This window comes from Sciurus carolinensis, chromosome 13 (assembly GCF_902686445.1).
Source record: "Sciurus carolinensis chromosome 13, mSciCar1.2, whole genome shotgun sequence".
Taxonomy (NCBI): domain Eukaryota; kingdom Metazoa; phylum Chordata; class Mammalia; order Rodentia; family Sciuridae; genus Sciurus; species Sciurus carolinensis.
In genome coordinates, this window is record NC_062225.1 from 81,397,064 (window position 1) to 81,541,242 (window position 144,179).

The 144,179-nt window shown below is 41.5% G+C and overlaps 2 protein-coding genes and 1 non-coding gene across 3 annotated transcripts; 1 reads left to right on the top strand and 2 right to left on the bottom strand.

The window, feature by feature from the left end:
* Positions 1 to 4,474: 4,474 nt before the first annotated feature.
* Vsnl1 (visinin like 1) lies at positions 4,475 to 110,889 on the bottom strand. The gene is made up of 4 exons (XM_047523337.1): positions 110,581 to 110,889; positions 64,050 to 64,216; positions 12,196 to 12,411; positions 4,475 to 5,723 (listed from the first exon to the last, which is right to left on the bottom strand). Exons 2-4 carry the CDS (start codon positions 64,209 to 64,211, stop codon positions 5,526 to 5,528), a joined length of 576 nt encoding a protein of 191 aa, XP_047379293.1. The 5' UTR covers positions 64,212 to 64,216; positions 110,581 to 110,889; the 3' UTR covers positions 4,475 to 5,525.
* On the bottom strand, positions 20,090 to 20,196 carry LOC124963783 (U6 spliceosomal RNA). Its single transcript, XR_007104819.1, has one exon. It is a non-coding gene; the product is annotated as a U6 spliceosomal RNA (small nuclear RNA).
* Positions 110,890 to 131,667: 20,778 nt separating the features above from the next.
* Rad51ap2 (RAD51 associated protein 2) lies at positions 131,668 to 137,598 on the top strand. Its single transcript, XM_047522147.1, has 3 exons — positions 131,668 to 134,872; positions 135,224 to 135,295; positions 137,480 to 137,598. Exons 1-3 carry the CDS (start codon positions 131,668 to 131,670, stop codon positions 137,596 to 137,598), a joined length of 3,396 nt encoding a protein of 1,131 aa, XP_047378103.1.
* The last annotated feature ends 6,581 nt before the right edge of the window (positions 137,599 to 144,179 follow it).

Sequence of the window (144,179 nt, forward strand, 5' to 3'; positions counted from 1 at the left end):
GATGTGGTAGAACATCTGGGAAAAGGAAGTTAGGTCACTGGAGGCATGCCTTTGAAAGGGATATGGGGGACTCTGGCTGTTTCTCGCTTTTGCTTCTCGGCCACCATGAGGTAAATAAATAAACCTCTGGCATTTGCTCCCACCATAATATGCTGCCTCACCACAGGCCCCAAAAAAAAGGCCAGGTGATCATGGACTGGAACCAAAGTAAACATGCAGGGGAGCTTAGGCAACAGAGATTTTACTTAGAAGCTATAATTGACTATCCTTTTCTTGCTAGACTCCTGTACATCCTTTGCTGTCATCTGTTCGGAAGATATATGTTTAAACCTGTGCTTGTGACGTGGTTTCTGACTAGAAGAAATAAGTGTCTGACCTCTTTAAGAAGATAGTTTGGTGGGTGTGGTGGCACATGCCTGTCAGGTCCTAGAGTCTTGGGAGGCTGAGGCAGGAGGATCACAAGTTCAATGCTGGCCTCAGCAACTTAGCAAAGCCCTAAGCATTCAGCAAGACTCTGTTTCTAAATTATATATATATATATATATATATTTTTTTTTTTTAAAGTACTGGGGATGTAGCTCAGTGGTTAGGCACTCTTGGGTTCAATTCCCAGTATCAAAGAAAAAAAAAAGTAGTTTATCCAGAGATTGTGATCCTTAATGAATGAGTAATGGGAAAAATGAAGCCATAAAGCAATGTGTTGCCCTTTTAAAAACAGTTGAGTTATTCAACAAATAAACAGGAAATATAGAAACTTGGCACTGCTAAGTGCAGAGAGTTGAGTCTACAAAACAATCTTGGGGCATTATATTTTTGCAACAGCAGCAGGAGGTTAAACAATTAAATTAGCAGGGGAATGACTCTGGACACTGGCAAGGATGTTAAGCTAGACCCAGGAGAACATAGGCCCACTTGAATGACCTGCCTGTAGTTGGTCCTTTCTGAAGGAACCACTGTTGGGTGCAATAGGGAGGAAGATGGTGAGGATCCTGTTTGCTGGGTCCAAGTGGCTGCAGCTTGACTTAAACATGGACCTCAGTTCGGGGGTTCACCTTCAGCTTTGATCCATGGAGTGTTTCTTTTTTTTTTTCCCTCCCTTCTTCATCCCCTGTGAAATTTAATTTCCCAAAGTGATCACAACAACAGAACCCTCCCATGTTCTTACAGATCCTTACTTTGTGAAGTCTATTCTCGATCTGTGCAGATTTGTGACTCACTCATTCAGTGGAACGCAGTAGAACCGACATTGATTTCCCAAAGCTCAATCTGAAAAGACAATGAAAAGAAATGAAACTCCCGCCTTGATCTCATGGGCTCCGAAATGGATTCCTTTGTCACCATAGAAGTGCCCTGTGGAGAAACCATGCAGTGAAAAGCCAAAACTACAAGAAAAAAGAAGGATGCCTGGTTAGTCCTCACTGCTCCACGCCCCCTGTGTTCCACTGTCTCACTACAACTGTCTGGGATACCCTAAGCCAGAACTTCCCAACTGAGTTTTTCTGGAAGTAATGGCCCATAAAAACCATGAGAAATGATAGAATTGTTTTAAGCCACTAGAGTGATTTGTTGTATAGCAACAGTAACTTTTAAAAAGGATTTGGGTAGCTGGAGGTAGAAGTTCCAAAATAAACCTGAACTACATGATACTGGCTGAAGGATCTCGTGAGTATAAAGATGTTAATAGAAGCCCTGGAGTCTGAAGGATGCTTTCAGTGAGGGTGTGCTTGGAAGTGGACCCTGTTAGGTAGTGGTGGGAAGTTCAGCAACACTGAGGCTGAGGTAACAGGAAATAAGAAATACATCTAGCCAAGATATCTAGATAGAAGGTGACAAGTACCTGCTGTCCACTTTCTGCTGCCTCTAACAACAGGTGAGAGGAACAAGCAATGACATAAAGGAGGCAAGATTTCTCATTCCCATAGTCCTCCAGGCGGCAACTGATGTTCAAATTATAAAAAGGCTGCAGTGCCAAAATTAACTCAAGGGTAGTACTGTAAGACCCTTTGTGAGGACCTCAGAAGGATCTAAGGCAGCAGTGTTAGACCTTTTCAGACCAAAGGCTGTCTTCGAAGAGGGTGTCTTTCAGGCCCTCTTCTAAGGCTCTTAAGATGTTTGGTGTTCTGTAGAAGTTTCATAATAAGCCTCTTTCAATGCAGTGGATTTTTATAAGAAACTCAACAAGGCTTTTAAAATAACTGTATCAGCTTAAACTGAAAGAGTAAGACAGTACAAAAGTCTTCGTACACCCGAACTTTTATAAGTAGGCAATCAATAGACTGAGAAAACTACTCTATACTGCTTTTTTTTGTTACTAGGGAAAGATAGCTCAGGATAGCAATAAGCACAAAAGGCAGAGCCAAGAGCCATGAAGAACAATCCACAGAGAATAGGGCTGAGCCCTAAACAGGGAAATGGAGTTCAGAATCGCTGTGGACCAGAGACAGATGTGCTTTTCTTTCCCCCTTTTTGGGAAATACGTGTCTGGCCGTAACTTCAAGCCTATATATACCACCATTTCATACTGTGGGACGGGAGGGAGGGGAGCAGATAGTTATCCCTTTGGCTCATGGGTCTTTGTACAAGAAGAATGGGACTCAGTGGGGTGTACCCAAACCTTGACATGATAAGACCCTGGGCCTCTAACTTGATCCTGAAGTCATGGTATGTATGAGGCTTTATGGTTTCCTGGGAAAATATCTTGCGTGGGAAGGAATGTGAACTGCAGCCATGAGGTAGACTGTGGCAGCTTGTTTAACAAAGATGACAGGATCTCTCATACTCCCTGTTCTAGAATTCTTCCTTACCCTATCAAGAGATAGTCTTAATTCCCTTCTGGAATATGAATAGTGTAGCCTATTGTTTCCAGCTGATGTGAAGTAGTCCATAGGGCCATCCACCATACTTCACTTACCTGTTTCTTTAGCATGAACTTGCCTCCAGTACCCATACCACAGCTACCACAGAGTCCTGGGACATATTCCTGCGTGGCCCTTTGTGAGTGTTTCTTGGGGCAATATACCCAAGAATGGGGATGCTGGATCAGAGGGCATATGCACACTCATAAAGACTGCCAGCTTCTCTTCAGGGTCATTTGCCAGTCAGTCTGCACTGTCCCAGCAGTGAGCTCCAGAACAAAATTCTTACCTGCTGGTCCAGTTTCTACTTTTTACTTGTGAAAAGAACTAGTGAGTCTGCTGGAGGGTATGTTTTCCATAAGTGCTCCAGAAAGTGACCTTCCTTTCAGAAGTTCTTCTATTAAATGTCACCTCACCACCCCATGCAAAGAGCCACCACGTTGTCCCATTACTCACTCCTTCCTACCTTGCTGTGCTTTTCTTCATAATTCTTACAATTTGATATCTGCATATATGTAATTTTGATGGTTATCTCCTACACACACAGCAAAGAAGGCATTGGGGTGCACAGTGGACAACCAAAGCTTGTGATGAAATTACCCAGAGCCTACGTAACCAGATGCCGTCCAGAGGAACCTTCGCTGCTCATCTACCCCATCCTCTCTTGGTGTAGGAAAAGAGTCCTGGAGGCACTGAACCTCCCTGATCTCTATCTTCAATTTGGGCTCACCATGCACAGGGAGTAAGAACACTAGGACATTCTATTAACATGGAACTACCCTTTCCCTGGGTAGAATTTGGGTTCCGTCAACGTTTCAGGTATTGTGGTGTACTAAGGCTTCCTTGGTCACAGTTTCCTGTTGAATGGGTGAATGCAATCTGTGCCAGGTCTCTAGCATCATTTAATGATCCAAATACAAAGGAAAAACACTTAGAAACAAGGCCTGAATATAAAGTGCTGGTGCTAGGTGTGGTGATGCACACCTGTAATCCCAGCAACTCAGGAGCTGAGGCTGTTCAAGGCCAGCCTGGGCAATTTAGCAAAACCTTGTCTCAAAAAAGTATACAAAGGGCTGGAAATGTAGCTCAGTAGTAAAGCAACCCTGAGTTCAATCCCCTGTACTGGGAGAAAAAAAAAAAAAAAAAAAAGCTTGAATGAATAATATAGTGCTGCAGTGTCTGATACAAGAGTTGCTAGCTATAGATAGCAAACTAAGTTTAAATTAATCAAATAAAGTTAAAAATTCATTCCTTAGTGCACTTGCCATACTAGAAGTGCTCAATAGCCACATATAGTGCTGTACAGAATCAGATACCAGTGTTCCACCATCAGCAAAAGTACCACCTGGACAGTACTGTATGAAGAAACTGGACTTCAGGTAAGTTCTGAAAATGCAAACCTACTCTTAGAATTCTTGATGGAATCTCCTCTGCCTGCCTGCCTTTCTCAAGGTTAAAAGGGGCAAAGTGTTGTTCCACAATTGAAAATAAACACTAGTGTACTTTTGATTTGGAAAGCGGAAGTCTTTCCTAGTGGCCTATCTGGGAGGACACGTCTCAGTCCACCAGCTGAACTCTCCAAATGTTGTATAGAACATAGGAAGTTGTTAATACCAAAGTCACACTGAGATAAAGTTTATTGTCATATAATGAACAGTTTTTCAGAATGAACAAGTCTTCTGTTTTCTTTAAATGTTGCATGCCACATTAATTGTCCCTTTATGAGGAGCCTGGAAAAGTTGGCAGGTTGGGTTTTCCCCTTTCATTGGCATTAATTCCTTAAATTCCAAAGGTGCATGTCTAAGGGTGTATTTAGTAAGTTGTTACCTAACCATTATAATAATGAACATCGATTTCAAATTTAAAATTACAAAACAAGAATTGGGGGAAATCAAAGGTTATAAATTTATTTGGGACATCTATTGCCACCTCTTTGGATGCCTTTGAAAACAAGCAGAAATCAATACATTTCCATCTTTTTTTACTTTCAATAAATAATATCTTTGTGTATATGTATATATAGATAGATATACTTAGTGTGTCATTTAGCAGAATTTTAAAGTTTTACACTGCATTCATCCAAAACAGCTCTTTCCAGATTGATAGGATGCAAATGAGGTAAGAATTAAGGCAAACCCAAAAGGCATGCAAATGTAGTACGTTTATATTCACCGATAATACAAGCGCTTATGTGTGGACCAGACGCAGGAACCAAGGGCCCCTCTGTGTGTCTGTCCAGTTCTATTTTACAGGAGAATGGTGCCACAGCTCGTAATTAAGTTACATTACCATGGGGGTCTCAGTGCTACTAACATTATGTAATCAAGGGGACACGAGCATTAGCAAAACAGGTACAAGAAATCATACAGCTCTTCGTAGCACATTTCTGCCCAGGCTTTGGAGGAAGATGTTTTTTATGAAATGATATTACACATATCACATTGTGGCAGGTTGTTTTGTTTTATAATATATGCTTTTAAAATTCATTAGCAAATGACATTCTCATGCACACAAGTGTTTCAAACACAAGAAGCAAGTCCATTTATAGGTAGTCCAAGCAATATTTGTGTGTGTGTGTGTGTGTGTGTGTGTGTGTGTGTGTGTGTGTGAATAGCTGCAGACTGAATGGAACATTGAGACTTTTGTGCAGTCCATAGCATTGACATCAGCTCATTTCTGAATGTCGCACTGGAGAAGTAATACAATGGAAGGGTCGCTCTTTGCAGCTTCTTTGAATTCATCCAATGTGATCTGGTCATCCTTGTTCTTATCCATCTTGCTGAAAATCTTGTCTACCCGCTGCTCAGGCGTAAGGCCGTCCTCATTCATTTTCATCATGATCACGGTGCCCACCATTTTGTAGATAGCCTTGGGGGAAAGAACATTGTAGACGATGTTACCAGAAAACCCAGGAGAGCAGAGAGCTCTTCTCGTCTCCCCTTCACCTGACTGGATCCTACTCATCCTTCAAGGTTTAGCTTCTCCTTCCCCAGAGAAGTTTTGTGTTCTGTGCTTCAAGTTCCCATGGCAACCCATATCACTCTCCCCAACAGAATGCATCTCTCGCTTTATTGTAATAACTGCTTTGCCTTCCCCACCAGAGAGTACATTCTGTGAAGCTGGGGGATCATGTGTTTTGCTTTCTTCTGTAATTTCAGGACTTGATAACAATGCTTGGCACACAGTAGGTCTTCAATAAATAGTGATTAAATGAAAAAATCCATTTAACTTGCAGGAGGTGGGGATGTGGAGTTAGGAAGCAGTAAGAGGAAGGGTAAAGTGAGATGTTGGTGAAAAATGAAGCTGGAGAGAGAGAAACAAGATCAAAGTTCTAAGTATGATAAGGAATTTAAATTTATTTTGAAGGACTCAGATGGTTTTCAATGAGATGGTGATAGAAACAAATAAGTCTTGTGACCAAATACTTATAGGAGAATTCTGGATGATTCCTGAGATTCGGGTTGGAGGAAGTGGATAGAAACAGCGGTTCAGTGATGAGATCAAGAATCATGAATTAGGAACAGGTTCAGGAAAGAAAACGATGTGTTGGATTTTAAATATTCTGAGTCTGGAGTACAGATGATAGTCAACAAACACTTGCCTTGGTGATTTAAGAAAAAATAAAATGTGGGCCCAGCCAATATGGAACTTAACAATGTGTTATGACAACAAAGCCAGGTGTACCATTAAAATTGAGCTCTAAAAGAAGTTAGTTTAGTAAGATCTGTAGAGCAGGGACTGAACAGAAGGAGAAGATTCCGGTTCTCCAGATCAATTAATTGTCCATAATTTTCATTGAGTGTTTCCTAAGTAGAAGTAATTTTCTTTTTTAGAGAAGTGCTTTAAAAAGATTAATGCACATCCATACACATATGAGAATGTTCAAAGCAGCATTATTAATAATAGCCTCAAAGTGGAAACACAAATGCCCATCAATTGGTAAGTGGGTATACAAATATGATATGCCTAGTGCAATGGAGTACTATTTGGGCAATAAAAAGAAATGAAATACTGATAAATGCTACAACATGAATACACTTCAAGAAGAAGGAGAAGCAGCTGCCACCACTGCCACACACAGGGCCACAGTGTGTGATCCCATTTCTGTGAAATATCCAGAAAGTCAGATCCTTCAGAACAGGCCTGCAGCAGGAGTGTTCTTACAGGTTCAAGATAGGATCATGTTGATGGTTGCATACCTCTATAAGTTAATTAAAATACTATTAAATTATATGCTTAAAATGGGTGAATTTATGCTTATACACTACAAATTCAATAAGCCTGCTTTTAAAAATGCTAACAAGGGAGAGTAAACTACTAGCAAATGCCTTATTAGCAAGTTAAAATGTCCACTGAGATAAAATGTTTTGCACTTGTGCATTTTTGTAGCTAGATTGTGTTGATCTATGGAGGAAAAAGTCTAAGGAATTTGAAAAGAGGCAGACTGTTGAAGCTTCATTTTTGTGGACACTTGGTAGACAGGAGCTAGATTAGTCCAGTCGCCTGAGTGGGGCCAAGGGACAGGCAGAGACTGTGCTTTTTGCCTCTAGTTTTAAAAGAGGCAACCAGGTTGTCTGTATGTAAGCTGCTACCCTTACTCTGTCCGTTGAGAGGTAAGATCACCAGTTCTTCCACGAGCAGGGGTATGCAGAGAGTGACCAGGACAGACGCACTATGATCACGTCAGGCAACAAGACACACAGACACCAGCTCCCTGGGCCTCAGCTGACAACTCTGAAATATCGTCTCATTGACCTCAGCCACGGCGCAGCCCTGCATCTGAGTATGACGACCAAGAAAGGCCCTTCCCCGTGCAGCCCTGTGTGCTCAGTCTCCACAGAGACCCAGGGAGGGCGCCCCAGACTCAAAACCAAACACCAGAGTGCCACCAGTGACTCCTTGTGACCTCCCTTGGGGATACACCTCACGGGGCACCCTGCATGCGTCCAGATGTTTCGTATGCACTTTCTTCACACAGGATATGTTATCACTTGTGCTTCCTGAGAAGAAATAATTAAGTCTTAATTAGGTTTTCATTCACCAGAATGTGTAGACCCATCATTAACCCTCTGCCCAGCACTTCAGGTCAGACGTGATGTCCCTCAGTGAGACTGCACGCTCCTTCACTCTTCCTTCTCCCCAGCGCTTCCGCCTCCATTACCAGCACCTCCTCACTGGTGTCAGGGCCCTTTCTCTTTTCTGGGCACTGGCACTTGGGTCGGTAGTATCCCAAAGAGCAGGACTATGTCTTTTCATATCCGTCTCTCTGCCACCTTGCAGAGAAACTGGTCCTTAGAGAACAGTCAACAACAGGCCACAGGAGCCTAGAGGGGTGAGAATTCTGGGTGAAATAGGCCAAGACAGCATCTTGAATAAGGCCAGGTGATCTAGACCTGAAGGGATGAGGGGTTTGGGTAGGTACAGGGACAGGAAGCACATTCCAGGCAGAAGGAGTGTTCTGAGCCAAAGTTCCCAGGCATTCCACAAGGGCGAGGAGCCAGAGATGGTCAACCTGTTTGGAGCTGGGAAGAGTGCACACTGACAGGTCTCAGGGAGACCAGCTGCAGAGCTACAGCACTGGGCCTGGAGCCACATGGTCCCGCTCCGGAAAGTTTCTTGGTCCAATGACTGAGAAGCCACTGAAGGACAGAAATGCCACAATGCAAATGTTATTGTAAGTACATTGGTCAAGGTGGCTCAGCACAGGGGACCTGGAAACAGGAAGGTATGCAATGGCACAGGTGACAGGGCCCAAACCGGGCAGAATAATGGAGGTGGTGCTGGGAGGCAAGCATGAGGAAATGAGAAGGGGGAACGGGTGGCATCTGGGACACGGCTGGCTAGATGGAAAGGACTTAGAGCTGGGATTGTTGAGGAAAGTCTAGAAGGAAAACAAACCAGAAGCCTAAAGATAGTCTTGAGGAACCACTACCCTGTTCTGAGTATTTATCCTGAGGAAGGAAGCTGGCAGGGGCTCACTGTCTCAGTCATTCCCACAGACTGTTTTGTTCATAAGAACACCAAGGCGACACCAGGGTCTGACTCTTAGAGCTCCCTTCTGTGATCTGAATCTTTGTGTCCCAAGTCCCTGTGCTGAAATCCTCACCCCAAGGTGATGGCCTTTGAGGTGGGGTCTTCAGGAAGTGACTGGGTCATGAGGGTAGCGCCTTCATGAAGGGATCGGTGTCTTTAGGACGGAGGCCCCAGAGAGCCACCTACCCCTTCTAGCATTTGAGGACCACAAGAAGGTGCCTCTGCGGCCCAGGAGGTGGGCGGTCCTCAGTCACCAAAGCCGCCCGTGACATGATCACGTTCAGCCTCCAGAACAATGAGGAATGTATTTCTGGAGTTTATTAGCCACTCAGTCTGTGGTGTTTTATCACAGAAGCCTGAACTCCCCTGTCGGTCGTGTCCAACCATGAAGGACTGTCCCTACCGACTTGCCTTTCACAGTAAACTAGAAAACTGGACAAAAATAAAAGAAGCAGTTTTTTCCAGACTTTACAACTGGCAGGATAGGACTGGTATTCCTGAGAAGAAGGTAACGAAGGAGAGGAGCCCTGAGGCTCAGCTTCCCACCCAGAGTCGTTTCTGGACTGCAGAGCAGGAAGAAGACCCAGGCAGCATAGCGTGGCAGTCCTACCTCTTACCTCTCACTGACTCGAGGAGGCAGCAGCTGAGCGGGGAAGGCAGAATTAACCTGAATTTCTGGGGCAGAAGACCACAGAGGAGACTGCTCTGTAGAGAGAGGACTCCAGAAATCTGCCTAGGGGTCTCCTTCATCTGTGTCTGCAAACCAGGCTGCACAAAGAGGGTGAAACTCCACAGAAATGGAGAATAACTCTGCATTTACACAAGACTGTGGAATGTTCAACTCTCACCAGTTGGAGCAAAGAGTTTTTTTTTTTTTTTTACATAGTGTCTTGTGGATGTATGTGATGGTGAGATTCTATGTGGTCTATTCATTATGTACACAGGAAAGTTAGGTCAGATTCACTCTGCTGTCTTCCCTTATCTTGTTCCTTCTCCTTCCCCCTCAGTCCCCTCCATTTAGTTCACTGATCTTTCTTGTTTTGATGGAATGCCCCCAACTTTTCCCTTTCTCTACCCCTCCACCCAATTTTGGACTAGCTTCCACAAAATCAGAGAAAACATTGGACCTTTGGCTTTCTTATTTCACTTAGCATGATAGTCTCCAGTTCCATCCATATTTTCATTCTTATTTATGGGTAACGTTCTATTGTGTATATATACCACATTTTCTTTATCCATTCACCCAGAGTAGAGGGAGCTTGCTGGGGCATTCTGTAGTAGGGCTATTGCCCATCTTTCTCCTCCTAAGCAAAGCCTCCTGGAAGAGTTTCCTACACTCTCTGTCAACACTTCCTCCACTCCCATTTTCTTGGGCTGTTCCAATTGGGATTTATCCTCCAATTCCACTGAAACTATTCTTAGCTAGTTCACCAGTGGCCAAGTTTCCAAATCTAATTGTAAATTGTTAGTACTAATCTTATTCCTATCAGTAGCATTTGGCATGATGACACACCATCCAATATTTCTCACTCTGTCTATTTTGCTTGGACCTTATTGGACATCTCTTTCTCAATCTCCTTTCTGTTTGTTCCTGCTGTTACTCACTTCTAAGTGTGAGGATGCCCTGGGGCTAAGTCCCCCGGAAACCTCTTCATAACCTATCATGGTTCACTTAAATCCTTGAATAAATCCCACTGCACACTGGCCTGCTTTCCACCAGTCAGGGTAGAGAGACCTCAGTGAACACATGAGAAAATCAACAGAGGCCCTAGAAGGGCCACAGAGGGTAAAAGGGAAACACCTTCAAAGAACTACTCTTGACCTGACGTAACACAGCTTGGAAACAGCCTTGAGTTCACACTAATTCACATGCAGCCCACCTGCCTGGCAAAACAAATCTCTCCATTATAGATGATGTAGCTAAGTGCATTCTACTGTCATGTATAACTAATTACAACAAATAAAAAATTGAAAAAAATCTCAACACTGAAATAAAGAAAACATATAGATATCCTCATGTAACATTCAGAATGTCCAGGGACCAATAAAAGTTATTAGACATGCCAAGAAGCAAAAACATGTAATCCATAACCCAGCAGGAAATCATTCCATCGAGAATGCTTAGGTTTAAGAGGAGAAAGGCAGAACAAGGAGCAGCCCAAGACTGAGGAAGAAACGCAGTTGTGGGCATCCAGGAGCAGCCTGGTACTGAGGGTTTGGGATACTCGGGCTTTGGCTGCTTTTCTTAACATCATTACCAGTTTTCATCTGGGGACCCGCCCCTCCTGAATTTCTGCCCTTGGGGTTGGGTGCCCTTCACCCCAGCTCCAGGATGGACTCTTGCCTACAGCAAGCAGTGCATTTCTCTCCCCAGGTTGTAGTGGCCGGAGCAGGGGTGGGCCAGCACACTTATACATTCAGAGAAAAGCCACTAGGCAGGCATCAGCTGCAGAGTGCCTTCTAGGTTGCAGGATCAGGTCACGGTCCTGGGATAATACAGCAGTGAGCTGAGAGTCCTTCTCCCCAGAGTGTATGTTCTATGACGGACTCTGTTACACAGGGCCATTTGGAGTGGGCGATAAATGCTGTGACAGGAAACCTTCTTGGTGAGAGGTCAGATGGGGTCGGGTGGCGCTGGGCACATTTGGGTGGAAGTGCTGGAAAGAAGGCCTTGCTGGGAGGAGAGATGTGGGCAGAGATGAGCATAGTGAAGTGGGGGGGGGGGGACAGAGGGCATCCTAGGTGAGGGAGAAGAGGAGAAGGCCTAAGTGAGATGGAGGTTGGAGGAGAATCAAGAAGGCTACCAAGCCTGAAAAGCAGGGAAGATCCAGCCAGAGCAGAGGGCAAGAGGAGTCCTGGGTAATTGCAAACACAGCTTAAAAAGACCCCTGGAGGCTGGGGAATGGTGAGAAACCAGAAGGAGGTACTCCGGAACCCCTGGCTGAATATGAAGCCCAACCCGGAAGCTGGTATAAGGAAGGGTACCCTGTCCAGCAGAGCAGGGCCACCAAGGCCAGGGAAACTGCCTGATCACACTTTTGCGTTCAGTAGTCTTTTGTGTTTGTGGAGGACCTTGTGGTCAGTGAGCGGGTGGTTAAAAGGCCACCTGCTCATTAACAGGAATAGCCCGATACTGGGTTCTGTGACTTCTCTCTGAGCTGTGCTGCTGTGGGGAACAGAAGCAGGGCAAGTGGAGGCCTGATGTGCAACCAGTGTGGCTCCAGGCAGGGAAGAACAGAAGCCACCTGAGCACAGGCCCTAGGAAGCCGTTCGGGCTGCCCTGGGCATGGTCCCCTCTGGAGCCCACCTCGATTATCTCCAGCATTTCCACCCGGGTGATCTTGCCGTCGCCATCCAGGTCATACATGTTGAAGGCCCAGTTGAGCTTCTGCTCAAAGCTGCCCCTGGAGGTGATGGACAGGGCGCAGATGAACTCCCGGAAGTCGATGGTGCCGTCCCCGTTCTTGTCGAAGGTTCGGAAGGCATGCTGGGCAAACTTGGAGGCATCTCCGTATGGGAAGAACTGCAAAGCAGAACACACATGTCAGGGGTCCGCAGGGAAGGAAGTGAAGCTGCCCTGGCCTTGGCCCGGAGAGTCCAGGGCAGTGGAGGCCCAGGGCGGGGCCTGCTCCCGTTCCCGTGCTTCTGTGCGGGTGGGAGGCAGAAGGCACGTGCCCTCTCACACAGGCACTGCCCCTTTCTTTTGAGAGATGCTGGTGACCCGTGGCTTTGGGGTTGATGAGGCCCTGGAATCAGTCAACAAGCACTCAGGGTGCTGCTAGCTCCTCCTATGTGTCTCCTCTGGTCATTTTCCCCCTGGGGCTACTGAGGCAGGCAGCCGGCCTGGCAAGGTGGTGCCTGGGAAACACCCTGTGGTTCGAATCTGGATTCACTGCCCCATGGGGCGGGAGGGAGGTTGCTGGACATGGCTTCTCCCCCACCAGCTCCAGAGCCCAACACACACTCCTCTCCTCCCTCAGTGAGTTCTGGCTTCTGACTTCTTTTTACAGGGACTTTTCTTTTGCAGAACAGACATTTAAAACCCATTAAAAATAGAACATGACTGGGCTTATTTTCGAGAGACATAAAGAGGTTTCTTCACAGAACCAGCAGTCATGGAGGGTGCGTGGGCGACAGAAAATGGACAGGCAGAGAAAAAGGAGGCAGAGACCCAGAGGAGATAAGACCCGAGAGCGTCGTTCTGGGCTGGCTTGGGTCTCTCTGGACAGGAACCTAGGCCCATCACAAACAGCAGGTGGTTCTGACCTCTAACAGGCTGACGTACCTCAAAGTCAAACACAAAAACAAACCATGTGCTATTCAAAGTAGAAAGGCAGAGTCTGTGGTTCTGGTTCTGGGAGAATAAAACCAGCAGCTACAGGGGCTACAGCACATCACTCAGGTGGCGCACTCCTGTTCTTATTTCTCTCTAAGCCATGCTGCTGGCTAAGGGGACCAGCTGGCCAGCTTCCCTGTGTCCCCATGGCTGTCTCCCTTTGGGGACATGGGGACATCTTTCTCCCTGAGCATCTCTGCATTGTGCTGAGTGCTACTGCCCCCTTCTCCTACACCCCAAAGCACAATGGAAGGGGAAAAAAATTCCCCCAGAAATAAATATGCCTTTCCACAAAAGGATTCAGCACGCGAGGTCCTGAGAGGAGACCCACGTTCCAGGGGCAGGAGAGGCTGCTGTAGACTTGGGTTTTGGCAGCACTCAGAGCCACCTGTTTCGGTTGCTATTACAGTGCAGCAATTTATCCCAACATTTAGTGGTTTCAAGCAATAGCAATCATTTTATTAACTCAGAAACTAATAATTTGAGGACTATTTTGGTTTAGGTAAGTGTTCCCCAAAAGCTAATGCATAAGACAATGCAAGAAGGTTTAGAGGTGAGATGATTGGGTTATGAGAGCTTTAACACAATCAGTGAATTAATCCCCTGAAAGGGATTAACTAAGTGATAACTGTAGGCAGGTGGGGAGTGGCTGGAAGAGGTGGGTCCTGGGGATGTGCCTTTGGGGTGCATATTTTGTCCTTGTTGATCGACTTCTTGGTGTGATGTCTTGAGCCGCTTTCCTCCACCACACCCTCCACCACATCCTCCCACCATGATGTTCTTATTTCCTCACCATCGGGCCCTGAGGAATGGAGTCAGCCATCTATGGACTGAGACATCTAAAACCATGAGCTCCCTTAAAATTGTTCTAGTCAGGTTTTTTGGTCACAGGGGCAAAAAAGCTAGTTAAGATAAGGACCACTTCTTTTTCCTTCAAAAGTATCTTTCTGTGACTGTGAAAGACAATGTCACCCTTTGTTTCCTCATTCTGGACACGTCTTCCACTCCTGCTCTCCTTCATTCTTCATTATTCATCAGACTTCACGGAGACCTTTCTCTCGCCAGGCCCTTGTCATAGGTGCTGGGGATGCAGAGGCCAATACCTCAAAGTCCCCGCGCTCTGGGACCACACAGTTAATGGGAAACCCAGCTTGTGCCACGGTCATGTTATCTGGTAAAGAGCTGGGACATGGGTGTGGGCAGGGGCTCCAGGAGGGGGACCCTGGAGGGAAGAGTTTTCCTTCCTCTTTGACCAGCTCAGCACAATTCCCACCCATTTCCCAACGGTACTTAGGGTCTGGACCTGAGGACAGGATGGCACATTCTGAGCAATTTTGAACCTCAAAAATTCGAATTAAACAAGTTTGCTCTTCACACACCTTGTGCGTGAGTGGCCTTCCTCCCTTCCTGGGAGGGGGCTGTTTGCTGATGTGATCATCTGCCTTATCGTTAGGGGCTGGGGTATAGCTGCTTCCTGAGATCTGACCTTGAGTAGGGTGAGCCATAGGCAGATTCCCAGTCCCCCTAGTGCAGCTTCCACTAGCCTGTGGGCAGTGACGTGAGCGCGGGGGGCTTTTCCCCTCATTCCTGTAGGTCTCTGGCATGTAATGCCTTCACTTTCTTCTCACAGCATACTTTTAAGTTAAGGGATCTTTGACAGTTTTATCTAAAAATAGCTGAGTACCTGAGGTCTGTATATTAAAAATTAATTTAAACCTGGAAATCCTTCAGAGAAAAATCGGACACAGATTTTGAGCTCTAAAAGTCACCTGCATCTTGCAGAAGGTGTGTTCACTGACTTGGGCAGAACTGAGTGTGCTCAAGGGCCCTCGAATGTCTGAAGGGGTTGTTTCCCTTGAAAACTCACCCTATCATGTTCTGAATGCTTTGAGTTTTTCTAATAGGAAAATGCTCCCTTTTTCGATGTAATGATCCAACTCTGAATGTATCATCATGGGAAAATAAAGCCACAGTGCTTTCAATCTCTCTAGAAAGAAATCGGGGTCTTGAACTCACTCATTTCTTTCAGAGGACAACAGGGCCTGAGAAGTACACGTTTTTCACATGCTGTTGCTTGAAATTTGTTTTGTTTTGTAAATTCAATGTATTTTGCTTCAACTCCTGGATTTAAATGTTGATATGGAAGTAATTTTTGGTGGCAGCACTAACTACAAACTAATGACTAATAATAGATAAAACCTGTTGAGCCTGAAAAAGTGCATCTATTGATTCATACAATATACATAAGGGTTATTTATCTCCTCTAGTTCTTATAACAAAATGTGACACTGTAAATTCCATTTTGCAGGTGAGAAACAAGCCTTTGAAAGACAAAGGTTCCAGGCTGTCTGTGGCAGAGACAGGACTGAAATGCAGACCTCTCTGAGCACTTCTGCTACACCTTGAGATCTGTCTTGATCGAGTAGTTGAGGAATCAACTTAAGTCCACATTTGATGAAGACTTAGATAAGTCTCGTCCCTCCATTGCCTCTAAAGCTTGGAATCCTCTGCTGTGTTTATCTTCACCTGCTGGCAGCAGCCTGTACTGCAGGGAATTTACCAAAATGCTACCAAGGGATATTTTTAATGACTCACTCAGTCTTTAACTCAACAAATATTTGTCAAGCAGCTACTATGTGTCAATAGCTATGTTAGCAGATGAAAATAAAAAGAGAAAGGATAGTGGAGGAAAAACATATTAATCAAACTACCTCATAAATCAGTATAAAATTTCCCTATGAAAAATTGTAAAGCATACAGACCCACAAAAAAAAAGTATTGGAGCTGATACTGTGAGGTTGACACTTAAAAAAACTTAGTATGTAGCCCCTTCCCCCAACAAGCAGGCTGCTGATAATTCATTGCTCTTCATCATAGTTTCGAGTTTAAGGGTCAGAAATGTTCAGGATCACATGGGTCTTCCCTGCTCCACGCCCCTCCCCTGAAGGGACTGATGGTCCGGTGGGTAGGAGAAGGGCCTCAGGAGATGCTTGCTGTCTTTGTCGCTTCCTAGGCAGAGAACAGGCTTCTCTGCATGATCAACCAGCTCCATTGCAAAAACTTCCTATAAAAGTTGGCCATCCCTGTGTTCCTTTCTCTCTAGAGTCTATCCAGCAGTGAATGTTAACAGCTGCATTTCCTCTAAGAGGTGTTGAGTGATACGGAGACATGGTTGTGGTGAATGTGAGTTGTGTCATTAGCTCTCCAGACCAGAGTGGCCACAGAAAGGTTGTGTGATGGCTGAACAAGAAGTGACTGCAAAGCCCTGGGCACCAGCCCCGGCTGCGGTCCTCCTCTGCCCGCCCCCCAGCCCCCTCTGCACCTTCTTATTGCCCTTATATCTCTAGCAGTTGGACTAGATCGGTTTCTTCCCAGAGTCTCTCCCTCTCCCGAGATCACGGTGTGCTCCCTGCTCGGTGTGATGGAGGATGGGGCTCTCCCAGTAGCCCGCAGCCTGACCTGGGCGGGGGGAGGTCTGCCCAAGCCAGGCCTTGAGCCAGGCCTGCCCAGCCCCCTGTGATGGCGGTGTGCAGCCAGGAGCGGCAAGCCAACTGCCGAGGGCAGTCTTTCTCCAGGGCTCTGGCCTGGGCCCAGCTCTGGCCGAGGCCGGGCAGCCTCAGACCTCGGAATGGATCTTTGCCCATCCGTTGACCCGAAGTAAAGCTCATGATGAGACCCAACGTGGGAGGATCCTGGGCTGCTCTGCTGTTAGTCTCGGAGAGGCAGGAGGTCAGTCCCTCCTAGACCCCAGGTGCTTTTAAAACACCGCCACTCAGTCCCTTCTATGTTCTTTGTTCTCAAATGTCTGAATGCCTGTGAACACACAGTCACTTCCCCAAGCCAGGGTCTTCTTTATCGCACCCCTGGGGTACGGTTGCTCTAGCTCTGAGGTCACTTCCTTCACCCTGCTGGGGTCAACAGGGCTTCCAGCCCCGAATGCATGACCTGGGCCTGGACCCACTCTTCAGGTCCTGCTACTGACACAGCAGCGATCATCCCATGAGTGACTCAGAAATCCAGGCCCGAAGCAGGTCCTTTCCATAGGCTGTCTCAGCTGAATTCTGCAGCAAGTTCAGGACTCGGAGGAGGGCCATTAACTAGGTAACTGGTCATACCACTAAGGGGCTGGGGCGGGACCAAGCCCAGCATTGATTTGGTCAAAACCCCAGCTCTCTGGCCTCGCTGCCCACCAACTGAAGTCTCTTCATCCTTCTCCATTAGCCCTGAAGACAGGGTCCTGGACTCTGGGGTCCTGACCTCCCTTGGTCACACTCGGGGGCCCTGGAGGGGTCTGTAGCTCACACCATACATCTGCTCTTTGCTTTCAGCCCATGTGTCTTGCCTGCCTCCAGTAAATGGCTTCCAACTCCCCACCCTGAGGGCTGAGGCTCTCAGTGTGGGTGTCCAGTCTCTTGAGCAGACTTCCTGCACCCTGGGAAGCAGGTGGTTGGTGATGGGGTCTCAATGATCGGGAGCTGGGCTGCTGGGTGACATGGCGTCCTCGAGGGTTAACTTGGTATTTGGTTTTGCTCCCAGCTCTTCATGCCCATGAGGTCTAAGCCAGGACAGGCCCTGTTGCCTTGATGGCCTTCCCGGGCCCACTGACATTACACGTGCCTCACCTCTCAGCTCGGCTCTCAGGCCCTCCCGTCCATCCTCCACACAACGCTGGTCTCCAAGACCCTCTGGTCTTGACCCCACCTCTGTGTCCAGCTGCTGGTCCTCTCTGCTGCTGGCTCCAAGGCTTCCTTCACTCTGGGGCCCTGACTGTGCTCTCTGGTCCTAGGCATGCTGTGGGACCTTTGTCATGCTTCTGCAGGTGTCTGAAAGGCTCCTTTTCTGCGGTTGACCCAGTTAACCCCATTCCTTCTTTGGCCCTTAATTGGGCCTTTCTTTCTTCAGGAAAACCCTCTCTGAGCACAGATCAAACCCACTTACTGCATGCACGTCACTGGGTTCCCTTCTTAGTGACACTTATCAGAGTTGTGAAGAAGGGCTCACAAGCCTTTCTCCCATTTGGCTGGAAGTTAGATGGGGGCAGGGAGTGGTTTGCATTTGCCACCAGAGTAATCCCTGGTGTCTGGTACACAGCCAGGCACACAGTAGGTATTCAGTAAATGTCTATCAGATGAACAAGTGACTCAGCAGCAGGTGTTTTTTCAGTCCTGTGGAGCCAGCGGCAAATGGCCAGTCACAGGGTTGCAATGAGTTGTGAAGTTTCCTTACGCCAGCTGTGCTAAAGAAGGCTCGCCATTTGGCCTTCAGACTATTCTCGTTACTACTTTAGCTGATGATTCACAAGGGGTGAATCATCCTAGAGCGGCACATGCGCTTGGTCACGTGCATGGGAAGAGGAGAGAGACAGTTCCCCTTAATTAGAAATGGTGAGTCCAAAAACAATTTCCTGCCAAAGTGTTCATTCAACAGATACTCGCAAAAGCCCCGATGGTGCCAGGCTGTATGCTGAGCTCTGTGTGGGCGGGAGGAGGGTGAGGAGAAGCTTTCAGCATAAGAAGCGGGGCCTGGTCCCTGCCCTCCAGCGAGGCAGTGCCTCAGAGTGGATGCAGCCCAGATGCGAGCTCCTACCCCTCGTGGGCTCCCTAGGAGGAGGTCAAGAACAAACCCTGCTCCTACTCCTGTGGGCCACCCAGGTCCTGAGTGGCTTCTCAGAGCTGCCCCTCCACTGGTCCTCTGGGTAACAGGATGCATTTTCTATTGCACTGCGGTCTTTATTGCAAGACAAGTACTATTAGCTCATGGTTATTGCACCGTTGCATATATCATTGGAGAAGAAATTTGTCTTAGACTAAATTTCTAGAGACGGGACTTTTACCTCTCGGGTAAACCATTTTTCCTTATGTCCTTGACCAGGTCTCTCTGCATGCATATGCCCTATACCGTAGGTACTTTATAAGTGCTTCTTGTACCAGGATGGATAATGGAAGCAACTTGCTGTGGAGAAAAGACGCTGGACTAAGACGCAGGGTGTCTGGATGTGACTAAGGTCAAGTCATTGTTAGGTCAGAATTTGGGCTACTGTAGAAGAAAGAGCGGAGCAACTGAGATGAAGGGCAGCGCGCCAAACGGTGATCCATCAAATGGACAAGAAAACTCCACTGACCCTTAACTCCACCTGTTGACCCTTAATTCCACTGACTCTTAACTTCACTTGTTGAACCTTAACTCCACTGACCTTTAACTCCACCTGCTGACCCTTAACTCCCTTAACTCCACCTGTCACTCAGCAGGACCCCGCCCATTCCAGCCTATAAAGACCCTGGGCAGCAGCCGCCACTACCCTGACCCAGGAGGCTGGGAATTTCGCCTGAGGGCCAAATTCTAATAAAGCTTGCTTCCTCCGCTTTCTGGCCGCTAACCGCGCCCCTGAGCTTACAGCCATCTTCTCTCTGAGGACTTCATTTGCCTCGATGTAAAAGGAGGGACAAGTCAGATAAGTTTCAACCTTCCTTCTACCTCTGTTTCACTTAGCTTTTTCTGATCCTGGAAATAAACTATAAATAAATAAATATTGGAAGCTGGGTGTGGTGGTGCATGCCTATAATCCCAGTGGCTCCAGAGGCTGAGGCAGGAGAATCGTGAGTTCAAAGCCAGCCTCAGCAAAAATGAGGCGCTAAGCATCCCAGTGAGACCCTGTCTCTAAAGAAAATACAGAACAGGGCTGGGGATGTGGCTCCGTGACTGAGTGCCGAGTGTGTCTAAGTTCAGTGCCCGCAACCAAAAAAAATTGGAGAACAAAGAAAATAATTAATAGATGCTACTTTTGTGTTTTTGGATTTGTTATTAACCAAAGTGCCTACACCGACTGTCCCTTGTGTCTCATGCCCTTATTGTAGGATCAGATTTTGAAGGTGAATATCTCGTTATGTATCCCTACGTCATCCTTGCGCAGGGGCCATGCTAATCTTCTCTGTATCATTCCAATTTTAGTATATGTGCTGCCGAAGCGAGCACATGTATCCCTATGTCTAAGTCTGTTTTTAATCTAATCATATCTCTGAAGCCAGAATTAAGGACAGGTAGTTAGTGTAGAAATAGGGGATCGGGTCAATTCGAGGAAATGAAGCCATGAAGCCATCTGCCTCTGGAAGTGGAGACTGCCCCTGGAAGAATGGAAAGTCAAGGATCTCCGGAGCCCATTGATTACCAAATTTACCTGCCTTTATCAAGGACTGCAAGCAAGGAGTTGCTAATTAATGCCCCCTGGGCCCTTGCCTACCTGAATCACCTTGGCCCTCCCCCTGTCCATGGCTTCTCACTTAATGCAAAACCAGGCCTAGTCATGTAGGCAGGAAGGAGAGATAAGGGGGAGAGAACTGGAGAACTCCTATAAAAGATGGAGGGTGCGCTCACTTCTTGGGACTTTAGAACATCAGCCATGGCCCCCTTCTTCCTGCCGGAGGAAGTCTGTATTATTACCTTTAAATAAAACCTGCTTAATATGCTTGCCTTGACATGCTTCTCTAGTGTTCAATCTTCAACATTAGAAGGAGCAGAAATGGTCACCGGTAGACGGCGGTGTCATCTCCATACCCACACTAAATTCAAGTCTATTCTCTATCTCTATTTCTATTTCTACCTCCATCCCTGTCCCACCGACAGTGTCACAGACCCTGAAGGGATCATCGGTAATACAGACTTGAAAGTCAAATGAACTCTCTTCTGTCCTGCATATTATGTCAATGGCATCTTGATTTGGGGAAGGAGATTCCTCCGGTACTCCTCTTGATGAATAATCTTGAGCCACAAACTTGTGGTTGGTTCCCATTTGTCACCAAAATAGGAGGTCAATAGCACATCATGTTCTGGAAATTGTCAAGTGTTTCCCTTTAGTGCCAGTCTGCTAGATTAGAAAGAAGACTGTTTTCATTAAGTTTAAAGTGAGCTGGGTTTTGAAACAAGGCAAGAGTTCAGGATCTTTGGAGATGCTGGTGGGGGTGCAGCTGCTTGGGGAAAGGTGTTCTCATTAATTGCTCAAAATAGGTGGAACAACAAATTCACAGCTGCTTCTGAAACTGTTTTATTTGCCTCCCCCACCAAGAATGAAGTGGTCTATTCAAGGTCAATTCTCATTTCATCCTACGCCCAGCTAATTTCACAGCATCACGGTGAACATAATGAGACTGCTCAGCCTGGCTGCATCTTAGAATCCTGTTAAAATTACCCTGGACTGGGCACCATGGCACAAGCCTGTAATCCCAGTGGCTCAGGAGGCTGAGGCAGGAGGATCGCCAGTTCAAAGCCAGCCTCAGCAAAAGTGAGGTGCTAAGCAACTCAGTGAGACCTTGTCTCTAAATAAAATATGAAATAGGGCTGGAAATGTGACTCAGAGGTCAAGTGCCCCTGAGTTCACTTAACCCCATCACCAAAAAAAAAAATCGCCCTAGGCCAGTGGGTCTGGGATCTTGGAGAAACAGAGCTGTTAAAACAAATTGGTGACAGCAATCATAGGGAGGTTCCTGCTGCAGAAGTTGAACATGTTTGTGAGAAAAGAATATCCTCAGGGCAACTGACCAAGAAGGTTTGCCCTCTATTCCCTGGAAGGGAGAGTCTTCCTGTCAACTCCAACCTGTCCCCTAGATTTATCACTTCCTCCATTACCGCCCTGACTTTGACTTCTATCCAAATTATACAAACTCCACAGAGTCCCATCTCTGCCATTGGAGGCATAAGACAAGATCTGGTTATAGACCAAGAAGCAAAGAAGACACACCATGAAGAAGGTGAGGGTGGTATGCCCGGGGCCTGGGATTGAGTATCGTTTCCACAGTTTACTAGACAGAGGAGCCTGGGCAAGGGGTTTTTAACCTTTCCAAAGCCTTAGTTTCTTCATAGGAACACTGGAGTCGGGAAAGGGAGGGTTGCTGCAGAGCTTTCTGGGTTTAAATGCAGAGTGCATTGAAAACAAATCGGAATGACTGGGAATAGGTACCAGTTCTTCCAGAGAAGAGCTGGGTAATAAGGGGCAGTGGCTCCCTTTTCTAGATGGACCTGCTAAGAATGCTGTGAGGATCACCGTGTGCGATGAGTCCTGTACCGTGATTGGTTCAGAATAGGTGTTCAGCAATAAAAGATGCTATTATTATCATTATTATAGTCCGAGCAAGGCTGTACTCTGTGTATGTGCCCCAAACTGAGGAATATTAAAGCACGCATACAGAGGAGATGATGTCCTTTCATTTTTTTATGAAAAAAAAATATATCGAGTGACCAGTCAGTAATTAACATCCCACGTGTACCCATTATGTGCCAGGTACTGGCTCAGTGCTGAGAGGGATGCAGAAAAGCATAAATGTGGCCCAGAATCTCCCTGTGGTGAGGGAAGCAGACTTAGAGTCTCAGGCAGAGTTAATGAGCAGCACAGGCCATCCAAGGAGAGCACAGCCAGCCAATGATGGGTGTGGGGTTTCCTGGTGGGACGCATAGACTGCATCCTGGTGCATCTAAACTTTCCTGTTAGTACCTTCAAAGCCATTTAGAGCCAGGTCAACCAGAGTCCAGATCTGCTCAAAACCAGTACTCAGTTGAGGCAAAGGATTTTGCAACATGAGAAATTCTGAGGGATTATAGGGCTTCCTCCTCTGCAGAGCAGCTGGGGCAATGGCCCTTCACCCCATGAATCCCAGAGGTTCTCCCAACTCCTGTGATTCTAAGTTGGCAGTTTTCAACATTACGTTTGACAAAAGGTAATTATTTAATTAAACGTTATTGTACTTTCCAAGTGTCAGGCACTGATTAGACACATTACCAAGTTAATCTTGTAATCCTCTGTCAACCTCGTAGGGTCAGTGACACGGGCTATTCCCATTACATGGATAAGAAAACAGAGGCACCAGGATATTATATCACTTGCCCCAGAATTTGAACTCAAGCAGTTTGGCGCTGGGTCTAGACATTCCATGTCCCTCTAACTAATACAGGAACTCAGACGTCAGAAAGGGCAAGATCTTCATTGTCCTGTAGTGAACCACCTGCAGGCACTCTAGCAAGGAAGAGGCAGCCAAGTCGCAGAGCTGGAGCTCAGCAGCTCTTCCAAAGCTCGGGGAGGCAGGTTGCTAAGAGATTGGTTCGGGTTTGGGGCTCTGACCAGAGCCCAGGGTTGTGGGCTTAGTGTGATCCAGGCAGCGGGTGGGGAGGGAGTTGTGTGGGACCACATCTGGGAAGGAGCTGCATCGATCTCAGGACTCAGCAAAGGTCGTTCTGCCTGTGGTTCGAGTATCCATCACAAGCCTGTCCCTGGGCCAGATACCGACCGAGACCAACCACAGTGGGAACAAGGTAAACGGGACACTGATCTCACCGGCGTGAGCAGGGCTGGGCTGCTCAAACCTCAGTGCGCAGGCACATCTCCTGGGTGCCTTCTGGAAATGCAAATTCTCACTCAGCGGGCTTGGGCGGGGCTCTCAGGGCGCTTCTGCTCATCTGAGGCACTTCTCACCGTGGGGTGGGAGCTGCTTCTCTCAGACTACACTCCGCGCCGCAAGGGCGCAGCCTCCAGGCTTTCGGGGTTTGCAGCCAGGTTGGCTGAGAGATCTGGGAGGCAGCCTGGAGGGGGCGGCGCTGGATGGGTCTAGAGGTAGGAGGAAGAAGGCAGCCCGCTGGGCTGCGTGTGGCGCTGGGGGCCTGCGTGCAGAGCAGGAGGTGCTGGAACCAAAGCCCAGCCCAGGAGTGGCCCCGGGGTTTGGCCTGGTGGGAAGCAGGGGCAGGAGGGTGGAGAGGAGGGTTGGACTGGGGCTGAGGAGCCTCCTCCCTGGTTTCCTCCTTATTTGCGCATCAAAGGCCGTGGCAGCCCTGGCTCCTCAGGGGAAGCTCTCGGCTTGCAGTTCCATATTTATCTCTGAGTCTGCAGGGAAAGCACGGGGCAGATCCCCCAGCCTCCCAGGTCTTCCTCCGCGGGCTCAGGGAGAGAGATGCCTCCCCTGGAGAGCCTCCAGGCCTTCCCTGGGGGGAGGGCAGGGCAAGAGGAGCTGGGAACAGGTCATCCGCCCCAGGTGGCAGGGGTGGGCAGGGGCCAGGTGGAGGTGGGCTGCAACACGAAGCCCCAGAATGGCTCCTCCTCTCGGGCGTGGTTTCTTGGCCTGTAAATCAGGAGTTGGAGCGACATGGCTTAAGGGTCCTCATTCCAGGTATTTCCTACGATGGAGAAAGGCAAATGTTTTAGGATCGCTAAAACCCCCTCGAAGCAAGGTTTATTAGGAATACCTTCGGAAGCTGCCTTACCCAAAAGAAAGATATTTTGAGCTAGATATTCAAACCACGTGTGCAATTCGAATTTCCTAATAGCCATGTTAAGAAGGTAAACAAATACAAATGCAATTAATTTTAATAATGTACTTGTTTTAACCCACTATATTCGAAACACTTCAGAACTGCATCATTTCCATATGGAATCCATATTAAAGTTATTAACGGGGTGTTTTGCCTATTTTTGCACCTGAGTCTTTGAAATACCTGTCTCTATCATGCGTGGATCATCTCAATTCCTCTCAGCCACATTCCAAGTGCTCAGTAGCTTCACGTGGCTCCTGGCTTGGGTCCTGAACCCTCAGCTCTCAGTGCTAAGGATGCAAAGGATGTGTTTTGATTATGGGATGTTGTACCATCAAAACCTTCAAGAATACATACAGGTCAAAGCACGGGCCTCTCTTGATCCGGGAAGCAGGGGTTTGGTTAAGCAGGAAGGCTGCAGCCCTCAGGCACAAGCAGAGATTTTTCTTCCTGTCCTGGTGTCCCGGCCAAGCAGAGGCCAGGGAGGCTGGGCCTTCCGCTCCTGTGTGGAGCTTGCTGGGATCCATGTTGCCCTCCTAATCCAGGTGCCTGGTACTTTCATCCCCCTGTTTCTCCCAAACTCTGGCTAATATTTCCTGATCCCGGGCACTGTCACCAGGGGGTGCTACATGGCAATCATGCCGGCTTTACATAATATTCCTGACACTTCGCCCTAGGGAGAAGCTTTCTTTGGCAGACCCTGATCACTCAGACAAATCAATATCTTCCCCCTCTCTGTGCAGCAATAGGAGAGGCAGATTATCTCGGGGAATGAGTGACGGCTACAGAGCCACGGTGACCATGTTGGTCCCTGGCTCCACTTCCCAAGTGTGACCTTGAGCAGAGTCTTCTGCTTCTGAGCCTCAGTTTCCATGGGTGTGAAAAGACCAGTCTCAGGGCAGCTGGAAGAGTTGATGCAGAAACTCGTGTGAAGCATTTTGTGCGAGGTCAAGCACGTAGAAGATGCTCAAAAATAGAAAGTAAATAAAAATAAAAAGCAGTTCTTTTCCCTTCCTCCTCCCCTCTGCATTGTGGGTATCTGTGGTGTAGTCTAGTCTCTGAGAACTAAGTATCTTTATCCCAGAGCAGTGTAATTGGCCACCCGCTGATTGACACCCATGCACTACACCTCATTTTAAGTCCTTTTCTCTGTTTTAACTTGATTCTCACAACAGACCTTTGCGATAGGGCTCATAGAGGAGGAAATTACAACTCAGAGAGGTGAAGTCACTTTCTCAAGATCACAGGGTAAACAACAAAGCTAAGATGTGAACTTAGGAAATGCAACTGGAGAACCTGCCCAGTGTTATGGGTCTCCTAGGGGTGAGGGCTTTTGACCTTAAACTCTGAAAGCAAGAACTGAAACCAGGTTGAGACATTGTAGGGTGGCCATAAGGATGACCTGAACCCAGCGCTTTCCAAGGTGAATCCCATTTCACATTTTTTTGCGTTTTGCCTGCCACCTGTTATCAGCCCTCCCTGCAGCTTCCCTGCCACCCACAGATTTCTGTAGGGATTCTATTTTCTGGAGCATCACTCCTAGCAGGCTTCTGCAGTTCCTGGCACAGCACCAGAATCCTGACTCTACGGCCTCCGGTCTCCCAGTGTTTTGGAGGGTGTGGGCTTCACACCCCTGCCCTTCAGCCCCAGACGTCCTGTGTGACCCTTTCCTTCCTGTGGGGGCCCTGTGGCTGCAGCAGTCAGAGAGGTATTTAATTCCCTGCTCTGCCCACCGGCTTGTTGCTAAGCAGCTAGCAAAGCTGAGATGTGTGGAAGGAAACCCTCACCGTGGCAGCAACAAAGCCCCCTGTGCCCAGAGGTGGGTAAGGGAGCACGTGCACGTGCGTGTACATGTGTGTGTGCGTGTGAAGCTGGAGGCTGAGTATCCCCCACTCAGACCCAACTGCCAGCCAGGATCTGACCACAGGGCAGAGCCAAGCAGCAGCCGTGACTTCCTTAGCAGCAGGCCCGCGGGCAGGAGAGGGGGGCCTTGCTGACTGGAGGGTACCCGGTGATCTGCAAGCCGCCCTGGAGCAGGAGGCTGGGGTGAGCTGTCTGACTCTGGCGGCGAGGTGATCGTGTTCTGTGGCGATGGTATCTGTGTTCCGGGAAGAACGAAAACATACAAATACACCGAAACACCTGTCTCCCTCCTCTCCCCGCTCCTCCTCAAGGGTCTCTGATCCTGGAGAAGAAACGAGGGTGTCAGAGGAGGTGAAGGAGCACAGTGAGTCTTTGCCTTGGCCTCATTTTTGCTTCTGACACCCCGCAGGGCATCTCCTCCAGCCCAGGCAAAGATGTACATGGTCATCGGATTTGTTACTGCTTTGCTGGACAATGTGTTGGGAAGAATCCCTAGGCCAGGGTGGGGAGAGACAGTAGCCACTGCTGCCCTTTCTCCTGGTCATCTGAGATGCAAAGTCTGCTTCTGGTCTCGCCAGGGCCTGTGACCTAATTTGTGAGCCCTTGAGCGATATGAAACCATGGTGTCCTTTTGTTCAGAATTTACAGAGAATATCGCAATGGCAGTAACAGAGCATTAATCCAAGGGGGCACTCAGCTGAGTGGCCCTGAATCCCTGCCCCCCATACTCCATTTCATGCCCAGGCCCAGGAAGCCAGCACTGATTTTTGCCTGCGTCTGCCCCAGAATAAGCTAGAACATATGCGAATTGAACCCTTGAACTTCTCTCCTGCCTGTGCTCGGTGCTCCTCCACCTTCCCCTCCCACACTGCCATTCTGCGGGTCCAGGCTCTCTGGACTTGGGCCCGGAAACCTCTCCAGCTCCTTCTCTGTAGCCCACCTGGGCCCTCCAAGCCTGTGCAGACCCATAGGACGTCCTTCCCAAAGTGCTCTTCCATGCTTTACCCACACTTCCTTCTCTGCCAGGATTTCCCCTCACTCCCGACCAGTTGGTTCCCGCTAGTTCTCTGTCACTTTGCTCTTTCCTTTCAAGCCCAGACCCCAGCTCTCCTACCCCAAGCTGCATTAATGGTTTCCTTCCTGAGCGATGGCAGCAATCTGACCTACTGTCCTCAGGGTGCATTTGCACACCTGCCCTGAGTCCTGCCATGGCCGCCTCCAGAGGAAGGGAAGGTCTGACTTACTGCCTGGAACACAGTGGGTTCTCGAAACCTCCTCACTAATGTGAAGGCGAAGGTGACCTTCCTCCAGAGCTGGCAATATATAGTTGTTTTTCCTTACTTTTAATACTAAATTAACCAAGAGATATTTTAATGCTGGTTTCTTCATTCCGTAAGTCTTTCATAATTCTTCTCCAAAGGGTAATCTATTTCACATATAATTGAAGGAGATTCATTGTTTGTTTTTTTAAAAAGCACTTCCGTTTTCAGAAAATAGCATTTTTCCCTGATGCCAAAGATACAACACATTTATGAAGAGACAATCTTAAACACATTTATGAAGACAGCAATTGAGGAATAATTATCTAAAATCCTACCACTCAGACAGAACCATTATGAACAATGAGCATTGTTGGAGGAGTTCATTCATTGATTCAGCAACTATTTATTGAACACTGACAAGTTTCACACATCAGGGATACAGCCGTGAATCATGCTGACAAAAAGCCTTCCCTTTATTCTAGTTACGTTTAAGTATGTGCCCGTGTGGAGCTCCATAAGTTCACAAGCACACTCATTACACACACACACAAACACACACATGATGTCTAACTAGTTTTTTTTTTTTAACTAAGTGATATGTCATGAAAGTATAGTCATGCTACTGGTATAGTAAGTATAGTATGTGCCCGTGTGGAGCTCCATAAGTTCACAAGCACACTCATTACACACACACACAAACACACACATGATGTCTAACTAGTTTTTTTTTTTTTAACTAAGTGATATGTCATGAAAGTATAGTCATGCTACTGGCTTTAAATATATACTCCTCTTTTTGGTTAATATTCCATTGTATGCATGCTCCATGATTTATTAAACAAAACTTTTTTTTTTCTTCATGCTGGGGATCAAACCAGGCCTCATGCATACTAGGCAAGCACTACCACTGCATGACACCTGCAGCCTTATGTAACCAAAATTTAACCCTCAATTATTTAAAACATCTTCATTGTTTTTAATACCTTAGTAAAAGTTTTCTATTTATTAGGTTGATCTGTTTTTTTCCTAAACATGGATTATTGGACAAATTTTATTTTCGACCCATATTACTCAAGGACTGTCCAGTAGCTACTCAAGGTGCTAATTAGTGCTGTACCCTTGACAGCACTAGGTCTGAACTCTCTTCTCTGACAGAAGAAAAATTATGCCACGTTATTACCCAAGCATTTTTGTATTTCTCTGACTTCTAGGGAGATTGAGTATATTTTGTATTTTCTTTGGGAAAGTCATAAGCAAATTTGTTTATTTTTAGTGTTCTTTTTTTTTTCTACACAAAAGTTAGGTTTTTATGTTGAATGCATCAGTATTTTTTAAAATGACTTCTGGTTTTGGTGTCATGTTTTGAAAGGCCTTCCCCACACCGGGATTAAGAATATTCTCCTATACTTTCTTCTGAAACTTGCCTCTCTCCTTTAATTTTGAATAGTCACATATATTTTGTGAGTATATTGGCTAGAAAATTGTTATAAGAATTAATGAGGAGTTCATTTTTTCCTTACTGACTTGAAATGTCACTTTATCCCATTCACAGGGGTCTATGTTTGATCTAGGTTTTTTCTTCTTTGACAGGCAGTCTATACTTTTGTCAACAGTATAGTATCTTAGTTATAGCCAGCTCATAATACATTTCAATATTTAGAGAGCATCGACTTTCCTCTTTTTCTTCTTTTGATTATTATTGAAAATGTTTTCTTACAGAGGAACATCAAAGTAATTAGGTCAACTGGCAAAGCAACCAAACCAAGCAAATCTCAATGAGCTTTTGATGGAGACTGTTTTGAGCCCCAACATTCGCTTAGGAAAAGCTGTGTCTTTGCAGTCCTAAGTCTTCGTATCCAAGAATAGGGTGTGTCCGCTGATTTCTGTCTGGAGTGTAGATGCCGTCTTCCTTTTTCATAGAGCAGTAAATCTTGATGCTCTGGAGTGGAGGCATCGAACCCTCAGGTGGTCCAAGACTTCAGGGGTAGAACCTCAATGGCATTTAGTTGTAACCCACTGCCAGCTGCTCAATTTTGGTGGAATCAGCAGGGACATGCACAAAGAGAGGATTTAGGACAGTCCTGCTTAGGAATAAATATCTCTTTCTCAGGTCTAGAACTCAGTAAGCGGGGGCAAAAGGGCCTTTCTTAAGTAAAGTGGAAGGCCCTTGTTATAGGGCACCCACCCTAGGGAAGCGTCTGGAAAGCAGCTCCTTGTCTTTCCACCAACCCTGCAATGTGGTTCGTGTTGTCTGTGTAACTGGGATGGGGCTGAGGATTTGGTGACCTGCCCAACATCTTGTAACTGATGATCTGGGATTGGATGCCAAATCTGTCCAGCTTCAAGCCCTTCAACAGAGCCAACCTGAGCATTAAGGGATCTAATAAGAGTTGTTAAAATTCAATCTGGGTTAAAAAAAAAAAAAAATTCAGTCTGAGATGGGCAGAGAAGGAGGCCAGGGCTGCCTCCCTGAAGGGAGAAGGCAGCTCTAGAGCCCAGGACTGGGCACCTGGGAGAGGGATCAGTAGGGGCAGAGGCCCAAGGAAGAGGCGGAGACAAGAGATTTGGGCCAAAGTTGTTCTTCCAAAATGTTGTCTGGCTCTGAGCCCCCTGTTGCAGGTGGACATTCTTTTTATCCAGCTGGATCAAGTTGCTGTGACATAGAGAGAAAGAAGAGCCAAGGCCAGGGACTGTGGGGAGGCACAGACCAAAGCAGGTGGGGCAAGGCAGAAACCAAGGATGCAGAGAGCAGGTGTGTTCTCAGCACCTGAGAGCCAACTCCCGAGACCTGGCCCCACAGAGGTCCTGACGGGACCTGAAGGGCTGGCGGGAGCTCAAGCCTAGGTCAGAATGCAGCCTGCTGGAACCCAGTGCCTTCCTAGGCAACCCCTGTAAACTCAAGGACCTCAGATGTACAGAGTCAGGTCTCCCTTACACCTCAGAGGGGCCCATGGTGCTGTGGGTCTTTGAATTCTCCAACACCGTTCTAAAAGGAGGTTTGTATTCCAACAAACTGAAATCCACATCTGATAACTTGGATAACCACAGTCCTCATGAATTTCTTTTCTCCCTGGAATAAATCGATGCATGCACAACTCCTACCTTTGAAGGCTATCCTGACCCGGATGGAGACATTTCTAGCACACAAATTTCACATTGCTCTTGAACATCTTTCCTGTCCCTCCTTACCTAGAGGAGACTGTGTGGACTTAGCCTGGCATTGAAGGACCTTCAATATCCAGTACTGATGTCTCATCACACCCTCCTCCCTGTGCTGTTTGCAGACATACTGAATTACTTGTTTTTTATTCAAATGCTCCTTGCTCCCAGGCTTCCCATGCCAGCTTAACTTAACAATGGTTGGATATCCAATATGTGCTAGATAAACAGGGGGGGAGAGAGAGAGCCTCTGCCCTCAATAACTCACACTCTATTATGTCTTTGCTCACTCAGGCTAGAATCTCTGTCCCAAACCTGTGCTTTCCTATCCTTTCCTTTATACTTCTCCTGCGGTGCTTATTCTGTGGCCTTATTTTTGGCTATGTGTCTGGGTCTGTCTCGCTGGACTGGGGTAAACCACCAAGGGGAACTGACCATTTTTCTCTGTCTTTGTATCCTTCAAAGCTCAGAGCTGGGCACAAGGTATGTGCTTCAGTCAAAGAGTGAATAAAGGAACAGCCCTAGTCACAGTCACTGATTTGTCTGCATACAGATATGCCTGCACTGGTCCAGTTTCCTCCAGCTCCACAGAGGCAGCTGTCCAGCAGTGATGTGGTGGAAACCCAAATGCTGGGCATCTCCTGGGTCTGGGTTCGCATTCTGGCCCTGAAGCTGTTAGAATGCTGCACTGGCATGAGGTGGGACTTCTGGAAAAGTCTAAGAAGAGCAGGCCTGGACAACATCGTCCTTTATTGCTTTTATTGCGGGTAAAACCCTCTCAGGGCTTCCCCTGTTCAGAGTCTCTGTGTCAGGCATGCTGGACCCAGCAGGCCCTGGCAATGGTCAGAGCAAGTTAGAAGCCAGGCTGGCATCTCAATGCTGGATTTTTCATTGTGTGAATGAATGTGGGACTCTTCCCTGTGCCTCTTCTGAGACTCCTGGTGAGGTTTCTAGCCAGTGACAGATTTTCCCTGTCTTGAAATTGTGACCCATATAAGAAACTGAGACTAAAAGGTGCTCAACATCCCTTATTGCACAGAGCTGATGGCAATTGGGGTTTGTCATAGGTTCATGGAGTCTAGCTCAAGAAATAGTCCTGCTTGTAACCATCTTCTCAGGTCAACTTAGCCTGTTCTCTGCTCCCATACAGGAAAGAGGGTGGGTTGGAGGGAACATGGAACAGGGGAGTACTTCCCCTGGCAATTCCTATGCAAAGGAAGGACCGTTTTTTTTTTTTTTTTTTTTTTTTTTTGGTGGGGGTACCAGGGATTGAACCTGAGCCACCTCAACCACTGAGTCACATCCCCAGCCCTATTTTGTATTTTATTTAGAGATGTCACTAAGTTTCTGCTTAGCACACCTCACTTTTGCTGAGGCTGGCTTTGAACTTGAGATCCTCCTGCCTCAGCCTCCCCAGGCCGTTGGGATTACAGGTGTGCACCACTGCACCTGGTGACTGGCGTTTGGCTCCCAGATTGGATGTTGCCTAGGCATTTACTTAGTAGCCCCTGTGCTTCTGAATGGGGAAAGAGAATTGTAGACATGGAGCAGTAGAGAACACCGAGGCTGAGGCTCCTCAATCCAGTCACCCTTTCTGGTTCCCCAGTTCCTAAATGGATTGGACAATGGATTCTCTTGTATCCACTGGACCGAGAGTTGACCTGGGCAGTAACTGAGGTGGAGTCCATGAGTCCTTACATGAATGAGGCCAGAACTGCCGAGGGCAATTGTTACAGTTTGGACCTGAAATATCTCCCAAAGTTTCACGTGTTGGAGGCTTGGCTTCCAGCTCACAGCACTATTGGGAGGGTGGTAGAAACTCTAGGTGGTGGGGCAGAGATGGAGGTGTGCCTTTGAAGGGCTTATTTTGGCCCAGTCTCTTCCTCATCTTTCCCTGCTTCCTGATTCCCATGAGGTGAGCAGCTTTGCCTTGTCATGTCCTTCCACCAATGGAGCCTGCTGACCATGACCCGAGACCTCTGAAACCATGAGCCAAAATACATCTTTCCTCCTTCAGGTTGTTTTCCTCAGGCATTTTGTCATAGCTGTGGAAAGCTGACTGACACAGCAGCCAAGGCTTAGAGCCACTGCCTCACTGTAAGCCCACTCTTATAGATAGAGCCCCTTGGAGATATGGCCAGCTCACAGAAGCCCAGAGACGGACCAGGAGCGGAAAGACCAGTCATGGATAGGACATTAACCTTCTTGAATTTCCATTCTTTCTTTCTCCTCCCTACCTCAGTACACACAAGAAGCAGAGGAGCTAGTCTGTAGTAGAGGAAGGAGGCGCTGCTTCCGAGAGAGGATGAGAGACACATCCCACCCCCACTCCCTGCCTCCTCTCTGCAGTCATAGACGAGGCAGCCTGTGATGGGGGGGAGGAGAACTCTGAACTGGGTTGGAGGTGGAAATTTTTTAAAGAGTAGGACTGAGTCTTAAATGCCTAACCAATAACTGAGAGTGACTGCAAACTTAGGGAACCTTGCCAAAGTGCTGTCAAAGCAACCATTATAGAGGACAGAGTAGTTCACCGTAGCTTGTTACTATGTGAAATTAGAAGGGAAAAAAAATCATTTCACATTTATTTGGCAGAGAGTAGAGACTCTTCAGGAAACCTGGTTACCAGTACGGAGTCCCATGACAGTCACTCCTATTTGGTAACAGACGGTACTTTCAGTGGTCCATCTTAGTAGGCATTTCACATAGTTGATCTCATTTAATAATTACACATGGGAATATTGTTCATTGTATTTGTTTCCCATTGCTACTATAACCTCAAAGTTCTTGGCTTAAATTAGTACAAATTCATTATCTTAGAGTTCTGGAGGTCAGAAATCTGACAGCTCTCCTGGGATCCCATCATGATGGAAGGGTTGCATTTCTTTCTGGAGAAGCTAGCGAAGACTCCATGCCTTTGCCTCCTCATGCTTCTAGAGACCCCCCTGCCCACCACCCCTGGACTGGTGATGCCCCCCTCCATTTCCAAGTCAGCAATGGTGGGCGGAGTCTCAACCTTCTCTTCTGCCTCCTTCTTCCTATTTTAAGGGCCCTTGTGATTTCTTTGCCCCACCAGATAATCCAGAACTATCTCCCTATTTTAAGGTTAGCTGATGAGCAACCCTTGTTCTATCTGCTACCTTCAATCCTCTTTGTCATGTGAGGTAACATGTTTACAAATTTTAGGGATTGGGATATCTTGGGGAGAACATTATTCTGCCCACCCCATTTGTTATTTTCCACATAGTACACAGGAGACAAAAGGCACAGAGAGGTGAAGTGACTTGTCCAGAGCACCCAGGAGATGATTATGGGCAGACCTGGAGATGATTGTCTGCCCATAAGCAGGGTTTGTTCCCTAAAAGCCCTGGGTGTGGCATGGGCCAGCCCAAATCAACCCTGGCTTTGAATCCAGAAACAGTGAGGAAGGCTTGTGCTCTTACTTTTCCCGAGTTGCCTTGAAGATACGGGTGTTCCTGATTAGCTCTTTAGTCCTCATAATAATTTACAGCAGATTCCAGGGCTAATTTTTCCCCTTCTCTTAGCAGGTTCTTGGCCTTTAATTCAGCCCATGACATTTTTGGATTTACACGATCTTTAATTTGTACGCAGTCACATAATGAATCTAGCAGATATTTCCCAATACTTTTACTCTTGGAAATCACTTCCATCCAGAGACTCAAGTAATAGCCACTTTTATTATTTAATCATCATCTATTATAATTTCATTTCAGCAACCAGCTCTTTAATTTTATCTGGAATTTATGTGGTTCCTTGTGCAAGGGGAGAATCAATTTTCACTCTCTCTCTCCACCAACGTTCAAGTAGATGGCCCAGTAGCCATTAGGCTACCACCGTACTCGATCACTGATTAATTACATTGTTATATGTAGTCTGACTTGTTCCTGACCAGTTACTCGTGCTACTTTTCTGCTATGGTAGTAGTTCATGCTGTTTTGCTAACTAGAGTCATAAAGCATATTTTCAAATTCTGAGAATAAGAATCCCACTTATTTAAAAGTCATCTGGTCTTGGGTTCATTCTTCTGAGTGGACCTTAGAATAATTTTAAAATGACATTTAATTTACCTCTAAACCTAAACAGAGAATACTCAACACCTTTACAGAATTTGATTTGGATACCTAGGAAAATTACATTTCTCTCCTTTGACTCAAGTCTCTTCATGTCCCTCAGTAAGGTTTTCTTTGGATAAGTCCCTCTTTTTCCTAAAGATCATCTCTATGTATTTTATTTTGTTGCTATTATAAGCTGTTATCTTTTTTCTAATATATTTTCTGATTAATTGTTGGTGGTACATAGGAAAGGCAGAGAGCTTTACATTTGAAATATTTATCTAGTTATTTAAGACAAAACATTATTAGTCTAATATTTTGTTGATTCTCATGGATGTTTGAGGGATATGTTTTCTCTCAATGATTAGAGACATAGTTTTTCACTTCAGATCCTAGTATTGAATTCTTATTTTACTTTGTGAGGAAAATTTCTATGACCAAAACATAAAGCATGTCCCTTTCTCAGTCTTGATTTTTATACATCTATGATTGAAGATATGATAGCAAATTCTCCTGGAATGAAAGATTTACCTTCTGCTATTAAGATATTTTTCTCTTTAAGATGATGCTTTTGTTCTTACATGTATCTATTCAAATAACTTTTTATTAATATTGTTGATGCAATTATAAGTAGAGCTTTTCTAGTGTGAAACTGTCTTCGGGTCACTAGATTGTGGAGAATGATCATCTTAATAAGCATGACGTGGATTGCTAGGATTCATCCAAGATTTTTAAATCTGTTTGAGCTGAGCTAGAAAAGCAGACTGCTTTTGGCTCTCTGGTTCCATGGATGACTTGATGGATGAGGAGTGGAGAAGCAAGTGAAGGGACTCAGAATTGCAAAGGAGGAGGAGGAGGACAGAAGGAGAACGCCACTGTTCAGATGTGCATCTCTCATCTTGGCCCTCGATTGCCAGATATGCAGCAGAATGCCTTCCCAGAACTGTTGATTTTAATAAGATTGCCCAATAAGTGAGACTTTGGGCTAAATGAGAGATGCTAGATATTGTATTAAGGTAGCTATCCTTCATCAGGTTTATTTTATTTGGTACTGGGGATTAAACTCAGGTTCACTGGACCACTGAACCACATTCCCAATCCTATTTTTTATTTTATCTAGAGATAGGGTCTCACTGAGTTGCTTAGCACCTCGCTTTTGCTGAGGCTGACTTTGAACTCGTGATCCTCCTGCCTCAGCCTCGCAAGCCCCTGGGATTACAGGAATGCGCCACCTCGCCTAACAGGTTTATTCTTATATTAAAAAAAAATGACCAGACTTCTCATGACTCACCATTATGTAACATAAGTCTATTGTAATTTCTTATTAACTTATTCTACTTATTAGCATTTGATTAAACAAATATTCTCTAAAGGTTTTATTGTACTTGGATGTGAGAGGATTAAAATTTCACTCCTTCAAAACAATGTAGCCTTCAAATTAGCCTTCCCCAGTGAGTTTAAAGTGAGAGGTTTCACTCCACTCTTTTGAATTTATCAGGAGTTACTTTGTACATTTTTTTTACACAAGTAAATGAAGATTGTTTGATCTTTGCTATTTTTTTTCCTTTTTTACTATGTACTCTCTTTGATTTCTGAGGTTTAAAATCTATTTATAAGTCACTGGATAAAAGACAATAGTAGGTGTGAAATTCTTTTTCTCAAAAGATAGTATCATAAATAGCTTCTTGCACACACTTGCCTGGGAGTGGGGGGTAAATGCCTGCATCTGTGGCCCCTCGATTTTAATTAGAGCTTAGAACTATGGGTGAGGGATCCTAGGCTGGAGCTAATCAGAGTTCTCCCTCCAGAAAACCTCCAACACTGGGCAATGTTCAAAGCTGATTTTCCCAGAGGATGAGGGGCAGGTCTCTACCTCCTGGATCTCTCCTGGATCCTCCCACAGTCTCCCACTGACTTCCTGCCTCTGGACTGCTCCTCTCCTGCCAATCCATCGTCCATACTGCTGCCAGGTGAACTGCTTACAAGGGAAAATTCTGAGCCATCTTACTTAAAATCCTGCATTTTTTGGACCACTTTTTGGACAGTACCTGCTCAGCCCTCCAGGGTTGGTTCCATTTATATGGTGGACACTTCACACTCTAGCAAAATGGACTTCTGTGCTCCCCTGTGTACCTCCCACTGGATCACCAGTGAGAGTGGGAACTGAATATCCTGAGATGGTCTGTGACCTGGTTACTCCACTTCCCTGTCTAGAAACTGCCTTTCCTAAGAAAGCAAATATGGTGGAGCATGCTGAGGCTCAAAGCCTATACTTTTCCACCAAAGTGCCCTTAAGATTAGAAAATACCTGGGACCCCAGCAGACTAGGTGTGCTGAATCTGAAGTTTCAATGTTGATTAACATTCGTGTGGAATTTGTGTTATATTCTTTAAAACATCCCTTTTAAACAAATTGAAACAATTTTATACTGCGTTAACAGTTAGTTAACTTGCTCAACTCCGCGCCCCACCAATCTTCAGCTAAAATTAGGATTCTGAGATGGCCCATGTTATCCTCTGCTGATGTTATCCTGTAACGGTCTTTTGCTGAGGCTGGTCTCCATTAGACACCATTATAGACCAAGAAAGAAGAGGGAAGAACATTGATTCTGGACTCACAAAAGACTGAATCTGACACCAGATCTATTACAGTCCCCCTAAAATGTGACTTTGCTTTCTGAGTTTTCCATTACCTGAGGTCAAACACAGTCCTAACTTAGAGTAGGAAAATTCCAGAAGTAAGTTCTTTATAAGTTTTAAATGACTAGTTTGTGGTATATTGTTATAATTATCCTATTTTATCATCAGTTATTGTTGTTAGTCTCTTGACATATCTAATTTATAAATTAAACTTTATCAGAGATGTATGCATGGGGAAAAACAGGACGCACAGTGTTGGGTGCTATCTGTAGTTTAGGGTGTACTGGGGATCTTGGAATGAATCTGCTGAGAATAAGGGAGCACTGCTGTACTTATTAGCTGTTCTACTCTCAGTCAGTGGTTTGACCCCTTTGGGCATGATAGTCTCCCCTATGAGGCTGGGTGATGTCACCCCCAAGGTCTTATGAGGACTCCATGAAGCAGCTTGGGTGGCCCCGCATAGTGCATAGTTGGGTGTTCAGGCCAGTTTTCTTTCCTGCACCCTGACTGTCAGTCTCTCATGTCATCCATCATGAGGAATTGAGGACTGTGCTAGCAGGTCTAAATTGCTGGGAGAACTTGGGGTGACTAGATGGAAAACAATCACAATATCTGGAGCCAATTCCTGCCTCAACCTCCCTTGCCTAAACTTGCTGGAACATTTCACTTAACCTCTTCTGTCCAATTTCCTCAAGTGTAGGTGAAGATGATTATACCAACTCTGTAGAACTTTAGCAAGGATTAAATCAAGTAATACAAGTAAGAATATCAAAGAGTGCTTGTCACAGTTTAGGTATTCAACATCTGGGAAGTATCACGGTTACTCTTACAATAATGCACTATTCACAGAACTTGGATAGAGTAGGCAGAATAAGGCTACACCTGCAAAGGTGAATTTTAATATTAATATTTAATATTTTAATCCCTGAAACCTACGAATACATTACTTTCCATGCCAAAAGGGACACTGCAAACGTGATTAAGTGAAGGACCTGGAAATGGGGAAATTATTTCTGGATTGTCCAGACGGACAGTGTAATCACCAGGACTCTTAACAGAGTCAGGGCACTTAAGCAGAAGTCGACAGGGGTTTGAAGATGCTGTGCTGCCGGATTTGAAGACGGAGGCAGGGCCATGAGCCTCGGAATGAGAACAGTCTCTAGAAGGTGGAAAAGACAAGGGAGTGGTTCCCCCAGAATAGCCAGGAGACATGCAGCCTTGAGGACACCAGTGAACCCACCTCAGGCTTCTGACCTCCAAAATACAAGATGATAAACTTGTGTTGCTGTAAACCAGTCAGTGCACAGTTATTTGTTAGAGCAGCAGTAGGAAATGGATACAGAGGGTGACTGCATCCTTGAATATAGACAGCAGAACACCTCTGAGCAACAGTACTATGACAATAGCTGGTCCCCTGACCCTTCCTTCACCCATCTCCATGTATTTCTTCCCCAGGGTAGTACTACTTTCTGAAGATGAGAGGGTGCTGGAAACCACAATGATTATTCCCTGCACAAATGTAGAGAAAAAGGTCTAGTAAGTGTGTGTGTGTGTGTGTGTGTGTGTGTGTGAGTGTGTGTGTGTGTGTGTGTGTGTGTGGTGTATAGACATAGGCATCTCAGAATTGAAAAATTCCACATGATGGGGGCAATAATTCAGCCCTGCTCAACTCCAGAATGCCCAGCCCGGCAGGATGAGGATAAACGGTGGTTACCATGGCAACGGCATCCCTTGCTCCTGCTTACCGCCTTCCCGGTGCAGCTCACCACTGTGCATGTGATGCCGTCACCGTCCGGGGCTCAGCAGCAGCAGGCCAAGGCCAGACTCTGCACCCCAAGGCCAGACCACGGCTGCTACTTTATGAGCTTTTAAATTAATTTCAGGGATGCGAGAAACCAGGAAGTAGATTTGAAAATAGGGGAGGGGGGCTTGAGGTACCGTGGACAAAGCCCTGGACTCAGGATCTCTTCTTAAAAGTTCCTCCCTCCCCTTTTGCACATTGAACAGGCCAGAATGACCGAAGAGGCTGTCTGGGAGTTGTGAGATTAAGCTCGTGAGGAGATCATCACCTTCAGCTAAGGAAGAAGTTGGGCGAAAGCATGGTCAGGTTGATGGCTCTTCCTCAGTGATCCTAAAGTGGGTCCTTCCCACGGTAGGGTCAAGTCCTAAGGGGCAGCTGGTGTCAAAGGAGACTGTTCTCTGTGTTGTTTACAGTTCCTATCTTTCTCAGAAGCGTGTCCATTCTGAAGTGAATTAGGAGACTGTGAGGAGCCCACGGTCAGGCCTGTCCACTGGTGACAAGCCTGTTGAACTGCTCTGCTTCCTTTACAGCTCCTCAGGGACCATACCAGAGCTCTTAAGCTCTGCCCCTGGGAAGGACTTTGGGGCCCAGGTACCATGAAGCAGAAGGAAATCCTCAGGCCCACCCTGTGAATTTATTCTAAGAATGCTAAACTAGCTCCCCTCCAGTAGGGAAGCTGAGACACACACACAAGTAACGGTCACCCAGGTCTACACTGAACTCGTGTAGGCCACGCTTGTCAAGTTCACGTTCCTCTATCAGCTCCTATCACCAACCACTGCACTGCCAGTCTCCAGGAAGAAGTGCCAGGGAGAAATGCGTTGCTGTAGGGACAGACCAGGGAGCTAGCAGTGCTGACAGAGCAAGGGTACACCAGGCCATCTCATAAAGCTTCATGAAAAATAGAGTCGCCAACTGGAGTTCATCAATTAAATATGGGAGCCTGGTGGGAGCCAGAGAGCTGGCTGTGGGGCCACCTGGAGTCAAGAAGCAGCATGGAGCTTGCTGGGATTCACTTGTGTGTGATGTTCACAGTATGCGTGACTTGTTCCCCTCACTACAGCACCCAGGGGGACGTGTCACAGGCCAAGAGAACAGCTTGAGTTCAGAGCTGGTGGTGTGATGTTGAAGAACGTTTGGGGACCACAAGTAGCTTTGTTTGCTGTGCATGGATTTCTGCAGTGAGGAAAGTTCTCAGGCCCTTTGGCAGATAGTTCAATTCTCCTGCCTACCCTCTCAGTTACTGAAACAACTGTGCCTTCGTTCAAGGTCTCCGTGTTCCCGGTCCCAGGAAATAGATGATGATGGTACTAAAACTCATCAAAACAATCTTGTTCCCTGTTTTTATTTTTATTTTTTATTTTTGTGCCTTTGTGATAGAGTTTGGGTCAAAGAGATGGAAGAGTAAGTCTGCTAGAGGTAGAAGACAATTCTTGGAAATCTTTTGACTTCATTACCAAAGGGGACAAATGCACCTGGCACCTCTTCCCTTTCTCTGGCAGACTTAAATGATGATGTGAAGCCTAGAACCAGAGCAGTCATGTTGTATTCATGAAGGAAAGGCCCAAAGACTCTCAGAAATGTTCAGCAGTCATGACCCACCTCCTCCAGACTTCTTTATATGCAAGAAAAACAGACTTTTATTTAAGCCATTGTTTGGTGAATTTTTTTTTTTTTTTTTGCATGGTACTGGGGATTGAACTCAGGGCCTTGTGCTTGTGAGGCAAGCCCTCTACCAGCTGAGCTATCTCCCAAGCCCCTGTCTGGTGAATATTTAATTACTCATGGCCAAGTCATGAAGACAGGCCCAGGAGATGGAAATGGAATTGATACTTTTTCCAGTAGACAAAGTGAGCCACAAGAGGGTTTTTGGCATTGCTTGGCATTAGTTTAAAATGAAAAGTGATACTACATGGATATTGTGAATATTTAAAGATAAAAGGAAGTATATAAAGTCAGGCAGGAAGGGCCCCTCTTGCCAACCCGTTGTGGAATTAAACATTATGAAGAGAGAGGAGGCAATGAGAGATGAGTGTATGGTTTTCAAAAATAGGATTGCGCTCTCTCGCTCTCTCTACCTCTCTCTCTCTAGTGCTTTGTAATTTTTTTTTTTTCACCTAAGGATATGTCGTGCATTCAGGAGGCTTACGAAGGGAGGCAGGATATCGTGTGAGTTGTACTAAGGAAGATGGAGCTGCCATTTATTCAGTAATCTCCAACCAGGGCATGATCGGAGTTAGAGAAAGCCTCCCCTCGTAATGGAAAGAAATATGGGAAATGGAGGTATGGGGAGCTTCCCAGGTGCAGGGCTATGCTAGGCGTTTTCATTTCATTTCAACACTTCTGTGAGATTGTTCTCATTTTACAAATGAGGAAACACAGCCTCACTCAAAATAGGAAGCCCATTCTCTCCCACCCGAAGCCTCTGAGCTGTTTCACCAACAAATGGGCTTGCCTTTGGGTCCTAACTGCGGCGTTCGCCTGCTGTGACTGGCAGTATTTGACTTCCCCTGGGCATAATGCAAAGGGAGTGCCCAGAAAGTCTCTTCCTGGTGGGCCTGCTAAGAGGAAAAACACCCGGACCTGCTCCTAAGGGATGAAGGCCCCCTTTGGGGTTGGCTGAAGCAGAGTGAGGCAGAGGCTAATTGGCCTGGTTTGGAGGGGAAGGGGGAAAGGAGAAGAAAGTCAACAGAAATGCCACGTGGAGACCCTCAGGCTGGCTCCCCTGCAGACTGTCAAGCAAAGGAGTGTTTGGGAAAATGATAACCGGCAACACCCATGCTGAAGTGAATTAGGCTGTGGGTGGCCCTCCCTGGGACAAGGGCTGGAAGATCTGTCAGCGGGATTCATCATGAATATGCAATTTCCCGAATGTCATTAAGCCAGTGTTTCCCCAAACGGGGACATCGGGGACATCGGCCAAGTGGATGCTGTGATTCCAATGCCAGGACTGTGTTGCCACAAAAGCAACGGTGACGAGAGACCACTGAGCCCCCAACTTGCAGTTTACGCACCAGAGGGCTTTGACCATGGAGAACCTCCTGCTACAGGGGTCTCTTTCTGTTGGCTTCTACCCGCCAGAGCCCAGCTGGGCAGGGCTGCCAAGGAGCCTTTTCTCACCAGCCACCTCCCCACGCTGGTGCCAGCTCTCACCCCACTTCTCCAGCCTTCGCTTTCCACTGGATCCAAGCATATCTTGCAGGTAGAGTTCACTTTATCTTTCTTCCCTGTGCTCGGGAGTGTTTGGGGACAAGATCTTATCTGACTGATGTCTGATTCTTGATGGTCTTACCTATAGCAATGCAAATGGCAGGAGCTACTTATATTTTTGTTGGGTGAATAAATGAAGAGCTGGTGAAGGAGAGAGGCATCCTCTGCTCACAGGCAAGAGGACACAACGTGAGGGGCTGAGTGGAGGAGCTCCAGGCCTGTGGGTCCGTCTAGCTCTGCAGGATTGGGGAGTTCTCCTTCACATGCTGTCACCTCTGCTTGGTGAGGAGACCTGGGCATGTGGATGAGTGAAGAGTGTCCCGCAAGAAGAACCACTGGATAGATTATTCCAAGAAGAGTCCTAAGAGATTATTTAGTCCTGACATCTTTTGTGATGGGGAGACTGGCCCAAGGAAGAGAAGAGCCTGGCCTGAGGTCTAATGGGGGCCAGTGTGGGGCTGAGACCCTGATGTCATTCCACTGCCATGATGACCTCAGGGATGTCCAGCCATGTACAACTCATCAACTGTCTTCTAAGAATTTTACTGGACCTTTCAACTTGTTTCTTTGTTTTCTCCTACTCCTAAGTAAGTAAGTAACTCCTACTTGCTGCTAGTCTTCCTGGTTCTTGGTGGACTGTGATGAGTCATGGGGAAGGATACTGCAGAGTGAAGCATGGGCTCCAGGAAGAGAGAGGAGAGAGGGAAAGTCGACAGGGAGTGAGGACAAAGAAGGAGTGGGCTGAACTAGGGAGTAGTTAGCAGGGAGAGGGGTGAGGAAGGATGGGGAGAGGAAACTTGCATCCCTGAACCAGGAGCACCTTGAGGCAGTTTGGTGTCTTATTCATCTCTGTGTCCCCAGGCCTGAGGACGGTCCTGGGCATGGCCTGGAGAAGGGGTTTGGGAACTCTGTTGAGTGAATGAATGAGCCGTAAGCTGTAGAATGGCCAAACCCACCTCCTGGGAAATCAAACCCTTGTTGCCACGTGGGGCCGACTTCCCACTTCCACATAGGAAAGCTGAGAAGTAACTAGGGAAGCTTTTCAGAGTCATCCTGAAGCTTTTTCAAAGTACAGGTGTTGCTCCCACTTTCTTCATATGGAATCAGAGGGGGGAAGATTGGGCTCCCTCAGGCAAGGGCAGATCAGGGGTCTTCTTTTAGACTTCCTGTTTCCCAGGCCTCTTCTGCAGGTGACGCGACATGGCTGCAGGGTCTTCTCTTTGGCCTGAGTGAGGGTTTGATGGGGCTGAATGTCTTCATGGATTTTCCCAACACAGGAACCATCACCCAGTAACAGCCCCACTTTCACCGCTGCCCATCCTCAGAGAAAGGACTGGTCAGGTGCTCACGGAAGGGGAGGGGCCTTGACATGGTGAAGTGCTTGAAAGAGGAGTTCCTTGCTCAGCAAATTGGCTCATGAGTCCCCTGGACAGGCTGTAGGGGTCACACAGATTTAAGCAGCCTCTTGGACCACCTGCCTCCTTACTCAGGGTTGAGATCACTTCAGCCTCCAAAAAGGACGTTATTGCAAACAGACGCTTTTCTTCTGGAAGGAGGCCAAAACCAAGAAAGGCGACCCTCTCCCCACCTCTAACACTCTGTATGTCCACATGTGCACATATGCACATGCTAAGGGAAGATCATGGCTTGTTAAATTCCAATCCCTGATGATCGACAAGGTCTGCCTTGCACTGCCCACTTGGGTGAGGTGCATTTTAGAATATAAAGAAGATCGTCCTCCTAGACTCCAAACTCTCACCATCCCCTTTGGCTCTCCCGACAAATCGTAAGTCCCTTAGAAGGATGTTCACATGAAATCTAGTCAGACGTTGGTATGTTAGTATAAATGAATTATGAAGAAGGTTTAGCAGAACAGGTTTGGGTGAGAGCTGGAGCAGAGTGGAGTGGGCAGGCCTGGGATAGGGGGTTAGGGAGCAGAGAACAGTCCAAGGGGGGCTGCTGAAGGCAGAGACAGCTCCTTTCACACGGGGCCATCACGGGCCTCTTCAGAAAGCTTTGGAATCGAGAGGGTTTGGAATGATCTTTCAAACCTGTTCCTAGCCCAGAAGAAATCTACCATTTGGCCAAGTTCCCTCATTTCCTAGATGAAGGCTGCCTCCAAAGCAGCCATAGGTGAGCACAGGCCCCTGTTGTATTAGTCAGTTTTTTTGCCACTGTGACCAAAAAACCTAACAAGAACAATTTTAGAGGAGGAGAAGTTTATTTGGGGGCTCACAGTTTCAGAGGTCTCAGTCCATAAATGGCTGGATCCATTCCTCCAGGATCTAGGTGAGACAGAAAATCATGGCAGAAGGGTGTCAGGGAGGAAAGCAGTTGGGAACATAACACCAGGAAGGAGAGAGAGAGAGAGAGAGAGAGAGAGAGAGAGAGAGAGAGAGAGAGAGATCTTCTCTCATCACAGACAAATGTACAACTCAAAGGCCTACCCCTACCCCTCCAGCCACACTCTACCTGCTTACAGTTACCGCCCAGTTAATCCCTGTCAGGGGCTTAATCACTGGTTAAGACTCTCATAACCCGATCCTTTCACCTCTAGACTTTCTTGCATTGTCTCACACATGAACTTTTGGGACACACCTATATCTGAACCACAACACCTGTGTTTAGTGATATGGTGAGATCACCTTTCATTTTCTCTCATCTATGCCTGATCTCTAAGCTGCATGTGAGACATTGCTATCCGTATCATTTAAGTGAAGAAACTGAGGTCCAAAGAGTCTATGTCACTTGCTCAGGGCACACAATAAGAGTCAGAGCTGGAAAATCCAAAAGTTGGAACCTATGCACAGCTCAGCCATTCACTAGCTGTGCAATTTTAGACACGATACATTCTGTGTTTCAGCTGCCTCTCTGTAAAATGGAGATAGCAGTGGTACCTAGTGGTACCTAGACAGAAGGCTGTCTTATGAGTTAAATAATTAACACAAAGAACATGCATAGAAGAGTGTCTGGCACATACTAAGTGTTTCATAAGTACTGGCTATGATGATTATTCTAGTTATTATTCACTTCTGCTTCCAGGGGATCCTATATATCTTCTCTGTTCTCTCACAGCATCTACTTGATAGGAACTCAGTAAATATGAGCTCCTTTCCCTTTCTCTTTGCTTGTTTTTCTGAAAACTACCATCAGGACCAGAAAAGTGCCATAACAACTTGCTTTAGCCAGCTAAACTTTTCGTCTGCCTTGGAAATAGGAGCCAACTCTGGCACCACTGGGTCAAAGTGAGCAAAGTGCAGGGCCTCTAAGTGTAGCCTTCGCCTGGCTGGAGTTCAGAGGATGTTTCCTTGGAAACACCTGGTGGAGATACAGGGCCAAGCCCCTGCCATCCACATGCCTCCGCCCCATATCACCGACACTTGGCCATCCAATCTCATGTTCTCTGTCCTTGACAAGGCTCTCTGATAAAGGGCTGACTAATGGACAGGCAGGGGAACGTCCTGCCAACATGCTTGTTTCCATTAGATTACAGAGGTATTTTTAGAGTGCCTGAGAAATATCTAGGATCTTGCCTTGCAAGATGATTTTGTGGAGTAGGACTCGAAAGAAAGAAATCTTAGCAAGGAAAAAAAAAGATTGCAAATGTTCCCTGCTGCCTGGAGTCCCTTCTTTCTACCACCACCTGCTTCACTTGAGATGGGGTTCGAGCATGATTTCTTCCGACACGCTTCTAGAACCTCTTCTGACACTACCTGTTTTTCAACAGCATCTTGGGGGCAATATTTAGCTCACGGTGTCATCATTTTCAGTTTTGGTGTTTTTATTTTTTATTTACTTTTTTGGTGCCAGGGGATGAACCCAGAGCCTCACCCAAGGTGAGGTATCACACCCCAGCCCTGCCATTGCCAGTTTACTTGCTGATCTCTTCCACTGATTGAGCTCCTCGAGAGCAGGGACCACGGCTGTTGGCTCCTTTCAGTATCTCTAGCTCTTAATCTGGGGATTTTGTAGAGTAGATGCTCAATAGTATTTCATGAATTAATGGACAGATAAATGGATGGGTGAAATACAAAATCCAAGCAGTCATTTTGTATCAGTAAATCTTACTGTGAGTGCAAGTACAAGTCCTAGCTCCTCTGTCTCAGCATCTCTCGCCCATTGCTAGTCGTCTGTCCCTTATCCCATGCCACATTTGCTCATGGTCCACTCTTTATGTGGTAGTCAGGTCATATTGGGAAGCATGTCCCTGCTTCCAACAGACACAGGAAGGATAAAGGAGCCCTAATCAGCACCCGCTGCAGGGCTCCAAGTCAGGATCAAGCAGAGGGGACTGGGGGTCTTCCCCATCAAGTTATAGATAACACTTTCTCATGTTTTCAAGATAAATACCACTGCTTGCAGCATATGAGGTGACAAATTGGTGGGACCCTTATAGTCACAGCACAACACTTTATTTGGATGAAGTCCCCATCAGTCCTCAGTACCTCAGACATAGTAAAAGCCCAGGGTCAGTTGTCAGGTCCATCCCAGGCAGCAGAACAGGGTAAAGCAGAGGCATACAAAGGACGAATCCATTTCTGCTTGGCAGGGCCTCCAATCCCGTCCCCAGGGGACATCAAGCAACCATACATGTTCACTCCCCTTCCCCTCTTGTCTTCTCCATTCCTAAGCTAGAATGTGACACTGTGGTGAGCTAATGGGTCAAATAAATCAGAGCAATGCCCTGGGAGAAAAGGAGACCGGGGCTCTGGTGACTCACAGAGCGGAGATGCCAGACCAACTTGGACTTTGCAAGCAAGCAAGCAAATCTTCAGTTATGTTGATGCCACATGTTTTCTGCCACACTCACATGAACTTTGATCCTCACTGAGGCATCCACATAAATGAAAAAAAATATATATATATGTGCATATGCATGTGTGTGTATATATGCACATTTATAAAATCACATACAGTCAGGGTTCCCAGTTCTATGTTTCTTCTCTATGAATTAATTTTTTGTCCTTCATGGGAGTCATTCATCCATTTGAATAATAAGCACATATTAACATATGTTCCTAACACAAAAATAACAGAAAATCTAAAACATCTTTGAAATCTTAAAAATAAATGGTGAGGGGCTGGGGAGATAGCTCAGTTGGTAGAGTGCTTGCCTCGTAAGCACAAGGCCCTGGGTTCAATCCCCAGCACTGCAAAAAAAATAAAATAAATAATTAAATAAATAAATAAATAAATGGTGAGACTAATTCTGAAGAAAATGATCATCCTTATTTGATATATATTGTTATAATCTCTATTAACTAGAATTCTCCACAACCCAGCCATTAGTCTGACCATTAATGTGTTAAGATGACTGACCTAGGTGTCTGATGCTACCTACCTCCAAATGTCACCACTATGTCCTCATCCTGAAAGCAGAATGGACAATAGCCCCATCTCCTCTTACCCTCAGGATATTCCTTGACTCTTCCAAGTTGGACTTGTCTTATATAATGTCTCCTAAAGCAAGCTAGAGCCTCATCCAATGAGTTACCCTGGCAACCCAGCTGTATCATCTTGAAAGATGTCTCCGGGCACCAGCTTCTGAGGCTGCGAGAGATTTGACTAGGACTGAGTTGCAAAGCCACAACATATTAGCTGTAACACGATGTCATCATCGATAGTGCCTTTGGTAGACATGTCACATTTTTAAAGAGAACATGGATAAAAATAAGTCCTACCTTGACTGTGCAGTGAGATTTACTTAGAAAGCAGACAAAGCTATCTATTTTCAGACACCATTTCTATCTTTTATGGTCTGCCTTGCATTTTTTTTTCCTACAAGAAAATACTTACAGTTTTTGCATTTTTCTCTGAAAATCTCATTACAAACTCAAACATAAGCAGACTAATTTTCAAGTAATCAGCTTTTTCATATTGGGCATCTCAAGTTTTACATTTTATTCTTTCATTTTCTCTTTGGGAAAATAGTGTTTAAGGAAGTTCATTGACTACTCTTTTGCTGGTAATTACTCCATGCATTCACAAGAAAATTAGCTAGCCACTTGACTCTGAGAATGAGAACCGTGTTGTTCTGCTGTGTTATGTTGCTTTCTACTTATTTTAGCTTTCTCTATTGAAAGGGTTATTGTGAATGGCTGCAGTTTGTTACTCTGGAGAACACACTTCAAAATGTTTTATTCCTTTCATTTATTCTTTGAATTAAGTTTTAGTTAAGCTATAAGATAGAACTCTTTTACTCATTTATTAATCTATTCTATCAACCACTTCACTTCTATTACTGGGAGCTGGAGATATAGAGAGGGATAAGCACAGCCCCTTCCTGTGGGCAGTTGGATAAGGAGATGGCCCTGGGGTCAAGTGACCTGTGCTACAGGGATACACAGGTCCAGCAAGGATCTAGTGACTAGAGCACCTGGGCTCTAGGATCTTGGTGTTGAAGGAACCAAGAGGTCGTGTAATTTGACCCCCTTAGTCAAGGTAGGAAGAAACAAAGGCCACACCTCCCTTTCCTACCTCACCGCCTCTGCCAGTCATCCTGATGTTCTCTCTACCCCACCAGCACTCCCATCTGGACCTTTGTGCCATATGTTATTCATTTCCATATCTCCATAGCAAAGTACTAGTGGACATCAAAAAATGTTTCCAGTGATCTCACAAATATTCTTTACAGGAGATAGACCAGGGATTTCTAACCCCTCTTAGTAAACAGGCCCTCTGTCCCCAAGAGGTTTGTAACTGGATCAGATTTCATGATTTGAGAGCCGGCAGGAGTCCCCCGGCCAGGATGCGAGGCTCCTGGCTTTCAGCCCCATTCTCAATTGTCCTAAGTTGGGTGCTTTCTGAGAGGAACAGAAGACCTACCTCAGGGTGGCCTTGACTACAGAGGGTTAATTATCCCACAAAACTGTGCTCCAGGGACTGTTTCAGGACTCTTCTGCAGTTCAGGGACCTCATCAAGGGCTCCAGTCTTTCTGTCTTCCCACTCCTCTGTGTTCAGCTCGGGAGTCACAGCCTCGCCATTGAACGTCAGCTGCAGCAACTCCAGGTGACACATGCAGACACCAGACAACCCAGCGTGCTGATCTTTCTATGAGGGAGACCACCCTTTTCCAGATCCCTCCCTGGTGCCAACCTGTCTTTTCTCTGATCCCTTTGCACTAGGTTCGGGTAACATGCCCATATCCTAGATGTGAGATAGTCCAGGAAAGCCTGACCTCTGCAGTGAGAGGAAGATGGTGGCCAGAGAGGAAGGGGTGGCCATTCCTAGTAACCAACAGTGCACGCCATCTTGTTTAACCAAGCCACCTCTCTGTGGTTCCTCAGTGCTGGCAGGAAGATGTATGATCCCATAGTTTGTGGCCATTACTTCTGCTTGAGAAGGAAGCTGCTATTCTCAGGTGGGCTTTTCCAACCTCTAAGGCAGTCAACCCACCCTGGTTTCCTACTGATCCAACTTCAGCACTGCCAACCAGGCGGTCTCACACTGGAAGCATAGGCTGGTCAGACCCTCTGCCTCGTCAGCTCTTGTGACTACTTGGAAAAGTAGGCACAGCAGACCATTTACATATGTCTGATGAGACCCCTCAGTCTTGGAGAATGAAGGACTTGACTATAGCCAAGCAGTGGGAGGGTGGCAGAGCTGGACTTGCCCCTCAGCACTCCATCCTAGAAGTCACCTGGAACTGCACTGGATGTGTTTCTAGACTATGATAAAGTAAACCACAGAAACCACTCACTAATGGAATCGGGATGATGGAGATTGCCATCAAGAATGTGTCTGCCTAGTGTAGTGGTGCCCCCTCCTCCACCAAAGAATCTTAATTAAGCTTCTCCAGAGACCATCACCAAAATTGTCCTTATTAATAGAATATCAGCAAAAATTTCTGCAAAGAACTCAATGTGGTTAGAACTTCCTATTCGCTGTGAGGATTGTGTTGCTCTGTCTTGTAAAAGCTCAGTTTGACTGCAGACTTGATGTTACTTCTGTTTTTGTGCTAAAACTTTTAAAACCTCTGACTAATCTAAAAAATGGGACAAAAAGCACTTTATGTGAACTTACACACAAAAAACAATACTGTTATGTAGACTCCTACAAAAATGTAAACCTCCAAGCCTGCCCTCATTCCCACTAGGTATAAAGTTTGAAGAATTTCCAGACTTGTGGTCCAGAGAATTTTAGGCAATAGCCCTTCTGGACCCTGCAGCAATGAACCTGCTTCCTGAAAATCTCTCCAGTGTTCAGCCTCTTTTGTCTACGTCACTAGTAAAGAGAGTTGGCAATGGAGCCCAAGCGCCTGGGTTGGAATCCTTGGGAAAGATCCTCAACTGCTTTGTGCCTTAGTTTCCTCACTTGTAAAATGGAGCAAATAATAACACTTGGCTCATACACCCTCGTGAGGATTTAATAAACTAACATATGCAGTGTGCCTGGAATTGTCTGGCACATGATGAACAGTTGGTGTCAGCTAGTATCATCTATCCATCATTCCTCTGTCCGTCTAACCATCCTCTGATATATTCTAGACATAAATCAAAGTGCCTGGTTTTCTATGGCATTTTATGTTGTAAAGTCAACCAGCCCCTCCATCAACACGCCCGGGGTGTGCCAGTCCCTCTGGAGCAGATAGTAAATTGATGAGTGCCACAGGGAAAAGAGACTCCTCTCCTGCCTCCCCACCCCAATACCTAGAATAGGATGCTTTGTCTCCCATGGGTCAGCCTTTGGAGGGACTCTGTCATGCCCCCACCCTGCCTGGGTGGCATGTAGCGGAGTCAAGGTCTCCCTGAGCCTTTCTCTCCAATCATGTGACACCTTCCGGGCTGTCACTGGCTGCTGCAGATGGGTGTTGGGCAGGGAGATTTGCTTTCCCCTGGCTCACTTCCCCAATCACTGAGCGAATTCCTCGGCACCTGCACCAGGGGCAACCTTGTCTCTCCTCCCACTTTCCACGCAGGAGCAGTGGGGGCTGGTAGGACCTGGCTGGGGTGCTGAGGAAGGCTGGTGTAGGTGCCCTGAAAATCCAGAGAGCCTCCCCACCACCAAGGGAGGGACATTCCCTGGAGCAGGTGGTCACTTGAGGCTGCATAGAGAGGGACAGGCCCAGAAGAATCTGAGCAGCACAAGCATACCACGAGGTCACCTGCCTCGCCCCCTACTCTCAACATGACCTTGGTCATAATGAGAGCAATGCTACCATCAATTGAACTGCAGGCACTTGGAAGATGGACATGAAGAACCATTTAACAGTGGGATCTGAAAATCAAGGAAGTGAAGGACCTGCCCAAGAACTCACAGCTCCTCAAGGCAGACCTGGATTCGTGTGGTCCAGAGCAGCCGTCTTTCCAGCTGTTACCTAGTAGATTCAGAGCTGCTGTCTTTGTCTCTGATAAAGAGATGCAAGGCCAAGATGATAATGTGTGTAAATTTACCTCACAGCTTTGTACCATTTAGTAATAAAAAATACATACTGGGCAAAAAATAAACAAATGAGCAAACACAAGACGACATCCATCTTGCCCGTGTCCCTAAAGACCTCGTGAACTCCACTGATGAAACACCGGTTTGTCTGCGCTTGCAATGGAAACACGTTGGGTGTATCTTTATTTTAGAGAGAAGGGCTTTCTTCAACAGAAAAACTGGTGTTGGTGTGAGGGTCTGACTGCATGGGTGCAGCCCAGCTGGCCTTTGCAGGAATACCCATGTCGATAAATCCAGGTCTTTCTCAGCAAGCCACCACCAATTCCTCTTAGGAAAGTGACAGAAACAAAGGCCCAGGAAAAGCCACTCTCTAAGCAAGTGGTGGGCTTGGGGCAGACAACTCTGGCAGGGAATTGAACCCAGATGACTGAATGAGCTTGGGGGTTGGAGTCAGCCTCTGCTACAGGGAGGCTGGACAGACAGACCACACGAAGGAAAATCCCAGCACGCTCTTAGAGGGGGCCTCCCCTTTCCACCGTGTGAGCCTTGCTTATCGCCTCTTCCTCCTGCTCACTTCCTGCTCTGTACAGGGGGTGTTTCTATCCTCTCTGCGTGTCTACATCCTTTCTGTCCCTTGGCTCCAGCCCCTCTGTAGAGGAATCTCTGCTCTCTCCTTTCCCTCCTCTGGGTTCCCAAAGCCTCGACTCCCCCATAACCTCACTTAGCTCTTAGGCGGCTGCATCTGTCAGTGTGAAATCCTCCTCGTGGATGTCTGTGGATGTCCTACCTGCCGAAACCCCCAGTGTGGAGTCCAGTGCTGCACACACAAGGTGCAGCTGTAGACACTTGATGAGTAACTCAACTCAATAAGTCAGGTTTGTCTGTGAGTCACTTGCGGGGGTTGTGGGGTACAGCGTGAGCTCCTGTATCTTTGCTCACTGAGTCACTGGGCGCCTTGAAGAGGGAAAATGAAAAGTAACTTCTCACTCCCAGTATTGTCCATTCTGTTGTTAAGACTATAACTCCAGCCACCAGTTTCCATGGTCTTCCAACACATCCTGGGAAAGTTCACCTGGTAGACATCTAGAAAGCAACCTGGATGCAAAACCTTGGGAGGTTAGGACTTTTCTGGTGTTCAGTACTCTCTGTGACCTGGACCCACTTTTACCCCAATGCCTCTTTGTTTATCAAGATTTTAGTCAACAGAACTGCTTGCTGTTCCTTACACTCTGCTCCTGTCTTTCTGCCTTTCATGATCTCAATGTTTGTGTCCCCTCAAAATTCCTATGATGAAATCCTAGGAGGTAGGGTCTTCGGGGGAGTGATTAGGTCATGAGTAGAAGCCAATGGGATTTGTTCTCTTCTAAAAAAAAAAGGCCTCAGAGCTGGGCACAGTGGCACATGCCTGTAAGTCCAGCAGCTTGGGAGGCTGAGGTAGGAGGATTGGGAGTTCAAAGCCAGCCTCAGCAAAAGCGAGGAGCTAAGCAACACAGTGAGACTCTGTTCTCTAAACAAAATACAAAATAGGACTGGGGATGTGACTCAGTGGTCAAATACCTCTGAGTTTAATCCCCAGTACCAAAAAAACAACAACAAAAAACTCAACAGAGGTGCTATAGATAAATCAGAAAATAGGCCCTTATCAGACATTGACTTGTCCAGCCTTGAGAACCGTGAGAAATTACTTCTGCTGTTTATAACCTATCTAGTTTATGGTATTTTGGTATAGCAGCTCACATGGAATAAGATGCTGTCCTTGTGACCTTACTGAGGTTGTACCTTCCTGATAAGAATGTCCTTCTTGAAGCTACAAATCCTATTTAAATTTCAAGGTAACTTGAAAGCTTTGGTGGAGATATTTATACAGAAATTTCCTGTACTGCCTTTGGGTGAATATCACTTTCTACCTCTCTTTGTTATTTACACAGCTTGTTGCATTTCTTCCGGGTCTGGGAGCCTAGGGGAGTGTGGGAGTCTGATGCAGACTCCACACCCTCAGAGCTGCTGGCTATGGACTTGTTATGGACAGCACTGTAGCTGTTTATTGAGAGTGAATGACCACTGATAGGTTCTCTGCTTTACTATCCTCAAAGGGATTTCTCTGAGACAGAGATAATGAGGTTCTTGGACATTTTAGTTAGACAGGTTTTGACCTAATCTACGACTGACATCTCCCATCTCTCCCCAGTGACAACAGGCCTGGGTTTCCTGAGTGGAGAAGCTGACTTCGAGGTCAGGGATGATCCCATTCACAGCAAAGTCGGCCATCACAAAACAGGCCCAGACTCCATGGAGAAACACTCAGTGGTCCAAGAACCAGTACAAACAGCGACAAGGGCGCAAACAGTGAACCAGACAGAGCTTTCTTTTGGCAGATACTTGATGGGCCACTGGAGACAAGGAGAGCTGGGATAGTCAGTCAGCTCCATTCCCAGACCCCAACGTGGTTAATGATAGCAGATCCAAGTCTGTATCACCACTTCAAGGATCAGAAAAATCTGGTAATGCAAAACAGCTTTACACTGGGAAACCCATGCATGGCTTTGCCTATTCAAGTCTGACCCTGTAATGGAAATGGGCTATTTCTTCCTCTTTGGCTCTATTTCAAACTAGAAATAGACTGTCCTAGGGCCATGAGCTGCAGAGATAACTAATACAGAGCAGGCCCCTCTGGCTTTAAATTCTTATTATCAGGGCAGAGTTGAAACACCTCCTCTTGGTTGTTAGTTGAAGCAATTAAGAAGTGGGTCTACCATGGGCTCCCCTTGCCCACTAAAGGGCTTCAACATCGTCATTGGTAAGGAGGAGGACAGGGCAGCCTGAGCGACTTCTAAAGGGCTCTTTGCAACCTTATCCTGAGGACCAGGAAGTTAAGGTATCAGCTAATAGCATTCCTTCAGGATGTCATAGTGGCAATGACCATTGATATCCCTCTAACTGACACCTGCCTTATCACAGGAGAGCAAATCCCTAGGGTGTGGAAGCCATCTGAAGTAATCGCACTCCACTGAGACAAGGCAAGTTCATCACTTGGGCCTCTGTGAGGTGCATGGTCTCTCTAATGCAAACCATACTAGTAGCTAGCTTTGCCCTGAGACGACCTCTCCAAAACAGTGCCCTTGGAGCCTCGCAAGGGACCCTGTTTTCCCAGAACTCACTTGTATTGTTGTATCTTTCTTGAGATTTCAGACCCAGCTCTTGTTTGCCACATTAATTCAAGTTGAAGTGCAGTTTCAATCATGTTGGTAAACATTCTGAATGGAAATGAGTTCCCAGGTTCTCACTAAAAATTGCAGCAGCCTCACCAGCCCAATCTGGATGACATTATGTGTCTTATGTAATGTCTATTTCCCTCAGGGATTAAAATGCTCTGTCTATAGCTCTGCCTGACAGATTTTTAATGTGCTCGACTCCTAATTACCTCGTATTAACAAGCAGAATCTGAATCCCTGAAAACTGATCATCCAAAAAATCTCTTTTGAGCCAAGAGTTTTATTTTCAAAATTGATTTGGATCAGATGTTGAGAAGAGATAATACTGATCTTTGTTAGTTTCTTTTGATAGAATATCTGATGGGGCAGTAAGTGCTCCAGGGACACTGTTCAGTGTCTAGAAAGCCTCCCACATTCAGGTACCTAACATGGAGCTGCTAATCAACCTCTCATCACAATTACAGCCTACGAAATAAGCAAGGCTCTGAGTGTTCTCCCCATTTGACGGATGAGAAAACTGAGGGTCAGAGTGTTTTGTTGATTTGTTTAACAAAACTGTAAGCATAAAGGACTTTTCTAAATTCACGTGGCTAGCCTATGGTAGAGCTAGGTACCCATCCTGCCTTCTGATTAAACCTCATTGCATCTACCTACATGCAGGGAAAATAACTAGAGCATCGTGAGGCTCTGGGGAGAAGGGAAGGACTCTACCTAGTGAGAAGTTTAGAAAAGCTTGCAGAATTGTGTGGAAAAATCTGAAGATGCTTTCTGAAAGTTGGAGTGGGTGCAGCTAAAGTCATGGGGACATGGAGGACAGAGGAGGAGATTCTTCTGACTTTGAGATCTGGGACGATCAAGGAAGACTCCCCAGGGAGAAGCTGTGCTCTGGTCCTGTAGGATGGCCAGGGTGGAGTAACAAGAGGGCACCTAATACCGGATGCTCCACAGTGAAGTGAACCAGAGAAGGGCTGAGATGGTGCTCTTGCACGTGGCCCAGAGGACACAGAAGCACAGAAATGTGGCAGAAAGGCTCGGCGGCCAGCGGTTTGTCACTGCTTGCCACCTTGTTGCCAAGTCTCCTGGCTTTCCAACTCCGATGATTCCAGGATTAGGGGTGCACCTCCAGGGGCTCCATCACCATCCATGGTGAGGCTCCAGAGAGGTCAGAATGAAGTACATGGAAGTGAAAGAAAGGAAGGAAAGGAAACAGGGAGGGAGCAGAGAAGAGAGACGAGGAGGGCGGAGGCAGGAGAGAGGCCGTGGCAGAGCAGGGGCAGGATCGCTTCCTCTGCTGCAGCTTGCTTTCTGGACTGTCTCTGCAGGACTACCAAAAGGGCTGTATTTGGTCATTTCTTGATTTTTTTCTTGTATTTTGTTTCAACCTAATGTACATCACACAGTGGTCCTCCTGCCACTGTCCTGCACACTCGGGGCTCTGAACCACAATAAGTATATTTCATTCAAGTTTTGGGTCTCTGGTCAATGAGATGTTTAATTTTCCAAGCAGACTGATATGTCCAAATCCACCCTTCCTCTGAGGATCAGCTCATCACTGAGGTCCCCAGCTCTTCCCTGTCCCTCCTGTCCTGATCACAGGGCCCAGTATTACAGCTGTTTGCATCTGTTTTAATCTCCGTCTCGACTAAGGCTTCTTGGTGGCTCAGACTCCCCCCGGGTGGGGATCTGATGTTCCCCTCCACAGAGGCAGTGCTACGCAGCCTCTGGCACACGCAGCGCTCAGGGGAATGAAGGGAAAGAAAGGATTGCACTTCATCCCCCTGGAGTCTCTCCGTTTTCACTGACATGGGGCTCTGAAGAAAATAAAGCTTAATTAATACGTCCTGAATGAGCCAGAAGAAAAGCTACCTACCAGCTGCAAACACATTCATGATTGAAATCATTATTCTTACTCTTGTGCCAGTGAAGTCTATCTGAATACCTAGTTTTTCTCTTTTTGTCTTAGTGTCAATCAAGACTCAATACCAGCTGTCATGGAACCTAGCATGTTCAGTTTGTCAATGGCTACAAGCATCTTTTTTGGTTCTTGACCTTTCTTGGGACTACAGACCCCTACATGAAGACAATGAGAGAGATACACATAACATTTTACATAGTTTCAGTGTGTGCAGAATTCCCAAAGCCTGTATCAGGACATTCCCAGGTTAATGTCTAGACAAGTTCTCAAAATATAATTCAGGGATTTTCCTCATAGAACCATCTGGAAGGACAGAAGCTCTGAGGAAAGGACTCAGTAATCTGTCAACGAGCAGTCAGCCCAAGTAACTTTGATGGACGCTGAAGTTTGAAAGCAACTGGTAGTTATCAACTTTTTTCATTTGCACAAATGCTAAAGCTTAGAACAAGACTAACAGAGGCTCTTATCCAAAGTCATGCAGCCAACAGAGCAGACCTTAACTAGCACTTCAGATTTTATATTCTACAAGATACAGGTTATACGCCTATAACCTATATGCATAATATGTATGCATACAACTTTCAGGAAGAACAGCCTATTCCTGATAGTAGATTTTTAAACATAAAAAAATTTTGAAAGTATAATTTTAAAACCCTATAGAGAGTTATAGAATATTTTCATTATACTTTAATAATTAGAAAGTGTTTATTGCCAGGTGTGGTGGTATACACCTATACTCCCAGAAACTCAGGAGGTTGAGGCAGAAGGAGGAATGTTTGAGGCTAGCTTTGACAATTTAGCAAGGCATTGTCTCAAAATAAAAAAAAAATAAAAAGGGCTCGGGTATGTAGCTTAGTGGTAGAGCACCCCAGGTCTAATCCCCAGTACTGCAAATAAATGAATAAATATTTTTAAATGTTTCTTTTTCTATTAAAATACTTTAGTATCAAATATCCAAATTTTCCTGATTTTGTGATATCATTTATTTTTGTTTCAGTACGTGTTGCTGGGTAGTTGTGTCAAAAGAACTTTTGTGAGTAGACTTGTTTTTCAATGTTTTTGAACTAGAAAATTCTTTATTTCTTATAGGACTCCAAGTATATATTTTGCTGTAAAATAAAAATGTCTTTGTCAAGTGAAAATAAACTCCCCCAGGTTCTGAGTGCACTGAGGACAGTGTAGTGACAAGTGACAGTACAGTGTCCTACAGATGCACAAAGGTAATGAGAATGAATGAACCAATGAATGAACTTGCTCATAGACAAGCTGGAAGAGAAATTCGCTAAAGCCAAATTACAAAGCTCTTAAGGAAATGATCACTTGGAGGGACATGGGATGACTTGGCAGGAACTCTCGTTACATGCGAACAAATTTCACCAAGATTGGTGATGCTGAACCAATGGTGACCATCTTGGACTCTAGGTCTCTCACACCTGTCTCAGGGGCACTTGCCAGCTGCCTCACTGATACCCAACAATCTTTTGAGAAGAAAACTTTGTGTAATGAAGAAAGCAGAGATGCAGGAGAGTTGGGCTAGAGCCCAGCAGAGCAGCCTTTGGCTGTTTATGACCCTGAGAACCAATCTCTTTCATTTGCAACATGATAAGCAGCAGGAATTGAGCAAGGCAGGCTCCTTTCTGGAGAAGCAGAGTGAGGGTCAGGGCACTGAGGACTGGAAGGAGATGCATCATAAGGTCCTTCAATGCTACACTGCATCCTGTCTGGCAGCTGGGACTGGGGAGTAGCTTTGTGCTTGGGAGGACACAGAACTCAGTCCTGAAGAAACTACTTGGAGAATGAGGATGGCACAGTCCTATGCTGCAGCCTGCTGTGCCACTGTCCCCCCTGGAATACACAGCGGACACCACTGTCCCCCCTGGAATACACAGCGGACACCACTGTCCCCCCTGGAATACACAGCGGACACCACTGTCCCCCCTGGAATACACAGCGGACACCACTGTCCCCCCTGGAATACACAGTGGACACCACTGTCCACCCTGGAATACACAGCGGACACCACTGTCCACCCTGGAATACACAGCGGACACCACTGTCCACCCTGGAATACATAGTGGACACCACTCTCCTCCCCTGAAATGCATAGTGGACACCACTGTTTGATTAGGGTACATTTTCCCATTAAACCTCGCTGAGTCTCACATCCCTCTCTGTATAACATTCTATATTGCCATTGAACTTGGCATGTGAAATAAAACCCATTTCCTGGGCCCTCCAAAAGTAATCATCAAACACAATGGCAAACACAACTCAGGATGGGTCGTACATCACTTTGACATTCCTGCTTTCCTTGGGTTTCTACTAAGTGAGGTGACATGACAGGCCTTCTTATTTCTACCAGGTAGATAAGAAAACAGATTCAGAGAGGCAGAGATTTTGTAAACGTAGCACAGCTGGAATTGACTCTCACATCTGTTGGATTCCAAATCCCATGATTTTTTTTTTTTTTAACTAACCTTGTGATTACCTTTCAACTCAACCTGGGACAGCCCAAATGACTCCTGACGAGAATAATTTTGGAAGTCGAACTGTAAACATATATCAACGTTCATTTAGGGGTCTTTACAGGACTCCACTAGGTTTGTTCCTTGGTTTCTTTGACTTTTATATTATGGTAGATATGCAAATTAGAAATGGCAGCAGTCCTCCAAGGAAGAGGACCCTGGGATAGGGACACTTTCTCTCTCACATGGCTGCTTGCTTTCCTCTGGAATTGGCTTTTCTTTTCAAACTGTGGCCACTTCTCTGAAAATGCAGTTAAAATTGCAAACTCTCCATCTTAATTCATGATCTTGATTTGGCAACTGAAATGATTGTTGGAAACAGGAAATTCTCATGGGGAGAAAAATCAGGTACTTTGTTCTTGTTGATGAAATGCAAGTTCTCCCAGCCTATCAGCATCGATGCTGTGGTGGGAATAACAGAGCGTCTGCTATAACTTCTGTGACCAGAGACACAGACATCCCCATGTGCGGGGGTGCCAGACATTCCTGACAGAAGGTGTCCTCTTATCAGTTACAGAAGGCTCTGAGTTTGCACATGTCAACAGAAAAGGAAGGGGAATGTACTCATTTTCTAGAGCTGCCATAGCACAGTACCACAGACGGGGTGGCTTAAGCAACAGTAACTTATTGTCTTGGGTCCTGGAGTCTGGAAGTCTCCACAGGACGGGTCTCTCTGACTGGCTTGTGGACAGCTGCCTTCTCCCTGTTTCCCCTGGTAAGGACACCAGGTGAACTGCATTAGGACCCTCCCTAATGACTGCTCTTAACTCAATCACCTTTTAATTACTCTGTCTCCACATGCAGTCGCATTCTGCGTGCTGAGGCTTAGGGCTCCAACATCATAATTGGGGGGAGGGGCACACGGTTCATCTAAAACAGGTATGGAGCTTGAAAAAGTGACAAGCTATCACCTAGGGACTATCTTGTCTTCTAAGGCTAAGGGCGAAGTGCTCCTCCTATCACTGCATGAATTAACTTCTTGTGTTAATACTGCGTTTTGAAATCAACCTCTCTTTTTTCTATTCTTGCCTCAGCACCAAACATGTGTGCCACTCCTCTTTGAAGTGTGGTTAGCTGTGTCTTCCCCATTAGCTGGGGGAACCTGGAGGGGTGGCAGGACGCCCTTCCGTCACTGCGTGTCTACATCACAGGACTTCCTGAGGAGGTACGCTGATGTCTGATCTGTGACCGGCTCGGTTACAGCCCCTGGGGTTTGTGTCGATTGACATGAAGTGACTGTGGTCTTCGCAACTAAAAGATGAAAGATGCTTGGAACTGGGGAGGATCCTCCCCTGCCTGTTTTGCAAAGCTCCCTCCAGCAGCAGTTTGGTGGGTGGGCTGCTAAGGGGCTGCCTTGGGAATCTGGCAGAGGGGTTGGGCCGTGAGCCTCAGTGGAAGTAGGTTCTCCCATCTGGAGTGTCCGTTCCGCCTTCACTCTTGGTGTTGCTGGACTAAGGGCCTTCTTTTTCTACCCCACCTTTCCAATGTTTTTAAAGCAGACCTAGTGCAGAAAGAAGTTCCTTAACCTTTGAGATGCAGAGGTCTCTGAAGCTGGGCTTGGTTCCTGGCCTGGCAGATGGGTGTCTCCCACTATATCTGCCCTGACCTGAAGCTCATCAGGATTGGTTCTGGAGCAACTGAGGTGACTCTGCTGGAACCTGAGTCAGCCAGGTCAACAACAGGAACTGCACCAGGCTGACTGCAATGACAGAAAGACACAGGCCTGGGTGGGCTTGGCTCCCCCCATGGAGCACAGGATGGCTCATCCCCACCCCACCCACAGAGAAGAAATTACTGCAGACTGCCCGTTCCCCAGGATAATGATTGTGTCTTGCTGAATACTTGCATTTTTCAGAAGCATTAAAGCAAGTTTTTCTCATCAGTCCCTCTCCTGGGCCTATTACATAACCCACATCTTTCTCCCTGCCTCTCCCTTCTAGCTTATCAGAACTTCCTTTCTTTCTTTTTCTGTGTACGTGGCATATTTCTTCTGTGATTGTTCCCCAATTTCTGTCCTTGGACAACTCTGGAAGGTGAAAAAGATTTGCTTGGTTTCTGCTTATTTAACACAAAAGCACAGGTCAAGTTTGGATCTCACCGTTAGGAGGCTGAAATAAGAGGCTGCCAAGAGTTTCAACTGAGTTCAGAGAGTCATACATTCCTTTACTGAACAACCACCACCGCAATAAAAACCAATGCACTCGGGTGAGGTGGGGACATGGCAGATGGTTTTGGTACATGTGCAGGGTGGTATATGAGCAATGAGCTGTGCTTAATGTTCACATGGCTTCCAGCTTGAGGTGGGGGCTTTGTCAGGGTTGAATTCTTCAGTGTATGAAGGAAAGATCTCATTTCCTGCATTTCAACAATTTCTTCAAAGACTAAACTCCTCTGATTTTAAACAAATAGTGAGGAACAGATATCCAGTGCTCTTCTAACCTCAGGGTGATACTTCCATGAGTATTAGTGATATAAAAGTGACCTCGACATATCTCATTTGTCTGTGTGTTCCTTGGGGCTGAGAGTAAAGATAGTCCTGAAGCACAGGATAACTCCAGGTGAGAAGATGGTAGAAGATGTGACTTGGAAAAGTATGGAGAGTGGAATAACAATCTAGGAAATGCATTGATCCCACTTCTCTGCAAGAGTAATAATGGATGCATTTATCAGCAATTCTATATAAATATGTCTATAAGAATATAATTACTCAGATCTTCTTAGGAACGTCATGGTGATCTTATAATATGTACACACACCATACCTTTCTACACACACATTTAAGGAAATAATTTTGTATATACCTGTGGGATCCCAGATGTACAGCACTGGATTAGTCATAAGCCTGGGTTCCTGATACTCATCAGTGGCACATGCAGTAGCTCATCATTTATTTAGTTGGTTAGTGAACTTTCAATGCAATAAGCACTTGCAAATCCACCAACGAAATAAGCAACTATGACTATGACATAATCTATATCTAACCACACAGTCATTCCTCATTCCCTGTCTTGCTTCTTCCCAACAAACATTGACTGGATCCTGTATTTTTTATTCCTTTGCTTTCCCTTTTAAAACATTTTATTGCATTTATTTGTAATCCTACAACATATATTCTAATTTTACTTTTGTTTAATTTAGAAGCATTGAAACTTGCTTTGCACTTAGTGTTTTTGCTAGAGTTCAAACACTTTGACTGCTATATAATATTTTATTATAAGAATACAGTAGTTTATTTTCCACTTTTCTTTTGATGGGCAAATTTAGGTTGCTTCCGAGTTTTGTTGTAGCTCTGAGCATTCTTATACATGCCCCTTCTTGTAACATGGGCAGGAGTGGAATTGCTAGATCACAGCCTACAGGAAGTGGTGAGCCTCAGAGATAATGACAATGTGTAACATTTGTTACACTGCTTCCCATACACACATATGCATCTGAGTAGTTCGTATTGCCCAAATTCACATTTGCTGTAATTACATGATAAAAACAATATTTTTTTTGTATTTTAGTCAGAATAAGCTTAAAATGTATTTCTTCCACATGTATATCATTATATAAGTGTACACAAAATGGAAAGTGTTTGGTCATGCCAAAACCAGAACCAACACAATTCATAAACATAGACAAACCACAACAATATCACTTAAGGAGAAATTATACTTTTATGGGACAGTTCTATTTAATGTCCAGAAAAAGAGTAGCTTCTAAATAGTGTAAGATGTTAAGACTGCACCACATAGGCATTGATGTCAAGGTACACCACACCTTCTTCTTTGAAATGGGTTGTTGTGGAAATCTGGGTTTTTACCTGCATGTAAGAGGATCTTTTTTGGTGAAAAATCCCTGCTGGCTCCTTCCTTTCTTTTTATTTTTTTAATTTTTGGTATTGGGGATTGAATCCAGGGGTGCTTAACCACTGAGCCACACTCCCAGCACTTTCTATGCTTTATTTTGAGAGAGGGTCTCACTAAATTGCTTATGGCCTTGCTAAATTGCTTAAAGCTGGCTTTGAACTTGGCAATTCTCCTGCCTCAGCCTTCTAGGCCGCTGGGATTACAGGCATGTGCCACCAAAGCTGGTCCTTCCAGGTACTTTCCCTTCAACACAGAAACACACATACACAAACTTCAACAAGTCAAACAGTGTTGTCATTAGCAGCTTGCTAATAATTATTAGCAAACCCAGTTTTCCCCAGATGTTGTCATCTTCCAAACAGTATTCAGTGTTTTAACAATTACTCCTCTTGTTTAGAAACTGCTTGATTCATCTTTGTAAACGTGTGTGCATGCATATGCATGTGTGTATATGTACACACACACACACACACACACACACGCACACATACAACCACACTTGCATTTTTTAAAAAAATGCCCATTTTTCTTTTTGGTTAGAAAACTGGCAGAATTGAAACAAATTGGCTACGTCCAGTTAAAGTTCCATGTGAAGCACCATCTCGTGAAGACAGCATTTTCTGGTTGACGGAAATGAAAGGCAGGCCTACCTTCACGTAGAGCTGCTGGAACTCCTCCAGGTTCAGCCTCCCGCTCGGACAGTCCTTGAGAAACCCTTTGTACCACTGCTTCAGCTCGTGCTCATTGAACTCCGTGCTCTTCACCAGGTCCTCCATGACTTCGGGAGCCAGTTTGCTATTCTGTTTCCCCATTCTGCCTGGGGAAAAGCAAATCGAGGCAATTAGTGCTGTCCGCTGCGCATTTCCCACCTGACGAGTTCTGAGCAGCCCCTTAGCTGGGGTTCACTCTGGGGTGTCTGATCACAGTCCCCTGAGTCTGCCTCCCTTTATTCTGTGTTTTAGAAACAGGAGCAAAGAAGACTCTTTGGACTGTTCGAGGATCACGAGGCTCACCCTTCTGGTTGTATCAACTGTCATGCGGCCTGGGCCCAAAAGGGGAAACCAGGCAGCCATTCCTCTTTGTGCTGTTCATATCACATGTATGGAAGCATTTTGTTCTCCTTCTATGAGTTATGATTCATTAGCACTTGCTGCCCAAGTGTCTACATCTAAATCACAGGGATTTTCAATGGGATTAGTGACAAGAACAATAAGAAGACTTTATAACCAATAGATCAAAACTGGCTTGGAGCCAATCCCTAAAAATATCGGAAGGCCGAATGTTCTCTCTGATATTAGATGCTGACTCCAAAGAGGTCTGGAGGTGGAGGAGGAATGGAGGTTCACTGGATTGAACAGGGGAATGGGGGGAGGGAGGAGAGGATGGGAATAGGGAAGAGAGTAGAATGACTTTCCTATGTTCATATGTGAATACATGACTAGTGTAACTCCACATCAAGTATAACCACAAGAATTCAAATTTATACTCCATGCATGTATGATATGCCAAAATACATTCCACTGTCAATGTAAAACTAAAAAGAACAAATTAAAAATCTTAAAAAATGACTTGGAACTGGGTTTGGTGGTGCATACCTGTTATCCCAGCTATGGAGGAGACGAAGGCAGGAAGATCACAAATTAGAAGTCAGAGAAGCAACTTAGTGAGACTGTGTCTCAAAATAAAATAAAAAGGGCCAGGGGGCTGGGGATATAGCTCAACTGGTAGAGTGTTTGCCTTGCAAGCACAAGACCCTGGGTTCAATCCCCAGCACTGCCAAAAAAAAAAAAAAAAAAAAAAAAAAAAAAAATGGAGGCGTGGCAGGAATGTAGCTCAGTGGTAGAGCACTGGCCTAGCATGTGTAAGGCCCTGGCTTCAATTCCTAGTGCCACCACCACCAAAAGGGGGAAAAAAAGGGATCTTGGAAAACTTGATAAGTAATCATAGGGCATTTCAGTTGACCTAGTTCTCAAGTTGTAGCTTCTTTTCAGATAAAAATAACTCACAGTAATTTCTCTTTCATTCATCTTTACAAGGTTCCTATAATTTGTCTTCAGAATTGACAAAGTTTTGGTGGCCTTTTCTAGGGGTTAGTTGGTGAATTTTAATTGACATAATTCCAAGTTGGTATTGACAGGAAGTAAAAATATTAGTACATAAGGTAATGTTACCTATAACTAATGATGTACCAGGTGCGTGGCCAACATCACAGTAGCATGCAGCAGGACAGGATAGGTCTGGAGTTGTTCCTAATTTTTACTCCTGACATGGCCATTTACTTTATGTGTTATTTAGGGCAGTATTAATTAACCATGCTATCTTTAAATTCTTCATTAATTAAGCAGATATAATAAAGTTCCCCCAGCTTTACTGTGATGATTAATTAGGAAATGAGTAGGTAAAAGACCCAAAAGAATATTAGGAAATTAAAATAGTTGTACTAGTGCTGGAAAATTAAGGATATATAATAATATATAATAAATATAATATATATATATATATATATATATATTGTCCTTTAAGGTTTCTGTTTTATAATAAATAAAATAAGTAAAGCATAACAAGTTAACCACAGTGTTTCAAAAGGTCAAGAGAATCTTGAAAATCTGGGGGGCCACCAGAAAAAGAAAAATATCAGGAGATCTTTAAAATCTAGTTATGGGTGTGAATGAGTTAGGTTTTGAAGAATTTGTGCAAGGGGATCTCATTCTGCAACATGCCTGAAATGGGTTTCTCCCTGGCTCCTGGCAGGTCCACACTTGTAACAGTCAGAAAGGATCATCTCATCACATACTTTGCTGTTATTATTTTTTAAAGCTTCTTCTAAAGGAGATTCCACACCCACTGTTCAGTACCCTGCCCTAACACTGAACAACTCTCTCACCATAATAGAACCAGACCATGCTTGCTACTTCAGGGAAAGCTTCCACCTAAGACCCATCCTAGCAGCATGCGGCACGGGCTGTCAGCGGCTGACATCTGAACTGTCAGTTATCTTCCAAGCTCCTGTGTTCGAGAGAAGGACCTGGGGATCAGCAACTATGCCCTGCACCATGGAGTTTCTCTTCTCATTTTTTGCTCTTAATTTGGAGTTCCAATTCTCTTATTAGCAACTGTCTCTTAATTATAAGTTGTGGGATGCCACAGCTGGATATGGAAATCAAGTGGGCACTCAGGTGTCAGGTTTAATTAATTTGGGTAAGAAAATTGTAATTCATGGTTATCCAGACAATCAAAAAATGTGTTTTTGCCAAACCTTTCAGTACTTCACTTTGTTCTTTCAATAGAGAAGTATAAACCATCATTATTAAAGTAGAACCTCACCTAACAGTGCAGGCCACTCAATATGGAATGTTGCCTGGGGAGAAGGCACTAAATGGAGCACTTCACACACTTTAACTGACAACTGAGCAACAAGGACTGGGACAGCTCCCTGAAGCTCAGCACCCTGGGTGACTTACAGATCGCATAGCTCAGCAGAGAGGAGCTGGAAATTTGAACCTGCATCCATAAGACTCCAGTGCATAATGTTAGACAGATAAGAGGACAAAAGTTATTTTCAGAGGAAGGAACAGGGGGAGCAAAAGCAGGAAGGTCAGAGGGACCTGAAACAGTTCCAGGAAGGGATGAAAGAGGGCTCTTTCATTTTGCCAGACAGGTTGCCTTATTTGGAAAAGACAGATTTACTAAAACCACAAGCTCAGAAGTGACTTTGTATTAATGATGGGAAACTGGATTAAAGGTTATTATAAAAACCACCTCCCCTAAGAGCCTTTAGAAACTCAACAATGTGTTAATTCAAGAAAACTCGAAGATCGTTTGTGACGCCTAACCCATTCCCTCTGACTGGCAGGGGATAGTCTCTTCTACAGGCAGGAGCATGGCCAGGACTATGAATCACAGCTTTGGAGACTCATGCGTAACTCCATGCTAGCTGGTTATGTGTTATGGTCAGTACCACTGCTCAGGTGTGCCTGGTAATGCATGGATCAGGCAGAAAGTCAAGTTCTGGCCTGGCTTGGCATGATATTGCCTTTGCCCTCATCAAGCCTCATCAGGTCTTGGACTAATGCTTGGCCTCCTCTCTGAGCTTCCCAACTTCAACTTACCTTCTGCACAGTTGCCTGAGTGAATCTCTGAAGTACAAGCCTGGCCATCTGATTCGTGCCCTAAAACCTTCCCTACTTCTCTTTGTCCAGGTTGCAGCCCCATCGCCTTTAGCATGGTGTAAGTCCTGCCTACTTGTATCCTTTTATTTTCTGCCAATCTGTCTTTGAACTTCATGTGCTAATGGTAATGAACTGTTTCATTTTCTAGAAATGTTCCTTACTTCCATGGCTCTACAAATGCTCTCTCTTTTCCTAGAGTGACATCCCCCTTTGTCTGCTCAGCAGACTTCTTCCCCTGCTTTAAGTGACCTCAACTCACATACCACTTCTGGGAAGCTTTCCTGGCAGACTTAGACACTTTGTCCTTGGTGTCTTCTTTCCCTTGTGAAAGTTTCTACGATCATCGTTTATTTCTCCGAGGGATTGTTAGATTCTTCGGGAAAGGGGACTTAATTCTCTGCATCCCTAATTCTATTTGCATTTGTACCGGGTCTTCAACAAGTATTTTTTGAGGAAGTGAATAAACTAGGGGAAAGGAGGCACTTGGCATGTTTTCTTCCCTCCAGGAAGATCAACCTCATAATCTAGATATGAGGAGACTCAATAGAGGGGAGAAGCGTTGACTTAACTGTATGGAAAACAGCCTGCCTTCCCAGAGAGGGCTCACTGTTCTCATCCCTTAATTTTGGACACCTTGAAGTTGGGGCCCATGTCTTTTATCTCAGGGTCCTCAGTAATTGGCATAAAGATTGCACTTGGTACTGTTTGATGGTGAATGAAAGTGTGGATGGATGGATGCTCCTAACTGTGCAGCTTTTGTTCTGGGCTGCTTTGACATGGGTCAAGTAGTAGCTCTCATTATGGGACCAAGTTGACAGGAAGGGTAAAAAAAAGACAGCAAATATTTTAATATTCCCAATAAAGAGTTTCCATGACATAATGTGGGCATCAGGGTGGGAGGGAGGGTGCCAGCTCTCTCTAAATTACTCTGTCATCTTGGACAAAATCCTTTTCTCTCCTCTTTTCAGTTTCTGCATTTAGAAAATGAGTAATTTGGATAAGACAATTTTATGGTTCTTCCGACTCCACCATTCACTGATTTTTCTGAACAAGTTTTGTGACTATCAGATATGAGTGACAGACTTCAGATGGGCTTGTCTCAGCACATGTTGGCTGTATGGATTTTTACATGAGAGCCTGTCAGAACTTGAGCATTTTGTTGCCCAAGAAGGGTGGGGATGGCAACCAGAGTGTATTTCTTTTAAACCGTGTTCTAGGCAACAATGTAAAATGCAGTCCAGCCCAAAGCCTAAGGAATTTATCACTGCTTCAGTTTCAATAGAGAGAAGTTCAGTGCTAGGCACAAAAAGGAACTGGCAGAAGGGCTTTGGAGAGTTAGAGAACTCCTTGAAGACAGAGCCCTGGGAAGGAAAGTCCAGCCCCACTTACTTACAAATGATCCCAGAAAAAATGGTATTTTTGATTACAACCGTGGTGTACAAAAGGTTTTTGTGCACCAAAACTAACTCTTAAAACAATGCTCTAAGAAAGTGATGATCATTACTCCTCTTTAAGTGATGAGCACATTGCAGTTCAGAGAAATTTAAAATCCCCTGGCTCAACTATCAAGGAAAGACTTTGCACAGATGAAGCAGGTTCTCTCATGCCCTTGACTTTCCAATGCAGGCCATCATCTCTTGCCTGGATGCTGTGACCACCTCCAGCTGCTCTGCCTGCCTTGAGATCTGTTCACCTCCCACCCATGCTAGCCTATCTCAATAGCAGGTTCCAGAACAGAAGAGGCAGAGCATGCAAAAAAGTATTCTTGCTTGGGGGTGGGGCAGGTCAGAAGAATTTCCTAGAAGAGGGAAAGTTTCCAGCAGGAGGCTGAGAAGCATCCGCATCCATTCTCTACACATATTCTTTGGTGTTAAAGAGGATTTCATTAAAGCATGTACGTGTGTGTGCGCGCGCGCGCACCGCTCTGAGCTCCTCCCTTCCCCTCTCTATTTAATTCCAGCTTCCTAGGACATACCAGGGCCTACTGACTACAGTGAGGCACACAGAACTGCACAGCCAGCTCCTCCCAGGTAATCTGGCAATCAGTCTGGCTGCCTCTTAGTGAGATTCATCTAAAGACTGGCTGAGATGGAGCAGCCCAGCCACATGTGCAGAGACACAGCAGCATAAGCACACCAATGGATAAGAGGCTTGGAAATAGGCCCAGAGCAGCAGAAGAAAGGACATTAGAGACTTGGACTGCAGGTCCCTGGCATGCGTGCCTTGCCAGCTAGCACGGAAGGAGATGGAGTGGGAGTCAGGCTGGTTCCAGCGCACGATTACTCAGGTCAACCATGAATGAATCAGGTCTTCTTTCTAGCCCCAGGCTCCTCACCTACACACCGAAATAACTGGAAGAGTCTGGCCTTGCTCATGCTTCAATTCCAGCCTGGTGTGACCCTTTCATCCCGGGGCACTTGTCTAAACCTTAGTCTTCATGCCAGGCTCAGTCTCATCCTGCCTTCTTCATGATCCTTCTCTACTGGTTCTTGCTGCTCTATTCTTCTACTAGGACTTGATATTGTGGCTGTGGTATCAGTAACGACCAGTGGCACGTTTAACTTAATGGAAGAAGGCAGAAAACCCCACGGAAACTCAGCCAGGCAGATATGGCTAAGCATCTTCTGTGAGGCCCTGTGCTAGCATGGTGGTATTAAAGGAAGGCAGAGTCCCAGCCTTGAAGGGCTCAGATCTGAATGCAGGGAGGCTTACAAGTCCTGGAATGAGAAGCCTGAGGAGATGAGTGCTCACAGCAGAGAAGATGTCACACAGGGGACCACAGAGACACATTCCCACCAATCAGGCAACTTCACTTAGGACCCGTCTCCAGTTCAGGACTCCTAAGCAGTGTTTCCTAATCCTGCCTAGATGCTAGAATCACCCCTGGCTGTTTTGTTAACAGTTTTGTGGGACCCTCCCTCAGGGGGAAATCTGTGTATTTCCTTGCAACTCAGGAGAATGTGATTGTCAACTTGGGGCATACTGCTCCAAAGCATGAAGAAAAGCCAAAGCAGAAGGTCTAAGCAGAAAACACCCAGAGCAGTACAGACATAACTCGAGTTCTCTCTGCTCTCTCCCTGGCATCCCTGAGATGGTCTCAAGAGCCCTGTGCTGGGGTCAAGCATTAAGAATTCAAACATCACACACTGAAGAAGGTCGAAGCCTGAAAGATTTGCCTCTGGACTCTTTTGGGTCAAGTCCCTTAGGTTCAGGTTGGAGGTGTGAGGCTCAGGACAGTGATGGGTTCTCCCAGATCACAAGGGCAGCTGATGCAGAACTGAGAAGCCAATCTTCGGCCCAGTTGGGAGTCCCCATCCCTCCCACCTCTGCAGTGTGCTGTCCCCATGCCAAACACTCAAAGCATGTTTATCTCTGCACAAGGGTATTGAAACAACCTCCATTACCATGTCCTTTGGTATAAACAAATAAGACTATAAACAAATGAGACTAGGTTTCTAGTTTCTGGAGACTGTTAAAACAAGCCTGAAATCCATGCCTCAGAGTTTCCCAGTTCCTCATGTGGGGGTTTCTTTCTAATAAAGCTGAATATCTGACACCCAGGCTCTTTCTACTCCTCTCTTCTTCATCCTGCCAAAGTCAAGCATTCACAAGGCCCCAGCGGCATTTCCCAGGGGGAAGGGAGAGCGTTGATCACAGGCTGGCGTCTCATGCCGTGTCTGGAAACCAGCGCAGCTCCAGGAAAGAGAAGTCTTTTCTCTTGGTGTTCTCAATGACATTGCCTTGAACCTGAACCTCGTGGGATTACAACTGAGGTTCTGGCCCGCAAGCATGAAACAGGTGGAGAGGCACAGACTTCATCCCGGGGGACTCAAGATAAAAGGTAAAAGTACATATTTGATCTATAATAAGTGAGGAAATGAGAAAAAAAAAAAAAAAAAAAAACTTTGATGGCCGTGGCAGTGGTACTGTTAGGGCAGGTGGCCACGGGTCTATTCAATAAAGCGTGATAAATACATGGAGGTAAAAGTGGAAGTGGGTCCTGGAGAGCTGTCATCTGATCCAACCCTTTTGCCTTTCTGGAGGTGGCCAGGGGAGGCCTCTACACTTATGCCAGGGAAGATGGCAGTAGGGGGTGGGTAACAGAGCCCAAAGTGCCCTCAGCATGAGGCTTGAGGGCTACTGCTGTGCCCAGGCCTTTGATCCTTGCACCCTGAGGTGGGTGAAGGTCCTAGGCCCTGTGGAATGGTCACAGTGCATGTGACCAGGGTGTGAAGAGTAGTCTCCCTCCTTGGGCTTTCCCTAGCTGCTCCAGCCATGTTTCCATCTGAGAGCTTGAAGTGGTCCTAGAGTCTTGGCTCAATGAATGGCACATCCCTGACTCCAGGTGGGGGCTACCAGCGGACATCAGTCTGGGGGGTCTCACTAGTTGCTCCCCAGCAAAAATCCATCTGGTAATGTGGAGACCAGGTGCTCTGAAACTTTGAGAAGCAAAGTGTCAAAACTGACAGCTCAGCCCTTGAGAGTCAGACTAACCTCCATCTTCTCCGGCTTTCCAAGAAACGATAGACTTTTCCCAAGCATCTGAGGAGTGGAACTCAGGCCAAAGTCTTATGTGGAAGCCTGGTGTCAGCCTATGACTTTCAGAAATGTTCTACTCACTTTTTATTTACTCCATTTTTTTTTTTTTGGTTCCCTTTTCTTTCTAATACACTTGATGTTCCTTTTAGTTTCACTTGGACTGAGTTTAGTTGGGAGGAAAAGTGTGTGTTGGGGTCAGACCTGGGATCAAATAATATTTCTGCTAAATACAAAGTGTATGACTTTCCATAAATTACTTAGCTTAGTGGAGCCTCAGTTTCCTTATTTGTTAGATGAAAAGGATTTTTTTTGCTCTTGGGGATGTTCTGAGGATATGTAAAATATCATGTTGTGTTTTTCCCAATAATGCCTTTTTAAACATTAAGCAGGAATTCAGTTCCAGAAACTTTCACTGTCCTCATCATGGGAACCAGCACATGGGCTTCTCCAAAAGACAGATGGATACTTCAAGGTTTATACTGTGACATTGAGTCACTCTAACCTTGATACCTGGTCTTAGGCTGGTATGTGTGAACGGAAATACCCAAAATGTGAAACAGGAAAATTCTACTGTGGTCCTGTTGACTATCTTTTATGCAAAAGTGCTTCCTCTCTGGCCCAACAGAGGAAATTCACCGAGGATCCTGTAGCCCAGACTGAGCGAGCATCCACTGTTGAGTGGATGGTTTCCATGCAGTTCTTCGCTCACCCACTGAGCAGAAGTGTGAGCTGATTAATAGCTGGTGACCTTTCATCTGGGACTGTTTCAAGTAGCCACCCACTTTTCTGCATCTTGTTCTCATCTCCCTGTGTGTCCCGACCACTCTATGTATTTCCGAGCACTGGTTTCTATGAAAGAAAATGGGCCACCTTTGGCAGAGTCGGAACCTCACAGTCCTGGGAGGGAGCAGAGGAAATGCCTTCATTAATAATCACAACCTTCTGTCCAACAGATTGTGTTCTAGGTTGTGCTGCCAAGTCCCAGTGGGAAGGGCCTGTGGCCCTTATCTCAGAGCAGCAGGGAGCTGCCAAGAGAAGAGCAGACTAGGAGTGTCCCACGTCACCTGCACATCCCTGTCACGGGGGCTGGGCCTGAAGCATCAGGGGTGCACCGCTCTCGTTGCTCTCAGAGTGAGGGCTGGGATATTGGAGGGGTGAATGACACGTCCCTGTGTCTGCAGTAGTGGCCGAGTCACAACCCACTCATCTTCTGACTCTCAGGCCACTGTTGTCCCTCTCTGAGGGACGTTTGCAATCTCTATAGAAATTCTAAAAAGGTACTTAACTTGTGTGGGTGAGTCTAAAACACAGACAACTTTGATGTTCACCTATGAGGCTTGTTGGGGGCTATGCCGAGCGGACGGTGCCGGGATGGCGCTTGACAGCCAGCCAGAGGTTGCTTTGATTACATCGGGGGTGAGGAGGTTGATTAACATAAGCACACCCAGGTGATTTGTCATTGGCCGTATCCAATTAAGTCCACGCACACAACGTGTGCACGGGTGCTCCTGCTCGTGCCTGCTCGTTTTGACCTTTACCATGATAGGGCAGCTAGCTGTCGCCTAATCTTTGCATAATTGGCGTCAGCCCTACCCTTTGCCTCCTGGAGGGGATATAAGCCAGCTCTCCTCGAGTGCTGGAGGTTTTTTTTTTCGAGGTTGGAGGTTGGAGGTTGGAGGTTGGAGGTTGGAGGTTGGAGGTTGGAGGTTGGAGGTTCCAGTTCCTGGATTTCCTGATTCATCAATAAACCGTTCAGAATTCAAGAGCCTCACTACTCTTTTGTCCCCCGCGCCAAATTGACTCCGCTGGACGGCGTCAGAGGATGGCTTTGTATAAATAAGATATTCTACTTGAAGGAAATGTGATGCTAAAATCAATCAATTCATCATTTGTTGAACAAACTTTTACTCAGCATTACCATATGGTTTCCAAATCTGTCTCCAGGGCAGGTCTTTCCTGAACACTGGATAATATATCCAGCTGCCTGCTAGGCATTTCCACCATTGTATTCTACAAACACATCAAATGCAACATATCCCAATGTTCCTTTTCTCCTAAAATCTCTTTTCTTCCTTTCTTCTCTTTGGGTAATGGCCCTGCCATCTTCCCAGGGTCCCATTCATCCTGTTATCTTGGACTTCCCTATTTCCTTCATGTTCTGTAGCTAATCAATTGTTGAGTTAAGTAGTTGGTAGATTCTACCTCCTAACTCAACTCACCTTGGCCCAGGCCATTATCACCTCTCACCCTGACCATTGCAGCAGCCTCCTACCTTGCTTCCCCATCCTCGGCCTTGCCCAGCTGAAATCCATCTTCCCCACTGCAGCTTGAATGATCTTCCTAAACCACAAACCCCACTCATGTCACCGCCCTGCTTGAACTGGCTCATCCTGAGCTCCAGACCGTGCAGGACTTCCCAGGCCTGCTCACCTGGGCCCATTCCTCCCCTGCAGCTCTCATCCTTCTCCCTTCCCAGCACATCTTTAGTCTCCACTCTCCCTGTGTGTCCACCCTGTGCCCCAACTTCTTATATCATGGTCAACTCTCTGACTGCGTTTCTTCTGGGGGGTTCCTTTTGCTTTAAGGACAGTTCCCATTAACAGCACCTTGTTCTCCTGAACTCCATATTTCAAAACACAAGTGAGGCTTCTCATCATTGACTTCATTGTCTGACTTCCTATTTTACACACCCATGGCCTGTTTCATGGCTGCTGTCCCTGCATCCTGCCACAACAGTGCCCATCACCGAGCACCACAGAGGGGGTTCTGCAAGGACAGAGTGATTGTGTCACTCACATAACACTTAGTTCAGAGCCCACCACTTAACGGGTGTCCAGCAGTACCGTCGAATCAATGAGCTACTCCGTGATCCTTGCCATCAGCTGCTAGAATTTATCAGCTGAGTGATAACAGAGAAGCTATGAAACCCAGATCGAAGATGACTGTACTAAGTGCCATTAGTGGGAGACAAGCAAGGTGGAGGGAGAGGGAGGAAGTGGGCAGAGAGAGTTGGTTCATGAGCTTCTTACTAGGAAATTAGCAAAAAAAAAACCTGTAGAAGCTGAAAGACTGAGTAAAGAATATTTTTACCAAGTGGCCCCTCAAAATTATCTCAAGAAAATAATCACAGAGACAACAATCTCCAGAGACATATTTATAACAGAGGTTACTCCAGCATTGTTCAAAATGCTTTTTTAAAGACCTTATTTAAATGTCTCTCATAGGAAACTGACTAAGTAAATTTTGGTAGTGCTACATGGTGAAAATGAAGTGATTAGAAGTGACACAGTAGATCTGCAGGGACTCACATGGACTGGTACTGACTCAGTGTCATTTATTTAAATTAAAACAGAAATATGCAAGCAAACTCCATATTTTCAAGGATAAACACTTATCTGAAGACATATATTAAATATCTTAGACTGGAGGGAGTGTAGTAAATATAGAAGATAAAGGAAAAATGAAAAATATATAAGAAAATACAAGAAGGACTCTATCTAGGCAAGGATGACAGCGTGCCAAGAACTCAGTGGTGCATACTGGATGTCCCCAAATGAAAGATGAAAGTAGAGGAGTGGAGATATTGCAATCAACTGCTTAACGGGAAAAGCAGGTCACAAAACAGTGCATAGTATCACCTTGCTCTGGCCTTACACACACACACACTTGCTCATGAAGTCTGACCAGTTCATAATTTACATCAAATTCTTAACAACGTAACTGCAGGCAGCATACTTCATTTCCCTCTCTCCTTCGTATCTTTGCAAACTTTCTATAGTGAGCACGTATGACGTTTATAATCAGAAAAAAAATGCACATATACAATTTCTATGTAAACAAACAAACTGTCTCTCATTCACAAAGGCATCCGTCTCAGGAGTCCTGAAATGAGAACCACCGCATTGCTTCCATCAGAACTGCGCCCTTTTCCACCGGTTCACAGCGATAGTTCAGAACCCCCAAGGACCTTTCATTCCCAGTCACCCTATTCACTCTGGGTGAAGGGATGAATATGGAGAAGATGCTCAGGAGAACCTCAGGCTGACATCTCAGCACCTGCAGAAGCTAATGGGGAACACGGTGTCAGAATCAGGATCGCTGGGTCAGAATCTGCCATGTCAGCAACTTCTCCAGGGCTCTGTTTTGTCACCTGTAAGACTGATGATAACAATGCCAATGTCAGCGTGTTATCACAAAGCTCGAGAAGATGTAAGAGAGGAGAGAGCTTTGTAAATGCTAGAGCTCTGCTTGATGCTTATTATAGTGATCGAAATTCAAGGTCACCTGTTAGAAAACTCAAAGATTGAAAAAGTCGACATCTCCACAGATTATCACTTGTGAGTTCCTAAGGCTGGGTCTAATGTCCAGTGAAGTGGAGAATAGGTTTTACCTGAAGAGCAAAGGAAAGACTCAAGAAGACAGTAACATCTCTGAGCCAACCTAACCTGCCCTCTTTCCAGGAAATAAGGAAATGATGATTTCCCCGAAAGTAAAACCCACCCTCTGGGTCCTCAACCTGGAACCGTTGGCAGCAAACCTGGCTGACATCCTCAGCAAGTTTTCCAGGGTCCTCTGAGAGACCTGTGTGGGTTTTTTGCACTTTATCCCTTCATGGGCCCACAGCTTTCCCCAAAGCACTGGGTTTCAGTTCCTACTCTGTCAGTGATTTCCTGTGACCTTTGCAAACTCTGTGTCCTCATTGAACTTCAGTTTCCTCATGGATGCAATTTCCATGAAAGTTTCTGCCTCACCTAATTAGCCAGGTCATTTTAAGAAATAAACTAAGAAGGTAGTCAATTGTACAATTATTTCTAGCTCTTAATTTGGTACATTTTCCATGACATGTTAGGAAAGATTAAAAAAAAAAAAAAAATCCCAGATCCAGATATACAGACAAAAGTGAGCTTCCTTAGGGAGGGATGAAGAGAAGGAGTAGATTTCAAATCTCTAACATGAGGAGTAAAGATACCTGTTGTGAACAGTCAACAGAAAGTTCACACACACACACACACACACACACACACACACACACAATGAAAAAGGAAAAGAAGAGGAAGGAACCGTACAGAAGGAGAAGTGTCCCTCCTTGGAGTTGCAGGAGATGGATGGAAAGGGCATGGTTACCAGAGGGTGTGGGGGTGGTGACCCTCTCCAGCGAGGTTCCTGTCTTTGATGTGTGTCCAGCTCTGAATTAGGTTGGCCCTGTCCTTGCTGGGCCTTTGTGAAGTATCCAGCAAGGTTGGAACAAAGTACTTTATTGTGGCACATGAAAACTATCTTGACTGAAAGGGACATGCCAAGGCTGGGGGCGCTAAAATTAGACCTTCCGGTTGTGTTTGCCTTGGCAGCCCTGTGCAGCTGCTAATGTGGCCTCCCCCACCCGCCTCCCTCCCAGCCGCCTGTGCCTTCTGAGAGTGCAGGTAACAGGTGCGGCAGGAGAGGAAGTGCTGCTTCTTGGCACCCTGCGGGGATGACAAATGCTCCAGGCCTGTGTCACTGCCACGTGGAGCCATATGCTGAGTTATGCTTCGTTTGCAGAGATATGTTTCTATGCCACTAATTTACAGATTAAGGTAAAACCCTATTGCCTCTTCCCATTCATCTAGTGCCCTTCTATGTTGAACAAAAAGGAAACAGCAAGACAACCATCGACTGTGTTTGAGTCTCATATTTACCTTTATCTAAGAATTTACAGCTTTGCCTCTGTTACCGCTACAGAATTCGAGGACTCAATTATCAGCATTGCCTACCATGCCGTGGAGAAGTGTCCTCCGCAGGAAGGCGCCTTGGGGTCTAGCCTAGGATGAGAGATACCCACTCTGCGCTTCTACTAGCTCGTGTCTTTCAGAGAGTTACTAAACCTCTCTTACCTTGTTCATTCAATATTAAATTGTGTATATTAATAACTACTCCAAAATACTAAATGAAATAATAAATCTCCATGACTGATATTTTGGCAGCAGTAACAGCTTATTACCAATTACTGGCATTGTTTATGGATGGTCTGACTTCCTCTTTACAACAGGTTCATGAAGTCAATAGCATTAGGTCTCCTTTTACAGTTGAGGTAAACAATGAACAGAAAGCTTAAGAAATGTGTCCAAGGTCACACTGCAAGAAAATGGTGGAGCTGAAATCTGAACCCTGGTCTGTCCTGGGTTCCAATGGCCATTGCAAGTTACTCTGCCTCCTGAGAGGAGGCAAAAACCAAGAATGTATTTTTGAGGACAAAAACTGTCATTTCAGTGCAGGACTTCCTTTTGTTCCCCTCCTTGCCTGCATGCTGCCTGTTCCTGGGCACTTCCTTCCCCAAGTGAGGCAACCTCAGGGTGGCAACACAGGTTACCCTGCGGCTATATCTGTTGTGTCACGCTAACCTGCTACTTCTAGTCCCCAGAGTGAGAGGAAGGGGCTTGATGCTCAGTACAAGAGCAGCAAGTGAAAGAACGAGGAATGTTTAGCCTGCAGAAGTGAAGACTTGAGAGAGGAAATTTGAGCTCTCCTCAAATAAATGCAGGATTTACTGGCACAAAAATAGACATATAGATCAGCATAACAGAATGGAGAGTCTCAAAATAGACCCAGCTATACATAATCACCTAATACATGATCAAGGAAGCGTCTCAGAACAAGGGAGAAAGGAAATGTAGTTGTTTCCTGACATTGTCACCCCTTGATAGCAGTTTGATGAAAAAAGTAAGTTATCTGCACCTATTTAAAAACAAAATTTACATTTGGAATAAAGGCAAATGTCGAAACAAGTTACAATATCAAATTTTAACATGAAAATTTAATTTTAATATGAAAATTAAAGAAAACTATCAGACCGAAAATATGAGAGACAAAATGTTAATAACTAATGACATGTATATATTTTTATGTAAATCAAATACCAATTTTAAGCAAGCCATTGGAATAAGGAGATATGAATGATCAAAGAGAATAAATAGATAATTGACACCTGGCTAAATACAGAGTAAACAAACAGAAGAAGTACATTTACCTAGTCATTAAAGTCAAACATAGAAGCCAAGGTAGAAACTACAAAAGATAAAACTGAGACATAAGTACATAAATACTCAAAATTTAGGGAGTCTAGAAAAGCAGGAAAGTGCAGATAGCAACAATGAAAAACTATGCAGCATGATGTCTTTTAAGGAGTGAAGGTGATTAAAAATAAAGGGGAAGAGGATTTGATAGCAAAGGATTTGAATAGAATATGAATAAAAGATAAAATACCAATGACCACAGGGATGAACTAGGAGTAAAATTGTATGTTGGTACAACCCAGTAGAAAATATTAGAAATTCGGAAGCAACAAATATTAACATTTTTGATTGTAGGAGAAGGTATATTAAGGAAAAATTCTTAAGAAGGAAAAGCTGTATGTGGGGATATATTTATTGCAGCTTCATCTAACAATAGTAACAACTCTAGAACTATAACTGTTTCCTATTAGGGAAATGGGCTGCAAATTTTGGAAGGGTAATTCAATAGAGTAAAAAAAAAATGAATATAAGTTTGAAACATGGCAAATTACTATTGATATGCTAATAAGAAAAAGAATAGATACAGGATTGAAGCACTCTATAAATTACATCTGTTTACTGCAAAAAAATAGAGTCAATTGTTTTCCTCTCTTCCTTCTTGTGAATGAGTAAAAAATGTAGAAACCATGCTAAGTATCAGTATATGGAAACAAAAAAGGACTTGCTTATTTCCTGTGCAACCAATGATCCAAAGAAAGATACAATGCGTAAAAAGTTTAATTACAAGTTACAAAATGGAATGATGATCACATTCCTAATACACACAAGGTTCTGTGTAGTAAGTGAGTAACGTTGAGAAATCTCCTCTAAGTTACTATGTTGACTTATATAAAGTTGGGACTGGGATTGTAGCTCAGTGGTAGAGCGCTTGTCTAGCATGCATGAAGCACTGGGTTCTATTCTCAGCACCACATATGAATAAATAAATAGTCCATCGACAGAAAGTAAATTTTAAAAGGAGCTTGAAAGAATATTCATAGATTGAATTACTCTTTTTTTATTATAATGTTGAGAAGTCTGAGGTGCAGAAAGAATAAATAAATTCAGAAAGGTAGACCTGCACATATAGGACCCAGGTTGTTTAATGTCCAGTTTCAGGTTGTTTCCATTGTTTTCCAAATGGTCTCCAATGATCTGACCTTCCAATTAACCAGAGTAGGCAGTCCCTGATATTTAAGATAATTGAGGGTGCCCCTGCTGCCTTGCTTTCTCTGACTTAAGGAATCTGAATTTCTCTTCTTCCTAACTTGGAAATGCCAACCTACATTTTCTCCTGTGAGGATCACCCTCCATTCCTTCTGCTAAGCAAAAAGACCTGTTCAAAATGTACACAATGGGATTCTACCCAGCCATAAAGAAGAATGCATTTATGACGTTTGCTGGTAAATGGGTGACACTGGAGAGCATCATGCTAAGTGAAATAAGCCAGACCAGAAAAATCAAGGGTCAAATGATTTTCTCTCATTTGTGGAAGCTAGACCAAAATAAGTGGGGAAGTGTGAGGGGAATACCATGAAAATAGAAGAGAGATAGAAGGAGAAGAGCGAGAAGGAGGAGGGACCAGAAAAGGGAGGAATTGTGGAATGAAACTGACACACTATCCTCTGTACATATATGAAAATACCACAGTGAATTTCACCTTTATGTATAACTATAACATACTAATTTTTAAAAAAAGTAAACATAAATAAGAGAAAGACCCATGGAACAGAGGCAAGGGAAAAGGGAGAGGGCAGGGGAGGGAAAGGGGAAGTCCTGGGGACTAAATTGGAACAAATTAAATCCCATGCTTGTATAATTATGTCCACATAAATCCCAATATTATGCATAAGTATAATACACTAGTGAAATTATGTTTTTAAAAAAGAATCTTTTAGCTGTTAGCCCTCTCCTTCAAAAAAAGTTTGCTAGTTTAATTTGGTAAAATAGTGAAGACTTCCCAAAGCAGCCAGACTCTTTCCTTTTCCACATCTCACCTGAGGACCAGCCATCACAGCACAGGAAGGAACGGGTGGAGGAAAAGCAAAGATGAAAACCCCGGGGTGTTCCCCGCACAGGGCCCATAGTCGGCGACAGGTCCCGGGCAGCACGTCTTGTTCTGCCCGATGGAATCCTTTATTGCACTCCAGCGATGTGATGGACAATGATGTCAACAACGGACCACAGCTGCAGTGATGGCCCCACACGATTACAATGGAGCTGAAAAGTTCCTATTGCCTAGTGAGCTCGCAGCCCTGCAGCACCCCACTGCCGTGCAGGCCTGGCTCTCATGTTGTGGTGAGGGTGCGAGCAAACCTACTGCCCTGAGAAAGAACGCACAGACGGTAGTGTACAGAGCATAACACTGGATGATGGTCGTGACCATGATACTGGTTTGCTCTTCACTACACTATACTCTGTACTGGTGTGTCAGAGTGTACACCTACTAATAAAAATTGTATTATAAAGCAGTGCGCCATGACACGCTAGCACCAGCCTCATACTTCTTGTATTTGCTAGGTCTCTCGTTGGCATCAGGAGACCAAGTGGAGGACTGACCTATATCTCCTAGACTTGAGTTAGTATATCCAGTGAGGAAATCATCCAAGGAGGCATTTCTCAGAATGCATCCCCATTCTTTTATATTCTTTTTTTTTTTTGCGGTGCTGGGGATCGAACCCAGGGCCTTGTGCTTAGGAGGTAAGCACTCTACCAACTGAGCTATCTCCCCAGCCCTACATCCCCATTCTTAAGTGCTCATAAAATTCTATGGACTGGATTTGATTGCTTTTTAGTAAGGACTAACTGTAATGTGCTCAAAAAATTCTCAGTTGGAAAATTAGTTAAAATCTGAATAAGGAAGATGAAGACAAGATTTAAATTTGTGATTCATTTAAGAAAGCACTGTGTAGGGCTGGGGAGATAGCTCGGTCGGTAGAGTGCTTGCCTTGCAAGCACAAAGCCCTGGGTTCGATCTGTTCGATCCCCAGTACCGCAAAAAAAATAAAAGAAAGAAAGCACTGTGTAAAGCATTAGGTGGCAGATGCCTATGAAAACACAGTGCAGGAAAAGGAGCACTCACCTGGACAGGTGCTGTGTTTTAGTTCATGTATAAACATTTATGGGGACAGAGAAAAAGTCTCTGTTAACTGAACTCTACTGAGTTCAATTATAGACAAAGATGTGTGAGAGAAAGAGAGAGAGAGAGAGAGAGAGAGAGAGAGAGAGAGAGAGAAGAAGAAGAAGGAGGAGGAGGAGGAGGAGGAGGAGAGGAGAGGAGAGGAGAGAGAGAAAGAACAAGGAAAGTTCAAAGATAGGACTGATTGAGAACCTACAGGAATGGAACAGGTGGGCACAACCAACTTCAAAAGTCTATGTCAAGTGAGATACTTGAAGAATATGAGAAGAAACTACCAAGATGAACACAACACACCAAGCAGGCATCAGTGGGTTTGCTCATGTTGCAAAGAAGCAAGTGGGTAGGACCTCATCTCTGTCTTAATAAGTGAGAAGGAGTCATATGTTTGCAAGACTGTTCCACTCCTTGTCCCCCCATTCTAATTAGCTGGAAATTCCAACATTTCTAACCATGAATTCATCTTCTGCTCCATCCCATCTGTCTCACTTCAATTTTTTTTTTTTTGCAACCACTATCTAATTAGACTTCCTGTCTGAAGTCTCCAACCTTAAAATTTAATGTTGAAGTTGCTGCCACAGTGAACTGGCTAGAATAAGTGTCTGACCATTTCAGGCATTTGATGCCTCTCTTATTGAGATCCACAAGGGCCACCATGATCTTGCCCATGCCTTTCATGCCAGTTTCATTCTTCCTACTCCTACCTCATACTTCTAGACTCATGTCCACAGTTAATTTTCATTTTCCAAAATCTATCAATATTTTTTCAGGCCTCCATTAGTATCGGAGGTACTTGTTGAATGAACACATGATTTAATAATGACACTTCTTCATTGCAAGGGTTTGTTTACTAATTAATCCTCTCTAACCATAAGCTCCATGAAGATAGGGAGCTATGTCTGTGGTGTTCACTGTTGGCTGTCCAGTAGGCGACAGCTGAGTAATTAAATAAACGGTAGAAGGGTGAGTAAAACCTTTGATGGGGGTTTGTATGGCTGTCATGGAAGGGCAGAGAAATCAGTCAACCACATTTGTGGGAATTATAAAAAAAGCTTCACATGAGAAACAAACTTTGTGATAGATGAATGGGGATTGTCAGACTGAAACTGATGATAAAATGAGATGTGAAAGATCATGACATGTTCAGAGATTCCCATGACTGGGAAGCTTGAGGGTAACCCAGTGGAAAGGCGGAGTCAAAGTGAGATTGAAATCCCAATGTTGATTCTCACTATCCATATGGCCTTGATCAAACTGTGACTCTCATTTCTTCATTCTAAAAGAAATTGAGGAGATTAAACTGCAGTTAGGTAGATGACCACTAAATACTGCCTGGCATAGACCAGGCAGCCCTCCCCACTTCCTGCCTTCCTTCTCTTCTTCCTCTTCTCCTTCTTAGTGCTAATTATCTGTTTTGGTCCAAGTACCTTGGGCTGCTCCAGCCAGTATGTCATGGCACCAATCCCTTTCAGATCTAAACCTCAAAACCTCTCTACAGATGTTCTCTATGGACAACTAGCTCCTAGCCACATATTTATCCCAATGCTGCATCAGATAAATGTAAATAAAACTCAGATGAAAATAAGAAGGGCCAATGGAACAAGGAGGAACTCATTTTCTAGTTAGTGCCTAAACTTTTCATTCATTTACTAAGTATTTGCAAATAATTGGGTGCTTTCTTACCTTTCCATAGGAATGTCAAGTAATTTATTGTCCAAAGAGCATATTTTGAGAATGAAAGGATTATTATTATTTATACCAGTACGACAGGCATTTTTTTTGGATAATCCTAAGAAAAATGGGGCATATGTTCATCCTTCCTCTCCACCTTCTTCTCTATCACCCTCTCCTTACTGTGCTTCAGTCACACTGACTTTGTGGCTGTGCGTAGCATTCAAAGGTCATTCTGAAGTTAGGGCTTTAGCATGAGCTCTGCTCTCTCCTGGGAATTCTGTTCCCTGAGATGCCTCATAGCTGAGTTCTCACCATTCTTGTCCCTGCTTACAGTCACCTTTCACACCTTCCTGTCCTGTTCAAACCAGTCTTTCCCCAGGGAGCTTAGGGACAATCCCATTGCCTTGCTTTTATATCCTTTGTAGTTGGAAAAATGTTCTGAGCTTATCTAATGTATGTATTCATTTATGCGATTATTCAACTTTCTCTTTTTGCCAGTAGTTCTAGAAGGGTGGAACTCTGGTAAACTTTGTTTACCACTGTTGACATCGAGAAGGGTCCCTGGTACTGTGTAGGTGCTTAATAAACACCTTAAATGAAGAGTTTAATAGTATCATTAATAGTTTAATAGTATCATTGCAAATCGCAAGCTCCCTATCTGGATAGTGACACCCTTTGAGAGTTACCTTAGGACGGCTCTCTTTTTACATATCAACATATGTTTTGGGAATAAAGAACAAGACAAGTAACATGAAATGAAAACAATGATAGGGATGATAAGAAACACATTTTAGAGTTAAAACATTCAAGGTCCTTCACTTGCTTGATTAACCTTAAAATTTGGTAAGCATATATATTAAAAAGGTAAAACTAATACTATAATGAAAATAAAATTTATAACTTTCAGATTAATTAGAGAAAATAAACCTTAATTCAAAAGAAAACAGAAAAAGAAATAAAAAGTGAAAAACAAACACAAGCCCCCCAAACAAAAAAGCCAAGTAAATAAAAAAATATAAAATAAGGTGAATATAATTCTAAATGTATTAGTTATTACCATAAAAATCTAGCTATATGCTATTTACAAGGAACCTGCTAAAGAAAAGAACTGACTAATTTAATCTTTGAAAAGCAAAAAACCTAAAATCTAAAAACTATCAAATAGAATCCAGCAATAAATCTGAAATATCACTATGAAGTAGGGATTATCCCTGGAAAGCAAACAAATTATATATTAGAAAATCTACTATTGTTATTGACCTCATTACAGAGAAAAGAAAGGCATTCACTAAAATCAGCACACATTAATGATTATGAAAAAGAAGAAAGTGTCTCAGTAAATTAAGACTAGAAAGAATATCGTTAACTAGAGAAAGCATCTATTTAAATAAAAACCATAACAAACTGATATTAAAATGTAAGGACTATTTATATTAGGAAAAACATGTAAGATTTTTAACAATAAATCTCAAAAGACTGTATTAAAATGTTTGGAAAAAACCTGTATAACTTCACTGAAAAAATCTGAATAGAGAAGAAATCAAATCATTTAATATATCCTCAAAAATATAGACACTTTAATTCTGATAAAAATCCCAAGTATTTTCCATAAAGCTTAATAATAATTATTTTCAAGCTCAAATGGAAAAATAAAAGTTCAAGAATATTTAGGACCAGCTTGAAGAAAAGTAAGGAAAGGATTCTACTCCACCAAATATCTGAGCTTATAAAGTACACTACTTAAGACAGAAAAACAAAACAATGCAAAAGAACCGAGGACTGGAGCCTAAAGTGGAAATATACTCAATAAAACCATCAGGGCAAGTGATTGTCTCCTGGGCAAAACTAAAATAGATTCCACACTCATACCAATCACACCACACACACACACACACACACACAGTGTCAGATTAAAACTCAAAGGAAACCCAATACACACAAATCATGGTAAAAGGTTGGTAAATCTGACTTAAATAAATGAAGGGCAAAGAGCAGTTATTATGCAATAAACATAACAGAGGATTTGTATTCAAGATATATAAAGAATTCCAAATAATGGATAAGAAAATGAAAAACAGTTCTATTGAAAATTAGGTAAGATCTATGAAGAGATCATTTACAGAGAAGAAAACTTAAATGGCCAAAAAAGGTAAGAAAATGGAGATCCACTAAAGTCTGTTTTACATAATCAGTTTGATAAAAATTAAAACAATATATACTGATACTGAGTGTTTTCAAAGGTGTAAAGAAATATGAACTCTTTCTAATAGATTGTTAATGGGACCATAAATGAATACATCTTTTCTGAAGAAAATTTGGCGATATAGAAGATCCCCATCTTATGATGGTTTGACTTACAAAATTTTCATCTTTATGATGGTGCAATAGTAGCAGGTATTCAGCTGAAACTGTACTTTGAATTTGGAATTTCGACTTTTTCCTTGTCTAGCAGTATTTGGGAGATAGTTTTGAGGTGCTGGGCAATTCCGTCAGCCTTGTGATCCCAGGGGTAAACAACAGAGGCTGTATGAGATACTGTGTTTCCTGCATTTTGGGGGGATACTGCTATTTAATAAATTATATGAGATGTTCAGCATTTTATTATAAAAGAAGCTTTGTGCAAGATTATTTTGCCCAACTATAGGCTAATGTACGTGTTCTGAGCATGTGTAAGACAGGCTAGGCAAACCTCTGATGCTCACTAGATCACATGTATTAAATATATTTTCAACTTACAGCATTTTTATCTAAGGATAGGCTTATTGGAATGTAACCCTATTGTCACTTGAGGAGTATCTATATCTAATGCAACAGAAAATGCATATAGAACATGATTCATTTAAACATGTAGACCTCACATGTATACAAAAGCAGGTATGTGAAAAAGATGCACACTGAAACTTTGAAATACCAAAAAAAAAAAAAAATCACCTAAATGTCTATCAAATAAGAAATAAATAATTCACCTGGCATATAGTCACATGATAAAATACTATGTTAGTTAAATGAATGAATAAAAAGAGTGATCTGAAGTTTTTTCTGAGACAGCAAGATGAATAATGACACATACAGAATGACATCATCTAATTAAATATTAAAACCAGTCAAAATGGTACTCATTTAGAAAAAAATGATAGGAGTATTCCTGAAAGACATGCATACCAAGTTCAATAGAATGATTGTTTCTGAAGAAGAAGGCAGGTAAGAAGTTTTGAGAAGAGAAACATAAACAATTTTGAAGTATGAGAAAGCATTAATATTTGCAATTTCTGGGTAACTGGGAAATGGATGTTTTTATACTATTCTCTGAACTTCCCCATGTACATGAAAAAGTACACTTTTTTATAGCACTTAGTAATTCAGAGTTCTTTCAAATCCAGACTGATTTTTTTCCTCTGTGCTTTACAATGTTGAAGATTAACTACTCAAATGGCCATCTTTGGTTTTGGATAATCATGTTTTCCTCTAGCTCTTATCATAGACAGTAATCATGTTCATTTCAAGGGAAATGTGTAACAGAATACTAAATAGAAAACTGGGCCATAACTCTGAAGAGTTTTACTAACTTAAAACATGTACATTTTAAGTTTAGGAAAAGATACTTTTTTTCTGATATGCCATTGGTAATTGTCCAGGGATTTCATTTTTGTGACATCCATATTTGGTATCACAAAATAAACAGAAGATTCAGGTTAGTTTCATACTCTTATGAATGCTTTGTTGGTACCACAGTTGCATCTGCTGTTCATACCTTAAGGCTAGCTTAGGTGCATTGCAATGCCTGCTTGCTTGCCTGATTCCACAGAATTCTGGGGTCACTCTGCAGGTGGGAACTGTCTTGCTCATTAGTGCCTATACTTCATGGGTAGTCAGCACATCTTTTTAAAATGATTGAATAAAATTTTCTATTAGACACGGCAGTTTAGCAAAATATTTGTAAGGCAATTTGAGAAATTTTGGTGTTTTGAAATTCTGAGATAGAAACAGTTGGAAGGAGAGTAGTTTCGTGAGCATTTGGTTTCTGGCCATCGTTATAAGCACATAGAATGAGTGGGTGATCATTCTTAGCTGCTGCTGTTGGTATTTGAACAACATTCAAAGCAGAAGTGCAATAGTAAGAGTGGTTTCTCAAAGGCCACTTTGCACGGCCTCATGAGATGGTATAGTAAAGTCTTATTTAGTGATAGATGTGCAGTTCATTGCAAATGGAGCATGATATTAGGCCGCCTGTCTAGGCAGAACATCGTTCATCTCTTAGCTCTGAAAGTGCCTTTCAGGTTGGAAGCACTCAAAGAAGCACAGAGGAGGCTATTGGGCCACCCAGGGCAACTTCTGTTTAGCAATCGAAAGTATGGACTTGAGAAATCAGAAGCCTTGTTTTCCTTTTTTCTTGAAAGTTTTCTAATTTACTCTTTCTGTTTTATTTTATAATACCTTATAGATTTTCCGAACTTAAATGCTCCTTTTTAAAGTAAAGAAGAAGACCACGTAAATAAACAGAAGATAGACAAGAGCGACTGAAAAAAAACACTCGGTATAATCAAAGCAATTGTCTTTAACAAAGAAAAGAAGAAGGTAAAGAAAGGAAGAAGGTAAACTTTTATCTATATCACCACTATGCTAAAGAACAATTATGCACATAGGTAAGAGATCAGATAGAAATACCAAATAACCACAGAAATTAAAATTTGAATAGTAGGATGATGACTTTTATTTCTATTTTAATGTTTCCCATGTTGTTTTTAAAAGGGTTTATAAATTCAGACTGTAGACAGGCAATTGTCAAATGTTTAACAATTGCCTATTCATATTTTTCTTTGTTTCCCATATTTTTATTAGTGCATTGGAGTTATACATAATAAGGGGGTTTACTGTTACACATTCATATGTGCTCATGGATATACTATAATATAATTTGGTCAATATCGTTCTCCAGTATTTCTCCTTTCCCCTTCTCTCCTTCCCTCTGGTCCCTTTCATTTACTTCACTGGTGTCCCTATGATTTTCATGAAAATTACTTTATATCTTTTAAAAAAATTTTTTATGGACAGAATGCCTTTATTTTATTTATTTTTATGTGGTGCTAAGGATTGAACCAGTGTCTCACACATACTAGGCAGGCACTCTGGCACTGAGCTACAGCCCCAGTCCTATATATCTTAAGAGCTGTCTTAATGGACCTAGAGTTGATTGGTCATTGCTCTTCATTGTCACCACTAAGCGGGCAGTATTGACTAATGCCTGGCACAGCTGCCTACAATGAACTTGCAAATAGCTCAAGTTTAATTCTGGATCTGCTAGGTGATCAAGTATAGTGCTCATTGCCTTAAAGTCACATTTTTTGCATCTGTTAAATAAAGATAATATTATAAACCTGTTGGGTTTTGCCTTGAGGATAGTGTATTATGAGAAACATAGATGTAGTGCCTGAGTTATTCTTGGCAGGAAGTAGTTATTTCCCTTGCCCCTCCATCTCACCTTCCTGGTTGTTCTTCGCCCAACATATTGAAGATATCAGTTACTAATATGTTCCATCTCTTTCATGGAAATGGCTCTATCAATATTTTATATTCAAAGAAGTAAGTGGTTTTTAGGCAGAGATGGCCTCAAATCCAATTCAGGTTGAGTCACTGACCCAAGAGTGGCACAGCACCTGCCAGCTGATGAGATGGGTGAGGGCGGAGAATGGGAGGGGCTCTCCAATTAAAGGTAAAAATAGTTGACCTGCTCCTTCAGAGCTCTGGAATAAAAGTACTGGATCGCCCATCAATAGTGGATCCAGAGCTCAACTGCAGAGTGAGAGATGAAATGCAGTGTATTGGCAGAGAAACATATTGGATCCAAGATCCAGAGAAGCAGGCAGCAGTAAATACCCAGATTTCTGTTGGTTCCCAATAGCTCTATAGGTCTAGATCTGAGGTTTACTCTTAATTAATCCCTCTTTGCAAAATAATATTTAGAGGCAGATAAAACTGCTTTAATGTAATGCGCTCACTGAGTACAGACTCTTAAGTTCTAAACTTAGGATCAAACTTAAAAGGGAGTAGAAGGAACATCTGTGCCCTGCCTAAATGCCATCATCAGGAAGCAAAGAAATATTGCTTTGATTTCTAAAAACAATGTGGAAATCTTAACAGTAGCTTTGTTTCTTATTTCAAACAAAAACGCTCATAATCATCTGAAAAAATAAAATTTGTTCTATGGATTTGCTGGGGTGAAGAACAGAGATGGGGGAATCCACCAGATGATCGCCAAGGATCTGTGAATCCATGTGAACAGTAAGTCTTAGAAACAGAATAGTGATTCTTTCACATATCATTGCACTATTATTCAATTATATGCCAATGCTAGTGCTATTATTAAAATATGAATTGATTTTCAATGTTGCTGCATTTATAGCAGCTATTTGTTACTATATGTTCTTTCAATCATCTGCTAATCTTGGAAGTTTAAAAAAGTTGGCATTACAAAGAAGTTCTAGGAGTGTTAAGTAGTGCTGGAAATATCTTCCGTGAACTGTAGACTTCAGGAAATCTCAGTAAGTTTTATTGAAATCCTGTAGAATTTAACAGTTATTCAGCAGGCTGGGTATCACAGATCTTGTTGGCTGGGTGAGACAGTCTAGTGTGAGTCACCTTTTTTATTCTGATGCACAATGAAAATTCCAGTGAACACTAGAACAATGCGAAGGGAGGGTCGTTTTCTGGTTAACTTCTGGGTTCTCTTATAAACAGCCTCAGGAAGACTAGGTACTTGGCCAGGCTGCTATATCTGAAGAATTGTATCACCCCCTTCCTGACTGCCCAAGAACATGGTTCTCCTCCCTCCTTGTTCCTCCCTATCCACACACATAGCCTAGGAAACTACCTCTTAAATAGCTCAGATTTGCACATCTCTGAATCCAGGTGGCACACTTTAGACCAAGTCTACATCACCTGGATAACCAGCTGGTCTATTTTCTTCCAGCTTCTCCCTAATCCAGTCTCCAGAGGGACCTTTTGAGAATGTCAAGTTTGATCAAGCCAATTCTTTTTCTAAAATGTTTAATAACTTTTTACTGCCCTAAGGATATAGTACAAAAAATAAAAGTCCTCGCACTGCTTGTGAGGGTCACCCAAATCTGTAGCCTAGCTACCTCTTACCTAACTGTTCAGCTTTATCCAAGGCCACTCTCCCAACTCCCTCGTTAAGAAGTTCCAGCTTCTCACAAGGTTCACTATCAAACCCAACACTTCAGCATGCTGTGCTTTCTGTGGGAAGCACCTTCTCTGCGCCTCTCTTCACCAGGCTGAGTCTCACTCCTCTTTAGGATCTCAGCTTAATGTCACTTTTATCCATCCTGAGTTCCTTAGGCTAAGTTATTCCCTTTACTGTATAAATCCACGGGAGTACATTCTTCCTTCCTTCCTTTTTTTTTTTTTTTTCTTAAGGCTACTCAACTTTTAATCATTTGTTCGTTGTGCCCTCCCTGTGACAATAAAATTCCATGAGGAAGTCTGTTATTTTTGCTTCTAAGTTTTCCTAGGATAGGCTTGGCACATGATAGATACTCAATGTTTGTTTAGAACTGCCGAACTGGACAAACTGCCCTTACTTTCACTAAGGAAAGTTTTGAGTCCCAAAGAGGTAACTTAAGAAACTACTAAAAATAATTTTGATCTCTCACATTCAAATTTTCTTAGTACAAAGTCTTTCCTTCTTGTAGTGGCTCTGATCCTGCTCTAGCTTGTATGTTTTAATCAGTCTCAATTATAAACCAGGTAGATGGTCCAGAGGTTACAAGTACTTGTCTTCTAAAGTCACTGAAATACATCGCAAATTTCTAAATGGCATCTTTTGGCCTAGTGGAAGTTTATAATTTCTATGTAATTATTAATATGCCTACTACTATATGCTTTCTCAATTGCTTAGATCTAGGTTATGTCTAGATTTTCTTCTAAGACTTTAAAACTTGAGCTCTTTAGTATACCTGGAATTTGTTTTATATGGTATGAGTTACAGGTGCAGATTTGGCTACAAAAATGTATAATCAATTTAAACCAATGCCATTTATTAAATAAACTATACTTTTCCCTAAACTGAAACACTACCTTTGTTGATCATTCAAAAAAAAACTCATAAAAATGAGACATCCTATGGATTCCTCATATTCCATTAGTGAATCTACCTTTATGCCTACTTCATCTTATTTGATTAGAATACTAGTATATTTTGGCCATCTTGTAATACAAGCCTACCCTCAGTATTCTTTTTAATACCTTAAACTTTGGAATCCCAGACAGCTTGAAAACCATGTTAAAGAACTTAAATAGTGTCTACGGTAACAAATAATTGTTGCATTGTAATTTTTGTATATGTAAAATCATATAGATGATTTCATATTATCTTTTAACTTTTGTTATTATGCCTTCTATTCTTCAAAAAGACTTTATAGTTGTTGTCCACAGCCATTTTGTTTGTCTTAAAATTTTTAATCCTAATACTTTTATTTTCTTAGTTGCTACTATGCATAGAATACTTATTCCCAATTTTCATTTCTGCATACTTTTTGATAAACTAAGAGAAAAGACTGTTTGTTTGGTCTGTCTTATATCTAGCCTCCTTATCAAATTTTGTTAATTTTTGCTTTTTCTTGAACATTTGGATTTTATGTGCATATGACCAGCAGAAAAATAATTTAATCTCCTTTCCGATGATTACTCTGCTTATTTTATTTTCTTATCACATTACTTTTGCAAAAACAAAAAATGATCTAAATCTTTAATAATTTTTGTGATGAGGCAGGATATAAAAGACAAATGTATATTTATTCCTGAGAAAACTGGTTTGTTAGATTTTTGTCATACAACACTTGTATTACTTTAAAATTATGGTAAGAAAATGAATAAGATTTACATATATTATTCAATAATAGGTAGAACTGGAAGGATATTAGAAACAGTCTAGTTTAACCCTTCTCAATTTACCTATGATGAAACTAAGCAAAATAGAGTGATTTGACCAAGGTGAAGAGCTAGCTGCAAAGTCCAGGAATGGGTACCAAGATTTTATATATCCAGAATAATGTTCTTTGTAAAAAACTTAGTTGATAATCTTAGACATGAATTTAAAACATACTTTATTATTTTTGTTCCGATTTTTCTATTACATTTTAAAGGAGCTGCCAATCTAAATTCAAAAGTATATTATAACAGAAATTGAAGGTGTCAGTTTCCTCCAAGAATCCATTTTCTCTCTTCTTCCTCAGAAAGAAAAAGCATAATTTTTATCAGGGATTTTGCTAAATGTGACTAAATTCTGGCCAATGGCATTCATGCCAGTTTTCAGGAGTGACTTGGGAAAATATCCTTAATGGGGAAGGGGGCACCCTCACTTCCCTTTCCTTCTTCCTGCTGACTGGAAAGCAAGTAGGGCTACCAGCAACTTAGATCATAGGTAGAAGTCACCTTCTAGGTGTGGCAAAGCAGAGGCTGAAGGTGTCTGGGTTCCTGAGAACTTTGAGAAGGTACTCGTCACCCCTTGAGAGAGACATGCCTTTTCTTCCTTATTTAAGCTATTGTTTCTTGGGAATTCTTACCATTTTAAGTGGACTCTAACTCTGACTTGCTAAGGTTAACTATAAGGTGTAATGACAATACTAGAAATACAATATCTTAAAGATAACCTTCCGGTTCTTACTCTTAAGAAAAGATGTCATATGGTCTCAAGAGCCTTGAATTTAAAATAATGATCATAATAATGATAATGGCAGTAATGATAATAATAATTGTGTACTCAGTAAGACAGGGAGAGCAGTTAAGACATGGGTTTGGAGTCAGACCACCTGGTGTGCCCCTCTTTGGCTATATTACTGTGGGTATGTCACTTACTGTTTCCAAGTCTCAATTTATTAATCTTTATAATAGGGATAAGAAAAATTCTTAGCATGAGGTTGTGAGCATTGGTTAGAAGCTCGCAATGAAGTCAGTGTCAATCAGCCCTGGGCAGCATTACTAATCTGACTATTAAAACCACCATCACTACCACCTCTAAAAGCAAGTCATCAAATGACACGTAGGTGCCAATATTTATATTAATTACCACAATAATACTGTCATATAATCATCATTACCTGAACTTCATAGATGAAATGAAACCAAGCATGTGTGAGAGTTAGATTGGAAGGTAGACCTGATTATAGAATCTGTATTTCTTTTCATGACACTAAGAGTCTTCAAGCATTTAAAACATTGTGTGAGAACACATGCATTTGGAAATATTTTCCTGCTGTTACTGAATAACTTGGTTCCTGCTCCCTCTGTTGATAACAGCATCTCTGCCCCCTCCTGCCCTTCATCAGCTAATTCCTAATATCTACATCTCTAAAAATCATAAAATGATCCCATTTCCGGTTCCTGCTGGGGAGTCTTTAGTTCTGTATCCCTCTGAAGAGTTCTGGCAGCATCTCTGCCTTAGTAGCGCTCTCTGCTTCTGCATGGAATTGTGAAAGCACAGCCTTTTCCAAGCGCTGGGCATATTTAACGACTTCAGGTCCACACCACATGAAAGCAACCAGAGGTTTGGGAGGAACACCTGACACAGGTGCTTACAGATGTCTTTATCTGAAAACCATCCCAGGGGATTTTCCATGAGAGCATAAGGGTCCCTTGGAGATTTACCAAGGTTCTCTGGGGTCTTCCGTTATTGAGACCCCATGAGTGAAGCATAAATCAGGAGATGTTAAGTCCTAGAATAAAGACCCACACAATCTTCCTCTCAGAGAGAAATGTAGCAACAACCCTCTGTAAGGACCAGCGCTGTAAACAAGTCTAATCCCAGGAGGATGAGTTGGAAATCCAGACCTCAGTGGATTTCTCCGGAATTAGTACCTCAAACATCCCCAAGTAGGTCTCCTGTTTTATTTTCTTGAGAGCATCACATATTTTCTTCTAAAGCACTTAATTTGTATTTGTAATTTGATGCTGTTTTGTGCTTGTTTAATATCTATTTTTCCAACCAGACTCTGATTCTACAAGGACTAACAGAAGCAAATGATAGATGTTCAATAAATATTTGCTGAAAGAATGAATTAGTTCATGAAACAGAGAGCTGGTACCCCATACAAAAGCTACAAAGTGAACACACACACACACACAAAACATATGAAGTGAGTAGAAAGAGCATGCTCAGATTTGGACCTTGGAGCTATCACTTACAAACTTCATGTCTTTATGCAAAGAACCTGACTTCTGTGAGTATCAATTTCTTCATCTAAAGCAGGGGTGATATCTATTTCATTGGATTGTTGTAAAAATGAGTGAGGTAATATGCAGGTAAAGCACTTGGTGTCCCTGGCAAAGAGATAACACGTGCTAATGACTATTAACAGCACACTTCAGTAGGACATCTCTTCCCTTTCTCCTTTCTGGATTAACTGAGAAGAGCTTTGAATATCTAAAAGCATTTCCCTGGAAGTATAAAGGCCTCAGGTGACAGAACTCAGGCAGATGAAAGTTCCTTTTACCCCTGAAATGTATTCCCTGTGTGGCTACAAATTCCCATCTTCCTATTCCATTTCTTAAACATCTGAGACCATTTGGTGTCCTATAATTCATTCACTGAATATTTATTGAGCATCTATAATATGTTAGGCACTGGACTGGACTCTGAGAATACGCTGGTGGATTAGACAAGCAATGTTTGGTCTCACAGCTTTGTTTAAGGGCAAATACATTCTGGAAGAAGCTGGGGGTCTTGTTTATTTACCTATCACTGCTAAAACAATCATAATCACAACTCCCTGGTGTTGCACATTTGCTCTATCCGCAGCTCTGTTCTAGGTGGACCAGATGTATAATCTCATCTAATCTTTGTAAGACTATGAAGGATAGACTCGACAGTTTTCATCTTGCAAGCAAGGAAATAGAAGCCCTGCAGCTAGCAAGTGGTGATGCTGGGATTTGAATTCAGGTCTGTGTGGCGATATAGACCTAAGTTTCCTTCTAGCATGCTATCTGCAATCAACCACTTTTAAGGGCTTAAGTGATTTATGAAGTGATGAACTGGCAATATTTTATAATTTGCTTCCTTTTATTAAATTGTACCCAATTTAATAATTGTTCAACTTAACAAACATGTTTCTCATAAAAACTAATGTAAAAACAGGTGCTTATAAGTGCTGAATTTTCTATAGGCACCTGAATATTGCCCACATTTGGCACAAATATTTTTTAAAACTATCCTTAAAATGGAAGCAACTGTCAGGGTCTAGGAGTTTTTTCTGGGGGTTGCCCAAACTCATCAACCTGGAACAACATAAAACCTATGGGTGTGTTCGTATTGTCAATTTTGCTTGATGCCCTGTTTTAAGAGGGAAAGAAACTAGACAGGTATTCTGCTTGGTTAAAATATTACCATCTTAATACTCACTTTTAATGCTCTAGACCACTTCATTTAGCTTCTGCTTTAGACATGAGCTTCTTGAAGGCAGAGATTTGTCTTAAGTATCTGTGTATCTCTGGGGCTAAACTCAATTCCTCACATATACTAGGAGCTAAAGATGTTTGCTGTATGAGTGAAAAAAAATCCAATCTGTTAAAGATGTGGACTGTCAAAGTTAGGCTTGGGGCTGGCAGAAGACATGCCGCACCCTGAAATTTATCATTCACTGCCTCCTGCAGCCTTTCATTTAGTTTAATTTAACCAAACTTACTTTTAGGGGGAAAAAAAAAATCCATAAATTTGTTCAGGTTAAAATGTAAATGAGTGAACTCTGTCTTAAAGCACATCAACACGATTTCTGAGGATGGGCTAGGTGTTCAGATCTCTGAGCGGTCCAGAGATTAATGTGGCCCCGGGTCTGCCTTCAAGAAACTCACAGACTGGTGAGGAAGGTTCCTGCTAGAAATGATGAAGACAAAGATGATGGTGGTGTTGCCGCTGGTGGTAGTGGTCAGGATGGTGACGGCAAAGCAATTATAAAACACCACACATCAGTGTACTGGGATCCCAGCCTAGACCTGGCTCTCTTTCCTATTTCCTGCTCTAAAACAGTGACAGAAGTAATGCGATTTCGGGCAGTTGCAGGTAGGTTTTGATCAAGAGAGGCTTTCCGGAGCTTCTGAGAGGAAGGTAGCCATCTGCTCCTACAGCCACCCTGAGAATCGCTAAGTAGATGCATTTTCCCCAAAGTACGAACTGTTCTGACTCTGCAGGCCAGCTTTTCTCTGGAGTCCAAACCTCTGCTGCTAAGCAGCAGTTAGAAGAAATTACTTACTTTTCTGGAAATGGACAGAAATTCATGCAAAAGGACATTGTCTAGGCCATGGTTAGAGCTTATGTATACAAAGATGTTCCTTTCAGTGGTATTTAAAAAGTTAAAGTGTAGGAAAATAAGCGAATATTGAAGTAAACTTTATATATATATACCTGATAGACCATCATTCAGGAATTTTAAAATTACATTTGTAAAGACTTTCAATTGAAATAATCATGTTTCTGTTAATAGGGCATAGATTTTAAAGAAATAAGTAATCTCAATTAGAAATCAAAATTGAAAATGGAGGAAAATATAACCATATTGTGATTGTTATTTTTTTCTGTTGTATTTGCCACAATTTCTACAATGAGTAAGTATTTTTCCTTTTACTCAGAGAATGTGTTACAAAGTACTTAGAAAGAGCAAATTCCCAGCCCTGAATGAAGTTCATGTCAAAGCTGTGATACAAGTAGGGACCTGAAGAAGCCACCTGTCTGCTCAACTAATTACCTGGAATGCCAAGAGCAGACCTCTTTTTTAAGAGTTTGTAAAACTAGAAAAAAGTCTTCTGAAAGAAAAAAGTACCTGTCTCCTTCACTTAAGTAAAGAAGAATAATTGTATACTTCTATCTAATTCTAGATAACCATTGAAGTCTCAGTTTTATAATGAAGCCATCTCAACCACCATGATAGAAAACCATGGTGTCCGAGCTAGATCCAAATTCAGAATGAAGACTTCGTTCCTAGTCTGCAGGAGCCAATCACTACAATTCAGAGATGCTAGCTGGAATAATGCATGGATTTTTAGCTATCCTCCTATGACACCATCCTCCAATGAGTTTCCACTCACGTGTATAACTGTATAGACCTGTCACAGAAAACGCAGTACTCTTCACTAGCAACCCCTGGTGGTATAGGAATCAGTCCCACATAACATAGAAAAGTTGCTCACTTTACATTTTCTAAGTACGCAGGCACAGACAGCACACAAAAATTATGCTGCTGTCCTTGTACTGTGAGCCCTTGTACATACGTTGTGCTAAATTCCAGCACCCATGTTTTAGATAAAATAGCCATTAATTTAACAGATGGTTTTAGATGAGTCCAATGCAAGACATGGCCTATCCACTATGCTCAGTTTCACTTCTTGAATATAAATTTAACTTCTTGATGAAAGTAAGAAACTCTTTGAGAACAGTAAATATGATTCTTTTTATTAAAAATTAGCCATGATAATAATAACCCTTATTGACTGTCAAGAAGGCTAGGGCTCTTCTAAGCATATAATATATATTATTTTTCATCTTAATAACAATTTTGTGAGATAGGTTATGTAATTTACATTGAGCAGATGAGAAGACTGGGCTCAGAGATTAAATTATTTGCAAAGGTCACATACTCAACTAAGCAGTAGAATAAGAATTCAGATTTTTGTTTTAGTATATAAGAAAGTTTTTAAAAATTTTCCCATGTTGCTGATACCTGATCTTTAGATTAAGATTTTCTTATTCAGAGCTTTATACCCTAAGAAATGGAGACTTTGAGGAATGAAGTGACTTTTCCAAATTTATATGAACAAAAGCAAATCAGACCTGAATCAGATTAATGACTTCTATTTGTTTATTTTTATATTATGTTACCTCTGCAACAAATCAGTTTCCTCTGCAAGTATATCATATTTAAATTTCTATATTATTTTTAATTGACATGATGTTAAAAATATCTTATAATATTGTCATTTTTCTGAATCTGACATAATTTTGAAGTCACAGATTTCCTTCCCTTCTGTGAGGGAACTACAAATATGTCAGTGAGGAAGATTCAGAGCCATTAGTCATTAGCCACTTTGGCACAATTGTGGTCAAATTTCCATCCAGAAACAAAATGAGAATGTTCTTCAGGGATCAGTAGCCAAAGCACTCCAAGAAGTTTCCTCAAGCTTCTTGGCCTGTGACTCCACTTTTCCCTTTTCCTTTTCTGTTTTTCTTTTTAGGAAAGGAAACTAACATTCATGGAAGACTGCACGTGCCAGAGACTGTTCTAAGCACTTTCAAATGGATTGTGTTGATCCTTTCAAGTACAAGGGTATAATTTTCATTTTCTGAAGTTTAGACAACTTGTTCAGAGTCGTCTGACTGTAAATCCACATCTCTTTTATCCACACCCTACTTCCCTCCTGTGAGAAGAGCTCCTGGGCTAAAGCAGACTGCTATCTGTTCACCACAGCAGACAGAGAAACTTAGTGTGGATTCTGACTCAAACAAGCCAGAAAAATACTTATTTTGAGATTCATACCCTGACTAGATAGTTGATGGTGTTAAGTGCTGTTTTTTGCTCTGCTAATAGTATTGCGAATATATTTTAGGGTGTCCTTGTAGATCTATATTTGAATATTTATAGATGAATTATATAATGCCTTAATTTGTTTAAACTAACCCACTGTTGGGGAGAAGAATGCGGATGGAAGTTAAAACACAGTGGCCTTAATAGTGGTTACAGCTGACAGATGGGTACACTGGCTTGCACTCTTTCTCCACATGGGTATGCTTTCCACAGTAATCTTTTAAAAGGCCTGTTTGCTTGGTTGTAGACTGATAGAGAGGAAGGATCCTGGATCTGAATAAGACGTCTATCACTGAGTAGCTATGTGACCTTGGACAGATCACTTTCCCGCCTCAGACCTGATTTCTCAGTTACAGAACAAAGCTTACCTTACAAACGCTCACCTTGTAAAACTGCAATGTGGAATCAAGGAAGTATTGTGTGTCAATGTTCAACACAATGCCTTATACCCGATAAACTCCTTTTTCTTTTTTCTTTTTTTGTCAGTAGCATGGATTGAACCCAGGGTGTGCTACCATTGAGCTACATCCCCAAGCCCCTTAAAACTTTTTTTAAAAAATTATTATTTTTTTAAACAGTGTCTTGCTAAGTTGCTTAGGACCTTGCTAAGTGTCTGAGGTTGGCCTTGAACTTGCAATGCTCCTGCCTCAGTCTTCTGAGTTGTTAGGATTACAGACATGTGCCATTGTGCTAGCTTACATAACTTCTTTACAAAATTGCTAGCTACTATTATCAAAAGCTACTAAATTATCTCTGCTTTCATTTGCTTTCTCTCAAGACTTAGCCTAGGAAGAACTTCAATATTCACATGAATTCAGTTTTGACAAACAACTAAAGATGAATGACAAAACCCCTCCACGTGCGTGGTCTTCTACTGAGCACTCCTTGGAAGACATCACCTTTCCTTGTTTTCTGGTGCTCTTGGTGACCTGAATCCAGATCCCATTCCCCTATCTGCTCCCAGTTCACACCAAGTTCTTTGTAGTACCCCTGCCCCAGCAATTCTTGCCAAAGCATCTTGCTTTAAGATTGCACCATATTCCATCTCGTATGGCTCACAGGAGAGCTGGTGTGTACACACTGCTTATAACATGTGTGGAGAGGACAGAGAGAACTTTTGGGGAGGATGGCTAGGGAAGGATTCCTACAGAAGGATCAGATTTTGAAAATGCAAGCCGTGGGCAGCTCGTAAGTGATTTCTACAGTCTCTGCAGAGAACATGTCCCTGTTGGCCTGCAGAAGCAGGCTGGAGGTCTGTCCAAGATGGATTCTCTGTGAACATAAGCATACATGGTCCTTTAATTTCTCCTAACAGTTTCACTGTCCTTACATCGTCTGGATCTGTAGACACACGCTGATTCCAGGAACACAAGGTCTAGTTACCTTCGTAGTACTCTGGACCCCAGTGGGATGCCAATCTTATTTCCAAATCTTTCCTGCTAGAATAAACACACAGATATGACCATGGTTGCCCTTCTTCCCACAGGTTTCTCTCTGGAAATGGAGACAGGCTCACTCCACTGAGAAATGGCTGTGGGCCAAGTTCTATAACTACTTGCAAAATCCTGAGATAAATATGGGTGCTATGAATATGTCTCAAACCTTCAGCGATTTAGGGTTTTCTCTCCAGTGTCTTTACCTTAAAATAAATTTTCAAGGCTGGGTTTGGTGGTGCACACCTGTAATCCCAGTAGCTCAGGAGGCTAAGGCAGGAGTTGAAAGCCAGCCTCAGCAACTTAGCAAGGCTCTAAAGCAGCTTAGCAAGACCCTGTCTCAAAATAAAGTATAAAAAGGGCTGGGAATGTGTCTTAGTGTTTGTTAAGCGGCCCAGGGTTCAATCCCCAGTACCAAAAAACACAAACAAAATTTCTTTCAATTTGACTGAGAAGACTTGATTATAGTTATCAATGATTTATCAAGTGGTAAATCAATATCCCAGGACCTGAAATGGGGTTGGGAGGGAAAAGTGGACTTATTTCTCCTTGTAATAATTTGCATAGAATTAGCAATTTGATTCACAGTTACTTTTGTTTTAATCCAGGGTAAACTAAAATTCTAAAGTTGATGGATAATAATGATAACATCCTTACCCTCACATGGTACTGTACAATCCTCTGAGTATGTTCATAAGTGACTCAACTAGACAGGGCAGGTAATATCATACTTATTTCCATATGAGGTACCAGGAGCTCAGAGAAATTAAATAACTTTCAAGACTGAACAGCATGAGGCCCCAAATGCACATCTAATGAATCCTGAGTTTGTGGAATCTCCATTACACAGCTCAGTTTTTGTCTTTTTAAAGCTGTTTTCCCAACAGAATTCTTCAGCACTACAATGAAATGTTAATAAGAATATTTTAACATAGTTCCCTGTGCAAATAAAGTCAAGCAAAGTTAAACAGACACAGTGGACTTGACCACAGGACCGCTCAGGCATTATTAATATAAAAGTATACACTGGGAATATCCCAGAGTGGAATGTAGTAAGCTTAAGTTTCCACAAAACTCTTTGAGGGGAAATAACTCTCAGAGTTTTGGAAATATAGAAATATGTCTTTAAGTCTGAAATGTACTTATCACCAAATATAAACCATCACATTATTTGGAATAAGGAACTTTCAATAAGACTTTTTAATGCTGTGTCATGAGCACTGCTTTGTTATAAATCTGTTGCTCTTAAATATTTTCCTTGGGAATGTAGAAAGTCATTTATCGCAGCACACTGAGCAAACCAAGTACAGAATACATGTATGCATCCACCATCCGCGGCCTCGGCCATCCCTCCCTCGGGCTGCTTTGAGCACCACGCCGCTCTTGACCAGTGTGCTTAGTGCACACTTCTACAAACCCTCAGTTAGTGAAGCCCCTTACCGACTGGTCCTGACTTGACCATCTTCTGTAACGTGTTGAATATTCCACTATGGTCTCCCTTTCACATTTTTTGGGATGTTATTTGATGTCAAAAGGCATGCAAGTGACAGTGCCAGAGCTGGCACAAGAGGTGAAATATGAAGACTGCTGGAATGTTTTTACAGGTGCTAAATTCCCGAAGTGGAAAAAGGAAGGGAAAAAGAGGATAAGAATCAGAAGGCAATTAAGGGTTGACAGATGCCCTCTGATTTTATTTATGGTATGCACCATAGAGTCACTAGAGTGGGAGAGTTTTGTTCATCCACTGAATGTTAGTCACTGGAAACTCTGGAAACTTCAGTTGGAGGAATGTCTTAAATCAATGGAAGGGCTTTTCCAAACAAAGGCAGGAGTAGAACTCTAAGCTAGGGGAGTTGATTCAGTTAGCACACGTTTTCTAGGACCACAGTCATCATGCTACTGGGATATGTGTGCATTAGCTGTTCTTTCACTATCGGAAAATATACAGCAGGACAGTTCAACTGCTAGAGTAGGAAAAACGATTTAATGCAGACTGAGAGGGCAGTCACGACAGAGAAGAGATGGGCAGGAGAGAAGGAGGTCTGCAGGAAGAGGAAGAGTTCTTCACTGTGCTAAGCTCTTTTACCTTCTATTATACATTGCTGTGTGAGGTCTTCGACACCCTGTAAGGTTAGATTTTATCCTCATTTCACAGCTAAGAAAAAAAGCTCCAGAGAAATTTAAAAATCCTACCCAATTCTGTGAACCATCCAGGACTCCTACTACATACAGGAGCCTCAGAATTTAGGTGGACTTCCAAGGGAGAAAAGAATGATCCTTTGATCCACAGATAAGAAATGTACTCGAAATTCCCCAATAAGTGGAGGAAGAAATAGAAGAAGAAGGAAAAAAAGATCTGAGGGGAACTGAAAAGGTTCTCTGAAGAGTTAAAGACAGTGAGGCCATTTTGGATTTGGGGTGTGTGTGTGTGTGTGTGTGTGTGCGTGTGTGTGCGTGCATGCATGCTTGTGCATGCAGGGACTAGAAACAAAAGAGCTGTCAGGAGGTATATTTTTTTTGTAAAAGCCCTGGTACAAAAGAATGAACTAGTAGATCAGAGAAGACTCCTCCCACAGACACACACTGAAAGATTAGTCATGAGATGAGCTAGAATAAGAGGGAGGTGTCGGGAGAGTATCAGATAGAAATCCCTTTTTTGGAAGGTATTAAATGATAGAAGTATTAGAGTATAATATTTAACCTTTTAAAAAGGCAGTGCTCTTCAAATGTTTTTATTGAAGTTCAGCGATTAACTGTGGGGATGGGGAATAGGGGACAAGGCCTGTGTTAACTAATGACATTGAGCATAATCCACAGGTAACCTTAATATACATTCAACAAGGAAATGAAAATGTCTTTTCAGTTTCATAGTCTGTGGTTCCCAATTGTATGGCGGGGTGGTGACAATCAAGGTGAAATGGAAAGGGATGTGTTTAAAGGAGTGGGAGAAATAGGAAGTTTCAGGTTTCACTGTAGATATTTATTGCTCACCCAAATTCTCCTTCTATGCCTCCCTACCACCTTTTTAAATTCACTTGACTCACTGCACTACATTTGTCTGTCTTCCCCCATTAGGCATAAATTTCTCGAGAACTAGAATAAGAACTTATTTAAAGTTCTACAGTTACTACACATGGTTGATACCCTTTCTCAGTAAATATTTGTTTTAGCAGGTAAGTTAAGCACTGTTAACTGTCCACTGTTTTTCGAAGCTGAATTCCTTATTCAGAAGTTTCATTGTGAATGGGATTCCTACACCTCAGAGATCAAAGCTGTTTGTGAAACATTGGTTCCTGATGAAAAGGTTGATAATGCTAAGAATATCTATCATTTATTACACATTTTCAATAATGAAGTATTATATTCTTTACATGTAAAATCTATTTTCTGTTCAAGAATGTTGTGAATCTGTACAAAAACTGAGACTGAGAAGTTAAACAATTTCTTCAAGCTCACAGAACTAAGAAACTGTGGGCCTGGGAATTTTTAACTAAGTTCTTACAGCTTAAAAAATTCTTGTTCGTATTTCCTCTTATAGTTTTTTGAGTCAACTGAAATATTGATGAGGAGTTTTCCTATTCACAAACTAAAAGAGATGAAAATTAAATGGATGGTTTTCATCTCATTCTAGGGAAAGAATACCATAATTATTTTGTATGTGAGATTATATTTATTTCATGTTTTAAAATTTTTCATAAAACTTCCCATGTGAGCAAGAAAGCAAACACCAAGCACTTTATGTAAAAGTTGCAGAAACACTTGAACTTCTGGAATAAACAAAATTGATAGTTTTCCATTAACTCATAAAATCTAATGCCAAGAATTCCACCAAATAGGAGTTGCTAATTGAAAGTCAGGCTTGTACAGCAGTACTTGATATTTTCAAAACAGAATATCATATTAGTAAGCATTTCAACTCTGTTGATAATGCTTAATTAGTCTCCGAGCAGACATTTTATTTACAATTTAAGATTTGATTTAAAGAAATCAGGAATAAACACATAAATCACAAATTAATACAACCAACACAAACTATTAAACACTGGGAAATCCTGGAGTATCACAGTTTACTATTGACTGCAAAAAACATTCTGAAATATAAAAGGACAGAAATATTAAGGTCTGGTTATTTGCAGTAAAAAAAAAAAAATCACCTGGGCTTCAAAGCACATTTAATATGTTAATGATTTGCAAAAAAAAAAAAATCTGTTTATACACAGCTCTCCAAAAGTTCATAGTCTTTCAGAACCTGAGAGATAATAAATAAGCACCAAATAAGAGAGGAAAAAGTACATTTAAAGTGACAGATTTCTATCTTCAGAAAAGTACTGATATGAGTAAGAACCAAGAAAAATAGGATTTATCTTATGAATGTATAATAATTGCAAGTAAATTTAACAGACTTGTTAACACTTTTAAAGAGAAATACTTCACAAAAATAAAAAAATTTTAATTAAAAGAACTCACTTTCTATAAAGAGTTCAGCAATTATTTTAATAGCTATATTGAGATTGAAGGCCACTTGGTAAATGACAGGTTCCATGCCTTTATGTAATTTAGAACAAAAGGAATAGAAGGCTCACCCAGAAATAATCCAACAAGTTGTTGGAAATACTGTGAACTATTTTTAACAAAAATAAGCAATTGGTGGTTGCACTGAGCAGGTCATCTGTGATAAGAAGGCAGTGAAGTAAGGCCATGGAGAAATCCAGAGAAAGCTAAGAACCATGGAAGTTACCCAGTTCGTATGCTTTAAGTTAGCTGATAAGGATATAGAACATCTCTTTAATGTATTCAGAGGCACCTTATTATTAAAGTGTCAAACCTCCTCGAGAATTTTTCAGTCATTTGCTATTCCATTTCTGTTTCATTCATTAACTAGTTTCTAAAGCATCTGGGGATCCTTCCCTTAATAAAGTTCTCAATGAACCAAGCTGGGAGCAACTTGAACTATTTTGATTCACTTAAGAAAGCATAAGTCATCTTTAAAAACAAACCATAAATGAGAAATAAAGTATTGAGGTTCCTTCACAGTGTGAACACATTAAAATAATTCCATAACTTGAGAGACCATGATTTAAGTAAGGGGAACACATAGCCGCCATAGTCTAGATTTACATTTCCTCTTTGACTTACCAATATCAAATTTTGTAAACAGGTAAAAATAATTTATCTTTTTATTTAGTAAGAAATAAAAGTAGGATGAGTGGATTGAAAGGCATTCTATTTAAAAGGCATTAATATAATACTTTATACCTTCACTAAAAATAAATTATAAGATAATCTTTAGTATTTTCCTTAATAACGAGGATATTTAAAGCAATGTTAACTATATACATGGCTTTAGTAGAAATGATTTGTCAATATAATTTACAAAGTACATGCAACTGATTCTTAAAAGAACAAATATTTAATTAGTAAATATTATTAAATTTTTGCTATAAAAGAAATACTTTATACAAATATGGAAAAGTGAAAAAAGGTTATTGAAATTTTTACCCTTGTGAACTGTTTTCATATTGGAGATATATCTTCAAGATAAACATTTCCCTAAAGACTATATATTTTTTGTATTGTAGGGATGATTTGATAACTTACGTGGACTCTATCAGTCCATCTCTTCTGTTAATTCTCTTCTGTTAATTATGTGAATTAACCACTGGGATAGAAATAGACATCATTCACTAATTTACCTCTACACTATTTGATACTTTAAGAAAATTAATGTTTATATCTACTATATGTAACTGAGATGAATATTGTTGGTTTTGAAACCATGGATTAATTGAATGTGATCCCTTCTATAATAAGGCCTTCCTACGTTTCTAGATAATCACTAATCCACAGAGCACAGAAATTACTGAATATAAAGAAAAGACTTTTAGAACAACATTGAAATATATTGATCTTATCAATCAGAAAGCCACATTTGATATCAATGTAGTGGGTTGGGGATACAGCTCAGTTGGTAGAGTGCTTGCCTCGCATGCACAAGGCCCTGGGTTCAAATCCCCAGCACTGCAAAAAAAAAAAAAAAAAAAATGGTATTGATGTTGGGTATCGTATTTTGAACTCCCCAGGGAGATCCTCTGCAATGTTTGGAATCCATATCTATATTCAATCCAAATTAAAAAACCTCAGGCTTACCCAGGACAACATTCCCAATCATATTATTCTATATGCAAACTCCTATACAGAGCACTAGAACATTCCTGGTCATGTGATCAATTACAGAATGTGATTCACATATAGCAAATCAAAGTATGGCACTTATCAGCTACAAGTCTGGGTCTCTGCAGAGGCATCCTGAGATTCAGAATAGCCTGGAAAAGGGTGGGAAGCCAGATGACACCTAATTAACAAAGAACCTTATTTATTTATTTATTTATTTAGGATCAGAATCTATTCCAGACAGAGCTCATTCTAATTCAGTAAAGGTCTGGGAAGAAGGGAGAGGGTGATGTTGCACTGCCAACTGGTGCAAATGCTGAGCCCTCACCATCCTGAATCCTCAGTCTCAATGACTTCCAAGACTAGTTAACTCCTCTATCAAATGAGAAAGAGACTCCACTGTGGTCTTCCTCCAGCCTCACCTCCCACCCATCTCACCCACCTCCCCTAATGCCTGGACATTTTTGAGATAAAAATAGGTGGTGTTTTCCTAAAGGGGACATTTGTGGTGGTTGCGGTAATCTTCCAAATACCTGGGAGATCACATCTTTGGAGAAATCCAGGTTATCTTTAACAGGCCTAGAGGTTGATTGTGTTAGGCACTTGAGAAATTTTTGTGCAAGCAAGGGAGAAATGAAGAAAACAAGGGACTGAAAAAAGAAAGGAGTAAGGAAGGGAGGCAGTTGGGCAGGCCACATCATCTGCTGCGCAACCCCAATCAGCTAGTCAGAAAGAAAACTGCGCAAGGGGAAAGAAGAAAGTGCTGCCTAAAGAAAAGTTGGGCGTGCACGTTCAACGCTGTCAAGGGTCTAAATCTCCATTGCCCTCCTCTGTAGCACCATGCCAAGCACCCTTCTGCGGTCTTCCTGTACCCTTCCTCCCCTTCTCGGCAGGTGGTTTCCTCTGGAGGATTTCCATGAAGGCTGAAGACAGGCATTTGGGTTCTGCCTTCTAGGAGCCAGGGAAGAGTTGGCAGAGCCCACTGTGTTTACACTGCAGCTTCCTCACTCCACTAGGTCCTTATTCCTACAGCTGCAGCAATTCTGGAGGAGGCTGGATGGGCGAGGGGTAGGGAAGGCACTGCAGGGTGTCTAAAGGCTGGATTCCCTGAGGATTCTGGGGAGTAGAGTGGGGAGAGTTTTCATACAGGAGTTGCTCATCCTTTGGTTTTGCCAGTGCTCCCCGAAACTCTACAGATTCCAAATAAATTGACGGAGAAGCAGAGGAGGCCAGGAAGGACAGACTAAAAACCCAATGAGGTGGGTATATTAGAGGTGAGGGGCAATGGAAAGGAGAAAGAAAGCTTACAAGGAAAAGAGAAGCAAAGAGAAAGGGTATAAAAGGCCCCTGGAGACCATCTCACAAGATGTGTTGAGAAGCAGACGTTTATCTGAAGACTGCAGCAGTCACTGAGGATGCTGAAAACTGCAGAGAGAAGGGAACATTTCCACTCAACATTACTTTTTAGTTGTGTATTCCACAGACTAGAAGTCATCTTTTCTATAGCTCCAAGGTTCTAAGCCTCAGTTTCCTTGTTTGTAAACAATGGGTTTGGACTAGGTGTTTTACAAGATCTCTGACTGATCTGACCCTTTAAGATGTTAGCCTATGATCCAGTGAATCTGAGACCAAATATCTAAGAGCTTTAATAGCCAATTTCCTTCTTTCTCCACCACCCATTTATCAATGCAGAGCAACACCTGCACCACTCATTGAACCAAGGCCAACTCTCAGTGATGACAAAGGAGTATGGCCCAATTGTGACAAACGATTGGTCTTCCTGCTCTGGAGTAAGGGGGAGGAAAGAACAGAGAAGGCAGGATGATGTACACTCTGGATTTCCAAGGAGAGGTGATTCTTGAATTTCCAATTCAAGTGTCATCCATTTCAATAAATTATGGATTCGTTTGAGGGTTTGGAAATACTTGGACTGATCAAAGGGTCAAAGGGCTATCATGATCCCCCCTCATTGGGGGAAAATTTCTTTAATTTTATCTGAGAGATGGGATCTGCTCCTCTGTGGAAACCCAGACACACTGCCCTGCTCTTCTCCTGCCTGCAAGCTTCATGCGGCTCTGCCAACCTGCTTCAGTGCAGCATCGCCTGAGGTTATCAGACACCGAGCATGCCCCGAGCCAGGCGCACAGTGATGCGGTACTCACAGGCACACCACACACAAATGCAGGCAGCTTAAATGACGGTGGGAATAAAATGTGTTTTCACAAGAGTTTGATTTTGAAATTTGGCTCAACCTGAGATGCCTTTAAATATTTAAAAATTAATGTGTAGAAGTAAATCTCACTTGCTTCTCTTACCTTCAAGTGGGAAGTGACACACAGTGTATACTTTGTGCTTTTTACACCCATCAGCATTTTCATTCCATTTAGTCCCCAAAATACCGACAGGAGGGCAACTCTAGAAAAATGGATTCCCATTCCGGCATCTGGCAGGGTACTGATTCACGCAGCCTTGCACTCTCACCATCTCATCTCCTCCACTGCAAGGAGCATCCCCATTCCTTGCCCCCTTACACCCAGGAGGGTATTCAGCAATCTGTTTTCCTCATGGAGTTTGACCTTGCAAGGACCCTTCTTCCACTTCTGGGCAAGGAACAACCCATTTAAACTCAAAACACAAAACGACCTTTTCTCCTTTAAAGAAACATTACCAAACGTAACATCTGGGCTTGCATTTCTTAACCTGCATCCCAGAAGGCACAGACGTGGAATGCAAAGGCAGGTAACTAGTTTGGGGCTGACAGTCCCCATTCAGCAACTCTGAGTCTCAGACTCAAAATCGACGGTGCGGTAAAACAGCTTTCTTCCGCCACCCTCCGACCCGTATTCACCATTGTGACGAAAAATCAAAACCAAAAATTACTCAGTTCTAAGTACTAAGAGAAATGTGCTTATTTTGCGCCTAACTCCTTGGGTTTTCAACGCTAACATTCCGCTTAGCAATCAACCCCGATGGTCATACCAATCTCATCCACTCAGTTTTACTTAGCAAATACACCTTTGCTGCTTTTTCGCGGTGAGAAAAATGGTGCACCAACCCCACAGATGACAGGTTTGGTACTTGACTGCAACCGCTCAATAGTTTTATCAGCAACCGGAAAACTTCACGTCAATTAGGAACTTAAATCTGCCTATGGAAATCCGCCTATTTATAGACTGAAACTAAAAATGAATCTCAGTTCACCTATCTAGCTTGAGACAATTCCCGAAACACGCCGCATATAAACACTCCCTTTCCCCCATCCCCATTATTCTTAAAGGTCCCCATGGACTAACAGCACATTCTGATCGCCAGTATTATCCAAGGCAATTGTCACCATGCATTTAAACGCATTTATGCAAAGCAAAGTATGTGACAATAGCCAAGCATCTCCCTGACAATTGGCTGTGCTACACATGCAGAAATGCAACGAAGATTGTATTTTCCACTTACAGTTACAGCGCTGCGCACGGTCACTTAACGAAAATGATAAAACTCAACAGTTCTTTTTAAAATATATATATATTTAATTCAGGTAAACGGTTAAGCCGTCTCGGTGTGTGGTTCTCTCTCTCTCTTTTGCTCGGAGCTCTGGGCTGCTGAAATCCCTCTCAGATCGCGCCTTGCAAGCCCAGTCACCGCCGCAACACGCTCCGGTGAATCTCTGCTGCAGATTGGGAATCCCATAGAAAACCTAGGGTCCCTGGAGCTGGATGCGCAGGCGCGCGAGCCTCCGCCTCCCCAGGCACCCCCTCCCCTTTCCTCTTCTCTCTCCTCCCCTTGCTCCGCAGCCCAGCTTGGAGAGCCTGGGAGCTTATGACCAAAAGCCGCCCGGCAATGGCGCATGCTCAGTTAGAGGGGCTCGGAGTTTCCGCGGGTGGATTCCGAGTCTCCAGATTTTAGCAGAAACTCAAAAGGAAGGTAGATTGGGAACCCCACCGGAGCAGCCTGCACCTGGACCGGAACCAGGGACAGCGGGTTGAGCTCACCACACCTTGCGGTTACGACCCTGGTGACAGGCTGAGACCAAGATGGGACACGTGAAGCCTGCTGTTCCTGCTGCTCTCAGTCCTAGCCTGCCCCTCGTCTACCTTTTGTCAGTCCGTAAGGTGAATGATAAAAATGCAGAAATATTACAAGAAAGCTTACTCTGAAAGCTGTAAGCTGGTCTACCTGACTCATTTGAAAGAAAGGCTGTACTTTTCATTTTGCTGTGGGCCATTTCATTCGGAGGTCTTATGCTGAAGGTACTAGGAGCTGGCTCAGCTTGCACCGGGTGCTAGTTCAGAACTGTGAAGGAAAAATGTGTATTGCAGGGAGTTGGACCCAAGGCTTCTTGACCAGCGTGCCTTGGAAAAGTCATGCTAACAATCTATGAAAGCTTAATAACCTCCTGCATACGGAAAATAAATATTTATTGAACTAACTTGCTTTCCTTTTTTTTTTTGAGGAGTGGGAGAATGGAGGGAAAAGAATGAGTCATTCTGGGAATCAAGGTTTGCGGGCTGGGGCCTTGGACTAGGCTATTTATAAAGCCCCCTTTGTGCCCAAGAAAGGCTACAACTTTTGCCAGCCCTGTCCGGCTCCCCAATGGGCCTGGCAAAGCCTAGAAGACTTGGCAATTATTAGTGTCCTATAAATACTGGTCCCTTCCCTACCTGGAAAGAATTCCCAGTTGTTCCTAATCTGACCACATTCCCCAACTACGTATGTTTGTACATTTACACATCCAACAATTATGTACTGAACTACCTACTACTGGAAGGCACTGTATTATGCTTTGGGAATAAATGCAGTTAACAAATATCGCTTCTGGGTTTTACATTCAGGTGGGAGTTTTATTTTCAAGGAAGGGAAGTTCGGGGAGAACAATGCAGATCAACATTTTCCTGAAGCAGAGAGATTTACTGTTTTGCAGAGTGTCTTCCCACATCTTACCACGTTCAGGAAAACTGCAGAGTTGACCTTTCTGTACTGCGGACACCAAGAGCGCCTCCCTTGGCAGACGGGCTCTACATTGACTAATCTCCGTTGCCAAGTGGCAACGGCTCCTGGTTCCAAGAGGGGAGTCCAGTTTCCAACGCACCTGAGGTTACTTAAGCCGGGACCGTAAGAGAAACTGCCCCACGAATCTCTGGCAAACGGAGGTTCATGCTGGGTGAGGGTCTCAGGCGGTGAAGTTAAGCCGCGTTCATTGCCAACCGTGCCAGCTAGGAGCTTAGGAACACGCTTTCGCAGGCCAGACGCCTTTGGGAAGGCTGCGCAGAGGGACAGCACGCTCCCGGGACTCCCGGGACACCGCCCCCGCCGTCCCTGCCTGGAGGGGCAATTCCTCCCTATGCTGGTGACCCTGGAAACCCGGAGCCCGGAGCCACGCGGACACAACGCGATGCGGTAGCTGAGCACGTTTTGGTTCCGGCGGGCGCTAGCCCGGCGCTCCTGGGCCGCAGTGCGCACTGCGCAGCGGGGCTCCGGGGCCAGGCAGTTTCTTTCTGTTTTCCAGGATGGGGCGGGGACAAAGTCAATTCTGGATGGATCGCTTTCGTTGGCCCGAGAGACCAAGGCTTTCAAAGTAATTTCCCCTTTTTTGTCGATTTCCCCTACTAAAGCGTTTTATGCTGGGTTCTCTGGTTTCTCTCTCGAGAACAGCCTCCGCACTGCAATCTGCATCCACCCAAGGGGTCATGATGTCATTTCTTCGCTTCTACAAGATATACCTATTTATTGCGCTCTGGAGGTCTCTTCGGTGGCAATAGTTGTTTTAGATAACTTATTGTCAACTTGTATTTAGGAAAAGAAATATATCCTGACACTTTAAACTGTGCTCTGTTATAATGAGTGCGCTGTTGTGAAGCTGCTTTGTCTAAATGGACAGGCAACCGTATTTTTAAAAATTCCATTTGCGTAGCAGCGTTGTTTGGCGTCTTAAATGTGATATCTTAACTTTTAATCTCCAGTTATTATGTAGCTTTATCTTCTTAAGCTTCTGATATATTGTTTGATTTTTTTTTAAAAAATGCTCTTTAGTTGAATGTTATATGCAGCACGAAATTACAGTAGGGAAACCAGTTCTGAGACATCCAAGGAATGAATATTAGTGTTTAAATTACAGAAACAAGTTCCCCTCTTAGAACAATAGAATGAACTTTGAGAGAGAAATATGGTAGGGAAACTAAAAGGTGAGGGAGCCCGCTCTTGCTTTCCACCTCCAGGCGTTTGCAGATGTCTCCAGTAATCACAGAAGAGGAGAGAGAGCCCGCCCTACAGTCTTTTATGCCCAAGGGGAAAGGACTGGAATACTGCACCTGTTGAATGAATGTCTAACAGTTGGACATCTAGCGCTGATTACCTAAGGCCAGTGTCCGAACATCACAAAAGGCGGTGTCATCTTTCACAACCTGAAAATTTGGCGGTGGAGGGTGGAGGGCGGGGGCGGTAGGAGAGGGAGCCTAAGGAACCTTAGTGAGATGGTTATTATTTCTGTGGTGCTAGGTAGAATCCTCAATTGACCAGAAACAACTGAAAGCCCCTTTCCTTTCTTCAGTTGCAAGGTAGATTCTTTAAAAGTTTTTCGTTGGATAGTGGCAAATTATAATTGTATTTGTTTATAAGGTACAAAGTGATGCTATGCTATATATATAACAGGTGGAATGATAAACAGGCTAATTAATATATTTATCATTTATTCCTACTGTTTAGCTGAAACATTGTATCTTTTCACAACAGCAGATTATATTTTTGCAGAAGATTTCAGTCTTCCACTTCACTTCTTCCCAAATTCAAACAATGAAACCAAAAATAACTTTTTAGGTGTACACAACTCTATTTAATATTCCTCTCCTACTCTAATTTGGCATGGACAAGTCAAAAACTGAGTATGATGGTGGAAATGTGAAATGTCAGAGTAGAACAGGTCTGAACTTGTGGCCCTCTGAGCTCATAGTAATATTATTTATTTGAAATATTTGTGTATAATATATATGAGCCAAGAAGGATGGAACTTAAGACATCGGAGCACTTAGAAAATTGGAAGACAAATTAAGTTTTTCAAAGTGGTTACAGGAATTTAATAAATGGATTTATATTTATTTAAATTTTAAACAACAGTTATGCTAATTTTCTTGTAAGAGTAAAGTGCCTTTATTCTAAAGAGTATTAATCCTTACAGAGGACATGTACGATGTAAGACCCTTACATTTATCCTGATTTTTTATTCTATTTTAAATATACAGATACACCCACCAAATAACTTCCCTAAAGTCAAATAAGAAGTTATCTCATAGAATAAAATTCTACCACTGTTTTTCTGACACATGTTTCATTGTATACATTTTGTATTCCTTCTACTGTGTTTTTCTAAAATAAGTAGAAAACACAAGACCACGAAGCAGTGATTCCCATGCGCAGTTCCATGCCTCTATGTGCAGGGAAGGAGTTAAAAGTTTTAATGGACCTAGCTGATCATTTCTCTCAGTTCATCTCAGACTGGGCTGTGCTGTGCAATCTATGACTGGGGCTAAATTCAGTTTGAAATATACTCTCTAGCTGTAGACATCAGCTTCCTTTGAAATTTGAACAATCCACAACAAATTTTCTTAAAGCCCTATTGAATGACTCATGATCAAAATTTTGAGTATCCTGGAAGTTTCTTAGAACCTCAGAAATGGTCATAGCAAATGCAGGTGGTATGCAGTCTAAAGAATCATTTTAAAATGTTATATTCTACTCTATTATCTCTCCTATATTTGGGCCTGGCCTATGGATTTATAGTAGTGCTATTAAACTGGAAATTTGTACCACTATTAATAGTGACAACACATACACAAACAAATGCTGGATTGTATAAGATGCCTATTTCTTTTTTTTAATGACTTTTTAGGAAGTCCTCAATGTTAGACTGTTCTCTTTTTTAATTATGTAAACACTGCAATTAATATATGAATACATTTTCTGAGACCTCCATATCTTAGACCATATCTTTGATCTAAAAGAGTCTTTGAAGACCTTTTGGCCTAAAGCAAATCTTACTGACTTGTTTCTCCCTTCAACCTATTTTCTCTAATATAGATTTTGTACTGAAACTTTCAACCTTCCCAGAAAATCTTACAATAAAATTTAAGAAAAAATAAAGTAGTAGAATTCTATATCCCTTTGGAATCAACCAACAAAAGCAAAACCCACATTTTTTTTTTAATAAAAAAAAGTTCACAACTGAATTTATATGTTTACCTCTCTCATGTTTTGGTGTTCTTACCACATTCCTCCTTTAAAATTTACTATCCCAAGAAGAGAAAGTTCAAGAAGAGAAAGAGTAACCATTGATGATCTTTGGGTTTTTTTGTTTTTTTTTTTTCAGAGTGTGGGTTTAGGATTTATAATACAATCTCTTGGAGAATATACTGGACTGATTTTTAAGAAAGAAAAAAGTGCTTGAGTAACTAAAAGTCGCATTTAGTAATTGTTATAGTTTGGATGCTAAATGTTCTCCAGAGGTCCATGTGGTGAAGCCTTGGCTGCCTTGGATACTGGAGGGAGCTGCTGTGGAACTTTAGGAGGAAGAGTCTTGAGGGAGGTCCTTAGATCATTGGGGGCATACCCCTTTGGGATGTTTGGGATCCTGGGCCCCTGTCTCTTGTTCTTTCCTTACTGGCTATCCTGTTATGGTTTAGGTACGAGGTGTCTCCCAAAAGCTCATGTGCGAGAAAATACAAGAAAGTTTAGCGGTGAGATGATTGGGTTTTGAGAGGTTTAACCTAATCAGTGCATTAATTCACTGAGAGGGATTGTTAATGGGGTGGTAACTGTAAGCAGGTAAGGTGTGCATGGAGAAAGTGGGTCACTGAGGGCATGCCCTTGAGGTCTATATTTTGTCCGTGGTGACAGGAACTCTCTCTCTGATCCCTGGTGAGATGTCCTGAGCCGCTTTCCCCACCTCACTCTTCCACCATGATGTTCTGCCTTGGCCTAGGTCCTGAGGAAAGGAGGCACAATCTATGGATTGCGACCTCTGAAACCATGAGCCCCAAAACAAACTTTTCCTCCTCTATGTCATTGATATGTCACTCCTATCAAAGGCCCAAAGCAATGGGTCCTCCAAATCTAAGACTGGAACTTCCAAAACTGTGAGCCAAATTAAGCCTTTTCTCTTTATAAGTTAATTATTGCAGGCATTTTGTTATAGTGACTAGTACAATAGTGAATGCCAGTTGAATTCCTTGTGATTCAATTCTTTATTTACTGAGAACAGCTTTTAAGCACCTGTATTAGACCAGGCATTAGGTACTGAAAATGTCATATTCTTTCTTTTTTGGGGGGCGGGGCTACCGGGGATTGAACTCAGGGGCATTTGACCACTGAGACAAATCCCCAGCCCTGTTTTGTATTTTATGTAGAGACAGGGTCTCACTGAGTTGCTTAGCGCCCTGCTCTTGCTGAGGCTGGTTTTGAGCTCATGATTCTCCTGCCTCAGCCTCCAGAGTCACAGGGATTACAGGTGTGCACCACCACGCCTGGCAAGATATTCTTGATATTCAATATTCCACTTCACAATAACCTTATTTACATATGAAATAGGTGATCTTATAAACCATTTTACAGATAAGGACGAAATTGAGTCAAAGTATGCATTAGTAATATCACCAAATGACTTCTTTAGTTAGCCTCAATTCTCCTTCATCCCATTTCAATTAATATTATGATTCTATCTTTATATCTTACCACTGTCTTGTCCACATCCTGTATTTAATCAAGATGATCTTCCAAATACAGTGGGCATATTATTTTCTTCGGTAGCCTCACACCTCCTACTGAGAAAATTTTAAACCATATTATGTATTTTCTACCATGTGGTAGAGACTGATACTTGTCTGTCTTTACCACAGAGTATTAAAATTTTGGGGGGAAAAACATGCCCAGATAAGAGTTAACCTTTCTCAGAATGACTGCATTTCCACCTACCACCGGAAGGAGGACAAAAACAGAGGACTCACTCATTTTTTTTTAGTGTTCTTACCATATTCTTCCTTTAAAATTTATTTTGCCACTCTTAAAGAGAGAATGTTCAAAAAAATGGCTATTGATGTTCCTAAATCCAGATATTAGTCTCACTCCTCAGTTTCTTTTATAATTGCCTACAGAATATCACAGAATTTTTTTTTACAGACACGCCAAAGCCAACATCTTCAACTCTTTCTCTTCCTCACTTCTCCGTCTCCATGGCTCTGTTCTCTGCTCCCTAGCTCGTTGCCGATGCCCACTATCAATGCAGTCCTCTAAGCCAGAGCCTTGGGTGTCATCTTTAGCGCTTGTGTTTCTCGCGTTCTCCACCAGTCATTTCTTAAGTTCTATGAACTGCACCTTCTAAACATCTCATGTCATGCAGCCTCTCCTCTGTCTTGGACTTGTGCTTTTTTGTTCTCATAACTACACAAAACTCAAACAGAATCCTATCCCTCCCTTGAATAAAACCATTCAGAGGTTCCTCCCTTTAAGCAATAAAAATTAAAATTCCTTAGCATAGCGTAGGAGACCATTTGCTGGCTCTTTCACACCGTTCTATTCCCATCTCTTGCCTTGTCTTTTTGGTGTACAATGGTATGTGTAGTTTACTAAGCACGTGATAGTATTTTTCTTCTCTCTGCTTTTACACATGCTCTTTTCTTAGAAACTCTTCTTTACTGTGGTTTGCCTTTCGTAGTACTATTGATCCTTCATGTTCAGCTGAAATAGTGTCTCTTAACTGAAGACTCTCTCTTCCTAGCCCATCACAGACAGTTTACAAGGTTGAGAAGATTAACCAAGGTAGTATATATTAAAGTACTGTACAAACTATGAAGCTGTATTTAAACACAAGATATTATGTGTTGGCAATCCATTTAATAATTACCAGGTAATAGCTTATGTTGTCCATTTTTTCATTTCAAAAAGCCTAATATATTTGTTACATTGTTACAGGATAAAACTCCTACTTTGATTAGATTTTTAAACCCCTAACTGGCATAAAGACATTATAACATGTATACTAGTTTCTTTCCCCTTGGATAAATTGTATTATGAAGGTTGAATTTCTATAGTGTGAAGAAACTATAAAGTATTTAAAAGTGTTCATTAACTAATTGACATTCAATTACTTTTTTTTTTATTCTTATTTTCTGTTCCTTAGGAATAAACATTTAGAACTATAATACAATACCTTTGTTTTATGGCCTTTATTTTACAATCCTGTTAACTTGATCCCCAAACAGATATCATTATCTGCACTTTATAGTTCCTTAGGAAGTCCATATTACAATGCTTTCTAGAAGTTACATGCCCATAATGTGGAAGAACTAGGTGCAACTCAGTATCAAATCCTAGTTTCCAGTAATTATTTTTTTGATGATGACAGAATTCTCCTCTAGTTTCCATTTTTCCCAAGTTTTTCCTTGGGGTAACAAGAAACTTGCTGTAGTCGATAATAAATCTAGGAAGAATGTGAAGTACTATTAAACTCCCGGGCAGAAAATCAAAATATTTGTCTCACTTTGTTTTTCTTCATTAAGAGATCATAGAACTTTCAAAACAAAGACAAAGGAGACATTGAACATACTACTAAAAATTTGTAGTCTAATTCCATGGAAAATTTTGCACTAAAATTGCAAATTACATACTTATTAAGTAATTTTTAATATTTATGAATGTTGTCACCGAAATCAGAGATATCAAGGAATCTACTTTTATTCAAGTTGCTCAAAATATAAAAGAGGTAAATATTTGTATTGCTAAATTCCCCACTGCAATATTTCTGTTGGGACATTGATATTTGGTAGCACAAATATAGCTTAATCACTTATTTCAGTATGACTTATTATATTTTGAATTTAATGAAACAAAATTAAAATTAAAATCAGCAAAAGATCACTTATAATGAGGACAGCTTCAGTTTCACATTTTACATAAATTGAAATTCTATGTATGATTTTATTTGAAGACGAAATTTTACTGCCAACTTGCAACAAAACAAAACAAAACAAAACTACGAGGGGACTAGAACTGGAGGTAAAGAAACTGGAAGAAAAGTTTTTAGTTACATCAAATTATGATCTTGAACCAGAAAAACAACAGTGAAAATGAAAAGACAGTGACATATAGTTGGGATAGGACGAACAGAATCTGATGCTTGATTACTTATACAGGAGAAGGTAAAGTCAAACACAATCATAAGATTCGGAACTGGCTCACTGAATCAATGATATTGGGTTTAGTTTGTCAAAAAAAAAAAAGTGTGAGTTTGGAGAAAAGCAGAGTAAGGAAGTGAGCTTACCATCTGGATGTGTGTCTTGTATTTGAAAGGCTGTCGGCACGTCTAGTGGGGAAGTCGGCAGACATCAAGGACCAGCAGATGTGGAACTTTGGTAAGAGGGCTGCACGAGAAATACAGAACTGGTAGTTGTTCATATACGGGTGATGGATGAGTCCATGAGAATAGATATGATTGACAGAGGGGAGTATGGAGAGAAGGATCAGAAGGGTAAAACTTGAGAAATCATCTAAGTTTGGAGAAAGGAATTTGGTTGTGCACCTGTTATTCTTTCTATGTAAGTGTTTCCAAACTCCAAGAAAAATAATGGTGATTTTACTCATTCTGGTATTGTCAAGTAGTACTTAGGATACTGTCTTTAAGAAAGTATGTGAGACGTGGCTCAGTGATAAAGTTCTTTCCTAACAGACACCAGGCCCTGGGTTCAATCCCTACAATCACACACACACACACACAAAGAGGATTAAGTAAAAATACATATCTAACCTAGCTAAAAGGAAAAATGGCCCACTGATAATAATAAAAATAGTAATCTATGTTTTAAATATATGCACGTTGGCATTTTAGAAAATATTAGTGCTTAAAATAGATGATTATTAATTTATCCAAATGTACACACAACATTCGCATGTCTATGATACTTATGTGTATATGTCTATATCTTTCCATCATATTATCATATCTATCTAATTTTTGTTTACATATTGGGGCTCTGTGGCAGATACTTTTGGAAGAATATGCCTACTCTGCAAATCTACAGATCTCTTGTCTCTTATCTAGTTTAAAGAAGTTAGTTCCTGGTTGCTGTTTGATTCTTGATCAGACACCAAAACCTTGATACACCCAATTGTATTATTTATTTTCTCCTGGAAATATGGATTTGGCATAGAAAGAGTGTGTCAATTTCTCCATGTGTCAGAAAAGTCTAAAGCCTAAACTTTTTCTTTTCATCATGTTTAGATTTGATTATTATTTCTTTTATATTCTATGGAAAGTCTAAATTTTGTTTTCCTTAACCTTGATTGGTTTTTCCATACTATTAACTTTGTTCTTTATGTCCAGTGAAGATAATACATTTTGTATGTTTTCTTTTTCAACTTTGTCATTTCTACCTTTATTTCAGTTGGGTTTTGCTCTGCTTTGGTCTCAGAGAGGTTATTTCCTCCCCACCCCCTCTCTCCCTACCCCCCTTCTTTTCTTCCTCCCTCTTCTCTCTCTCTTTCTTTCTTTCCATTCTTTCATTCTTTCTCTGAAGATGCAAAACAGCTGTCTTCTAAAATTTCTTTTTGTTTCTTATAGAATATTTGTCCAAGAAATGTGTTTTTCCTGTGAGTCTCTAGAGCAATGTCTCCTTTCCCATCTTTGCATATTCAGTGCATAAATTCCATGTCATTTTGTTGTTTACCCCTACTTGGAGGGAGCACTAATTGATCCAGGATTCCAACAAAATTGAGCTTGAATTTTCCATAGGCCCTTTCATTGTTCACTTGGGTACTGGTAACTTCTTTCAGATCTAGCTTTAAAGGGCAAGTTGGTATGCTTAGCCATCAGTTCATTTTGTAATGAACAGGCTCAGCTAAAAAGCTACAATTTGTATTTTTTCTTTTTCTTCTATAAGATGATGATAAAGGGAATGACCCTGGTCTAGATGACAATAGTGGGGTTGAATTAAATTTGAGGGCGTTTATACTAGTCTGGTTTAAAAGGTAGGATATATATGGCATATGTTCTAAGAACATATCTCCAAATCTATCCCTATATAATGCACGTTAAAATTCACCTTTAATCTATCAATTATATCTTAATACAGTTGGTAACATTTTGTCTCTATCTTTTATGAGTATTTTGATGGAAAATACATTGGCATTGCTCTTACATTTCTGTGATAATCTATTGTTTTTTTTAAAAACTAAGTAATGATAATAATTTTCTCTTAATATGGCATAAAAATGAACCCGATATAGCAAATCATTACTACCATCTTTACTCAGCAAACATTTATTAACACTAAATGCTATTCTTGATAGTAAATTATTAATAATGCTAATTTGCATCTAAGATGACACTAAACCAGTTTCTTCCTATAGAAAGCTGAATTAAATTCATGCTTTCAGTTTCGAGTTCACTTAAAAAAATTTCCGAGTTCCTTTCATATTGTTGCTCATGAAAATCAGATTAAATACATTGATCATAGTACCACTGCTAGAAACTGTAGAATACACATTCTATTTAAGATTTCTTAGGCCAGGTTGATGGATATTTGAATAAAACTGAGTATTAATAAAACTGTAATATAAACAGTATTTTGTAATTAGACTTACATAACACTTTACCAGTGATTCATATTATATATTTTTTTAAGTAGACTTTATTTTTTAGAGCAGCTTTAGTTTTACAGTACATGTATGTTTCTATTCAGTTCTGGTTATATAGATTGTAGCAGTGTCATAAATTCAAACATGTTGATTGTGGATTGGTTGAAAAATAAGAGTAAATAGATTAATTGTATTGCTTCTTTAATATACTGTAGGTTCTTGATATTCAGGAGGACTATGCCCTAAGACCTTCTTGACTCTAAAACATATGAATATTACTTTGCATAAAATGGCTTTGTTGATAAAATGATCATATTATTGTCTTCTTATAGAGTATTAAATAAATTGAATAACAGTAGCAGAGCTATATGGAACTACAAACACTGGGTGGTCAATTGACTGGATTTACTAATTTAGTTACTCAGTTATAAACACCCAAGCTTGCTAACTGCATAAAATTCACATTTGTTACTTATCAAAAATGACATATTACTATGTTTCATGATAAACTTCAGGGTCATTCATAAATAGATGTAGCCCAAGGATTAAATATATAAAGGCCAATTTCTACTAAAGCCTTGATACCTAGAAATATTATTGAAAATTTCATACACCTTTTGTACTTCTTGAAAAATAATAAATGAAATTCTAGAGCATGACCATTTTGAAAGCAGTTTGAATCCAATGGATTAAGGCCAGTTTTATAAAGGCTAAAGTTTCCTCTTTGGTCTATATGGATTCAACATGCATTTTAAAAATAAACCTTTCTAAGGACTTCTAATACAATAGATTGATGCTCTTCCTTCTATTATTAAAGGTAATAAATACACCAATCTAAGATAATGGGCAATTAATGGTGTTATTTCTGCTTGTATTTGTTTTATTCTAAAAGCTGTGTGACTGATTTGCCACTTTGGTCTAGAGAAAAGTATACAATAACCCACTCTATGTTTTAGGTATTACCAGTAGTCATCCGAGAAGTCAGTGTCTTTTAAGTAACTGCTAAAATACCTTCAGTTAAGAAAGTTCTACTTAGGAACATTAAAGGAATTCACATGGAGTGGCCCGGATGCTGTCAGGTGAGTGTGCTTTTTACTTTTTCCTTTGGATATTTCTTTTTGAACAGCAAGGATTGTGCTGTTACTTGGTGGTACATTTTATTAAAACAGTATGCCAAAGATGAATCTCCTCAGATCTATGACACAAATCTCTTCTCTTAGCGGGAAAATTTATTTCTTTTTTAAAAAATTTTAGTGTTTATGGTGATGCCTTTTAGTGTTTATGGGGTGAACTGGGAATGGAGCATTTAACAGGCTATGGCAGTCAGTAATTTCTGACCAGCTCCTTGGCCTGAAGTTAGTGTAGAATAGAAGCCATTACTGAGGTTGAACTGGGAAGGATGCTCTGGAGGGAAGATCTGATTTAGGGCATCTCCACACCCAAGCGATTCCTCCAACCTCTAATCTGTAGTATTCTTAGTGACCCACTCAGATTTGTATTTCAAATGAGGAATTTCACAAGGGATTAGCAGATCCCACTGAAAAATTCGAATTACTGTGCATTACTTAATTCATATAACTAACTATAACATTTCAGTTTATTCTTCAAGGTCTTATTCAGACTTATGGAGACCTCCCTGACTATATATCTGAGGTTGACATTTTCTTTGTTTTCATTTTCAGCGGTCTCAAATTGAATGGAAAAATCAACGAAATATCACCATGACACATACTTCTCTTTTTTGATTTCAGCATCCAACTGTATTGTAAAGTTCTTCCGTGTGTGTGTGTGCGTGTGCATGTGCGTGTGTGCGCATAAACTATGGAGTACACCTCTTCTTTGCATCATTCAAAATGCCAAGTTCCTGATTCATAATGGATCTCAGCAATTATATGATTAATTAATATATTTCTTTCGTTTCATTCTCAGTGAGTTATTTTGTTATCAAAAGAGTGAAAGTGTTTGAGTGCATTTCCACGTAATTTGTTTTACTGGTTAGAATTTAAATTACTCTGCTGGGCATGGTGGCTCACACCTCTAATCCCAGAGGTTCAGGAGGCTGAAGCAGGAGGATCACAAGTTTGAGGCCATCCTCAGCAACTTGGAGAGGCAGTAAGTTAGTGAGACCCTGTCTTAAAATAAATAATAAAAAATGATGGGGATGTGGTTCAAAGGTTAAGTGGCTCCAGGTTCAGTCCCTGGTACAAAAAAAAAAAAATTTACTCAGAATTCTGATAATTTCAAATATTATTCTTATAACTCATATGATTCTGTCATAAACAGTACAGTGAGTATGATACATAATTATCCACTTATAGAACCATAACTGGTGGAAAAAAGTTGTTCTCATACTGATTTTAAAGAGAAAAAATTAAAACAATTAATTTTGATGTTTATAGTTAACAAGTTATTATTGTGTATATTTGTATATACAATTTAATACATATTTATAACTACAGAGTATAATGTGATGTTATTATATGTGTATATAGGGAAAATTTAATATCTTAACAGGTGATTATATTCTTATTATGCAATATAGTTATGTACAAGACATAGTGAAATATGAAAGTATTCATACAGAGTGAAAGTGTTTGAGTGCATTTCCATGTAACTAGATTGAAGGAAGAAAGAAAATTCTATTTGACAGAGAATTTCTAGGTTTATTTGACTGGGCAACACTTTTTACAATTGGCAATAGACACTGAAACCATATTTTGGCAACTAGTGTAATTATTTGGAAACCAAGAATATGTTTATATTGTTTATATTCTTTTTAATGTAGTTGTCCTTTTTTGTTTTTCCTACTGAGATATGAGGTCATGCTAGACTTTGTTTTTTCTCTTGCTTTTCATTTGGGAGCCTCCCTGGAATTGATCATAACTTCCCAAGGCCTATGTATAAGTTTAAAGGGTTTCCCTTTCTATTCTTTCTAATGCAAAAACATAACTTTATGTTTTAAGAGTGATTGTCTCTATGCAGGTCACAGTGAAGTCTACATAATTATTGATTAAAAGTGATTTGCCCTACTCATTCTTTACACTTTAAGACAAAATTAGTATCCAATAATATTTATATTTAATATTACTTATTTTATATTACCCACTTGGTATATAGTCAAACCTATAATTAAAAAAAATATTGTCTTTTGTGTGGAAGGTCTCATGCTAAATACTGAAAATACAAAGGTAAATAAGTTAACTATTCTAAGTCTCAAGAAACTAATAATTTGATGGAAGAGATAGTATATATACAACTAGCTATTATGTGATTTTATGAGTATTGCAATAGATGTTTGAAATGTTGTGGGAATATGAATGAGTACCTGATTAATATGGAGATAAAGGGGAGTTTTATAGAAAATTATAGGATTAGAGGACTGGAATATATAAGTGGATCTTCCAAGAATCAGTTTTTGGGTACTCTTTCTATATCTCCTAAGACTTCAGACTAGGTTTGGATCCCTTTCCTCAGTGCCTGGTTAGACCCTTACTGTGGCTTTTATTCTACTATATATGAAATAAATGTGTATGGTTTTACTCCTTACTATGCTGCACATTCCTGGAAAATAACTGTCTTACTTGTGAGACCCTGATACTTAACACAAGCTCAGTGCAAAACTGATGTCCAATAAATGTCTTCTGAACTGAACAATAGCAACAAAAACACCCCTAAGTGTTTGGGGGATTGAAGTAGTTTTCTGTTTTGAGAGGCAGAAAGGAGAATGAAGTGACTGGAGTTAAGGCTAGAAAATAGCTTCCCACCGAATTGTGAACAACCCGATTAACTAGGCCATGTATTGCTAATCATCCTTTTAAGTCTATATTTTTGCTAGAATGCATCCTTGATGGAGGAGGAATCATACATATATGATATAATAACTATATTTCTATAGTATATAATTTCTATATCAATAAGTATGTATTTATATTATATAACATATTATCATACTTATATGATAAATAATAAACATAATATCTATATAATAGTATTTACAGCATCAGACATATTTTCTTGCACAAAATAGTTGTTCAGCAATCAAAGGAGAGTTAAATCAAAGCACCAGATGAGACCAACCATTTTAAAGTACTTTGAAGACTATATTATTAAGTTATCAATGATCATTGGCAGTAAGCAATGCCTAGTCTTCCCTAGATAATGAAAGAGGAAATAGTTTTTTTTTAAAATTTTTTTTAGTTTTCAATGGATCTTTATTTGTTTGTATGTGGTGCCGAGAATCGAACCCAGTGCCCCACACGTGCTAGGCAAGCACTCTACTACTGAGCTACAGTCCCAGCCTGGAAACAGTTTTTGATCAATTCTTTCACCCCCATCTGAACCTATTTCTATTCTAAAATTACAGACAGAACTGGAAATATTTGCTTTTTGTATGTGGTTAATTCTGGTACCTCTACTCATAAAAACTTATCAAATGAGATGAACCAGGTATTTTAAACACAAGATATTTTTAAAAATAAAGCTTCACATATGTTCTAACATCAAATACAGTTGAATTGCTTCTAACCCATCTCTCCATAAATCCTTCCCATTTCATAGGTGGAGAAACTGAGTAGGTACAGGTGTGCACATATACTGTCACCATGAACAGATGGATATGTGTACCATCTCTCCAGCTAAGTCATGCTTGACTTTGATCTCAGTCAAACTAATATGATCCACTTGTTTTACTACTGCTACAGCCGTGTAATGTGAACTGATTTATGTAGAACTATAGCTGAAATATTGTAAGATAGAGGAGTTGATGCTGTACCATGTTGGCAACTGTTTAACAACTGGCTTTCTAGAAAGAAGAACTAAAAAAAAAAAAAAAAAAAAAGGTCTGATTTGTAGCATTTGCTGATTCTGTGATGTAAATACTTCCATCATGGTCTACTCTACCCACATGAAGTCATTAAAATGCATAGCTGGGAAGAGATACTGACAATCAGCTTGTCTGAATTTGTAAGAGCCAGCTCAGCACACTGAAAGTTTGATAATAATAAGTATAATAATTGAAAAAAAAATGAACACAGGCTTATATGCCACTGCTTTTCTCAATGTTTTACATAGTATATTGCATTTAATTAACACAATCACCTCTGAGGGAGGTTCTCCTCTATAATTCCCTCTTAGAGGAATCTATGTCTCAGAAAAGATAAATCATTTGCTTATATTATATATCTACAAAAAAGTGGACTATAGATTCAAATTATTTTGATTCCAGACTTTCCTCACCCAACTACTATTTTATTCTACTTTCTGAATAAAAAAAATGTTCAGCATAGTTTTCATGTTCAATATATTTTGTATTTAATGTGAATCTATGTAATTCCTTAAAAATCTGAAGTAATGGCTATATGAATTTTCCGTGTCAATCTTTTTATTGTACAACCAACTGAAATAAAGTGACCAATTTCAGTAAAACTAAACAAAAGCAGAAATCAATCTAAGTAAGCATAAGTTTGTATGATTGAAGAAGAGAGACATTTGCCATCTCAAAATATTGGAAAGAATAACTGAAAAGTTAATTGAAAGACTTCACAATTATTTTGAAAAGAAGTGTTATTTACATTTGCATGAATACTCATACAAACTCTTGCTTTTATTTTAGTGACAAAGACCTTTTTAATTGATGAGGAAATTTGTTAGAATATCAGATTGCTGTTGTAAACAGCAACATTCTATGTTGTTTTCCAATTTTTCTAATTACCTAAGCATGCATAAAATATAATAGTTCATAAATGAGGTAAGATTTAGAGGCAAAAAAGAATGTTCAGCAGATAAAACTGAAGTTTTCCAAAAATACAAGATGGTTACAAACTTTGAAATCACTGCAGAAAACTAAATAAAACCTGCCATTGTCCTTTAAGCAGATGATCCAACCTATGCCCACGACTGAAACTATGCAGGGGCTTTAAATATTTAAGGAATGATAATAAGTTTAGCACCGCAGCAAAGCAAGTAATGCTGCAGACATAGACATGGAAGCTGAAAAATCAATTTGGAACTGAACTATGGAGGAACTATACATAGTCCCAATCAAAGAGTTTGTATTTTGCTCTGTAAGTATCAAAAAATCAAAAGGAGTAAGGAAGTAACAAAATGATTAACATTTTATTAAGAAGAAAACTCTTGTAATAGCGTTGGGCAGTTGAAGAGAGACTAATAAAATGAAGATCGGTTTATTGCAGTGTTTACAGAAAGAGATGAGGGCTTGAAATAAACATGAAACATTACTAAAGAAGTGGGGATTAATTTCAGGGTCATATTTGATGAATATCTGAATAGGGATTGGATGTTGGGGAAAGTAAGTAAGAGAAAAAGTTAAGAAGACCTCTAACTTTTGTTCAGAATTTCTAGGTTAGGAAAGTGGATAGATAATAATGCCTCAATAAAAATTAAAGAGGAGGAGGTGGTTTATAGTTTAATCATTTGCATATACATTGTTTCATTTTAGATGACATTTTATGTTATAAATTGCTCTACTGATACACAGTATCACATTTTCTTAAATTTTTTTCCACCAAGGGCCTTTATTGACTTGATTAAAAAATGCTATTTGTATTTTTCAAGCTGTATTTATTTTAAATATTTTTGTAAGTGATATTTTCCTATTTAACCTCCATGTTTGTTTAAATATGTTTGTTGCTGGTTCTTATTAAGTATTTTAAATATATTTTATTGTTTGGTCTGAAAAAAAACTTTAGGTTTAGCATATTTATTTACCACTTACATGATTTACTAACAGAAGTAAAATAGAGAAAACTGCCATGTTACCTTTCTGGTCGTACCATGAAATTTAGATGATATTAAACCGCTAAAAAATAAAGTCAATTTTTTCAGCGTCATCCTTTTTACAATTTGCTTCATGCTTTCTACACCAGAACATTTATTTTCTTGCTATTCCACGGTGGTATGGCTCAGAATAGTTTTCATGTAAACTACATTTTAATAAAATTAAGAAAAGCAAATCTCTATCTTAGCATGTTTAAAACCAAAGCAAAACAAAACAAACAGAAGAAACTTAAAACATTTTCAAGACATCACAAGATTCATTTGAATCATAAGGTATATTAATATTTGCGTCATTTTACTTTTTCTCATTCACTGAGTTACTTAATAGATGAGGGCATAAAATGAATAAATTCTTGTCTTAATTCACAGAATTTCATGAAGAGGACATATAAATAATTCAACAATAAGCTGTTAGTAACGTTGTAGACTTAGAAATACAGCCCTGTAGGAACACTGATGAGGGGATAAGCAATTCTGCCCAGGGATTGGATACAACAGAAAGGAGGTACAGATGCTTTCAAAGTGGAGAGAGCTTTGGGGTAGGACCTTTAAGGCAGAGTAGGAATTTGCCAGGTGGAAAAAGAGAAGGGCATTGAGAACATACTGTAATAGCAAGAAAATAAACATTCTGGTAGGGAGCATGGAGAAAACCATAAAAAGGATAAAGCTAAAGAAGTTAAGGTAGGACCCTCACTGTGAGGATGTGGCACAGCATGGTAGTGCTGAGTGAACTTCTTTGTTTTTTGGTACTGAAGACTGAACCCCGGAGTGCTTTACCACTGGGTAGCACTCCCAATTCTTAAAAAAAAAAAAAAAAAAAAATTAATTTTTAGACTGGGTCACAATAAATTCCTGAGGCTGGCCTTGAACTTTGAATCCTCCTCCCCAGGCCTCCCAGTTGCTGGGACTGCAAGGTGTGTGCCCTTGTGTCTGCCCTGAATGAACTTCTAATTTAACTCTTAATAGGAGTTGGTGCCTTGTCTTCAATATGGGGTTTATCTCCTGAACTCATTCATCCTTTCATGCATTCGAGTCTAACTGTAGTAAGACACCAAGCTCGAAGGAACCAATTGGATGCTGCCCTTAAAACTCAGTTTACTATTACAATCGGAGGTAAGTGATTTGATAGGAAGGACAGGTAACATAATATAGGAAAGTGTGACATTTGAAATGGAACAAATGTCATTTACATTTTGATTAGAATAAGTTAAAGATACACTTTCTGTATTTTTCATTTACAGATGGTCCATTTTCAAGGTAGCATTTATAAAAATTAAAGGAAAAGCTGGGCATGGTGGTGTATACCTGTAATGCACAGATGTTCAATAATCCATGATAAAAAGCTAGAAAATAAATGCATCTTTGATCAAGCTGGCGAAATGAAGCAATAAACACCAAGTTACAGATTAATCTAGAAATGACAGAGCTATGACATTTACTTTACAGATTAAAAAAATCTTGCTGCTAGTATTGTATCTTGCTCCTAGTGTGCCCTTTATGTATCTACCTGAGCTATGTAAGTTGGTCTGTACGCACTGATCACAAGCATAGAACAGGTTGCGTGAGAATAGAACGCAGATTTGGGAGAAACCTGGGGAAAATCTGGGTAATAGAACGTAAGATATAGAAATAGCACTTTGAGAACTCTCTGATGTATGATCTCCACTGCCACATTCCCACAATGTTGATGAAGTTCTTATACTAAAGGACTTTCGAATTTAAGTAAATATTTCTCTAGAGGAATTTATACATGAAAGTAATCTCAAGTGCCTAGAATTGGAATCAAAACATATCTACAAGTATTTATAAGACATGAGGTTGATGAACACAACCTAGAATAGTTTGCTAGTCGTACATTGCTATATATGCCCCCACAGATTCTAGAATGAGGATTTCTGTTACACATTACTGTAATTCTTACAAATTGTTAGGAAGATAAAAGATATTGGTTTTGAAACAACCAGCACGAGGATTGAGATTTTGATTACTGAGCAGTATTTACATGTTTCTTAATACATGTGCATATGATAATAAACATTTTAAAAATCACTTTTTTTATTAAAACATTTTTTATTTTACAGACACATTTTGGTTCATTGTACACAAACGGGGTACAACTTTTCATTTCTAAGGTTGTACACCATGTACATTGACACCATTCATGTAGTCATACAAATATATAGGGTAATAATGTCTGTTTCATTCTCCTGTTTTTCCATCAATCACTTTCTTTATGATTACGGAATTTACAAAAATTAGAATTGACTGAAAAATCATAAATGTTTGTCAGAGCAGAGGGGAAAAAAGTAAAAGAAACAGCATTTAAAGAATTCATTATTAGGCAAGCGTGAGAACTGGATTATTATTTGTTTACACTAAACAGAGATGATCAAACACAATTTTTATCTCCAATTCTATCCAAAAATATTTGGGAAGAGAATCCCACAGAGTATGGGAAAACTATTCTTTCTTTTCTTCCAGTCTTGAGTGAAGAACAATTATCTGGATAGTAAGTTGCACACACTGCTCCCTCGGATACTCAGGTGGGTAGGGACGCATTTCTGGCCAGGTGGAAGTCGGTTTCAAGTGACTCTGGACGACTCGAGCGAGCTGCGCAGACCCAGGACTCGGGCTGGGCTCCGGGCGGCGCCACTTTTCGGGGCGAGTCACTGGGGAAAAGCTCCTCTCAGGAGAACAGAATTTTAGAATTTTTGGAAAACAGGTGTTTCCATTCATAAATTCGAAGAGAGGTTCGGACGTTTCCCTTCAGTTTTTTCCGGAAGGAATATGTAAAACACCTAGACCGGCTATTGTGGTGGTTTTAGAATGAGGCGCTAAAAATAGACAATATAACGGCCGCGGCCGGCGCTGCGGGCTTCTAGGGGGCAGAGCCCGCGCGCGGGGTGCTGGGGGCGAGGGCGGGTCCGCGGAGGGGCGGTCTGGGGGCGGGGCGGGTCCTCGGAGGGGCGGTCTGGGGGCGGGTCTGGGGTGGGTCTTCCCCTGGGAAGGACCGGGATGCCGCCTGGAGGGGCGTGTCCGGGGTGGGGCTAGGGGCGGGGCCTGTTCGCCTCTCGCCTTTTTAGATGCTGGAGACGCGCCGGGACCTCGGACAGATCCCTTAGGCGCGTGGTCATGCCGCTCACGCACCCCACGCCGCAGCTTGGCGAGCTCAGGGGGCCTCCCTCCTCATTACCTTCTCGGGAGGACCCTGATTCCCAACCGCCCGGTAGCAAGCGGCCCCGTCTGGAAGAACCTGGCGGTGTCTCTGAGGCGGGGTGGCGGCTGCCTTGGGTGCCTCGCTTGCCTGAGGCAGCGGTCAGGGAGTTGCGGCCCAGACCCGTCGAGGCGTTCCTCATTTCGATGGATGTGATTTTCGAGACTCCCAGAGACCCGCGGGTGGAGCCGTCAGTCAGTGGGAAGCAGACCGGCAGCCTGGGATGCCAGAAGAGCAGACCTCCAGGGCCTGGCTGTTCGCCGCCTCCCGCCTCAGGGCGCGCGCGCGCGGGTCCGAGGGCTCGCGGGGCCCCATCCGGGCAGCTGCTCCCAGGGGTTTCCAGCGCGCGCTGCCTCGGGGGAGCCGGGGCGGAGGCTGGTCTGCCTCTGCCCCCAGCCTCCGCAGGTGGAGGCAGGCACGAGGACGGAAAGCAGCCCTCACCCCAGAGGAGGGACAGTGTTCTGAAAGACAATAGTTACATAAGGCAGGCAGAAAACCCATTTTTAGACGTTACCTTTTACAAGGAAGCTAGACCGACGTTTCGTGAAATTAAGAACAGATGTGAAGCTGACAGTGTTATGCCATCAAATAGAAAAGAAAATAACATTTCATCATCTAGACTAAAAATACCAAAATCTCAAAACCAGCCCAGCGTGGAAATTGCCAAACCCAGCTATTTTAGAGATAGCATCACAATAAGAATCCCTGAGTTTCCAACGGTTTTAAATAGCAACGTGTCCTTTGTCTATTTAAAGGAAACGGCAAAGAAAAAGAGTGACAAATTTGAGGCATATGTTAGGGATTTCACAAACATTTACTGGTCCCAAAATAGGCCTGATGTTAAGAAGCAAAAGTTACAGGATGATAAAAAACGTGTAGATGTGGAAAATGGTCTTACTGAGTATTATGAAAGTAACCCCCTGTCAGTCAGCAACCAAAACAATTTTGAGAGTAAAAAAGACTTGATCAGTTTAAACTGCTATCATTACAGCAGTATCAAGTGTGATGCAAGAGACCCAAAAAAGAATTTCACTGTAACTCTAGAAAAGGCAAATCGGGAGGAAGCAGAAACAAGTCTTAACAGTTACAGGTTGGAGAAATCCCCTAACAGGGACTGTTACATAGGACGTATTTTAAAAAGAAACAGGCAGAGTTGTTGGATTATGAAAAATTACAAGGTCAACTATGAAAATATGAAAAATCCTAGAGAAATGAATTTGCTACAATTGCTAGTAAAAGACCTTGTAAACAAGAAAGATTATCACACTACAAAAGTCATGAATGTGCGTCAACAGTCAAAGCCTCTGTTGATAGGGATGTCGGGTAGCCAAAAAAATTTAATAAAAATTGATTGGTTAAATGGTAAAGGAGAAAATGATAATATACTACAGTTGAAATACTACACTATACAAAAAGACTTTCATTTAAGCAAGATTTTTCAAAGTTTCACTATAGAAAATTTTAATTTCCTTAGTAGTATTTCAGGAAATAAAAATAATATTGTGGCCTGGTATAAAATTTTGAAGTGCAAAAAGCAAATTGGTATTCAAAATATAATAACTGGGAATATGAATGTTAATATAAACAGTTACAATTTAAGCAAATATTTACAAACCAGTGTTCTAGAACATTTAAATGTCATTTTGAAAATTAACATAGTGTCTTTGTTTGATAATTTTGATTCTTTAATAAGAATTGAAAATGATTCTGAATTGGAAGAAGGCTGCATTTTCAAATGGATAGTACATTTAAACTATCCAAAAAATATTACAATGGAAAATCCTATTGTATATCTAATATGGATTTTAACTTTTTCAAGACTCTTAGAAAATAATATGAGACCTTTGTTAAAGAAAAGAAAGCTATTTAAAACCACCAAACTTCTTGAAGGATCTAAGAAAGAAAACATCAGCTCCTTCAGGACAATGACTAAAAATATATGCTTTCCAACTTTTGAAGCATATGAAAAAATGGAATTTGATGATGTGGAAGAAATTTCTTTGACAAAGGAAACTAGTTATAAGACTATGAGTTGTCCTGAACAACTCATGAATGTGGAAAATTGGGCTCACTGTGGTCTTATTAAAACACACCTGAAGTGTGGTTCTCAATTTATACAGAATAGTCATGCATGTAATAATGAAAAATATTATGAAATTAAAACATGTCACCAAGATTTAGATACAGAAAGAAAACAGGAGCACAGTAAGATTAGTAAGTTCAATTCTATGTGCGTACTTGAAGCTTTCTTTAATGTTTGTCAACAGGCCATACTGGCAAGCCAAAAGTCAGTACATAGTGAACAGAGCAATACCACGCGTACAACTCAGGTGCCAAATTTTAAGAACTTGCTAAGTGAAACAGAAGGAAAAAAATATGACATTGTTTTGAAAAATGAAGTAAAAGTCACACCACAAAGTTTAACAGATAGCTGCCAACTTCACAATATTCCATTAGAAAAGGAGGATAGTTTTTTCCCAATGGGTGGCAGGCTTTCTGTGCAATCAGGGTCATTGAGGAAGAAAGTAAATGTGGAAGAAATGAAATCTGTTAATCAAAATAATGTAGGGGACAGAAATGAATATGAGAGTATTTTTCAAGAAAGTGAGTTAGTTAATTCAAAGCATTTTCATCCAAAGAGTGACTCTACATTATATGTTAATCTTCAATTTGAAACTAATTCAAGTGAAGGAAACAATGAATGTTTTCAGGATTTAACTGCTAAATGTTTATCAACAGAAACTCTGACAATAGTAAAAGATTTTGAGATGAAGAGTAAATTTGATTTAGTACTTAAAGAACTTCATATGTTTCATGAAATTAGTAAGGAAAATGAAATTGCAAGCACCAGGGAAGCAAACAATGGGCAAAAAAATGACTTTGGAAAAAGAAATGATACTGAAGAGGCAGAAATAGAGACAGAAAAAGATTTGAAAATGATTGCAGCCCACAAAATATGCACATCTTTGCCCTGTGAAAAGGCAGCTGGTCTTGGTATGCATAAAACTCACCAAGGTTTGTTTAAATGGAAAACAATATCCAATAATGGAGAACAGGAAGTTCCCAATGAGTTTTGCTGTGGAACATCAGAGAAACAATTACTCTATTCTACTTCTGAGGAAGGTATGTTCTCTCCCATGATAAAAATAATTTCTGCTTTTTTCCCTGTAGGGTAAATTTGTAATTTTGTCAGAAAAGAAGACAGAGACGAAATAGAAGGAAAATGTTTATTTATGTGTACACTATTGTTCAATAAAGATCTATTTGAATGTTGTATAATATGCTGAAGTTGAAGGAAACAACTTATTACTTTTTAAAAAGGAGTTCTGTAGAGTCTTACTTCATTTCTCTAAATATTAAGAACTAACTGAAGGAAGAATTTCTGAAAAATTGGTTTTATAATGTTAACATTTTTTATATAAAAGTTACTTTTTGCTGTAACTTATCAATCTTTTACTTTCAGATGATAAAAACCTTTACCTGAAAGACTTGCTCTTTTTCCTGATGAATGTAAGGAAGAAAAATTTAATTATCTACTGAGAGAAGGTAATATCTTTTGTTATCTTCTAGAACTTTTAATATGATTGTTGCATTTTTATATTTTTAGCATGATAAAAATATACTAAGGTGTTAGAAAATACTTTTCTTGCACTTTTTAAAAACACTATTTATTGATTTAAATTTTAATAATTAGGAATTGATTAAAAGTTAAAATGCTATCTGGAATAATACTAGGAAATGCACTCTGCAAAACTATGTTCAAATATTTGCTTTGATACATGGCAATAAGCATATGGTAAGATAGATGTTGCATATACATATATATAATACATTAAATATTAGTTAGCAAAACCAAAAAGATTTAAGTTGGTTTTCCATTGATGAAATGTCACTCCCAATTGTATATTATACTTTTTGTTGTTATGAGCATTTTTACAATGGATATTTTATTTTGTAATTTTTTACCATTAATGTTTTCAGTGAGTCCTTTCTCTTCTCTTTCTGTAGAGTAGAAAAAGCAAGTATTTTTAAATTATTTTGAACATGCGTTTTATGCCAGCTAGTTCACCAGGTATTTTATGTATCATTTAATCAGTGCTTTCCTAAGTTTAATATTTGTATGAATCACCTGAGGCTCTCCTTAGGGATTTTGTTTCAGCTGTAGGATAGGTCCTATGATTCTGCATGTTTAGCAAACCCCTAGTGATTATGATATGTTGATAGTCTGTGGGCCACATTTTTTTTTTTTTTTTTTGCCAGTGAAATAATAAAAAATGTTTTTATTTAAGGTAGCATTATTTCCAAAAGACTGCTAACAAACTTCATGAATTTTTAAGCACTGATTTTATAAAGTGAGCAATTTCTGGTAGTATCTTGAATGTTTAGATTTGTTAAATAATATAAAGCAATAATTAATCTAGTGCATAGCAATAATAAAGGGGTCACTTATTTAACAAAGGAGATAAAGATGTACATTCACTACATTCTTTCAATGATAACTTAATGACTGAGGTCATATGCTTTGTGAAAGACCTATTGTTGATAGAAATCAACTTAGCAATTTCCTACCAGTTGCAAAATGCCAGAAGTATCTACCATGTTTGAATATAAAAGAAGAAAATCTTACTTTGAAGAGGTAACCAAATAGACTTTTAATCTTAGTTTTATTCTGAAATAAAAATCTCCCAATGAAGAAATACACTAGTATAAGTTGCTAAAGTTGTCTAATTTGTAACTAAATTTGGCATATTTGATAGGATCTAATGATTTTTTCATAGTTGGACAATCCATTTCTGTTTAGAAATATTTTAAAAATTTAATAATAAAATGGTATTTTTCCTTTTGCTTTTTATAAATAAATTTATAATTTTCATGTTGAATTGATTTATAGTCATTTTCGCAAGTTGTTTTTCTCCTTGTTTACATATAGTTTTGTTTTGTATTCTATTTCATTAATGTTTACATAGATACACAGATTCTGTTTGGTGCAACTTAATGATGCTGTTTATATTTTTTCAGGTTTAATATTGTGTTGATTACACTGCTTTTAGTGTAATTTGATACTATAGTAAAGTCATATTAGTCCACAAAAGGCTGATTTATACTTTAGCTTTACATATGTGCTCTACAGTTCATTTTGTAAAATCTTTGAAAGTTGGATGTATTATATTTCATGATCAAGGTAGTACAACATATCTTCATATCTAGTTAGCAACAGGTAAACCTTTGTGAGATATTTTGAACTTCTTTGAAAATGATATAGTGTGGTGTTAAATAAAAACTTCAAAATCAGAGTACTCCATAGAATGTATCACAGATGGAGTACACTTGAGCTCTATATTGACAGTAATCTCTATTATTAACAATATGGCAATGTCGTTTAATTTCTAATTGAAAAATGACTTGCTTAAAGTTACTTCATGAAGTTAGTTTTAAAACCTATTTTGTTTTGTTGCTGTTAAATCAGACTGCCAGACTAGAATGCTGATTTTATTACTTGTTATTTTATATTGGGCAAGTTACTCAACTTTTTGGTGCTTATGTTTCCACATTTTAAAGCTGGATAGGAAATTAAGTGATTCATTTAAAGTGTCTGTCACATAAATAAAAAATGTTCAGTAAGTGCTCAGCATATGTTGCTACCATTGTGAACAGTAGTAAGTAAAGATTTTAAAGCATATTGGTATTTTTTTACTCTTTTATGTAACTTTTATTGTCTTGTGTTTTTAGGTAGTCATTTTTCACATGGCATTTCAAGAGTACAACCTCTTAAGACATGCAACCGACCAATCAGGATTGGCTTGTCAAGAAAAGCCAGGCTTAAACAACTCCATCCCTATCTGAAATAAATGTGTTATGAAAACGTACAAGAAGATTTTGGACTTTCATATTTTAAAAAAGTTCAAAATATATGAAATGTTTTCCTTTTTTTTAATTTGGATAAATGCTTTCTTTCAGCTTGGAGGTTTTAAACTTTCTTGATTTTAAAGTGTGGTAGTTATTCTGAGTGTGAACTATTATGTTTAAAAGTTTGAAAGCATTACATTAATATTTTCATAATATATTGTCAATATAAGCATTAAAGTATTTTCCTGATCCTATTGAACATGATGATTTATTATTTTTCATGATATATGCATATGATCCTTTGCAGGAAACATTCATAGTCTTTATAGGTTTTTCAAAGAATTCATAGTTCATAAAAAGATACTGAACCTTCATTCTAATCCACTCATTCTCCCATTTTTCAGGTGAAGGAGTAGAGGTGCTGAGAGAATGAATGAGCTTTTCAAAGCTGCAGAGATATTAAAATTGGTGTGGAGTTCTCTCCTCTGTAGCATTCCTTCCTTCAGCATTTGCTTTCTTTTTTCTTTTTGTGATACTGGGAGTTGAATCCTCACACTATAATTTACATCTTTGTAGAATACAAGCTCCTTGAAGGCAGGATTCTTTTGTGTCTTTGCTTACATATCTCATGTGCTTAGAATAGTACCTGCCTCTTAATATTTATAAGCTATTGAGTATTAATAAATTTCTGTAACTGTCTCAAAACTATGGATTTCTAAATTCCATTTTCCTTTTTATTTTTAATGAATAGATAAAATTGAATGTTGATATATTAAAATCTGTACATTTAAGTGTACAACATGTTTTGAAGCCTGTATATACATTGTAGGATAGTTATATCTCACTAAATAACATACACATTATTTTACATAGTTATAGTTTTTTGGTGAGGACTTTCAATGTCCACTTTTAGAATTCTTAATTGTTTTATAATCTGGTAATTCCTCATTTCTAACAAAAAGGGGATAATATAAATTGTGAAAATTAAATGGCTAATATATACTATGTACTTGAAACAGGTTTGATACATGGTAAATATGCAATAGATAGTTACTAGAATGTTTTCCCTTTTCTTGAAAAAATTTTTTCTGGATTCTCCATTCAGTTGTTTCTATGATAGGACTATGATTTTTTAAAAATTTTCTGAAAACTTTTCTTTTTTCTTTTTTTCTACAGAAGTCCTCCTTTTCTGCCTTCATCTTTTAATTATTATAAGTCCCATATTAGATTTTTCTTTATCTTTATACAAGGTAAATATTCTCCTTTATTTTTATTTTATTTTATTTTTTTGCAGTGCTGGGGATTGAACCCAGGGCCTTGTGCTTGCAAGGCAAGCACTCTACCAGCTGAGCTATCTCCCCAGCCCTCCTTTATTTTCATACAAATAAATCTTGGTCCTGTTCCCTGTTCTCTATTGCTGTGTTTGGATATTGAGTTCTGTTCTTGGTTCTGCTTCTCCAAGGCAGGTTTATGTGCTTCTGGTCTTATTCCTAGTCCCTAGGAAGCTTTTATGGATACTTTCATCTCTTCACTAATAAACAGCAATATTCACTTATAATCATCTCTGGTTCTTTCCTACTTTGAACTGATTATGTGATGAGTTTAAATTCTGAGCACACACTGCACTGTTTAAAATGGTTTTCCGTGCCGCTGCCCATCGCTGCTTTGATCTGGAGAGCTTTTTCATAGCATCACATATCCCCAGAGGCAAAACTTATTTCTGCTGGTGTCATCACCCCAGCACCCCTTCCCCTGCTGCCACCAACCAAATACACATTTACATTCACACAGATATTCCCTTTCTGCCTAATTTTGGGGGTCCTTCCTCTGGAATTAGAAAGTTGGAAGGTAGAAGGAAGGTGACATTTTAGTTCTTATGTTTTTGAATCTTCTTGGTCAAATTTGGAAAAGCTGCATGGGAACTGTGGCAGAAGACATTTAAAATTGAACCCCCTCACTTGTCCTTTTTATCATTGTTCTTAAAATGTAAAAGTTGAATGCTTTCAGATCAGAAGAATAATATGCATAGGATAAAAAGCCACTTCAAGAAACACTTGCTTTTATTCAGCCTTAGAATAAATGTTTTACTTGAGTTTAAAGTAACAAGCTTTTGCATGCATAACTGTGATTATGAGAACAGACCCTACACTTAATCAGCTTGGAAAAGTTCTGTTGATGGTGCTGTAAGTATGCAAACCTCTGCGTTAATATTCATTTAGCTTTTATTTGGTTAGGTAAAGTGGAAAATAAAATATGCAGAGTAGCTGATCTTTAGTTCTAAATTACTGTGTAAAAGAATATTTATAAATTCAGCCATCATTCTGGAAAATCTAATAATTCACATGTTATATACTCTCATTGACATAATAGTTTGTGGCAGTTTATATTACTCAAAGTAAGTTTTGGACTAAGGGAAATAAAACAAAGATTTCAGAAGGGTAATAAATTATATTTCCTCACCTTATTGGAAAATAAATCATTATTTGAAGCTATCCTTGTTAGATATGTGGATTTAATATATACATTTTAAAAGACAGACATGTTCTATGACAGAAAATGTAGAAGAAATAGTTGCTGAAGTATTTCACCTATCCAGTCTATGGGCAAAAGAATAAAATTATGATCTAAAGGTCTCTGTGTTTGTACTTTGGTGTATTTTTTAATTGGGGGCACATTTAACTTAAGAAAAGGAGTGTATTGGACCTCTGCCCTGAATGTGAAGCTCTCAGGTATTCAATCCACTGTCTCTACTATGATGTCTACTACATATCTCAAATCCATCATGGTCCAGAGTAAGCTCCTGCTATTTCCCTTCAAACTCTTTCCCACAGCATTTCTCATTTTAGTGAATGGTAACTTCGTTCCTTTAGTCACTTAGGGCACAAATCTTGGTGTCATCCTGACACTCCTGTCTTTCTCATAACCCCCAGCTAGCCCACCAGCAAGTCCTGTTTCAGCTTCTCTTGCCTGGATTACTGCAATATGATCCTAGTTGATTTCCCTACTTCGATCCTAACTCTCCTTCAGTCTATTCTGAACACAATATAAAGAATGATTCTTTTTAAAATACAAGTCATGACATCACAACTTAGCTCAATTCAACTCAACCTTCCAAAGTCTCCCTTTCTCGCTTTGACTGAGAGCCAGAATTTTTACTTTGATGAGTAAGACTTATATAATGATTTGACCCACTGTTACCTATCAAACTTTTTTCTACTATTTTTCTCTAGTCTGTTCTACTGAAGTCACACTAGCCTTGCTACTTACACGTGTTCCTGCCTCAGGACACTTGTCTCCTTTTTTCTTTACATTTGTCTTCTTTTCCTGGAATGCTTCTTCCTAAGAGATATATATATATATAGACTGCTTTGCACCTTCTTGCTAAGAACTTAATTCAGATGTTACCTTACAGTGTGGCCTTAAATTCCTGCTAACTTTCATATGTACATTCCTTGATTTTAGTTTTACCTCCTTAATATTTAGTTTAGACATACTATGTATTTTGCTTATTTATCTGGTTAATTGATAGTTCTCCCCACTGGGTTTAAACTCAGAAAGTGAAGGTCTTAACCTATTTTATTTATTGCTGTATCACCTACTAAATAAAATAAATATATTAAAAATTATAAAAGTAAATTTTAAAAAGTTAATGTACTTTTTTTATCAGGATAATTTTAGGTTCACAGAAAAAATTGAACGGAAAGTACAGAGTTCCCATATGTTTCCTCCCGTTTCTCTATTTGCATTGGCATGCACTACACTTGTGAATCAATTGATATATTATTAACTATAGTTCATAGTTATATTAGGGTTCATTCTTTGTGTTGTACAGTTCTATGGGTTTTGCCAAAACATGCAATTTCACAAATCCATCATTATCGTTTTGCTGGCTTACAAAATCCTTCTGCTTCAAGTATTCAATCCTCCTCACACCACACCACCCCCTACCACCTCTGACAATCACTGATCTGTTTCTGATCTGTTACAGAACATCATACAGTTGGAAATTTTTATTTAGACTTTGCAGACCACCTTCTTTTATTTAGCAATAGGCACTAAAGGCTCCTATCATGCTAACTTTTCTAGTGATGGATTTAATTTAGTGGAAGTCTTTTGTCTCAAATATTTTAGGAATTAGCCTTCTATCATTACAATGTCTTTAGAGAAAAACAAAGAGTTCATTTTAAATTGTGCTGTGTCCCCCAATTAAATTCTGAAAGTTTTTCTCTAGGACTTTCCTGGTAGGGATTCTGAGCTTTAATGAAACAGCACTGTCAACATTGACAGAAGTTTCCCTGTAAGCTGACACATTTCAAAGCACTTTAAGCCTTGGTAAAATGACTCCAAAGGAGGTTTTGTCTTCAATTTTTTTTTTTTTAAACAGAAACTGCATTTGGGAGTTAAAATGAGCCATAGACTAAGATGATCAACATTAAGATGATGCTATAAAAGTCTATGCTAGACCTGAAAAATTCTGGTAAACGGAAATCCAAAGTGCTAACCAATATAAGTCAATATTTTAATGTGTTGCTGTTGTGATATCTTCGATAATTAATGCCCTATGATGTGCTGCATGAACAACAGAATACCATTAGTAGTTACAATTTTGTGACTACAGGAATTTTTTTTTTTTTTTTTGTGGCAGGGGTGGTGGGGAGCGGTTTGGGTACTGGGGATTGAACTCAGGGGCACTCGAACACTGAACCACATCCCCAGCCCTATTTTGTATTTTTATTTAGAGACAGGATCTCACTGAGTTGCTTAGGGTTTGCTTTTGCTGAGGTTGGCTTTGAACTCGTGATCCTCCTGTCTCAGTCTCCCAAACCTCTGGGATTATAGGAGTGTGACTCTGCACTCAGTGGGAATGTTAAAAATCACCATCAGGTTATTTATTTAAATCCAGTAAATGTGTAGCATCTTGCCAGGTACTATGTAGTATATGCACGTAAGTATTGTGGTCCCTGCTTTTAGAGAGTGTGCAACTTTAATTGGCAAAATGGAAGAATCAAAAATCCATTAAACAACTGAAAGAATACAAGAGACTTAAGCTTTCATTTTAACTCTCTTCACATGATTTTGAATATGTCTAGTAGCCTCACTTGACTTTCAGATGTTTCCTTATTTGGCCTATTGTAATCACTAAAATAACTTGTGATATATTCTTCAAATTAAATATAAATACCCTAAGGGTGACTAATTGGAAATAAAATAGAAATACAAACAGTATTAAGTATAAATAAAAAAGAATGTGTAATTTTTTTAGGTATCAGCAAACTTTGTTATTAAAGGTTGATAAAACTGAAAAAGAATAAAGATTAGGACAGTTGATATTATTTATTTTTCATATATTTCAAATGAGCAGTATATGATCTCTTTCCTAATTCATTTACTTACACCCTCAACAAACAAAATATGTTGAAGGACTTAGTTCTTAAGGTGAAATTATTGTTCTTCATTTTATATTTTACAGTTTATTTTAATTTGGAGAATTTGGTTTGTTTCAATAGATCAGAAGATTGAAAGAAATTTTCTGGGATTGGAAGCAGTAAACTTGAAATTCCAGAATTTAGAACAAATTATTTTTTAGTACTTCACAAATTAAAGTCTCCCTAAAGATTAGCGAACGCCCTAGTGATTCATGTGCCTTTGAAGAGATTCTTTCTCTAATCCTACTATGTTTAGGTATAGTTTAAAAGTAAAGCATACTGCCCTCCCTCCCTCCCTTCTTTCTTTCCTTCCTTCCTTCCTTCAATATATCTCTTCTTTTCTTTCTATCTCAATTCTCTTTCTTCAAAGGTTTTATGTTTGCTTTTCTGTCATACTCTCCCTTTCCCAAATACTATTCTTTTTATAAAATACTCCATATAGCTACCATCTGCTTTCTATTTTTTATAATGTTCGTGATTGAAACTAATTATGCATGGAACCATAAAGTTTTAGAACTGAAAGAAACCTCATGATAAACATCTCCACAGTAATATAAGATTTATTATTCTTAACTGTTATTATACATTTTACTATTTTGTTTCCCTTACTTAATTGCGAGGTAATTGGTGGTAAGGATTTTAGATTTTTGTCTCAGAATTATGTTGCCCCCTAAAACATTCAATTATTTTTCTCCTTGAAGAATGAAATATTAATTTTATTTCTCTTTATTTATATTATTTTATTATCTCTCTTTAGGATAGTCTTTTCTAATTTGCTGTATTCTTATAAGAAGTAGGAAAATTTAACCTTATCTCTTAAGCTACTCCTAATTTCCTATTATTATGTTTGCTTGCAAAATTTTTGCTAATTTACTGTCATCCTAATGTATATTTGTATAGTTTTTTAAAGAAATATATAATGCTTTCTATATTTTACTTAGTCAAACCTTCCCATCAATCAATTATTATTTCTGTTTTCAAATAATGAATCTAATTTTTATTGGTTCTTGATGTCCTTAAGGACTTTCTCAAGTAAGCAGATTGTAACACTTCAGATTCTAACCACATATCCATCCAATGGTAAAATACTTTTTGAACTGAAATGAGGTTTATGCTTTCTCTGACCATTAACTTCATTAACTGTTATCAGCTTTCAG

What these genes read in the sequence shown, in the direction of transcription:
- Vsnl1 (XM_047523337.1), bottom strand. Translation starts at nt 64,211, where the DNA reads ATGGGGAAACAGAATAGCAAACTGGCTCCCGAAGTCATGGAGGACCTG. An exon ending in TCCAGCAGCTCTACGTGAAG is followed by an intron (nt 12,412 to 64,049) that starts GTAGGCCTGCCT and finishes TCTGCTTTGCAG; the next exon opens with TTCTTCCCATACGGAGATGC. An exon ending in AAATGCTGGAGATAATCGAG is followed by an intron (nt 5,724 to 12,195) that starts GTGGGCTCCAGA and finishes CTTTCCCCCAAG; the next exon opens with GCTATCTACAAAATGGTGGG.
- Rad51ap2 (XM_047522147.1), top strand. Translation starts at nt 131,668, where the DNA reads ATGCCGCTCACGCACCCCACGCCGCAGCTTGGCGAGCTCAGGGGGCCT. An exon ending in CTATTCTACTTCTGAGGAAG is followed by an intron (nt 134,873 to 135,223) that starts GTATGTTCTCTC and finishes GATGATAAAAAC; the next exon opens with CTTTACCTGAAAGACTTGCT. An exon ending in TAATTATCTACTGAGAGAAG is followed by an intron (nt 135,296 to 137,479) that starts GTAATATCTTTT and finishes TTGTGTTTTTAG; the next exon opens with GTAGTCATTTTTCACATGGC.